The sequence below is a fragment of the Nerophis ophidion genome, linkage group LG06 (genome assembly GCF_033978795.1).
Source record: "Nerophis ophidion isolate RoL-2023_Sa linkage group LG06, RoL_Noph_v1.0, whole genome shotgun sequence".
Lineage (NCBI taxonomy): Eukaryota > Metazoa > Chordata > Actinopteri > Syngnathiformes > Syngnathidae > Nerophis > Nerophis ophidion.
The window spans coordinates 60587622-60721048 of record NC_084616.1 but is presented as its reverse complement, the minus strand read 5'-3'; the positions used below and the strand labels follow the sequence as shown (position 1 = coordinate 60721048).

The window sequence follows — 133427 nt, the reverse complement described above, 5'->3', positions numbered from 1 at the left end:
GCGGAGGCGGATCAGCAGCGCAGAGATGTCCCCAGCCGATACACAGGCGAGCGCTCTATCCTGGGTCCCGACTCCAGACGAGTGGTCCATCCTGGGTCCCGACTCTGGACAGCCAGAACTTCATCCATGCACATCGGACCGGACCCCCGCCACAAGGGAGAGTGGGACAAAGGAGAAAAAGAAAATAAACGGCAGATCAACTGGTCCAAAAAGGGAGTCTATTTGAAGACTAGAGTATACAAATGAGTTTTAAGATGAGACTTAAATGTTTTTACTGAGGTGGCATCTCGAACTGCTACCGGGAGTGCATTCCAGAGTACTGGAGCCCGAACGGAAAACGCTCTATAGCCCGCAGACTTTTTTTGGGTTCTGGGTATCACTAATAAGCCGGAGTCCTTTGAACGCAGATTTCTTGCCGGGACATATGGTACAATACAATCGTAAGATAGGCTGGAGCTAGACCGTGTAGTATTTTATACGTAAGTAGTAAAACCTTAAAGTCACATCTTAAGTGCACAGGAAGCCAGTGCAGGTGAGCCAGTACAGGCGTAATGTGATCAAACTTTCTTGTTCTTGTCAAAAGTCTTCAGCCGCATTTTGTACCAACTGTAATTTTTTAATTTTAGACATGGGAAGACCCGAAAATAATACTTACCTTCTACCAGAGTGCCTATTTTATCCATCCTCCCTGCCGTCGTCCATGTAACCATCCACTCACCGTTTTAATACATTGCAGTATTTCAATAGCTTATGATCCTAATGTGGAACAAGCATTATTGTTAAAGGCCTACTGAAACCCACAACTACCGACCACGCAGTCTGATAGTTTATATGTCAATGATGAAATATTAACATTGCAACACATGCCAATACGGCCGGTTTAGTTTACTAAATTACAATTTTAAATTTCCCGCGGAGTTTTTGTTGAAAACGTCGCGGAATGATGACGCGTGCGCGTGACGTCTCGAGTTGGAGGGGACAAAAGATGTCTCTTTTCATTGCGCAGTTACACAGTATTTTGGACATCTGTGTTGCTGAATCTTTTGCAATTTGTTCAATTAATAATGGAGACGTTAAAGTAGAAAGATGGAGGTGGGAAGCTTTAGCCTTTAGACACACAAACACACAGTGTTTCCTTGTTTAAAATTCCCGGAGGTGAAGCTTTACTATGGATCAGAGCCAGTGCCGGCCCAAGCCTCCATGGGGCCCTAAGCAAAATTTGCCTCTATTTCTGCCAATAATATTGATTGTTGATCATTCACACACCTACTGTAAACTCATTGCGGCCCTGGCAGTGTTGTTTACATTATCCTATTGTCAGCCTGGCATGTCTTTACAAATGACATGTCATTTATAAAGATATAAATTAAGAACGTAAATAATACCAATGAATGAAGGAATGATGTCCAGAGTGCCACATATGGTTCCTAATCTTAAAATGTAGAAAACATTCAGCTACAGCCTACAAGAGTGGCCTGGGGTTGAACAGTCCAAGTGATAAAGCTTTGTATTTACAGTAAAAGTGTCATCTTGTCTCATCAGTCTTGTACATATTAGTGTTTACTTACCAGTTTATATTTTTAGTTAATTGTTCATATTTAATGTTTACTTTGTACAAAGAGAACACAGTCTACTGAAGTTAAATTCCATGTGTGTTAAACATAACTGGACAATAAAGCTGATTCTGATTTACATTATTAATTTTGGTAACAAAAACCTGAAACAGCAATGTGCAAAAATAATTCGTAGTGCAAGAAAAACAATAAGGTGCAGCAATTAAAATCACTTAAGTATATATAAAAAGGAACAAATTCAATTGTACAAACACCAACATAATCAAATTACATATCAAGCAAATACTTAAATGATATTAAAGAACAGAGTTACCAGAAACAAGGTAACATAACGGTTTATAAACAAATATAAAGCTACTACATGTTAAAACTATACAAATGTTCATAACGATGTGCAAACATTTTTTGGGAAAAAAATCAAAATAAACTACCTTAATTCACACATTTGACCATCACATCACAGTTTAGTTCCTCTGTTCTTCACCACCCACACCACTCCACCCACTCCTTAAAACCTGTGCTTCCTGGCTTTTCTGGAGGCAAAGTCATTAATGACATCACTGTAAGAAATCTGATGGCCGACTTTGTTAGTAATACTAATCACTGCCAGTCCACTCAGTCTTTCTTGAGCCATGGAAGATCTCAAGTAGTTTTTTATTAATTTGAGCTTGGAAAAGCTCCACTCTGCAGATGCAACAGTCACAGGAAGAGTGCAGGCTATCCGCACAGCTACCCAAAGATTTGGGTACAACTCAAAAAATAAAAAATAAGAATTTTTTGTTAATTGCTTTTGGGGGCCCCCTGGTGGCCGCGGGGCCCTAAGCAAGCGCTTAGTTCGCTTATGCCTTGGGCCGGCTCTGATCAGAGCGGTCAAGCGAACATGGATCCCGACCACTTGTCAACCAGCAGGTTTAAGTGAGAAAATTGTGGTAAAAAGTCGCCTCTTACCGGAGATCAGCAGAGCTTCTGTCGTGCTGCTGCTGCCATGACTAATTCCCCTCAGAGACTGGCGTCAAGACACCCGTGGACACACCCCCTCCGACTATCAGGTACTATTTAACTCACTAAAACACTAGCAACACAATAGAAAGATAAGGGATTTCCCAGAATTATCCTAGTAAATGTGTCTAAAAACATCTGAATCGCTCACAATGCAATCGCCTTTTTTTTATTTTTTTTACTTTATTTTATTTTATTTTTTCTAGTCCTTCGCTATCAATATCATCATCCACAAATCTTTCATCGTCGCTCAAATTAATGGGGAAATTGTCGTTTTCTCGGTCTGAATAGCTCTTTTTGCTGGAGGCTCCCATTATAAACAGTTCGAGATGCTACCTCAGTAGAAGCATTTAAGTCTCACCTTAAAACTCATTTGTATACTCTAGCCTTTAAATAGACTCCCTTTTTAGACCAGTTGATCTGCCGTTTCTTTTCTTTTTCTTCTATGTCCCACTCTCCTTTGTGGAGGGAGTCCGGTCCGATCCGGTGGCCATGTACTGCTCGCCTGTGTATCGGCTGGGGACATCTCTGCGCTGCTGATCAGCCTCCGCTTGGGATGGTTTCCTGCTGGCTCCGCTGTGAACGGGACTCTCGCTGCTGTGTTGGATCCGCTTTGGACTGGACTCTCGCGACTGTGTTGGATCCATTATGGATTGATCTTTCACAGTATCATGTTCTCATAGTCATCATTGTCACCGACGTCCCACTGGGTCATTATTGTCACCGATGTCCCACTGGGTGTGAGTTTTCCTTGCCCTTATGTGGGCCTACCGAGGATGTCGTAGTGGTTTGTGCAGCCCTTTGAGACACTAGTGATTTAGGGCTATATAAGTAAACATTGATTGATTGATTGATTGAATGTGAGGATGTGAGGAGCCCTCACACGGGTGACGTCATCGTCTGCGACTTCCGGTACAGGCAGGGCTTTTTTATTAGCGACCAAAAGTTGCAAACTTTATCGTTAATGTTCTCTACTAAATCCTTTCAGCAAAAATATGGCAATATCGCGAAATGATCAAGTATGACACATAGAATGGACCTGCTATCCCCGTTTGAATAAGAAAATCTCATTTCAGTCGGCCTTTAATGGTGTGTAAAAGTAAATGTTAATTCATCATGCAATATCCAGTCTAAAAATTAAAGGAAGTCAAACATAGGGTCTTTTAGAATATGTTTACAATAATAAACAATGTATATAATTGTGGTTGTTGTTGCACTGATGTAAAACTGCACTGCATCTTGTTGCTAATATTTTAGGGATAGTTGGGAACGGCGTGGCTTGGGTGTTGGAGCGGCCGTGCCAGCAACTTGAGGGTTCCAAGTCCGTTCCCAGCTTCTGCCATCCTTGTCACGTATGCTGGGTCCTTGGGCAAGACATGTCACCCTTGCTCCTGATGGGTTGTGGTTAGCGCCTTGCATGGCAGATCCTGCCATTAGTGTGTGAATGTGTGTGTGAATGCGTGAATGTGGAAATAGTTTTAAAGCACTTTAAATACCTTGAGAGTAGAAAAGCGCTAAACAAGTATAATCTATTTGATATGGCTATGAGAGAGGCCAACCACAACCAAAGCAAGATATTTCTCAATAACTATATTAATTGAAACCTAATGAACCCTTATCTCCATTTCTTTATTACTCCTTTTAAGAGACTTCCTGGACTGTAAATAGCTCTGCATTGATTCAGAGTTTTCAGTCTATTTAAGCATCGCACCTGACCACGGATTTTGACCATAATTACAGAGCTCTTTGGCTTAGTGAGAGAAACAGTTTAAAACTAAAAACCTCGTAAGAAAAGCTAACACCATTGCTAAACTCTGAACTTCAAAGCTACTGACCACCAGCAACATGGGCAGAAAAACTGCTGACTCGTCTCCACTCGGGATGGTCTCCTGCTGGCCCCACTATGGACTGGACCAGGCCTGGGCAATTATTTTGACTCTGGGGCCACATTTAGAGAACACAATGAAGAACTGAGGACGTCATTGTGGCTTGTGGCTTGTGCAGCCCTTTGAGACACTTGTGATTTAGGGCTACATAAATAAACATTGATTGATTGATTGAAAAAAGGTTTCTGTCGCAACACATGCAGACGAGGAGGATGCGCAAGAGAGTCTGGAACCACGTAGTCTCCAAGAAATATTATTGATGTTAAACAATACGGGAGCTAGGTTGAATGACGGGATCGATAGACAACACACCCACATCTGTGGTCCTCTCCAAGGTTTCTCATAGTCATTCACATTGACATCCCACTGGGTTGTGAGTTTTTCCTTGGCCTTATGTGGGCTCTGAACTGAGGATGCCTTTGTGGCTTGTGCAGCCCTTTGAGACACTTGTGATTTCGGGCTATATAAATAAACATTGGATGATTGATATCGATCATTTGTCCAGAATCCTAACGGGCCAAATAAGAACGGGTACCAAAAGATACAGGAACTCGGTATATATCCCTAATTATTAGTAAAAAAAAAAATGTGTAGACAAAGCTAATGGATTAGCTGTTTTAAATATACCAATGATGCACCTACTCAGTGGCCTAGTGGTTAGAGTGTCTGCCCTGAGATTGGTAGGTCGTGAGTTCAAATCCCGGCCGAGTCATACCAAAGACTTTAAAAATGGGACCGATTACCTCCCTGCTTGGTACTCAGCATTAAGGGTTGGAATTGGGGGTTAAATCACCATAAATGATTCCCGGGCGCGGCACCACTGCTCCCCTCACCTCCCAGGGGGTGATCAAAGGTGATGGGTCAAATGCAGAGAATTGTGTGTGACAATTATTGGTACTTTAACTTTAACTTTATGTGCTGTATGATTTTTGGAAACAGCGCCTGGTGTGTCAGACCAGCCATGGTCGTAGAAATGAGTAAAACATTGGCGGGAAAACACATCTGTAAACAGAGAGATAAATAAAACCTCATAACCTACATATAACCTTATATTGTGATGTTTGGGGGCCAAGTACACATTACATTTATTTCAAATAATGTCATAATGACGTTGATTTGAACTACAAACGTTTTGAGTCAAGAGAGCTCATAAATTGAGATTCTACTACAATTAACAATTAAATAATGGATGAGTGACCATACCAGGGTTAAGATGACTGAACTCAAAAGACGTGGTTCCCAAATATGAATTAAAAACTACAAGCAAAACGGAGAACACGTGCTGTGCATAGGGCCCAGTTTTGCGTAAGGAAGCGCACAAACATTTCCCCGAAAATGTATTCCTGGCCATATCCCACCCCCTCAGGAATATAATAACAATTTCCTGATCTAGTCACACTGGCTCTAGTGATGCACAGCATTGTACCATGTTTTGTAAGTAAGAGGTACTATGTTCGAATGCAGGTATTCCAAGAAAATGTGCTACCCGTAAAAATGTGCTACCCAAGGCTAAAGTTAAAGTTAAAGTACCAATGATTGTCACACACACACTAGGTGTGGCGAAATTATTCTCTGCATTTGACCCATCACCCATGATCACCCCCTGGGAATATTTTTGGGTGATTTAACCCCCAATTCCAACCCTTGATGCTGAGTGCCAAGCAGAGAGGTAATGGGTCCCATTTTATAGTCTTCTACTGAGCATGCACAGGCATGTACATCAACACTAAAGGTTTATTCGAAAAAAATAACCCAATCAATTAGGATAAAACACTTTCCTATATATTTTTTTTTTTTTTTTTTTTTTTTTTGCATTATTTTATATACCAGGAAACAAACCAAAAGAAAAACAGGATAAACTTTGATTAATCTTCCTTGCTGGTTGTTAATCTATACTGATTGATTGATTGATTGATACTTTTATTAGTAGGTTGCACAGTTCAGTAAATATTCCGTACAATTTACCACTAAATGGTAACACCCGAATACGTTTTTCTACTTGTCCACGTTAATCAATTCATGGTGGTGACAGAGTGAATGCCAACAATAATTTTGATAAGTTCATATCTTAAATAATAAATACTGCAAAAGCCCTTGTTTCAGGGCCTATTTTGGAAATTTTTTGAATTTTTTTATGAAGCAGCACATTTTTTCAGAACAATGTTGGCTTGAAAAGTTTATAAATGTATGTTATTGAAATTGTTATTTTGCACAATTTTAATCAAAACATTTTTTTCCCCACTTGTTTTAGTACAAAACATACATCAACTTAGGCCTTGTTCACACTGCAGGTCAATTCCGATTGTTTTGCACGTATGTGACCTGTATCAGATTTTTTCATGTCAATGTCAACAGTGCAATTCCAAATTTTTCAAATTTGACCCGGGCCTCTTTCGTATGTGGATACAAATCGGATATGTATGAATGCAACTGCAGCAGCTCAGGTTTCATTGATTTGACCGATACGTCATCAAAAAGCAATAAGCTTCCTAATTCTTCCACTAAAAAAGATGGTTGCAAAATAAATAGGTGAAAATAGGCAAAAAAAAGCGTTTTAGGAACTCACGTCAATGTTCCACCACTCCAGTCTCCGACTGCTTGCCCACATGCGCATCAAAGCATACATAAAAACAAATGTCCGCAAACTGCGAGAGTCAAAATTCTTGCTCTCTTCCTTCTTAATCTTGTTCACACAAGAATTCCGCTCAGAATATGTGGGAATTGATTGCACAAAAATCCTTGAAATTGCCAAAACTGAGACCTACAAGAATCGGAGCCATGTTTACTTTTTATTTTTTTTTATAAACCTTTATTTACAATATTCAACATTTAGAAACAAGCAACAAAACAATAATAATCAAAAGAAGTACAGAAACAATACAATAGAAGTACAAAACAGCGGCAGGGGGTTTTAAACTAAATAAAGTAACTAAAATAATATGCAAAATATAAATATGTAACAACGTGTAAAGCCATAGGCTCACACACGTTCCGTAAATAATTTAAATTTGGAGCACAGCATCATAGTTTTCACAGCTTTTTGTTGTTATAAGTAGAAAGCGTTTTAAGGTAAAGTTCTAATTCTTTTTCAAAGGCACAAAATAAAGGTTGGGTATTGAGAAATGTATGAACATAAAACTCAACCAATAGTAAGGTTGCAAAGCTAAAATTCCTTTTCCATTTTTTTCTCATACTGTGTAAATCCGAATATCAAATATTTAAAACCAGAGCCATGATTACTTTTTATTTTTAATTTGTTTTTTAAACATTTATATATAATCAATCAATAATAATAATCAAACCAAGTACATAAAAAGTATAACACAGCACCTTGGGGTTGTAAACTCAATAAAGTAACTAAAATAGAATGCAAAATATATAAAAGTATAACAAAGTGTCAAGCCATAGGGTCACACAAGTTCTGTAAATAATTTAAATTTAGAACACAGCATCATAGTTTTCACATCTTTTTGGTTGTTAGAGGTAGAGTGTGTTTTAAAGTACAGTTTTAATTCTTTTTAAAGGCACAAAAAACAGGTCAGGTATTGAGAAACTTACGTATTTGAATATAAAAATTAGTCAATGTCATGTTCTGTGGTCACATTTTGTTTGGTTTAGTTCTGTTTGGTTTTTGGACTCTGTGCACTCTTGTTTGTTTTGTCACCATGAAGACCAATTTGTTCACCTGATTCATTTGGACTCACGCACCTGATTTGTTTAGGACTCACGCACCAGAGTTAATCATGTCACCATTATTTAAGCCTGTAGTTGCCAGGTAGTCGGTCTGATGACATCACTCTTGATTTACTCCTGATACCCCTGACATTATTCATGCTCCAACTACTTTGGCACATGTTGCAGCCATGAAATTCTAAGTTAATTATTATTTGCAAAAAAAAAAGTTTATGAGTTTGAACATCAAATATCTTGTCTTTGTAGTGCATTCAACTGAATATGGGTTGAAAAGGATTTGCAAATCATTGTATTCCGTTTATATTTACATCCAACACAATTTCCCAACTCATATGGAAACGGGGTTTGTATATATACACATATATATCAGCACGGTGTACCAGGGGTTAGTGCATGCGCCTCTCAATACAAAGGTCTTGAGTTGTCCTGGGTTTAATCCCGGGCTCGGGATCTTTCTGGGTGGAGTTTGCATGTCTTCCCCGTGACTGCGTGGGTTCCCTACGGGTACTCCGCCTTCCTCCCACTTCCAAAGACATGCACCTGGGGATAGGTTGATTGGCAACACTAAATTGGCCCTAATGTGTGAATGTGAGTGTGAATGATGTCTGTCTATCTGTGTGGCCCTGCGATGGGGTGGCTACTTGTCCGGGGTGTACGCCGCCTTCCGCCTGATTGTAGCTGAGATAGGCACCAGCGCCCCCCGTGATCCCAAAGGGAATAAGCCGTAGGAAAAATGGATGGATGGATATATATATGAAATACTTGAAAATATATACAACCCTCTTCCCCTCAACCACCCCACCAAAACCCCGCCCATTAAACCCCCCCAACCTCTCCCCGCCCCCACCTCTCTCCCGAATTTGGAGGTCTCACGGTTGGCAAGTATGATAGAAGGCATGGAAAATAGCTCGGGTGTCGTTAAAGCAACGTTCCTTAGACCAGTGGTTCTCAACCTTTTTTCAGTGATGTACCCCCTGTGAACATTTTTTTAATTCAAGTACCCCCTAATCAGAGCAAAGCATTTTTGGTTGAAAAAAAGAAATAAAGAAGTAAAATACAGCACTATGGCATCAGTTTCTGATTTATTTAATTATATAAAAGTGCAAAATAATGCTCATTTGTAGTGGTCTTTCTTGAACTATTTGGAAAAAAAGATATACAAAGAACTAAAAACTTGTTGAAAAATAAAAAAGTGATTCAATTATAAATAAAGAGTTCTACACATATAAGTAATCATCAACTTAAAGTGCCCTCTTTGGGGATTGTAATAGAGATCCATCTGGATTCATGAACTTAATTCTAAACATTTCTTCACAAAAAAAGAAATCTTTAACATTAATATTTATGGAACATGTCCACAAAAAATCTGGCTGTCAACACTGAATATTGCATTGTTGCATTTCTTTTTTCACAGTTTATGAATTTACATTCATATTTTGTTGAAGTATTTTTCAATAAATATATTTATAAAGGATTTTTGAATTGTTGCTATTTTTAGAATATTAAAAAAAAATCTCACGTACCCCTTGGCATACCTTCAAGTACCCCCAGGGGTACGCGTACCCCCATTTGAGAACCCCTGCCTTAGACAACAATTCAAATATCAATGCAGTCGGGGGGAGGTGGGCCAGTGACTTGATTGATTTAACGATGAATTAAAGGCCTACTGAAATGAGATTTTCTTATTTAAACGGGGATAGCAGGTCCATCCTATGTGTCATACTTGATCATTTCGCAATATTGCCATATTTTTGCTGAAAGGATTTAGTAGAGAACATCCACGATAAAGATCGCAACTTTCGGTGCTAAGTGGCGCAGTGGAAGAGTGGCCGTGCGCAACCCGAGCGTCCCTGGTTCAAATCCCACCTAGTACCAACCTCGTCACGTCCGTTGTGTCCTGAGCAAGACACTTCACCCTTGCTCCTGATGGGTGCTGGTTGGCGCCTTGCATGGCAGCTCCCTCCATCAGTGTGTGAATGTGTGTGTGAATGGGTAAATGTGGAAGTAGTGTCAAAGCGCTTTGAGTACTTTGATGGTAGAAAAGCGCTATTTATTTAAGAGGAATTTCCTGCCTCAGACGATGATGTCACATGTTGATGGCTCCTCACATCTTCACATTGTTTTTAATGGGAGCCTCCAACAAAAAGTGCTATTTGGACCAAGAAAACGACAATTTCCCCATTAATTTGAGCGAGGGTGAAAGATTTGTTTTTGAGGATATTGATAGCGACGGACTAGGAAAAAAAAACAAAAAAGAAAACGTGATTGCATTGGGACGGATTCCGATGTTTTTAGACACATTTACTCGGATAATTCTGGGAAATCCCTCATCTTTTTATTGTGTTGCTAGTGTTTTAGTGAGATTAATATTACCTGATAGTCGGAAGGGTGTCTCCATGGGTGTGTTGACGCGCAGTGTCTCAGGGGAGTCGACGGCACCTATGGACAGCACAAGCTCAGCTTTTCTCCGGTAAGACTTTTTAACCACAATTTTCTCACCGAAACCTGCTGGTTGACATTCGGTAGGGATCCATGTTGGCTTGACCGCGCTTTGATCCATAGTGAAGTCTCACCTGCAGGAATTTTAAACAAGGAATCACCGTGTGTTTGTGTGGCTAAAGGCTAAAGCTTCCCAACTCCATCTTTCTACTGTGACTTCTCCAATATTAATTGAACAAATTGCAAAAGATTCAGCAACACAGATGTCCAAAATACTGTGTAATTATGCCGTTAAAGCAGACGACTTTTAGCGCTCATATTCCTAAAATTGCAATTTAGTAATCTAAAAAGGACGTATTGGCATGTCTTGAAATTTAATATTTCATCATTGATATATAGATTAGATAGTACTTTATTTATTCCGTCAGGAAAATTAAAATTTTCAGCACAATCCCATTCAAGATCAGACAAACATTACAGGGAGACAGCGCCCCTTACAAAAAAGATGACATACAGGTAAACAAGGGGCGGGGGGGAGAAAAGAATAGAAGATTAAAATATAATTTAAAAAATCGGTCTTAGCCTGGGCCCTGGAGTGGGGGTGCAGACTGAGGCCAAGGGGGAAAAAAACCCAAACAACAACTCATAGCCATAGTACACATCCCTCTTCCATGTGTGTAAGAGGGAAACATCAAACATCAAAGAACACAGAGGACATTAAAGACATTAAAGCAGCAGATACAAGCAGACACTTCTACATACAGCTATGAATAAAAAGTAAAATAAACATATCCACTGTGGTGGCCTCTGCGGTGTTCCACGCCATCGTCCGCTGGGCTGAAGGGAGCATGGCCAGAGACAGAAGCAGACCCAACAAAGCAACCAAGACAGCCGACTCCACTCTCGGCCAGTGTCCAGTCCGCATGGATGAGCGAGGATACGTCCAAGGTGACTGAGGTGTCCGACACCTGCTCACCCAGCCAAGACACCGCGAAGCCTCTCCGTTCCGGCGCTCAGTGCTAGCTCCGCAGCTCTGTCCCCCTCATCCGCATCTCCTCCAGTCCCTCCAAACAGACTCTGGTGTAGCAGACACCCAGCAGCTGGTCTCCATGGCCAAAAGGCTCCCGGGAGGCAGATCCAGAAGTCCACAAAAAAAGCACCACCGAGGTCACGAAAGTGTCACCCCTTGTCACACAGTCCCAAAGGGTCCCGGACCAAAAGGCAAAAAAAAACCAAAAAAACAAAAACAAAAACAAAAACAAAAAACTATATAAACTATCAGACTGTGTAGTGGGTAGTAGTGGGTTTCAGTAGGCCTTTAAATATTTTATTTTTAAACAAAGTGACGAATGTATGTGGGGAGTTGAGGGGGGGGCACCTCCCCCCGACTCCCCCTCCCTCCTCCGCCCATGGACGCAGTCACGCAGCCCAGGACGCAGTACGAGCTTCCTCGGCGATGCCAGCACGGCCGCGCTGTGCTGTCATGCTATCATTGCGTGTGAGAGTCGCGGTTGAAGCAGCGCCGATTTCACCCCCAGATGAGCGATCGGGGGGAGGGGGAGACGAGGAGTAGCCTCATCTGCAGCCAAATTGCATCTTTTTGCTCCATCGCCTTTTTTTTTGGTGGGAGTAGGTGGGGGGGGTTGGACTCGGCCCGTGGATTGTGAGCGGAAGCCGCGGGCAGGATTGCAAATGTCGCAGCGAGGAGCTGGTGAGTAGGCCGGTGCATCGCAACTTGGAAACACCGCAGAATTACACGCTGCTCTCAGACCCGCAGCGACATCATAAACCTCCCACACTGCACGCTGGTCACTCGAGCGTGGACGTGGTCACGGCGCTCGTGCGGGCTGATATATGTGACAAGTAAACAGGCGGAACTTGACGGTGGATTAATTTGATCTGCAAGCAGCAACTATTCTCGCCTTAAATAACCTTAATGGAAATGCGCCCTCTAAAAATAGTTGATTTTAAATAGGCTGAAAAAAACAAAACTAAAAACACATCCTTTTAGGTGGCATGGCCATGCTTTATTATAGCAGACTGTGTTGTAGCTACAGTGCCAGCTCCATTATTTGCAGAGTGCATAAAGATGATAGGAGGAAGAGAGAACACTTCCTGTCACACAGAAGGTTTAATTGGACTCTGGCAAAAGGTTAAAGGGGAACATTATCACAATTTCAGGAGGGTTAAAACCCAACAAAAATCAGTTCCCAGTGGCTTATTTTCCATCCATCCATTTTCTACTGCTTATTCCCTTTTGGGGTCGCGGGGGGTGCTGGCGCCTATCTCAGCTACAATCGGGCGGAAGGCGGGGTACACCCCTGGACAAGTCGCCACCTCATCGCAGAGTGGCTTATTTTATTTTTCGAAATTTTTTTCAAAATTTTACCCATCATGGAATAGCCCGAAAAAAAGCTTTAAATGCCTACTGAAACCCACTACTACCCACCGCGCAGTCTGATAGTTTATATATCATTTCATTTTCATTTTCTACCGCTTATTCCCTTTTGGGGTCGCGGGGGGCGCTGGCGCCTATCTCAGCTACAATCGGGCGGAAGGCGGGGTACACCCTGGACAAGTCGCCACCTCATCGCAGAGTTTATATATCAATGATGAAATATTAACATTGCAACACATGCCAATACGACCCTTTTAGTTTAATAAATTGCAATTTTAAATTTCCCGGGAGTTTCGTCTTTGAAATGTTGTGTATTGTAATGATGATGTGTACGCAAGACATCATGGGTTTTTTAGGAAGTATGAGCGCTGCGCAGACATACAAAGCTAAAAGTCGTCTGCTTTAACGGCATAATTATACAGTATTTTAGACATCTGTGTAGCTGAATCTTTTGCAATTTGTTCAATTAATATTGGAGAAGTCACAGTAGAAAGATGGAGTTGGGAAGCTTTAGCCTTTAGCCACACAAACACACGGTGATTCCTTGTTTAAAATTCCTGGAGGTGAAACTTCACTATGGATCAGAGCGCGGTCAAGCCAACATGGATCCCTACTAAATGTCAACCAGCAGGTTTCGGTGAGAAAATTGTGGTTAAAAACTCAGTTCTTACCGGAGAAAAGCTGAACTTGCGCCGTTCATAGCTGACGTCGACTCCCCTGAGAAACTGCGCGTCAAGACACCCGTGGAGATACCCTTCCGACTATCAGGTACTATAAAACTCACTAAAACACTAGCAACACAATAGAAAGATAAGGGATTTCCCATAATTAACCAATAGAATGTGTCTAAAAACATCGGAATCCGTCCCAATGCAATCGGGTTTTTTTTTTGTAACTTTTTTTTTTTTTTCTAGTCAGTCACTATCAATATCCTCAAACACAAATCTTTCATCCTCGCTCAAACTAATGGGGAAATTGTCCTTTTCTCGGTCCGAATAGCACTTTTTGTTGGAGGCTCCCATTAAAAACAAAGTGAATATGTGAGGAGCAATCACACGTGTGACGTCATCGTCTGCGACTTCCGGTAGAGGCAGGGCATTTCTCTTACAACCAAAAGTTGCAAACTTTATCGTTGATGTTCTCTACTAAATCCTTTCAGCAAAAATATGGCAATATCGCGAAATTATCAAGTATGACACATAGAATGGACCTGACATTCCCGTTTAAATAAGAAAATCTCATTTCAGTAGGCCTTTAATTGGAATCTGGCAAACGGGTAAAGGGGAACATTATCACAATTTCAGAGGGTTTAAACCAATAAAAATCAGTTCCCAGTGACTTATTTTATTTTTCAAAGTGTTTTTCAAAATTTTACCCATCATGGAATATCCCGAAAAAAGGCTTTAAAGTGCCTGATTTTCGCGATCTGTAAATCCACCCGTCCATTTTCCTGTGACGTCGCTGCGTGACGCCAATACAAACAAACATGGCTGATAGCACAGCAAGATATAGCGACATTAGCTCGGATTCAGACTCGGATTTCAGCGGCTTAAGCAATTCAACAGATTATGCATGTATTGAAACGGATGGTTGGAGTGTGGAGGCAGATAGTCAAAACGAAATTGAAGAAGAAACTGAAGCTGTTGAGCGAATAGCTATTGAAGCTATTCGCTCAATAGCTATAGTTATAGCTATTGAAGCTATTCGGCGATCGCCTTCTAACCAACGATTGCATATTTTGACCACTGGAGCAACTTAAATCCGTCGATTGGTAAGTGTTTGTTTGGCATTAAATATGGGTGGAGGGAAAGACAGGTATGTAAAAATTTAGCTACAAATGTACATACAGCTAGCCTAAATAGCATGTTAGCATCGATCAGCTGGCAGTCATGCCGTGACCAAATATGTCTGATTAGCACATAAGTCAATAACATCAACAAAACTCACCTCTGTGATTTCGTTGACTTTATCGTTGGAAATGCATCTGCTTTGAGTGTCGCAGGATTTCCACACATCTCTGTCGTAGCATCGCTATCGTCTGTAAAATGTCCAGAACAAACGAGGGACTTTCGCATCTTTTGACACAGGTACAACTTGAATCCGTCGATTGGTATGTGTTTGTTTGGCGTTAAATGTGGGTGGAGGGAAAGGCTGGATGCAAATATAGCTACAAATGAGGCATAAAGATGCAGGAAACAGCAGACGATTTATTATCATCAACAGAAGTGAATTACATGTATATAGTGCTTTTTCTCAAATGACTCAAAGCACTTTACATTGTGAAACCCTATATCTAAGTTACATTTTTTTAACCAGTGTGGGTGGCACTGGGAGCAGGTGGGTAAAGTGTCTTTCCTAAGGACACAACGGCAGTCTCTAGGATGGCGGAAGCAGCGACCGAACCTGCAACCCTGAAGTTGCTGGGACGGCCGCTCTACCAACCGCCAGTTTTGCTCATAAATGTTCCACTACATGAAGCGATCTTTGAGCATCGAGCAGTGCTCGAGACAAGGCATAAATATGACATGCTGATTGGCAGCAGGTGTGGACCGCCTGCCAATCAATGGCAGGTGAGTGATCAAACAGTGCTCAGAGACAAACAGGAAATGGAACAAAACAAGAACACTGATGAGAAATAAATATAAAAACAAGTAAACAAACAGAAATGAAGTGACAAATCGTCAAATAAATACTTAAATCTAGTTAATACAGTAGTTAAAGGCCTACTGAAACCCACTACTACCCACCGCGCAGTCTGATAGTTTATGTATCAAAGATGAAATATTAACATTGCAACACATGCCAATACGGCCGGTTTAGTTTACTAAATTACAATTTTAAATTTCCCACGAAGTTTCTTGTTGAAAACGTCGCGGAATGATGACGTGTGTTTGTGACCTTATTGGTTGGAGGGGACATATTAGCTCAGCAACACTTACGGCTAAAAGTCGTCTCTTTTCATCGCATAATTACACAGTGATTTGGACATCTGTGTTGCTGAATCTTTTGCAATTTGTATAATTGATAATGGAGACTACAAAGAACAATACTGTTGATGGAAAGCGGTGGATTGCAGCTGTCTTTAGCACCGAGACACAGCCGGTGTTTCTTTGTCTGTTGTGAAGCTTTAACACAGAGCGGTCAAGCGAACATGTTTCTCTACGTCAACCAGCATGTTTTTGGATGGGAAAATTGTGATATATATCTTACCGGAGACATCAGTGTATTATGCGTCCTCCTGCAGTAGTTATCAAAATAGGCAGCTGTGAGCTTGGCTCCTCGGCTTCTCTCTAAGACACTGGCGTGTTCACCGCAGCCATCCGACTTTGAGGTATGTCTTCACAACCTCACTAAAACACTATTAAAACGATATGCAGATAAGGGATCGTCCAGAATTATCCTAGTAAATGTGTCTAATTGCATCTGAAATGCTCACACTGCCGCCGCCCAGAGCCGTCGCTTTTTGTTTATATTTTATTTTATTTATTTATTTTTTGTAGTCCTTCACTGTCAATATCCTCATCCACAAATCTTTCATCCTCGCTCAAATTAATGGGGAAATTGTGGCTTTCTAGGTCCAAATTGCTCTTACTGCTGGTGGCTCACTTTATAAACAATGTGAGGATGTGAGGAGCCCGACAACCAGTGACGTCACGCGCGCATACTCCCGGTGAAGGCAAGGCTTTTTTATTAGCGACCAAAAGTTGCGAACTTTATCGTCGATGTTCTCTACTAAATTCTTTTAGCAAAAATATGGCAATATCGCGAAATGATCAAGTATGACACATAGAATGGACCTGCTATCCCCGTTTAAATAAGAAAATCTTATTTCAGTAGGCCTTTAATTTTACTTGATAAAACATCTTAAATTAGGATTTGTAATGCAGCTGAGATAGGCTCCAACACCCCCCGCAACCCGAAAGGGACAAGCGGTAGAAAATGGATGGATCTTTAGAAACTAGCATGACCTTTATGTTGTAACTTATGGGTTATATAGTTCATGTGATGATCATTCATAATTTGCATACTTCATTTAATTGCTGATCTATTATGATTTACAGTTAAAAAGAGTTATGAGGTAATTGATGTGATTTATACATGTATTTGATATTGATTATTTGAGAAACACTGACACTGAATTGAGTTGTTGTCTACTTCACAGCCTAATAAAGGGTTAACTAAGATACTGCATGTTCCACAATTCGTTGAGGCAGACCGGATGTAGAAAGACCGGAGCAGGTGCATTGTGTGTTGTTGAGATTGAGCATTACGAGTCTACGGGTGAATGAATGCACGACAGATAACAAGATAAAATAATTGATTTATATCGTTTTGTATGCCCATTTTTTTTGTTATATAAAGTACAACTTTATTTACACATTTCCTACGTCCTGCCCAATACTTTGATCATAGTTAATCTACACTTTAAGGTATACTGTAAACACATATTTTATTTGTAAAACAAGCATTATTCAACTTCGAATTCTTAAAATTAAGCATCCTCGGGATGTTGCAGAATCTTTAAATAAAGATTTTCTTTGCGGGGACTCTGCCATTTCAATAGTTATTTTTCTTAGTTTTAACATTTTTAACCCATCCATCTTCTTCCGCTTATCCGAGGTGTGGGTCACGGGGAGAGCAGCCTAAGCAGGGAACCACTCCCCAGCTACTTCGTCCAGATCTTACTGGGGGATCCCGAGGCGTTCCCATGCCATTTTTGAACTAGAATAGACAAAATAAAATTGTTTATGCTAAATTTAAGATTATGGCGTAAAGTCAAGGCAGCACGTTGGAAGAGGGGTTAGTGCATTTCCTTCACAATACGAAGGTCCTGAGTTCAATCCCGGGCTCGGGGTCTTTCTGTGTGGAGTTTGCATGTTCTCCCCGTGACTGCGTGGGTTCCCTATGGCTTCCTCCCACCTCCAAAGACATGCACCTGGGGATAGGTTGATTGGCAACACTAAAATGGTCCCCAGTGTGTGAATGTGAGTGTGAATGTTGTCTATCTGTGTTGGCCCTGCAATGAGGTGGCGACTTGTCCAGGGTGTACACTGCCTTCCGCCTGAATGCAGCTGAGATAGGCTCCAGCACCCCACCGCGACCCAGAAAGGGAAGAGTGGTAGAGAAAAGGATGGCTGAATGGAATCATTATTCAACTTGGAATTCTTCAATTAAGCATCCTCGGGATGTTGCAGAATCTTTAAACAAGATTTTCAATGTGGGGAAAATCCAAATATCCTATTTCAATATTTATTAATTTTTCATCTTTGAACTAGAATAGACAAAATAGAATTGTTTATGCTAAATTTAAGATGATGGTGTAAATTCAAAGACTAAAAATAAGGAAGCTTTTATAACTAGGGACATATCTAGAAATACAATCTACGCAGTTAACAAATCCAGAAAAAGCATTATTGGTGATTTCTCGAACGATTTTAGTTTGACTACAGTTAGAAATATGTTTTATTTGTATTATTCCATAATGTACTTCAAATAGTTTCAAGTTTATTGTTCTTAGGTCAATGGTCAACAAACAAGCAGCTGTACATTCATAGATTGAAAAATGAAAATCAAAATGTTGCAGACTGAAAGGGTTTAGGCTGAAGTAGAAAACTTATAGCGCCTAACCCTATAAACAATGTCAAGTACGAAATTAACTTCCGAAAATTATGAAATGTCCTTTGCACGGTATTTTTTGAATACACATTATACACAACATGAACTTAGTTCAATTATACACACAATAAAGGCATGTGAAATATAATTGCACACGTATTAAACCTTTGCACCAATTATATAATATATATACTAACAATTATACTTCTATTATTATTTATATCCCGCGTTTAATTTTTTATAAACATTAATCATAGTATTAACCAAAATGTTGATTTAAGAGTGATATATATCTTTTAAGACATTGGTCTTAAAGTGTTTTTTAAAAGAGTGCAGACATTCACCAAGGGCAAACCGACAAAATATTACCATTATCACATTGATATACACGAGTCAATAGTGACGGAAAGAGTGACAGGTTAATATTAAAACTTTGATTTGTGCACCTTTATCAGGGTCTTCATCGAAAATAAATAATCTCTTTCTATGTCCATGCTATATATATATAGAGTACCTACAAAAAGTTGAAACAAACTAATGAAGAAGTGGTGGAAAATGTTGTATTTTTTGTTTGTGCCAAGGAAGGTAACAACTACATTTGGTATGCCAGCACCATGTGAAAACTCCGATACAGGGAAGACAGCCCAGAACTGTGCACAGAGAGTATGGACAAGTCAGTTTTCAAACCATCCCCTAAATCAGGGGTAGGGAACCTATGGCTCTAGAGCCAGACGTGGATCTTTTGATGACTGCATCTGGCTCTCAGATAAATCTTAGCTGACATTGCTTAACACAATAAGTAATTAATAATTCAGCTGGTAATCACAGTGTTAAAAATAACGTTTAAATTACAAAACATTCTCATGCATTTTGATCCAACCATCCGTTTTCTCTCGCACCTGTCCAAGATGTCGCATTAGTGGTAAATAGTATTATATTTAATACTGGTTAGCTTTGGAATAACAATGTTATTAAAAAGCATAAGAGACTTATTATACTCCAAAAATGTTGGTCTTACTTAAAAATGCACGCATTTAGTTGTATTCAGTGTTAAAAAATATTACATGGCTCTCACGGAAATACATTTTGAAAAATTTGGCTTTCATGGCTCTCTCAGCCAAAAAGGTTCCTGACCCCTGTCCTAAATGATGGGTCAAAAGTCATCCATCCATCCATTTTCTACCGCTTATTCCTGTCAGGGTGGCGGGGGGCAATGGTGCCTATCTCAGCTACAATCGGGCGGAAGGCGGTGTACACCCTGGAGAAGTCGCCTCCTCGTCGCAGGGCCAACACAGATAGACAGACAACATTCACACACGAGGGCCAATTTAGTGTTGCCAATCAACCTATTCCCAGGTGCATGTTTTTGGAGGTGGGAGGAAGCCGGTGTACCTGGAGGGAACCCAAGCAGTCACGGGGAGGATATGCAAACTCAACTCTTGTGATTTTAGAACACCATGTTGGGTACCAACATTGAGCTGGCGCTTTGCGGGCACAGCACTTTCTCATTGGACATGTTTTTTAATTGACGAGTTTTATTGCCCCTTTCGGCAGCATGAGGCTGCTCCACTCGCAAACACTTCGGGAAGCATTGGCGTCACTTTCTCCATAACCCAGGATAAAGAAACATGAAAAGTGAAGGTTCGGCGATAACAGAAATTGGCGATTTCTGACCTTCTTGACCATAGCTTGTAAACAATGTACTACCATAGACTCCGAACATGTTTAACCTACGTTCTTGGCAGAATCCATCCATCCATCTATTTTCTACCACTTGTTTCCTCAGAACCTCTCTTTATCAAATATTTTCATTGCAGGACTCCTGTTGTTGCAATTCAATTCTTGCCAAACGGTTTTAAGCTCTCATTGAAAGTATTATGTAAATGAATTAAAATGTTCTACAGTCAAAGTATGGTAGTGGTAGGGTCCTATTCCGGGGTTGCCGGAGTTCTGCCGACACTGGGAAATGCAGCTCATGAATGCATTTATGTATTGTGACATTCAGAGGCAGCAATGTACAAACCCCGTTTCCGTATGAGTTGGGAAATTGTGTTTAATCAATCAATCAATCAATGTTTACTTATATAGCCCTAAATCACTAGTGTCTCAAAGGGCTGCACAAACCACAACACGAACCACTACGAAATCCTCGGTAGGCCCACATAAGGGCAAGGAAAACTCACACCCAGTGGGACGTCGGTGACAATGATGACTATGAGAACCTTGGAGAGGAGGAAAGCAATGGATGACGAACGGATCTAACATGATATTGTGAAAGTTCAATCCATAATGGATCCAACACAGTCGCGAGAGTCCAGTTCAAAGCGGATCCAACACAGCAGCAAGAGTCCCGTTCACAGCGGAGCCAGCAGGAAACCATCCCAAGCGGAGGCGGATCAGCAGCGCAGAGATGCAGTACATGGCCACCGGATCGGACCGGACCCCGTCCACAAGGGAGAGTGGGACATAGGAAAAAAAGAAAAGAAACGGCAGATCAACTGGTCTAAAAAGGGAGTCTATTTAAAGGCTAGAGTATACAAATGAGTTTTAAGGTGAGACTTAAATGCTTCTACTGAGGTGGCATCTCGAACTGTTACCGGGAGGGCATTCCAGAGTACTGGAGCCCGAACGGAAAACGCTCTATAGCCCGCAGACTTTTTTTGGGCTTTGGGAATCACTAATAAGCCGCAGTCCTTTGAACGCAGATTTCTTGCCGGGACATAATGTACAATACAATCGGCAAGATAGGATGGAGCTAGACCGTGTAGTATTTTATACGTAAGTAGTAAAACCTTAAAGTCACATCTTAAGTGCACAGGAAGCCAGTGCAGGTGAGCCAGTACAGGCGTAATGTGATCAAACTTTCTTGTTCTTGTCAAAAGTCTAGCAGCCGCATTTTGTACCAACTGTAATCTTTTAATGCTAGACATGGGGAGACCCGAAAATAATATGTTACAGTAGTCGAGGCGAGACGTAACAAACGCATGGATAATGATCTCAGCGTCTTTAGTGGACAGAATGGAGCGAATTTTAGCGATATTACGGAGATGAAAGAAGGCCGTTTTAGTAACGCTTTTATTGTGTGACTGAAAGGAGAGAGTTGGGTCAAAGATAATACCCAGATTCTTTACCGTGTCGCCATGTTTAATTGTTTGGTTGTCAAATGTTAGAGTTGTATTACTAAATAGAGGTCGGTGTCTAGCAGGACCGATAATCAGCATTTCCGTTTTTTTGGCGTTGAGTTGCAAAAAGTTAGCGGACATCCATTGTTTAATTTTATTAAGACACACCTCCAGCTGACTACAATCCGGCATGTTGGTCAGCTTTAGGGGCATGTAGAGTTGGGTGTCATCAGCATAACAGTGAAAGCAAACACCGTATTTGCGTATGATGTCACCTAGCGGCAGCATGTAGATGCTGAAGAGTGCTGGGCCAAGGACCGAACCCTGGGGAACTCAACACGTTACCTTAACGTAGTCCGAGGTCACATTGTTATGAGAGACGCACTGCGTCCTATCAGTAAGATAAGAGTTAAACCAAGACAGGGCTAAGTCTGACATACCAATTCGTGTTTTGATACGTTCTAATAAAATATTATGATCGACGGTATCGAAAGCAGCGCTAAGATCGAGGAGCAGCAACATAGATGTAAATATAAACGGAATACAATTATTTGCAAATCCTTTTCAACCCATATTCAATGGAATGCACTACAAAGACAAGATATTTGATGTTCAAACTCATAAACTATATTTTTTTGTGCAAATAATAATTAACTTAGAATTTCATGGCTGCAACACATGCCAAAGTAGTTGGGAAAGGACATGTTCACCACTGTGTTACATCACCTTTTCTTTTAACAACACTCAATAAACGTTTGGGAACTGAGGAAACTAATTGTTGAAGCTTCGAAAGTGGAATTCTTTCCTAATCTTATTTTATGTAGAGCTTCAGTCGTTCAACAGTCTGGGGTCTCTGCTGTCGTATTTTACGCTTCATAATGCGCCACACATTTTCTATGGGAGACAGGTCTGGACTGCAGGCAGGCCAGGAAAGTATCCACACTCTTTTTTTACAAAGCCACGCTGTTTTAAGACTTGTCTTGCTGAAATAAGCAGGGGTGTTCATGATAACGTTGCTTGAATGACAACATATGTTGCTCCAAAACCTGTATGGATCTTTCAGCATTAATGGTGCCTTCACAGATGTGTAAGTTACCCATGCCTTGGGCACTAATACACCCCCATACCATCACAGATGCTGGCTATTGAACTTTGCGCCTATAACAATCCGAATGGTTATTTTCCTCTTTGTTCTGGAGGACACCACGTCCTCTGTTTCCAAATATAATTTGAAATGTGGACTCGTCAGACCACAGAACATTTTTCCACTTTGCATCAGTCTATCTTAGGTGAGCTCGGGCCCAGCTAAGCCGGCGGCGTTTCAGGATATTGTTGATAAATAGGTTTGGCTTTCATTGTAGAGTTTTTACTTGCACTTACAGATGTAGCGACCAACTGTAGTTACTGATAGTGGTTTTATGAAGTGGTCCTGAGCCCATGTGGTGATATCCTTTACACACTGGTGTCGGTTTTTGATGCAGTACCGCCTGAAGGATCAAAAGTCTGTAATATCATCGCTTACGTGCAGTGATTTCTCCAGATTCTCTGAACTTTTTGATGATTTTACGGACCGTAGATGGTTAAATCCCTAAATTCCTTGCAATAGCTCGTTGAGAAATGTTGTTCTATAACTGTTCGACAATTTGCTTACAAAGTGGTGACCCTCACCCCTTCTTTGTTCGTGAATTACTTAGCATTTCATTGAAGCTGCTTTTATACCCAATCATGGCACCCAACTGTTCCCAATTAGCCTGCACACCTGTGGGATGTTCCATATAAGTGTTTGATGAGCATTCCTCAACTTTATCAGTATGTATTGCCACCTTTCCCAACTTCTTTGTCATGTGTTGCTGGCATCAAATTCTAAAGTTAATGATTATTTGCAAAAAAAAAAATGTTTATCAGTTTGAACATCAAATATGTTGTCTTTGTAGCATATTCAACTGAATATGGATTGAAAATGATTTTCAAATCATTGTATTCCGTTTATATTTACATCTAACACAATTCCCCAACTCATATGGAAACGGGGTTTGTAGATGATTAACCACAAGATGGCGATGCATACAGTTGAATAAGGATAACAATGCAATTTTTTAACACAATATTTTCGAAGATACGCCAGACTACTTTAAACTCCAGTCCTCCGGTCCACTCTTTTGAATCATCCAACAAAAAGGCCCTGAATAATGTCCAGTCCTTGTTTTTATCGTTTTTAGCCCTTCCGTTCTGTCTTTTTTTGAGATCCGGATTTGTTTATTGATATTGTATTCTGATTCTCTTTGTTTTTTGGGGTTCTTTGATTACGTTAAAATCCAGATGCAGACCTGCTTCCTTAAGTGTCCCTAATCTTTTGCCTCATACACATAAAAATTATCTATACTTAAGATAATTATCATAAAAGTATGATTTATCATAATAAACACAGTGCAAAAATGACAAAATAACTTGACCATGTATCCACATTAATATTTAGCCTTGACAGCAGTCTGTTCTTTGCTGAGTGTGTTTATTTAACGTGTCTTGTCAATGTCTTCTTTGTCGTTGCTGTGATCACAGGTGATGGCAGTGCAGACTGAGCTTCACCATGACGACCAGCTGTTACTGATGATGATCGTCTACCTTGTGCTCACCTGAGTTTTTACCCTGTGCTGCCCCGCCCTCCCTTCTTCTATCCTATTCTCGTTCATTTCCTGCCACCCCCTTCATCTTGCTCCACCCCATCACTGCTCCCACCCCGCTTCACCTGTTTGGACGCTCACTTTCTCACCATTTGAACTTATTTATTATGGCATGTTTGGGGCGTTCTCTGGACTCACCGTGCACATTGGCTTTGCTGGTGGGCTTCCAGTTTGCCTTTGTGCTCTACTTCTCCCTCGGGGGCTTCAAAGGCTTGGTATCCGTGCTAGTTCACACCACAGAGTCTGAGTTTGATTACTCACGTCCCCACGACGTCTACACCAACCTCAGTTATCTGAGAGCGCCACCTCCCCAGCCACTGAACTCTGGCACTGGACCCCCGGCAACCGGACCGCCGCTACCAGATTGTCAAGTTATCTCTCCACTGCTGGGTGAGGGAGTGAATATAAGAATTTTGGTGTGAAAGTCCAACTAGATGAAAATATTACTAAGACCTCTCCTCTTCCAACAGTCGGACCTGTCTCCGTACATTTTTCCTCGCCTCTGACGCTAGAGGAGATCAGACAGAAGAACCCATTGGTACTGCCAGGCGGACGCTACGGTCCACCGGACTGTGAACCTCGACACCACACTGCCATTGTGGTACCATACCGGAACCGGCAGACTCACCTCCGTGCCCTCCTCTACCACCTTCATCCTTTCTTGCAGAGGCAACAGATCCACTACAGCATCTACATAGTGCAGCAGGTCTGGAGGTTCATCACAGATAACTAGGGGTGTAACGGTACACAAACATTTCGGTTCTGTACGTACCTCGGTTCAGAGGTCACAATTCGGTTAATTTTCGGTACAGTAAGAAAACAACAAAATATACATGTTTTGATTATTTATTGAACAAATTTGCTAAATTTTCCACCAGAAATATTTTTCTTAGTGGAATATTTGATGTGAAGTAATGGGAACCTTGGATAGGTCAATAATTCATAATAACATTGATTTTGATTCAATATTATGTTTTGAGCAATGACAGTTTCAAACAAAAAAAACAGCTTTGTTTTATTAGTCAAAGTTGCAACTTTTTCTAAATTACATTTAGCCTCTAAGCTTTTTCATTTCACTTTTGTTTATGTTTTTATTTTATTTTAATAGTATGTTTAGAATGTGCCGGGGGCCTTTAAAACATTAGCTGTGGGCCGCAAATGGCCTCCGGGACACAGTTTTGACACCCTTGCTATAGATAATAAAAAATAAAATCTGATAAATCTATTAGTAAAAAGCAGAGCCTGGCGACGCATGCGCGTTTATCATAACTCTCTCGCTCTCTCTGTCTCTGCCCATCCCTCACGAAAGTTGGTGCGTGCAGCACTTTTGTTGTTGTTTTTAACCCCTTTCTAACCCTGAACGTACATTGAAAATACACGCAACCCTAAGTTAAAATGCCGGACATTTGAGGCATTTAAGAAGCTTCACCTGGACAGCTCCACAAAGAGGACATATCTCTTGAAAAGAGGAGGTGTGGTCAGTCTATCAAAACCCAGTCGTTGCTAGCATGCTGTGTGTGTTGTTTTTTTGATTGATTGAAACTTTTATTAGTAGATTGCACAGTTCAGTACATATTCCGTAAAATTGACTACTAAATGGTAACACCCGAATAAGTTTTTCAACTTGTTTAAGTCGGGGTCCACGTAAATCAATTCATGGTGCCTCGGTGTGCATTGTTTACAAAACGTGCGGTGCGCTACTTAATATGTCCGTGTCGTTCGGTACACCTCCGAACCGAACCGAAACCCCCGTACTGAAACGGTTCAATACAAATACATGTACCGTTACACCCCTACAGATAACTGTTTATTAAAGGCCTACTGAAACCCACTACTACCGACCACGTAGTCTGATAGTTTATATATCAATGATGAAATATTAACATTGCAACACATGCCAATACGGCCTTTTTAGTTTACTAAATTACAATTTTAAATTTCCCGCTGAGTTTTTTGTTGAAAACGTCGCGGAATGATGACGCGTATGATGACGCGTGCTTGTGACGTTATCGGTTGGAGGAGACATATTAGCCCAGCACCACTTACTGCTAAAAGTCGTCTCTTTTCATCGCATAATTACACAGTCATTTGGACATCTGTCTTGCTGAATCTTTTGCAATTTGTTCAATTAATAATGGAGACTATAAATAAGAATGCTCTGGGTGGAAAGCGGTGGATTGCAGCTGCCTTTAGCACCGAGACACAGCCGGTGTTTCTTTGTTTGTTGTGAAGCTTTAACACCGAGCGGACAAGCGAACATGTTTCTGTACGTCAACCAGCATGTTTTTGGATGGGAAAATTGTGATATTAAGTCGGCTCTTACCGGAGACATCAGTGGATTACTGGACCCCCTCCTGCAGCAGCTGTGAGCTTGGCCCCTTCATGGCTTCCATCAAAGACACTGGCGTTCACCGCAGCCATCCGACTTTGAGGTATGACTTTACAATCTCACTAAAACACTATTAAAACAATAAGCAGATAAGGGATCTTCCAGAATTATCCTATAAAATGTGTCTAATTACATCTGAAACGCTCACACTGCTGCCGCCCGGAGCGTCGCTTTTTTTTTTTTTTTTTGTGCTTCAGTCTAACTTTCCTTATCCACAAATCTTTCATCCTCGCTCAAATTAATGGGTAAATCGTCGCTTTCTCGGTCCGAATAGCTTTTGCTGCTTGAGGCTATGATTATAAACAATGTGAGGATGTGAGGAGCCCTCACACCGGTGACGTCACGCGCACATCGTCTGCTACTTCCGGTAAAGGAAAGGCTTTTTTATTAACGACCAAAAGTTGCGAACTTTATCGTCGATGTACGCTACTAAATCCTTTCAGCAAAAATATGGCAATATCGCGAAATGATTAAGTATGACACATAGAATGGACCTGCTATCCCCGTTTAAATAAGAATATCTCATTTCAGTAGGCCTTTAACACGTCATTTACAGACTTCAATAAAATGATGCTCTGGTGTAGACATGTTAAAGAGTTGTAGTAACTGGTCTAGTGGTTCTAAGCCTACATAATTCCCTAGAGTACTTGAGTCCCACTTGTTTCTCATTGAGTATGTTTACTTTCTTCCTCTTTTTGAAAATATTTTGTACATTGCAGTGGGGGAACAGCACTTTCAACCGAGCCAAGCTGCTGAATGTCGGGGTGCGGGAAGCCCTCCGAGATGAAGACTGGAGCTGCATCTTCCTCCATGATGTTGACCTGCTGCCCGAGAACGACCACAACACCTACACCTGCCACAAGCAGTTTCCCACACATTTGTCTGTGGCCATGGACAAGTTCAGATACAGGTCGTGACCCACTAGTGTGTGTGCAAGTGTGTGTGTGTGACATTTTTTTCTCACTGAACTTCTTTAGTTGGAAACCAAAAGTTAAGCAGCGTATTCAGTAAGGAGAGTCTTTAAATAGTCTTTAATTCGATTCAGATGAGTCTAATTCGACTATCAACCCCTCTTCTCACCAATCATCTGATATTTAACCCTCCTTCTCTCTCCGTGGGAGGGAGTAAAAGGGGAACATTATCACCAGACCTATGTAAGCGTCAATATATACCTTGATGTTGCAGAAAAAAGACTATATATTTTTTTAACCGATTTCCGAACTCTAAATGGGTGAATTTTGGTGAATTAAACGCCTTTCTATTATTTGCTCTCGGACCGATGACGTCACAATGTAACGTCACCTAGGTAGTCAACCGCCATTTTCTCAAACACACTATAAACATCGAGTCAAATCAGCTCTGTTATTTTCGGTTTTTTTGACGGTTTCCTGTACCTTGGAGACATCATGCCTCGTCGGTGTGTTGTCGGAGGGTGTAACAACACGATCAGGGACGCATTCAAGTTGATTTACGTAGAATGTGCATCGATTAGCACGGCATCCTAATCAATGCTAACATGCTATTTAGGCTAGCTGTATGTACATTTGTAGCTATATTTGCATCCAGCCTTTCCCTCCATCCACATTTAATGCCAAACAAACTCATACTAATCGATGGATTTAAGTTGCTCCGGTGTCACAAGATGCAAAAGTCCCGATCGTTTGGTCTGTACATTTTACCGGCGATGCTAAGGCAGACATGGCACAGAGATGTATGGATACCCTGCAGATGCATTTCCAACGATAAACTCAACAAAATCACAAAGGTGAGTTTTGTTGAGATAGGTGCCAGCGCCCCCCGCAACCCCAAAAGGGAATAAGCGGTAGAAAATGGATGGATGGATGGAGTTTTGTTGATGTTATTGACTTATGTGCTAATCAGACATATTTGGTCGCGGCATGACTGCCAGCTAATCGATGCTAACATGCTATTTAGGCTAGCTGTATGTACATTTTGTAGCTATATTTGCATCCAGCGTTTCCCTCCACCCACATTTAATGCCAAACAAACACTTACCAATCGACGTATTTAAGTTGCTCCAGTGTCACAAGATGCGAAAGTCCCGATCGTTTGGTCTGCATATTTTACCGGCGATGCTAAGGTAGACATGGCCGAATAGCGTCAATAGCTATTCTCTTAATAGCTTCAGTTTCTTCTTGAATTTCGTTTTCGCTCTCTGCCTCCATACTCCAACCATCCGTTTCAATACATGCGTAATCTGTTGAATCGCTTAAGCCGCTGAAATCGGAGTCTGAATCCGAGCTAATGTCGCTATATCTTGCTGTACTATCCGCCTCACGCCTGGATAGCATGTATATCACTGGATGACGTCACCGGAAAATGGACGATGGCTTCACAGATAGCGAAAACCAGGCACTTTAAAGCCTTTTTTCGGAATATTCTATGATGGGTAAAATTTTGAAAAAAATTCGGAAAATAAAATAAGCCACTGGGAACTGATTTTTATTGGTTTTAACCCTTCTGAAATTGTGATAATCGTCCCCTTTAAGGAACATGCTGAAGCCCCCACGTACAGGAGGTTGTATTGGAGGATGGACGATTGCGTTCATAGTTAGTAAAAGACTCTTGTGTGCTGACAAATAGTTTTTAGAGAGTACAAGATCTTTCAATCTGCTTACAATTTTGGCTGTCACTAGAAAGCGATCGCTGCTTCCAGTCGCTGCTGGCTGGTATGACATCACATGTTAAAAACAGCTGGACGTGTGTTTGAGCCTTCCACTTCTCTTCTATAGAGACTACTTGCATGTCCACAATAATATTTTGCCTATAGTGCTGGTAAGGTGTTTCTAAATAGGGGATCGGGCTTGTCGGGACGCGTCACAGTCAGACACGGTCATTCGCCGGAAATGAGTACACTGCAAAAACTGAATTCTAAGTAAGATTAAATATACCCAATAAGGCTGATATTTGCTTATTTTCTGTCTGATAAGATAATTATTCCCACTAAGCAAATTTTATGTTGGAGTATTTTACTTGTTTTAAGGGTTTTGGTCCTTGATGATTTCAGGAAGATATTACAGCTTGTTGCTGAGATTTTATTGAGTAAAACAAACTTGAAACTAGAATATCAACTGTTGCAAAGCTGTTTAATCAACACTCACAAGTATAAAACTACTTTTTTTAAATAATAATTTCTTACTTCAAGCATGAAAAAAAAATCATGATGCCGAGCGCATATTATTATGTCAAGTAATTGGCACTAGCATTTACTTATTTTAAGAATATTTTTCAACATATTGAGCAACAAGGTCTCTTTTTTTTTCTACCAAGAAAAGTGCACTTGTTATTAGTGAGAAGATACTTATTTTAAGGTATTTTTGGGTTCATTGAGGTTAGCTAATTTTACTTGTTTTGGAAAGTCTTGACAGGCCAAATGTTCTTGTTCTATTGGCAGATAATTTTGCTTATTTATTTATTTTTTTAACACTGACTTTTTGCAGTGTACCCATGCCGCCTTGCAGGGAGGTGTAGCGCTTTTTGCTGGTACAGGTAATGGTCGTTCAGCACAGCCTCCTTAATGCACAAGCTTCTCTCGGTAAACACTGAGGGCCCCCAATTTTGACGGTGGAATGCAATGATTGGTATTCATAGCGTATAATCACAGACAGCTCCGCTTTGTTTAGCGATTGTGTACTCTCTCTTTCTCTCTCTCTCGGCTGTTTTTTACTGAGCTAAAAGCAAAGGCAATCTCTCGAGTCGCCAGCACTATTCTTGAGGTTGACTGGCCTCCGTTACACTTGCACAAATGTTCAGATACAGAAAATTAGTTGCGACTTTTACGTCTTTTATTTAGTCAAGTTTGATGTCTTGTCGCACTCAAAATACACTACGGTCATCAAACTGTTTATTTGTCTTAAAAACAGCGCCATATATTAAACTATTGGCAAAATCTAACAAATCAGATTAAACTATGACAATTCTTTAGTTGGAGACAACCCTAATATCTCGTCAAATAGTTAACTATTTTCCACCAAGATGACTGTGCTATTTACATTTGCAAAAGCCTTGCTATGAAGTGGTATCATTTTTAGTGTTAAGTTTAATAAGTAAGTTAGGGTTACACTAACTAAATAGTAGTACAGTAGAACTCATACTTGCCAACCCTACCGGATTTTCCGGGAGACTCCCGAAATTCAGCGAAAACCTCCCGGGACAAATTTTCTCCCGAAATTCAGGCGGAGCTGGAGGCCACGCCCCCTCCACCTCAATGCGTACCCGAGTGACTTTTCGACAGCCGGTTTTCACGTCCGCTTTCCCACAATATAAACAGAGTGCCTGCCTAATGACGTTATAACTGTATAATGATCAAGGGCGAGTTCTTGGTTTCTTATGTGGGTTTATTGTTAGGCAGTCTCATTAATATCCTCCCAGCGCGGCAACAACACACAACAACAGCAGTCACGTTTACGTCTACCGTACAGCAGTTCGTCTGCCGTGAACAGCATTGTTCTGACACTCTTAAACAGGACAATACTGCCATCTACTGTGCATGCATATGTGACAATAACATCTATGCCTTTTAGAGCAGTGGTTCTCAACCTTTTTTCAGTAATGCATCCCCTGTAAACATTTTTTTTTTATTCAAGTACACCCTAATCAGAGCAAAGCATTTTTGGTTGAAAAAAAAAAAGATAAAGAAGTAAAATACAGCACTATGTCATCAGTTTCTGATTTATTAAATTGTATAACAGTGCAAAATATAGCTCATTTGTAGTGGTCTTTCTTGAACTATTTGGAAAAAAACATATAAAGATAACTAAAAACTTGTTGAAAAATAAATAAGTGATTCAATTATAAATAAAGATTTTTACACATACTGTGATGAGGTGGCGGCTTGTCCAGGGTGTACACCGCTTTCCGCTCGATTGTAGCTGAGATAGGCACCAGCGCCCCCGGCAACCCCAAAGGGACTAAGCGGTAGCAAATGGATGGATGGATAGCTGTAAATATACTCATCCCCTCTTAACCACGCCCCCAACCCCGCCCCTCGCCCAACCCCTAACCACACCCCCCATCCCCCACCTCCCGAAATCGGAGGTCTCAAAGTTGGCAAGTATGGTAGAACTTAAATTATGCACTTAAAAAATGTACCACATAGGTTTAATTACCGGGTTCAACAACAACATATAACTTTTTTTAGACTCACAATAAAAACAGGATTGTTTATGTATATGTGATACTGTCCTGATATGTTATAATCAAAAAATGTTGACAATGTGACCTTTCTAGGCTTCCCTACCAACAATATTTTGGTGGGGTGTCTGCAGTGACCCCAGACCAGTATATGAAAATGAATGGCTTCCCTAACCAGTACTGGGGATGGGGGGGAGAGGACGATGATATCGCTGCAAGGTAACAACTTTGAATGAGTTCATTTGAATCATATTTAATTCATTTATTCACACATCTCTTAATTCATTCATATTTTTAGTCATATGTTTCTGTTTGTACTTTCACTACTGCATGTTTTTATTTTCATTCTTATTCTTCTCCCATCATCACATCACCTCCCATTGCTGTGGTATTGCCATGTGTCTTTTGGAGTGGGCTCAGTGAGTATGTACGCATGGGCTGAGCTGAATGTTGCATCATTTCTTTCTTCGCCCTGCTCTCTGTGCCTTCCACACTGAATGCATCACATCCAAACATGAAGGGGTGAGTAGAGATGGGATTTATGGCTATTTAAATTGAGCTGGATCTTTAGGAGCTGTTCCTTTCAAAAAGCCGTTCAAAAGACTAGTTAAGTTGTTATATATATATATATATATTTTTTTTTTTTAACAAAGGAAACAATCACTGGAAGCAGTTATAAGATAAGCTGTGAATCAGAATAATTTACATTTATAAATATATTACTGTGTTGGTGGGAATTATTCTGATGTATTGTTTATAATTATATTTTTGTCGTGTTTACAATGTATAGATTGCACCATGTCACCATGCTTTGACCGTAACATCACTATTTTGAATTTTCCCTTCCTAAAAAACAAGAACATTATAACAATACTGAAAAAAAAAAAAAAAGTAAGGATAGGTTGATTGGCAACACTAAATTGGCCCTAGTGTGTGAATGTGAGTGTGAATGTTGTCTGTCTATCTGTGTTGGCCCTGCGATGAGGTGGCGACTTGTCCGAGGTGTATAATGCCTTCCGTCCGATTGTAGCTGAGATAGGCCCCAGCGACCCCAAAAGGGAATAAGCGGTAGAAAAAGGGATGGATGGAAAATGTAAACAAAAAGTATGAATAAAAACTAGGACATGATAAAAATATGAATACAAAGTAGAACTACCCTTCATGGTGTGTGTGCGCTCGAACTACTTCAAAACATTTAAGCAGCAAACTGAATACAAAAAATATAAATAAATAAATGAATAAAAAAACAAATACAAATAAGATGAATAAAAAAGTGAATCCAAATGCTGTTATATTTTGTAGTCCAGTTGCCAGTCGGGTGACATTGTATCCCAAATAAATGGCTGGCAGCTGCAAATCAATTCTCATCGTTATCTTAAAGGGGAACATTATCACAATTTCAGAAGGGTTAAAACTCAATACAAATCAGTTCCCAGTAGCTTATTTTATTTTTCGAAGTTTTTTTCAAAATTTTACCCATCATAGAATATCCCCGAAAAAAAGTCTTTAAAGTGCCTGATTTTCGCTGTCTGTGAAGCCACCGCCCATTTTCCTGTGACGTCATCCAGTGATATACATGCTATCTAGATGGATAGCACAGCAAGATATAGCAACATTAGCTTGGATTCAGACTCGGATTTCAGCGGCTTAAGCGATTCAACAGATTACGCATGGATTGAAATGGATGTTTGGAGTATAGAGGCAGATAGCGAAAACGAAATTGAAGAAGAAACTGAAGCTATTGAGCGAATAGCTATTGACGCTATTCGGCCATGTCTGCCTTAGCATTGCCGGTAAAATGTGCAGACCAAACGTTCAGGACTTTCGCATCTTGTGACACTGTAGCAACTTAAATCCGTTGATTGGTAAGTGTTTGTTTGGCATTAAATGTGGGTGGAGGGAAACGCCGGATTCAAATATAGCTACAAATGTACATACAGCTAGCCTAAATTGCATGTTAGCATCGATTAGCTGGCAGTCATGCCGCGACCAAATATGTCTGATTAGCACATAAGTCAATAACCTCAACAAAACTCACCTTTGTGATTTCGTTGACTTTATCGTTGGAAATGCATCTGCAGGATATCCATACATCTCTGTGCCATGTCTGCCTTAGCATCGCCTAAATAGCATGTTAGCATCAATTAGCATGCCGTGCTAATCGATGCACACTCTACGTAAATCAACTTGAATCCGTCTCTGATCGTGTTGTTACACCCTCCGACAACACACCGACGAGGCATGATGTCTCCAAGGTACGGAAAACCGTCGAAAAAATGGAAAACAACAGTGTTGATTTGACTCGATGTTTATAACGTGTCTGAGAAAATGGCGGTTGACTACCGAGAGCAAATAATAGAAAGGCGTTTAATTCTCCAAAATTCACCCATTTAGAGTTTGGAAATCGGTTTAAAAAAATTTGTATTTTTTCTGCAACATCAAGGTATATATTGACGCTTGCATAGGTCTGGTGATAATTTTCCCCTTTAAAGGAGACTTTCAAAAGACCCCATTCGTTCGTGAATGTCACATTTCTCCTGGTGGGCAGGCGAGTGCAGCTAAGAGTCAGCCAGCCCAAGATCACATTGTAAAACTCAAGGCAGTCAGTAGAGAGCAGAAGTGGACATTATCTGCATAATGACACAAATGATCCCCTGATTAACCATTTTAAACAACCAAGTTGGGAGGTTGTGGAAACAAACCCCACAATTCACACCAAAAGCTACCGAAAAAAAAAACTGCCTTTAAGATGACCGATGACGAGTTCAAAGTACATTTAGCACACTTCCTTGGTGGTATTGGTAAAGCTTTGGTGTAAATTTTGGTCCACAGACACTTTTATAACCCGTTTTTTGGGTTTGTTGTGTCTTGGAGGCGGTTTTCCAGATTGTAAATGAAACCATGCGTCTCTTTCTCCAAAAGAATCTGAATGTATCCATCCATCCATTTTCCTACCGCTTGTCCCTCTTGGAGTAGCGGGGGGCAAAGACGTGTACGTACCTATCAAGAAACATGCAAACTCCAAACACTGGAATCGAACCCAGGACCTTCCTTGCTGTGAGGCATGAGCATGAGCTCTACCGTGCTGCCAGTGTATGAATATCTTGAAATCGTCGCCGCTATTTTTTTTTTTTTTTTCAAACACGGTCGAAAATAAACCGAGATTTACCCATTCACAACATTAGGTACACACACTCCCATCAATTCAGACCGGAGTAAAATACAGCTGCTAAAATTTTGCAGCATTTATGTCACTGCATGTCACATATCGGTGTTATTGTAAATAATACTTTATTATTTAATTAAATTCAATAATATGTCAATACATTTAATTACTTTATCCTACCTTGTATTTGTATTTCCTCATAGCCTGAAGGAGTTTGACTTATGTCCAAATAAGGACGTCCACCTCGTGGTGACGTCATTGCGGAGCCAGACTGCAAAGCCCCCGCGAACACAGGCATCCAAAACTGTGTGCAAGCTCACGTTAAATGCATGAACCTGATGTTCTGACGCTTTGGCGTTGTTTAAAGGCCTACTGAAACCCACTACTACCTGCCACGCAGTCTGATAGTTTATATATCAATGATGAAATATTAACATTGCAACACATGCCAATACGTCCTTTTTAGTTTACTAAATTGCAATTTTAAATTTTCTTGAAAACATCGCGTAATGATGACATGTACGCTTGACGTCACGGGCTGTTAGGGAATATGAGCGCTGTGCACACACACAGCTAAAAGTCGTCTGCTTTAACGGCATAATTACACAGTATTTTGGACATCTGTGTTGCTGAATCCTTTGCAATTTGTTCAATTAATATTGGAGAAGTCAAAGTAGAAAGATGGAGTTGGGAAGCTTTAGCTTTTAGCCACACAAACACACGGTGGTTCCTTGTTTAAAATTCACGGAGGTGAAACTTTACTATGGATCACAGCGAACATGGATCCCAACCGAATGTCAACCAGCAGGTTTCGGTGAGAAAATTCTGCTTAAAAACTCGCTTCTTACCGGATATCAGCTGAGCTTGCCCCGTCCATATAGCTGCCGTCGACTTCCCTGAGACACTGCGCGTCAACACACTCGTGGACGTACACCTCCGACTATCAGGTACTGTTAAATTCACTAAAACACTAGCAACACAATAGAAAGATAAGGGATTTCCCAGAATTATCCTAGTAAATCTGTCTAAAAACATATGAATCCGTCCCAATGCAATCGCGTTTTTTTTTTTAACTTTTATTATTTTATTTTTTTTCTAGTCTGTCGCTACCAATACCCTCAAACACAAATCTTTCCTCCTCGCTCAAATTAATGGGGAAATTGTCGTTTTCTCGGTCCGAATAGCTGTTTTTGTTGGAGGCTCCCATTAAAAACAATGTGAATATGTGAGGAGCCATCAACATGTGACGTCATCGTCTGTGACTTCCGGTAGAGGCAGGGTTTTTCTCTTAGCACCGAAAGTTGCGAACTTTATCGTGGATGTTCTCTACTAAATCATTTCAGCAAAAATATGGCAATATCGCGAAATGATCAAGTATGACACATAGAATGGACCTGCTATCCCCGTTTGAATAAGAAAATCTTATTTCAGTAGGCCTCTAACACAAGTATCCATGTCCAATGTTTGTAGCAACGGCAATGACTTTTACTAGTAACGAGTAATCTAATTATTACTTTTGAGTGTGAATGTTGTCTGTCCATCCGTGTTGGCCCTGCGATGAGGTGGCGACTTGTCCAGGGTATACCCCGCTTTCTGCACGACTGCAGCTGAGATAGGCTCCAGCACCTCCCGCGATCCCAAAAGGAGAACAAGTGGTAGAAAATGGATGGATGGATGGAAGGTCCGTTACAATGTCGTTAGCCGTAGCTTGATGAAACGTGCCACGCTACTTTTGACGTGGTTTTATGTCAACAACAAGACAGCCTTATAAGTGCAGCAAGATCATTGCAGGAAATATATTTTTACTAGTAAAAGCAACAGGCAGCACCGCACTAAAAGGAACTTGATATTAAATAGGAAGAGGAACCTTCCCACTGTGACACAACAGACAACAACATAGGCACACGAACACAATGGGAATATTGAACAACTAATCTATGATTGAAGTGTCAAAACTAGCCATCCAAAATATACTCCGTTTGTTGACAAGAAGATATGACAGCCATCGAAGCACATTCGAGCTATTTATTAATCAGAGGTAACATAATTCGGTGAAAATATTCAAAAGAGCTGGCGTCAAAGTGTGCTGCTCATTGTTACAGATAAAAAACATAGCTCCTTTGAAACCCTTGACAACATTACAGGCCCTGCCTTTTTAAAGGGGTACATTATCACCAGACCTATGTAAGCGTCAATATATACCTTGATGTTGCAGAAAAAAGACCATATATTTTTTCAACCGATTTCCGAACTCTAAATGGGTGAATTTTGGAGAATTAAACGCCTTTCTATTATTTGCTCTCGGACCGATGACGTCACAACGTGACGTCACCTAGGTAGTCAACCGCCATTTTCTCAAACACGTTATAAACATCGAGTCAAATCAGTTCTGTTATTTTCCGTATTTTCAACTGTTTTCCATACCTTGGAGACATCATGCCTCGTCCGTGTGTTGTCGGAGGGTGTAACAACACGATCAGCGACGGATTCAAGTTGATTTACGTAGCATGTGCATCGATTAGCACGGCATGTTAATCGATGCTAACATGCTATTTAGGCTAGCTGTATGTACATTTGTAGCTATATTTGCATCCAGCCTTTCCCTCCACCCGCATTTAATGCCAAACAAACACTTACCAATTGACGGATTTAAGTTGCTCCGGTGTCACAAGATGCGAAAGTCCCGATCGTTTGGTCTGCACATTTTACCGGCGATGCTGAGGCAGACATGGCCAAATAGCGTCAATAGCTATTCGCTCAATAGCTTCAAATTTTTCTTCAATTTAGTTTTCGCTATCTGCTTCCTTAATCTGTTGAATCGCTTAAGCCGCTGAAATACGAGTCTGAATCCGAGGTAATGTCGCTATATTTTGCTGCGCTATCCGCTTGGATAGCATGTATATCACTGGATGACGTCACAGGAAAATGGACGGTGGCTTCACAGATAGCGAAAATCAGGCACTTTAAAGCCTTTTTTCGGGATATTCCACAATGGGTAAAATTTTGAAAAAAAATTCGAAAAATAAAATAAGCCACTGGGAACTTATTTCTATTTGTTTTAACCCTTCTGAAATTGTGATAATGTTCCCCTTTAAAAGCATGGACTCTGCACACTGTGGTCTTATATGAAGCATTTCTCAAATGCATTTGCCAGAAATTTAAAGTATTTTTTTAAGAAAAGTATAATTTAATTTAAAGAGTAATTCTGTTAGTAATTCAATTACTTTTTAATAAAGTAACGAGTAACTATAATAAGTTACTTTTTATAAGTAACATTTCAGAACACATTGCAATGATCCATCCATCCATCCAATCATTTCTACCGCTTATTCCCTTTGGGGTCACGGGGGGCGCTAGTGCCTATCTCAGCTACAATCGGGCAGAAGGCGGCGTACACCCTGGACAAGTCGCCACCTCATTGCAGGGCCAACACATTCACACACTAGGGCCAATTTAGTGTTGCCAATCAACCTATCCCCAGGTGCATGTCTTTGGCGGTGGGAGGCAGCCGGAGTACCCGCAGGGAACCCACGCAGTCACGGGGAGAACATGCAAACTCCACACAGAAAGATCCCGAGCCCGGGATTGAACCCAGGACTACTCAGGACCTTCGTATTGTGAGGCAGACACACTAACCCCTTTTCAACCGTGCTGCCCACATTGCAATAATATATTTATATAAATATTGTGACTTGCTTTTGCAGGGACACTCTAAAAAGTAACAAGACATGCGTGCATTGAATGTTTGTGATGAGAACTTTTGTAAAACTGACATTGTCAGTCCTGCTCCATAGTGCAAATCCCTGGGCATCAGTTCAATAATTTGCATGCAGTTTTGCGCGTGACTGACCGATGTGTTACCTTTTTTTTTAATATACGGAGCCATGCTTGATAAACATAAATCAGCAGATTGCCACACGAGAAAGCATACTTGACAATGGAAAGGAAACTTCATCCTAAACAGGATGTCCACTTATCCGAAATGAGAGACTTTATCAATCAATCAATGATTATTTATATAGCCCTAAATCACTAGTGTCTCAAAGGGCTGCACAAACCACAACACAAACCACAACGACATCCTCGGTAGGCCCACATAAGGGCAAGGAAAACTCACACCCAGTGGGACGTCGGTGACAATGATGACTATGAGAAACCTTGGAGAGGACCGCATATGTGGGCAAACCGCCGCCGCCTCTAGGGTAACCGAAAGCAATGGATGTCGAGCGGGGGTAACATGATACTGTGAAAGTTCAATCCATAGTGGACTAGTTTTATACAGCGCTTTTCTGGTTTCAAATTGCTTCACAGAGAAGTGAGAACCCATCATTCATTCACTCCACATTCACACCTGATGGTGGTAAGCTACATTTGTAGCCACACCTGCTCGGGGGTAGACTTAGTAGAGATGGGGAGTTTTTATGAGAGTACAGTGCATATTGTGATATTGGTACCATAGCATTTGTAGCACCTTTTTCTGTTTGTTGTTGTTGTTCTCTTTGATTGTTTTCCATTGATGTACTGCTCTTTTTTTTCTTGACTGTTCATACAGAGTGCGTCTGTCTGGCATGAAGATTGTCCGCCCCCCAGTGGCCATCGGCCATTACAAAATGATCAAGCACAGAGGAGACCGAGGCAATGAGCAAAACCCACACAGGTACAATTTGCACGCACAATTTGTGTCTGAACCATAAAACCTGACCAGTCTTTAGTCGTAAACTGCATTTACCATTTTAGATTCGACCTTCTAAAAAGGACCAGACTTAACTGGCGCTCCGACGGCCTCAACTCTTTGACTTATGAGCTCCTTTCCAAAGAGTTGGAGCCACTCTACACAAACCTCACTGTTGACATTGGAGAAGACTCTCATCAACATCGGTGGAAAAATACCAACTCTGTGCAAAATGGTAGTGCCTCCAAGACCGCAGCCAAGGATAACCAGGAGACAGAAACAGCAGCGAGCAAAGAGTCCGTAGTGGGAAAAAGTAGCCTCTCCAAAACCAGACCCAAGGACAATCAGGAGACAAAAACATTAGTGAGCAAAGAGTCTGTGGTGGTAAATGTCTCTGTGAGCAGACTCGAACGCGTGAAGACAGAACCTATTCGGACAAAGGCAACAAATGAAACGGCACAAGAGAATACAAATGTGCATACGCCTCACCTGTAAAACTAAAGAGATTCAAAAATGGTGGATTTAGTGGTAAAAGAAAGTTATCTCAGCTCTGCAGTTTTCCAGGCATTGATAGGGATCCAAGTGGTTTTCAGGATGCTTTTTGAAAGTAGGGTTGGGAAAATTAAGAGAATGACTGCATTGTGCAGCATGCTCTGGAAGAAACTAGTGCCTTGTCTCTTTTAAAGCGCTTTTATAAACTGCTACCAACCTGAGATCCCTTTGACTTCTACTGCCTTGTGGCAACTGTTAGAAAGCAGGGAGGTGTTGACTTGAACAGTTGGTTCTAGAATTCCTGTTTTTATATCGATGTGCATTATGATCACTAGAGATTATATTTATATAGAGAAATGTCTTTATTTGTTTACTACTTTTTGGTTCAGTCTGGTGCCTCTTTTTCAATTTTAGTTTCTAGACAATCAAACCATAGGGGAACAGAACTTTATTATTCATTACTAGTGAGGTAATATAACACCTATTTGAATGTCTGTCAGATAATCATACACTCAGCATGATGCAGTATGTGCTATTGAGTATACTCCCGTTATATGGGCAGAGCAATGCTTCTTTATATTAACTGTGGTGTTATTGACTTTCGGGGTATGCCAGATAATATTAAAGGCTCATCACTACTGCCCATACCTAATATCTAGAGTCAGAATGTTGCTATAGTGATATAAAAGCACTGTGTATAAATTTTAAGCATATTCATAAAAGACATCTCAGTATATTCTTGTCCAGAAGCCTCTTATGTATGAATGAACATCTTTTTGTCTTCATTCATTCGTCGTGACAAGAAGTAAACAACCCATTTACAAAGATATTGTAACCACTTTACTCAGCGGACAGATATGTTATTTATTTTATAACGCAGCCATTTTGAATGTATCTTTGCAGAAGGGGATGTATTTGTGTTTGAATGAATTGAATTATAGCTTGCTGGATGTATTCCTGCTGGTGATCAAAGCCCTGACTAACTAGAGGTTTGCTTATGTATTAAAACGCGTGCAAACTTAATAGACCAAAGTTGTTTTTTAAACGTTATTTCAATGAAGTGCATTTTTACAGAAGTGAGGGGATTCTTGTAACAACACATAGAACATAAGGCAAGGATCTGCGGTGTATATCAACGAGCATCTGACCAAGAAAACATTGGACAGCATGGGAAGCACGGATCCTGAGCTCCATGGACAAGAAACTTCAAGGCTTTTATACAACTGAATGGCTCTTCACTGGAGCAAGCAAAAGTGATACTATTAAGCAGACCCAGCTGAAGAAAAAGTTTTAAGGGCGGCATTAATTTTCTTCAGGGGGAGGCCCCAGACAAAAAATTATTCCCGCCGTGGGAGTGCGCACGCCTGTAAAAGCTGCAATGCTGGGGCTTTGTTTGTGCACAACTGATTACTACATTTAAAGTCACCCCTTTGTGGTGAGTAGACTCCGATGGTGGGGAAGGATGCCAGTCAGAACTGAAAGGCCCAAGCGCATTGTGACAGTCTGCTGGGAACCTCTCACAGAGTCGCCTGCCAGAGAGAGTTTCAATTCCTACCCCCAGAGGAACTTTTAACATGTCACGAGGGAGGCACTGGACATTTGAGTCAGAGTAAACCATGTTCCGTGCCTCTATTGGTTGGAGCCTGTTGTGGCGGCAATCCCAGAATGGTGAGAGATGCCGTCAAGCTGAGAGGAGTTCGATCGAATCCTTTTGGCTCCTGGAACTCCTGAGGCAGCAGACAGTTACTGACAGACCAATCGGTGTGCAGCATAGGCGGTCGCAGAGGCAAAAACTCGGACATGGGAAGAGTTGAGGGAAGCCATGAAAATGACTTCCGGATGCATTCTGGACCACCATCCGTTGCCTCAGGAGGGAGAAGCAGTGCACTGTCAACACTGTGTACAGTGGGATGGGGTGCTGCTGACCTGGACTCGGGATGTTGTGGCTTGGTGGAGGAAATTCTTCGACGACCTCCTCAATCCTACCTACCTGTCTTCCTATGAGAAAAGAATGCCTGGGGAATCTGTGGTTGACTCTCTTTTTTCTGGGGCTGAGGTTGCCGAGGTAGTTAAAGAGCTCCTCGGTGGCAGGGTCCCAGGGGTGGATGAGAGTTACGCCCGGAGTTACTTAAGGCTTTGGATGCTGTGGGGCTGTCACGGTTGACAAGACTCTGCAGCACTGTGTGGACACCGGGGGTGGTGTGTCTGGATTGGCAGACTGGGGTGGTGGTTCCTCGCTTTAAGAAGGCCAACCGGAGTGTGTGTTCCAAATATCGTGGGACCACGCCCTGAATAAACCTTACCGCTTTCCTGGTAAGGTCTATTCTGGTGTACTGGAGAGGAGGTTACGCCCAATAGTCAAACCTCGGATTCACAAGGAGCGGTGTTGTTTTCGTCTCGGTCATGAAACCGTGGACCAGCTCTGTACTTTTGTCAGGATCCTTGAGGTTTCATGAGAGTTTGCCCAACCAGTCTACATGTGATTTGTGTACTTGGAGAAGACATTCGACCATGTCCCATTTCTATGGTATTAAAGGCCTACTGAAATGAGATTTTCTTATTTAAACGGGGATAGCAGGTCCATTCTATGTGTCATACTTGATCATTTTGCGATATTGCCATATTTTTGCTGAAAGGATTTAGTAAAGAACATCCACGATAAAGTTCACAACTTTCGGTGCTAAGACAAAAGCCCTGCCTCTACCGGAAGTCACAGTCGATGACGTCGCAAGTGTGATGGCTTCTCACATATTCACATTGTTTATAATGGTAGCCTCCAACAAAAAGTGCAATTCGGACCGAGAAAACGAAAATGTTCCCATTAATTTGAGCGAGGATGAACATGTTCCTTGTTTACATATTTGGACTGTCAAAAAAAAAAACCCAGACATGATTTGGAGCCAGACACCCACACTCATTTAATTCAGTCAATTAAGTGTCTGCTGAGGTTTTTCTTTTTAAATACCATTATTCTTTTAACATCCATCCATCCATTTTCTACCGCTTATTCCCTTTGGGGTCGCAAGGGGCTCTGGTGCCTATCTCAGCCACAATCGGACGGAAGGCGGTATACACCCTGGACAAGTCGCCAACTCATCGCAGGGCCAACACAGATAGACAGACAACATTCACACACACATTCACACACTAGGGCCAATTTAGTGTTGCCAATCAGGTGCGTGTTTTTGGAGGTGGGAGGAAGCCGTAGTACCCGGAGGGAACCCACGCAGTCATGGGGAGAACATGCACACTCCACACAGAAATATCCCGGGATTGAACCCTGACTACTCAGGACCTTCGTATTGTGAGGCAGACGCACTAACGCCTGAACCACGGTGCTGCCCCTATTCCTGCGCACCATCACAGTTATTTTGTGAGGAGTGCTTCAATCTTTGATAATGTAGCAAAGATTCTTGAGCTGAATGTTCCTCAACAGTGAAAAAACACCATAGGTTTTTTTTGCATGATGCCATGAATATGAAGTAAATGACTGTATGAATGTTGATAACCAGGAGTACACACAAACACCTCATTTAAATGTGCTTGTTATCAATTGCACACACAGTCTTAATCGATCACCCACAACACGCCCACTAATAGCATGAGCAGTTTAATAAAAGTAATGCGGTAGGGATGTTTATTTGAATGTTTTTCATGATTGAGTCACTGGGGTGTGGACTGCGGATGTGATATATCAATGAGTCTGCACATCTTCCTCATTGTGCCACATAAACAGCCTTTGTAGACGGTGTCCTGATTGGTTTACATTTTAGCTCCCTCAAGTGGCACAGTCGGGCAAAATGTTAGGCGCCAAGGGTTGAATGAAACTGCAGTGTGTGACATGAATTTTAAGTATCAATGTTCACCATTCACTGGTTGCAGCCAATGAAATGTGTGCATTTCTCTGCGTAGAGGCTTTCTTATTTGCATCACACAATAAATCCAGCCAGTTTAAAGCGGTAGAGCTGCATATTTCTGCCTCGCCAAAAACAACATGCTGACATCAGGTGGATAAGTTTAATCAAAGGAATTTATGTAGTGAGAAACCATTTGTACTTAAAAACATAGGACATGAATAGTCTGTCTTGACTGACCGAATAAATCAAAATCATTATTTGATAAAGTAAATATCACTACTATATACCATGAAACACTGGAAGTATGTAGTCTCATTAGATTAATCTCCACATTGTTTTACATTTGAAGTTTTTATATTTTTTCAAAGTGTTCGCTAAAAGCAAATGTGGGATTTATTTAATTTCAAATAGTTAACCTATTACACTTACAGTATCCTACAGGTACACGGACACAACATCTGCAGTAATAAAAGTGTATAATCCTAACCACATCTACACACACCATTTCCATATGAGTTGGGAAATTGTGTTGGATGTAAATATAAACGGAATACAATGATTTGCAAATCCTTTTCAACCCATATTCAATTGAATGCACTACAAAGACAAGATATTTGATGTTCAAACTCATAAACTTTATTTTTTTTTGCAAATAATAATTAACTTAGAATTCCATGGCTGCAACATGTGCCAAAGTAGTTGGGAAAGGGCATGTTCACCACTGTGTTACATCACCTTTTCTTTTAACAACACTCAATAAACGTTTGGGAACTGAGGAAACTATTTGTTGAAGCTTTGAAAGTGGAATTCTTTCCCATTCTTACTTGATGTACAGCTTAAGTTGTTCAACACTCCGGGGTCTTGTTGTCGTATTTTACGCTTCGTAATGTGCCACACATTTTTGATGGGAGACAGGTCTGGACTGCAGGCGGGCCAGGAAAGTACCCGCACTCTTTTACTACGAAGCCACGCTGTTGTCACACGTGGCTTGGCGTTGTCTTGCTGAAATAAGCAGGAGCGTCCATGATAACGTTGCTTGGATGACAACATATGTTGCTCCAAAACCTGTATGGACCATCCAGCATTAATGGTGCCTTCACAGATGTGTAAGTTACCCATGCCTTGGGCACTAATACACACACCCCCATACCATCACAGATGCTGGCTTTAGAACTTTGCGCTTATAACAATCCGGATGGTTATTTTTCTCTTTGTTCTGGAGGACACCACGTACACAGTTTCCAAATATAATCTGAAATCTGGACTCGTCATACCACAGAGTACTTTTCCACTTTGCATCAGTCCATCTATTATGAGCTCGGGCCCAGCAAAGCCGGCGTCATTCCTTTGTGTTGTTGATGAATGGCTTTCGCTTCGCATAGTAGAGTTTTAGCTTGCACTTACAACTGTAAGTAACTGTAGTTACTGACAGTAACTGTAGTTACTGACAGTGGTTTTATGAAGTGTTCCTGAGCCCATGTGGTGATATCCTTTACACACTGATGTCTGTTTTTGATGTGGTACCGCCTGAGGAGTCAAAGGTCCGTAATATCATCGCTTACGTGCAGTGATTTCTCCAGATTCTCTGAACCTTTTGATTATTTTATGGACCGTGGATGGTAAAATCCCTAAATTCCTTGCAATAGCTCGTTGAGAAATGTTGTTCTAAAACTGTTCGACAATTTGCTTACAAATTGGTGACCCTCGCCCCATCTTTGTTTGTGAATTACTTAGCATTTCATGGAAGCTGCTTTTATACCCAATCATGGCACCCACCTGTTCCCAATTAGCCTGCACACCTGTGGGGAGTTACAAATAAGTGTTTGATGAGCATTCCTCAACTTTATCAGTATGTATTGCCAACTTTCCCAACTTCTTTGTCATGTGTTGCTGGCATCAAATTCTAAAGTTAATGATTATTTGCAAAAAAAAAAAAAAGTTGATCAATTTGAACATCAAATATGTTGTCCATTGTAGCATATTCAACTAAATATGGGTTGAAAATGGTTTGCAAATCATTGTATTCCGTTTATATTTACATCCAACACAATTTCCCAACTCATATGGAAACGGGGTTTGTACAAGGTAATACGGTATTTGCAGTAATAACTTAAAGGCAGAACACAAGGCCAGCACGATGTACAATAGTTACTGGAAAGCAATGACGTTGATTAATATTCCAAATGTGTCCAGCAGTCTTAACAACAGATATTAAAAGGTGATCGAAGGCTGTGGTCATATATGATTGCATGACATGAATGATGCATACAGTTTGTCCCAGTGGTGTGCTGTCAGTCAATCAATCAATCAATCAATGTTTATTCATATAGCCCTAAATCACATGACAGTTGCGATAGCCAATCAGATCACAAGTTGTTGACAGTAGCCTATCTAAGTAGCCTGATGTTAACGAGACTGTAATTAGGCCAGCAAGGCCTCCTCTGCTGGCCTAACAAAACCAGAAATAATGAGCATAATAAAAGATAAAAAGTGAAGTGAAGTGAATTATATTTATATAGCGCTTTTCTCTAGTGACTCAAAGCACTTTACATAGTGAAACCCAATATCTAAGTTACATTTAAACCAGTGTGGGTGGCACTGGGAGCAGGTGGGTAAAGTGTCTTGCCCAAGGACACAACGGCAGTGACTAGGACGGTGGAAGCGGGAATCGAACCTGCAACCCTCAAGTTGCTGGCACGGCCGCTCTACCAACCGAGCTATCCCGCCCCCCAGTTAATAAAAACATTTTTTATTAACTTTCCCTAAATATCTAAAAGTATTGCTACTCTCTTCATGTCATATTATGCTCGTTCCAGTGATGTTGTTTTTAGTTTATAGAGTTTTTTATCCAATCAGAATTCAGTTAGCTTATGTTGCCATGCTCTACCAAATCTGCCAGAGCCCTTCAGAATCAAAAATGCTGGCATCCGTGCACTGTAAGTGAATGTGGACATACAGGTGATAGACAGTTGCAATAGCCAATCAGATCACAAGTTGTTGTCAGTAAGGCCTTCAAGCTGGCCTCACTGAAATGTTTTCGCGTCCTGTGATTGGATACTCTTAGGGACTGTTAGCGGATGAGTTTGACAACACATACAGTTGATAGACAGTTGCGATAGCCAATCAGATCACAAGTTGTTGGCAGTAGCCTATCTAGGTAGCCTGATGTTAACGAGACTGTGATTGGATACTCACTTGTCATTCCAAAGTGAGTATTCATTTTACAAGTTTCAATTCAGCAGGAAGCGGGTTGTGTGGCGCCGTGGCCATACCTGGATAGCAGAGAAGGAGAACAAAATGTTATTTAGGTGGCAGTTATACATTTGCAAGGCCATTTTCAAAGAGGAACTACACCTTGTGAGACAGTGATATAAGACATAAAAGTCCTTAATTTTTCAAAGAGCATACAAAAATTTTGGATTCATATTTTATTTTACTTTGCCTCATATCTTTCAATCAACTACAACCCTAGAAAAATACTAAACCTGCAATGTTTTTTTTATTTTTATTATTTTAGCCATATGAAGGCCTTTTGATTAAATGATGTCACAGTTGTCAGTTAGTATAAATTTGCATAACATGAGTTAAAAGTGGCAACATTTTAAAAAAACATTTCAGGTTTGATGTTATCGTTTATTGATGAACAACTGAAATTCGAAACTAATTGTGATGCGGTGTGTAAATATGTTCACCAGCGTTTGTAATGTCTGAGAAAACTCTCTCATTTTAAAGTTGACAAGACCATCACGATCATGTTCTACTGTGCTTTTATATAATCTGTTTTGTCCTTCTCTCTGGTTTCATGGTTCAGTCACCTGTCACTAAAGGACAAGAATTCCATAAATCAAATAGTTTAGGTGTCAAGTAAATTAATCGGTAAGTCTCAGTTGTCTCCAGCCAACCTCCATAACAACAAGGATAGCTTCCTCCATTTTAACTGATGTATCTGACTACTTACACAGCCATTTTCAGTTTTTCCCATCTGGACGGAGGTTTTTAGTCCCAAGAAGTAACACAAAACGGTACAGATGTAGTTTTGTCTTAGCTGCCATCACAGAACTAAATAAGCTGTAGTACCTGTTTTTGCCTATATATTTTTTTAGTGCAATCTATTCTTCTATTAGGGTGTTTTATTCCGGCTTGTTGCAAATCTTATATGATTGGGATTGTATATGTTTTGATGTCCTTTGAAAATAATTAAAATTGAACATCCCCAGTGTGTTAAACATGATTGTCAAAAGGGTATTGTGTGATTAAGACACCACAATGATAAAAGAGTAATTAATCGTTAAACACATTAGGGGGAAAAAAAGGCTCTTTTCATAGTCAACACTTTGTCATTATTAACTTGATGAAACAAAGGATATACCGTATTTTACGGATTATAAGTCGCTCGGAAGTATAAGTCGCACCAGCCGAAAATACATAATAAAAAAGGAAAAAAAAACATATAAGTCGCACTAGAGTATAAATTTCATTTTTTGGGGAAATTTATTTGATAAAATCCAACACCAAGAATAAACATTTGAAAGGCAATTTAAAATAAATAAAGAATAGTGAACAACAGGCTGAATAAGTGTACGTTATATGACACATAAATAACCAACTGAGAAGGTGCCTGGTATGTTAACGTAACATATTATGGTAAGAGTCATTCAAATAACTATAACATATAGAACATGCTACCGTTTACTGTTCTTCGAGCTGTGGCCTCCTAGCTTTGAGCCCGCGATTAACTTTTTTAGTTGTCTTCATTTCTGTAAGAGTAGCCTCCGCTTTTCGCTAGTCCCTTACAAGTTTCTTGCTTACTCCAAAGTTTCTTTCTGCTGCTCGATTGCCGTTTTCTGCTGCATATTTCACTACTTCCAGCTTGTAATCTGCAGTGTTACGCCTGTTCGGCAATGTGGTGAACAGGCATTCGATTCCCTCAAGGATGCGTCAAAACGAAGAACACAACAAAGGTAAGATACAACCAAAATATTCTAAATAACAGAAGGAGAGCTATAACAAAAACACTGGAGCTAACAAAAGGCAAACCAAAGACGCAAGTATGAGAACTAGGAGATACAAAATAGGAAATTAAACTGGCACGTTGGCACACAAAAAGGGGTAAATAAAACATTTAGCATGTGAGCTAATAACGAGGTGCGTAGCGTGAGAGCTCGCGCGAAATAGTAGGAATTGCGTGAAAGCAAACGATCAAAACAGACGTATAGTTGCGTGAGAGCAAACTAGAGTCCCAGAAAGAATAAACAGAAGAGGCTGGCTTATATAGGGTGGTGATTACAAGAACAGGTGTGCGAGAACTGAGACTAGCAGGTGGAAATAATAAGTGACCATGGAAACGAACAAAACAGGAAGTAAACGGGTCAGAATGGAGAATGAAAACACGAAAGGAAAAATAAACAACAACATGTGAAGATCCGAGTAACGGATCGTAACACGCAGTACATGATTTCCTTTTCGGTGCCATTTTTGTTCAGCCCTTCTCAGTTTGTATAAGTTACCGCCAATGTTGAAATGATCACATTTCATAGGTACGGAAGTAGTAGTCCACATTGCTCTTCTGCAATGACCCGCCCCCGCCAAATTTTTATTGGTTGACGTGTGTGTGTGACGATTGCTGATATACGCCTAGTCTCTTACGTGAATGAGATAAATAATATTCTTTCATATTTTACGGTAATGTGTTAATAATTTTACACATAAGTTGCTCCAGAGCAGGGGTCACCAACCTTTTTGAAACCAAGAGCTACTTCTTGGGTACTGATTAATGCGAAGGGCTACCAGTTTGATACACACTTAAATAAATTGCTGGAAATAGCCAATTTGCTCAATTTACCTTTAATAAATCTCTCTCTCTCTCTCTCTCTCTCTCTCTCTCTCTCTCTCTCTCTATATATATATATATATATATATATATAAATTTGTATTTCTGTCTGTCATTCCGTCGTACATTTTTTTTCCTTTTCCGGAAGTTTTTTTGTAGAGAATAAATGATGAAAAAAAACACTTAACTGAACGGTTTAAAAGAGGAGAAAACACGAATAAAAATTAAAATTAAATTTTGAAACATAGTTTATTTTCTATTTCGATTCTTTAAAATTCAAAATTCAACCAAAAAAATTTATAAAAAAAATAGCAAATTCAAATCTTTTTGAAAAAAAAAATAATAATAATTTATCGAACATCATTAGTAATTTTTCCTGATTATGATTAATTTTAGAATTTTGATGACATGTCTTAAATAGGTTAAAATCCAATCTGCACTTTGTTAGAATATATAACAAATTGGACCAAGCTATATTTCTAACAAAGACAAATCATTATTTTTTCTAGATTTTCCAGAACAAAAATTTCAAAAGAAATTCAAAAGACTTTGAAATAAGATTTAAATTTGATTCTACAGATTTTCTAGATTTGCCAGAATATTTTTTGGAATTTTAATCATAATAAGTTTGAAGAAATATTTCCCAAATATTCTTCTGGGGCAGAATAATTCGGTTGGTAGAGTGTCCATGCCAGCAAATTGAGAGTTGCCGGTTCGATTCCCGTTTGTGCCGTCCAAGGTTACTGCCGTTGTGTCCTTGGGCAAGACACTTTACCCACCTGCTCCCAGTGCCACCCACACTGGTTTAGATATAACTTAGATATTGGGTGTCACTATGTAAAGCGCTTTGAGTCACTTGAGAAAAGCGCTATATAAATATAATTCACTTCACTTCGTCGAAAAAACAGAAGATAAAATGAAGAATTAAATTAAAATGTATGTATTACTCTTTACAATAATAAAAAAAAATACTTGAACATTGATTTAAATTGTCAGGAAAGAAGGGGAAGGAATTTAAAAGGTAAAAAGGTAAATGTGTTTGAAAATCCTAAAATCATTTTTAAGGTTGTATTTTTTCTCTAAAATTGTCTTTCTGAAAGTTTTAAGAAGCAAAGTAAAAAAATAAATGAATTTATTTAAACAAATGAAGACCAAGTCTTTAAAATATTTTCTTGGATTTTCAAATTCTATTTGAGTTTTGTCTCTCTTAGAATTAAAAATGTCGAGCAAAGCGAGACCAGCTTGCTAGTAAATAAATAAAATGTAAAAAATAGAGGCAACTCACTGGTAAGTGCTGCTATTTGAGCTGTTTTTGGAACAGGCTAGCGGGCTACTCATCTTGTCCTTATGGGCTACCTGGTGCCCGCGGGCACCGCGTTGGTGACCCCTGCTCCAGAGTATAAGCCGCAACCCTGGCCAAACTATAAAAAAAAAAACTCTGCGATTTAGAATCCAAAAAATACGGTAGTGTTTATGCGCATAAGGTGTGACCAAAGGTTAGCGTGTATCAAAACTGTATTGCACACACAAAATTGATCAACAAAGCTTGTGCGCAGAGTATGGCATCTCTTAAGGGGACGATTATACAAAACCAACTTCTGCTTTTGTGTATTTGGGATCCCATAAGTCCCAAAAAATTTAAATCAAACCATTGAGGCACTGCGGAGATATTTATAAAATAATCTTACCTTCCTTCATAATTCGTCCGAACTAGCCGTTTGGAATTTGACCTTACTTGTGATGTTTTTTGATCTGTGATGTCAGCAGAAAACCAACATTTCTCTCTGAAAAAAAGCTGCTGCAACTTCATCCTACGTGCAATTGTCAACACATACGGACTGTCAAAAATAAAAATATTAGACATATCGTCAATTCAGCATTATACTTTTATAATTTTATAGCTGCAGGTTGACTTAAGGGTCTGATCAAAACAAAATTAATTGATGCGTTTGTGTCTAGTGGCACTTTTTTTTAAATGCTGTTTTTTTTTTAAATTTAAGGAATATATCTCTCAGATAAAAAAAAACGTCTTGCAATATGACTTTTTTTTGCGTTCGGACCGTTCGTGACGCACGAATGCGCGGCTATTGAAATGATCCACCACTTTACTGCAAAACGCATCGTTAGCGTGCTGAAAATGTTGACTGTCTTCATTAGGTTTCTATATTGCAGAAAATGTGTTACAGATTATAGATGTGTGCTGCTTGTTCAACAACATTGCACAGGTTTGAGCGCACGACCACATGAATGCGTGGGGAAATGATTGTTGTCACGGGCACATAATGTAACGTTTGAATAGAGCAGTCTGTCCCAATTTTGCAACAGTTAGTTAACATATCTAGATAATACAGTCTTAATTGTCTCTCCAGGAGCCCAGGCTTAGACCGATGTTTTTATTTTATTTTATTTTATTTTAATATTCTATTTTTTCCCCCCCCATCCCCTCCTTGTTTACCTGTATCTCACCTTTTTTTGTAAGGGGCACTGGAAGCCGGCAGACCCGTCAGCGATCCTGCTCTGTCTCCCTCTAATGTTTGTCTGATCTTTAATGGGATTGTGCTAAAAATTTTAAATAAATAAAGTACAATCTAATCTAATCTAATAGATCACACACGACACGCCCACTACACGCAATTGCATAGTTTGCACACGCTATTTAGCGCGTGGTATTTGGATCTTTGTAGCTCATGCACATAGTGTACTGAGCCTTGTCATTTTCAACTTAACACATCGGTTCATGCAAGTTCCAATTTTTGTTACACCTGTTGTGAATACACTTACAATGCGGTGAAAATGCCCACAACATTAGAATGTTAACTTTATTTACTAGAAGATTTATATTCACCAGTATAATAAGCCAGTGGTTCTCAACCTTTTTTAAGTGATGTACCCCCTGTGGACATTTTTTTAATTTAAGTGCCCCCTAATCATAGCAAAGCATTATTGGTTGAAAAAAAGAGATAAAGAAGTAAAATACAGCACTATGTCATCAGTTTCTGATTTATTAAATTGTATAACAGTGCAAAATATTGCTCATTTGTAGTGGTCTTTCTTGAACTATTTGGAAAAAAAGATACAACACTAACTGTATAGCTCGGTTGGTAGAGCGGCCGTGCCAGCAACTTGAGGGTTGCAGGTTTGATCCCCGCTTCCGCCATCCTAGTCAATGCCGTTGTGTCCTTGGGCAAGACACTTTACCCACCTGCTCCCAGTGCCACCCACACTGGTTTAATTGTAACTTAGATATTGGGTTTCACTATGTAAAAGCGCTATATAAATATAATTCACTTCACTTCACAACTAAAAAACTTGTTGAAAAAGAAACAAATGATTCAATTATAAATAAAGATTTCTACACATAGAAGTAATCATCAACCTAAAGTGCCCTCTTTGGGGATTGTAATAGAGATCCATCTGGATTCATCAACTTCATTCTAAACATTTCTTCACAAAAAAATAATTCTTTAACATCAATATTTATGGAACATGTCCACAAAAAAATCTAGATGTCAACACTGAATATTGCATTGTTGCATTTCTTTTCACAGTTTATGAACTTGCATTCATATTTTGTTGAAGTGTTATTCAATAAATATATCTATAAAGGATTTTTTAATTGTTGCTATTTTTATAATATTTTAAAAAAAATCTCACGTACATACCTTTAAGTACCGCCAGGGGTACGCGGATCCCCATTTGAGAACCACTGTAATAACCAACACATTGCATTGCTGTGAAACCTGCACACACACCTGTTACATCACTGCTAGGCCGAGTGTTCTATGTGGGCATGAAGAGCAGGATTAAAAAGTTGGATATGAGATCATACCTATAAATAGAGGGTGATCCTCCCCCGAGCCTTTTATGTTCGATCTGTTTCGTAATCGCAAATGTTGCATGACTCACTGAGACAAGGCCAAAAACAGACTTGGGTGACCAAAAGTATAACCTAGTTGCCTGATATATATCATCTGTGTTGTAAAATACTATATTAAAATGTTAACAGTCAGAGCAAACACAAATATTTGAAAATGGGTTTCTACCCTATGCAGCATATTAACGATCAATGGGGGTAAATATCCACATTCCACCTGGATGTGATCTACAGCAACTTTAATGTCAGTTTGCGCTGACGGCGGTGACGATCTAGTTTGCACTTACCCTCCAGCAGACTGACACACTGGCCTGCTTGAGTGACTGCGGCAGGCTGAGACAGCCTTTAGTCACTTCCTTTTACTGTGAGCCCTGTGAGACACGACTGACCCCTCACAGCCTCCATGACACTTCAGCCTCCTCTTTGCACACCATCACGAAACTGTGTTGCATTCATATTGTCCTTTGACACACCTGATTCATGGATGAAATTGATCAGGATAAATGAATGCATGATATCATTGTGACAAAGCAACGGACAAAACCAAGATCCTTGGTGAAAGCTGTGCCCAATGGAGGAGAACCAGATGAAATGGATGTCGCCTCAGTAGAACAGCAACTGGTCAATTTTCTCCAATCAAAGAAAATTGAAGTCAACATTAATACCATTGAAACATACATCCCACTGAATGGAAGAAACAACAACACCACTCCAGCCATCCTTGTTGAACTTGTTAACAGGAAATGTAAAATGGCATTGCTGAAACAGGGAAAGAAGATGAAGGGAACATATGTGAACGTCAATAAACACCTCACAAACGCAATGCTGAAATCGCCAAAAAAGCACGCGGTAACTTGGAGCGCCGGCTGTTAAATCTATGTCAAGCTGAAGGGAGGTCCAGAAGCAAGAGTCTTTTTGTCCATGACATCAAGGATCTGGACAAATATCAAAGTTGACACTGAGGCAACAACAACATTGGAATCTGACGTAGAACAAACAATTAAATTCAACACCAACACTACTAAGGTAACACTGAACAAAAAGACCTGGATTCAGGAGGACATCCACCTACACTTCTAGAAATGATGGAAACTACATCAAAGATTGTTTAACAAGAAGATATGGAACTGAATAACTTCTGGAACAAAGACCAAAAAAGCCAGGGATACAAGTGTTGTCTCCCACATCATTAAACAATAAAACAGCAACAATTAAATCGGACAACAAATTGTCAATGATTAATTTCAACAGCAGAAGCTTGTATGCAATCTACAACAACATGAAGCACTTTTTAGAACAACTCAACAACCCCTCTAAGTGATTTTTGTCACAGAAACATGACTCGATGATAAAAAAAAAAAGGAAGAGATTTTGATCTGGAAGGATAGCAACTAAATTACATCAATAGAACCAACTAGAGATGCGCGGTTTACGGTCTCATCCGCGGAGTCCGCGGATAAACCGGGGGTCGGGCGGTTGACACGACGAAAAAATAGATTTTATTTAGATTCAGGCGGGTGGCGGTTGAACCATCCGGAAATATTTGATATTCATGATTCTGTAATCGGTATCCTTTGCCATTCAAAGTGTCATTTAAGACCCGTGTCATAAAGTGAAGAAGACAATAAGAGACGCTATTATTCTCCTGAATGACTGCCGGTAGTCACCCAAATAATAAGTATCAGGGCGTGCTATGAAGACTTTGTCTTTGTCGCCTACTGCAACATGTACGATCTGCTTGTCAGTCCAGCATCATGTTGTGTGTGGCTTCCGCGGCAACATGCACACGACTGCAAGGCATACTGGGTGACACAGAGTACACTACTGGTTGTGATATAAACAATTTTAACACTCTTAGTAATATGCGCCATGCTGTGAAGCCACACCAATTAAGAACGACAAACACATTTCGGGAGAACATCCTCACAGTAACACAACATAAACGCAACACAACAAATACACATAATCCTTTGTATTCATGACACTTCCTGACTATTTTATACACCCCGGTAGCAGCAACCAAGCAGAATCACATGACATTGTGCCACACATAAAGATAATGTTTTACCAATGATTTGATAATAACACTACAAGTGGTCTACTTATAACTGACATCAATGATCATCTGCCAGTTTTCTGAATCTATGATGGGAACTTAAAATGGCACTGCTGAAACAGGGAATTAAATTGAAGGGTACAAATTTGTACATTAATAAGCACCTCACAAATGTAATGCGGAAATTGCCAAGAAAGCTCTTGAGAAAGCAGGGAAAAATCCAGGTAACTTGGAGAGCCAACTGTAAAATCCACGTCAAGCTGAATGGAAGTCCAGAACCAAGAGTCCTTGTTATCCATGACATCCAGGATCTGGACGAATATAAAATTCGAAACTGCGGCAACAACAATGATAATGGAATCTGTCGTAGAACAAACAGTTAAATTCAATACCGATACTACTACTTTCTATACAACTTATAACAGACATCAGTGATAATCTGCCAGTTTTCAGAATTTATGATGGGAACTACAGGAAGAGAAACATTGATGAAAAAAATAAATTTCGAAGACTATCCACAGACGACAATTGCTTTTAAAAATTAGCTAAAAAGGCAACATTGAAACAAAGTATACAGAGAAAATTATGCAGTTAAAGCATATTGTACGTTTTGAAACACGTTCATGATGCTTTATAAAACATTTTGTCAATGGAAACAACTCAATAAAAAGCAGAAAAAGAACAACCAACCATGAATGACAATGGGATTGAAAAATGCTTGCTATAAGAAAAATACATTATACAGAAAATTAAAAACACAAAGAACTACAGGGGCATAAGAACTACAAGGACTTACATTAAGTACAAGAAGTATATAAACAAGCTAACTAACATAATACGAACATATAGAAAATAATACTACAGTCAATTATTAGACAGGAACAAAAACAATATGAGAGCAACATCAATAGGAGATATTAAAAAAAAATGCACAAGAGGGAATGCTCTCTATACTTCTTAGACAGAAATGTAAATAATTACAATATGATTGAAATAAATGAAAACTTCAATAACTACTTTGTAAATAATGGATGAAATCTGGAAGAAAGGATTCCAGACCCAATGTCAGTTGAGGACTTCAATAACACCATGGATAGGAATCCCAAGTCAATGTTCCTCACAAACGTGACACTAGAGGAAATAGTAACAATTTTGAATAATTGCAAATCCAAGGCCTCAATTGAATGTAATGGAATTGATATGCAACCGATTAGAAAGGTTGTTGAAGAGATCTCAGAACCAGTAATGTATATTACAAACCTATCATTTTAAACAGACAAAGTTGTACCAATTTTTAAGACTGGAGACAAACACCAATTTACAAATTATAAACCTGTTTCTCTACTTCAACAGTTTTCTAAAATAATTGAAAAACTGTTCAATAGCAGATTAGAAAATTTCATGAACAAATATAGAACATTCGCAGTCAACCAATATGGATACAGAGCTAATATTTCAACATCGATGGCTTTAATCGAAATAATGGAATACATTTCCATTGCAAGAGATAGTAAACAGTGTGCAGTGACAGGATTTAAGGATTTAATTAAAACACTTGGCAAAATTAATCACAATATTCTAATTAAAAAAATAAAATGGTATGGCATCAGAGGGTTGATGTTGAACTGGGACAGAAGTTACTTAACCAACAGGAAGCAATACATGAAGCTGGGCAAACACACTTCGACAACGCTAATTGTATCCTGTGGCGTACCACAGGAATCAATATTGGAACCAAAATTGTTCTATCTCTATGCAAACAACATTTAAAAAGTTGTGAAGTTAATATTATTTTTTACGGATGATACAACCATGTTTTTTTTTTTCAGGAGAGAACACAAACAACAGGAGAAATTAACAAATTCAAAGGAAAACTTTACAAAAAAGACTATCCTTGAACGTCAATAAAACTAAATTGCTATTTAGTAACAGTTGAAGAGAAAGTCAAACACATATACAAATAGATGGAGAAGACAGTGAAAGAGTAAATTAAATAAAATGTGTGGGTGTTAGTTTAGTTAGTTTTTTTTCTTTATTGTTTAATTTCATGTCGAAAGATATATTACAGGAACATTAAATCACTCCGTTTTTTAACACTGCGGCAGGCCCAAAATAAAGTAAGTATAGTCATTTATCGTTTGAAATGATTTTGTGCAGTTATTGCTTAAAACTAATTATGTTCTTGCCTTGGGGACGGCGTGACAAAGTTGGTAGAGTGGCTGTGCCAGTAATCTGAGGGTTACTGGTTCAATCCCCACCTTCTACCATCCTAGTCACGTCCGTTGTGTCCTTGACACGTCACCCTTGCTCCTGATGGGTCCTGGTGAGCATGGCAGCTCCTGCCGTCAGTGTGTGAATGTGTGTGTGAATGGGCGAATGTGGAAATACTGTCAAAGCGCTTTGGGCTCCTTGAAGGGGAACATTACCACAATTTCAGAAGGGTTAAAACCAATAAAAATCAGTTCCCAGTGGCTTATTTCATTTTTTGAAGTTTTTTTCAAAATTTTACCCATCCCGGAATATCCCTAAAAAAAAGCTTTAAAGTGCCTGATTTTTGCTATCTGTGAAGCCATCGTCCATTTTCCTGTGACGTCATCCAGTGATGCCAATACAAACAAATGGATAACACAGCAAGATATAGCGACATTACTTCGGATTCAGACTCGGATTTCAGCGGCTTAAGCGATTCAACAGATTATGCATGTATTTAAACGGATGGCGCAGTGGGAGAGTGGCCGTGCGCAACCCGAGCGTCCCTGGTTCAATTTCCACCTAGTACCAACCTCGTCACGTCCGTTGTGTCCTGAGCAAGACACTTCACCCTTGCTCCTGATGGGTGCTGGTTGGCGCCTTGCATGGCAGCTCCCTCCATCAGTGTGTGAATGTGTGTGTGAATGGGTAAATGTGGAAGTAGTGTCAAAGCGCTTTGAGTACCTTGAAGGTAGAACAGCGCTATACAAGTACAACCCATTTATGGTTGGAGTATGGAGGCAGATAGCGAAAACGAAATTGAAGAAGAAACTGACGCTATTGAGCGAATAGCTATTGACGCTATTCGGCCATGTTTGCCTTAGCATCGGCGGTAAAATGTGCAGACCATCGATTGGAAGTTTCACATCTTGTGACACTGGATCAACTTAAATCCATTGATTGGCAAGTGTTTATTTGGCATTAAATGTGGGTGGAGGGAAATGCTGGATGTAAATATAGTTTCAGATGTACATACAGCTAGCCTAAATGGAATGTTAGGATCGATTAGCTGGCAGTTATGCCGCAACCAAATATGTCTGATTAGCACGTAAGTCAACAACATCAACAAAACTCACCTTTGTGATTTATTTATCGTTGGAAGTGCATCTGCAGGTTATCTATACATCTCTGTGCCATGTCCGCCTTAGCATCGCCGGTAAAATGTGCAGACACTCCGGCACATTCGATGGGTTCTGGCGGCAGATTTCTTTGACTTTATCGTTGGAAATGCATCTGCTTTGAGTGTCGCAGGATATCCACACAATTTTGCCATCTCTGTAGTAGCATAGCTTTCGTCGGTAAAGTGTGCGGAACAAACAACTGACCATTTCGTCGGCTTTCCCCACACCCTCGTATTTTGAACAAATTTCGTCCAATTTCTTGCCATTTTATCATCTTTGGGCCAGTGGTGCAACTTGAATCCCTCCCAGCTAGTGTTGTTACACCCTCCGACAACACACCGACGAGGCATGATGTCTCCAAGGTTCCAGAAAATAGTCAAAAAAACGGAAAATAACAGAGCTGAGACGCGGTGTTTGTAATGTGTTTGATAAAATGGTGGCTTTATTACCTATGTGACGTCACGTTCTGACGTCATCGCCCCGAGAGCGATAAATAGAAAGGCGTTTAATTTGCCAAAATTCACCCATTTAGAGTTCGGAAATCGGTTAAAAAATATATGGTCTTTTTTCTGCGACATCAAAGTATATATTGATGCTTACATAAGTCTGGTGATAATGTTCCCCTTTAAAAAGGGGTAGAAAAGCGCTATACAAGTACAACCCATTTACCATTTGATGCAAATAAATCATTATTGCTTGTAAGAGGGGCAGCACGGTGGAACAAGGGTTAGTGCGTCTGCCTGACAGTACCAAGGTCCTGAGTAGTCCTGGGTTCAATCCCGGGCTCGGGATCTTTCTGTGTGGAGTTTGCATGTTCTCCCCGTGTCTGCGTGGGTTCCCTCCGGGTACTCCGGCTTCCTCTCACCTCCAAAGACATGCACCTATGGATAGGTTGATTGGCAACACTAAATTGGCCCTAGTGTGTGAATGTGAGTGTGAATGTTGTCCGTCTATCTGTTTGGCCCTTCAATGAGGTAGTGACTTGTTCAGGGTGTACATTGTCTTCCGCCCGATTGTAGCTGATATAGGCACCAGCGCCTTCCGCGACCCCAAAAGGGAATAAGCGGTAGGAAATGGATGGATGGATGCTTGTAAGAGTGAAGAGAATCATTTGAGCTATGAAAATTGAACTACTCAACTCCATCCATACATCTATTTTCAACTGCTTGTCCCTGCAGGGAGTAAAATTGTAGGTCTAGGTGTACTACACCCACACGACCTGTGTGATCAATGAGGTTGATGGTATCTGTGAACTGCTTCTCCATATCTAGGTGATCTAAAAGAGGAACCAATGTTTTTGTGAGAGGAACACGGCATACGGAGCGAGTGTGACTCACCGCCATGCATCGATGAGAAAATCTACCACGATAGTAGGTCAAACATTTAGTTATATAACCACTTTTGATATTCTGCTTAGGAGAAAAACGACTATGAAAATGAAAGCTACGCAGTTGGGTTCCTATGAGGACTAAACAATTAGAAGGAAACCAAATCCGTCATCTGGGTCACCACAGGTTGGATCCTTTCCTCCTGCCTCACCGCTGCTCAGCTGCTGCTGTCATCCATATTTGCAGCCTCACTGGACAATTTCCTCAGCTGCGGGCTCTGGTGGTGTTCACAACAACGCATAGATCAAGTGAATTAATTTTGCTATTGTGGCAGCACACTGGAGATTTAGGTCATGCCTTCTTCTTCCTCCCTTGGTCATATGTCAATATCCTTATATATTCCCTCACAATCTGACCTTGACACTCCCAGGTGTGTGTGTGCGTGCGTGTGTGTGTGTGCGTGTGTGTGCTTGCACTTGTGAACATGCCCCGGCATGCGTGCACATGAGTGTGACATTGGAGGCAGCACAGGTATGATGGGATGTTAAATAGAATGGGCTGGGGTTGGCCTGCAGCTAGGTGTGTGTATGCCAGAGCCAGAGTGGATGGAGAGCTCAAGAGTGGATGTGGGAGGGTGAACGAGTCAGGGTGAGGAGGGAGGGAGAGATGAGCAGACGAGGAGGAGGATGCAACCAGGCTACTATGACGCACGCTGATGGTCCGTGCTTGCCTGTGATTGGTCCCGGCGAGTGCCGCTCACAGGAGCAGGGAGCCAGGCGCCGCTAGGAGAGCAGATTATGAAGCGGCGCTCCAGCAGCGGCAGTCTCCTCTCATTGTCTCAATGGCTGCACACGCATTCCTCCTGTGCTCCATCGCCTTGCTGTATGCGCTCAGCCAGCCTGCTCTCGCTTTCTCTGAGGAAGAGCTAAAGCCAGGACTCACCTACGATGAAGTGCCTGAACTCTTGGACAGAAGGTAAAGCCATCATTTTCATCGTGGTGTGCGTGTCTGTTGGGGATGGACGCTTCCTTCTTTCCTTTGCATCCCTCCCCATTGTTTTTGCCTACCCAGCTCACCTTGACTGGACCCTACATGCATGGTGGGGGCTGATATTGTTGAGAGCAGGCTGTACCCCCAGCCTTTGTTTGCCTCGGTGTTGTTGGGGACCGCATTAGATGCCGCTCATCGATCAGAGATGAGGCTGTCGTCTCTGTACAGTTGTGTCTGAAAGGTACTGAAAAAGGCTGGGGCAGTGGGCCTGCCAGGGGCATACAAAGGGAGGAGTATGGGGCATAGAGAGAAGGTAAACAAGGATGGGACAGGGAGGAGAGGATGCATCAGGGGTGGTCTGTTGGAGTCAATTTACTGATGCAGTCATTGAGAGAGAAAGAGAGAGAGAGAGAAAGAGAGACGGGGGTAGGGAGAGGAGGGGGGTGACTGAATGAGAGAGGGACATTGGGGAAGGGATTTTTAGCCAGACTTGTCTGCATGTTGCAATCCTGCAGGTCAAATCTGGATCATACGTCCAAGGCCCAAGACCAAAAAAAGCACTCGCAACAATCTTACAGGGGCAAGACTGAGCCGGCAGCTCAGTTGGACCAGAGCCATGTAAGGCTCTTGAAACCATGCCATGCATTACGGCTCACAACAATCCTCTGTGGCGCAAACACTTCAAGGCCAAAATATGCGGCAGTTTCATTTAAGTGAAAACAAAAACAAAAACAAAATATAATCAATGGATATCCACATACAACTAATCAATTAATTAATACAAACACGCATTCAGTGGCTCACATAGCTGACTTCCATGTAGCTGCTGTGGGTTCCATTCCCACTCAATCATCGGGCAGTATAGCTCGGTTGGTAGAGCGGCCCTGCCAGCAACTTGAGGGTTGCAGGTTCAATCCCCACTTCTGCCACTGCTGTTGTGTCCTTGGGCAAGACACTTTACCCACCTGCTCTCAGTGCCACCCACACTGGTTTAAAAATGTAACATAGATATTGGGTTTCACTATGTAAAGCGCTTTGAATCACTAGAGAAAAGCGCTATATAAATATAATTCACTTCACTTCACCTTGTAAATGACTGGCAGCAATTAGTGCCACTATTGTCTTAAATTCAGTTCAGTTCATTTTATTCCGGATATGTATTCCAGATTACAATTGTGTACAAACTAAGGTTGATATTTTTGATTTCAACATCAATCAATCAATCAATGTTTACTTATATAGGCCTAAATCACTAGTGTCTCAAAGGGCTGCACAAACCACTACATAAGGGCAAGGAAAACTCACACCCAGTGGGACGTCATGTCTGAAAAAGAAGCAGGAAGAATCAGCGCTCATTAAATCCCACTCTTTCTCAATATAACATTTTTTAGAGCAATATAAATTTAATTTTGTTCAGTCCTTGTGTTCAGTATACACCATTTTAAAACGTTTTAGACAATTGGATCTCAAAGCGAATCGTCTGGACGGAACATGAGCGTTACACCGCCTTCACAGATGAACCCAAACCCGAACCCTGGCCGCACATGTCCTAAAGTCCAGTGCCTGGCGCCCCCCCACACATACCACTGCCCCCCTAGCATCCAGGCAGATGGCAAACCCCACAAGGTGTGCGTACCTTGACTGGTCCAACAACACCCTGTTAAGAATGGCACTTCGAACAGTCCTGTTCCTCGTGTCGGTCACATCTTGAAATCCCCGGACCAAGACCAATTGTAATAGATCCTCAGTTCCTCGCCTTTGCAAGGCTCGGACCGACCATTCCTAGAGGAAAAATGGCTACTAAGCCCAGAGCTCCAGTTAGCACCACCAGCAAGCAGTTGATGTCTGACCGCCCAACCCTTAACTATGGAACAGCAAAACATGCAGAAACCACCGAACCCCCAACAGATTTGATTAACGTGGACCCTGACTTAAACAAGTAAAAAAACTTGTTCAGGTGTTACCATTTAGTGGTCGATTGTTCGGAATATGTACTCTACGGTGCAATCTACTAAAAAAAGTTTCAAGCAATCAATCAATCAAAGCCAGGCACTTGCAGCCAGAGGCCCAAAGAAGGCTAGGCCGAGTCACCTGTCCCCAAGTCCCACCCAAAAACTCAACACTGCAACCAAAAAAATGTAGGCACTCCATGATCATTACATAATATTTTCATCAACATTATGTATATCAATTAATAATGCATTATTGTGGAAAACGTTTGTTCCAATCAAAAATTAAAAATATATAAATAGGGAATTCAGAGTAATTTTTTTCAACCATCATTTATATCATCAAAATGCCTGATAGCCGGCAGTATTAATTTCAGTACATTATGATAATTATATAGAGTAGGTATTTCACCCTCCCTTACATTGTTATTGTTGGGTGCCCATTACGTCGATCACGAGCTACCTGTCGATCGTGGAGGGCGTGCCAGTCAATTGCAAGCCAGGCATTAAAAAAATAGACCTAAAAATTAGTGATCGTCAATCTTCACCAAGACGTCACTTTTGTCACTTGATTAACACTCAGGGCACCCGGGGGTCTTCTGAAATGACGCTGGCTGCTGCCAGCTCAGTATTAAGAAAAAAAAGACCAACAGGAAAGCGAGAAACAGTTTTTATTTCAAAAGACTCTCGCGGCGTACCTGCTGTAAAAACTCGAAGTTCCTATCATCACAATAAAAGCGCTGCTTCATGCTGCCTGCGCTAACAAAATAAGAGTCTCAGAAAGCTGGCGTGGATAAGCTAGCAAGCTACGGAGTTTTCCGCCAATGTATTTCTTGTAAAGTGTATAAAAACGAGTATAGAAAGCTGGACAAATAAGGTACCAAAAACCAACCACGTTCATGTGGCATTGGACAGAAAGGAGAACTTTTTTTCTCCTCCATTTGAAAATGCGGACGTTATCAGCACTACTGTCTGATTCCAATCAATGCAAGTCATCGGAATCAGTTAATACAACAACTTATATTCTTGTCTTCATGAAAGAAATTAATTTTCATATGTTAAAGGCCTACTGAAACCCACTACTACCGACCACGCAGTCTGATAGTTTATATATCAATGATGAAATATTAACATTGCAACACATGCCAATACGGCCTTTTTAGTTTACTAAATTGCAATTCTTGTTAAAAACGTCGCTGAATGATGACGCGTGCGCGTGACGTCATGGACTGTAAAGGACATATTAGCGCAGCACCATTTGGGGATAAAAGTCGTCTCTTTTCATCGCCCAATTAAACAATATTCTGGACATCTGTGCTGCTGAATCTTTTGCAATTTGTTCAATTAATAATGGAGAAGTCAAAGTAGAAAGATGGAGTTGGGAAGTTTTAGCCTTTAGCCACACAAACACACGGTGATTCCTTGTTTAAAATTCCTGGAGGTGAATATTTACTATGGATCACAGCGGTCAAGCGAACATGGTTCCCGACCACTTGTCAACCGGCAGGTTTCGGTGAGAAAATTGCGGTAAAAAGTCACCTCTTACCCGAGATCAGCTGAGCTTGCGCCGTCCTTGCAGCTGCCGTCGACTTCCCTCAGAGACTGGCCTCAAGACACCCGTGGACACACCCGTCCGACTATCAGGTACTATCTAATCTCACTAAAACACTAGCAACACAATAGAAAGATAAGGGATTTCCCAGAATTATCCTAGTAAATGTGTCTAAAAACATCTGAATCCGTCCCAATGCAATCGCCTTTTTTTTTAACTTTAATTTTTTATTTTTTATTTTTCTTGTCCTTTGCTGTCAATATCATCATCCACAAATCTTTCATCCTCGCTCAAATTCATGGGGAAATTGTCGTTTTCTCGGTCCGAATAGCTCTTGCTGCTGGAGGCTCCCATTATAAACAATGTGAGGACGCGGGAACCCTCACCCTTGTGACGTCATCGTATGCGACTTCCTGTAAAGGCAAGGCTTTTTTATCAGCACCAAAAGTTGCGAACTTTATCGTCGATGTTTTCTACTAAATCCTTTCAGCAAGAATATGGCAATATCGCGAAATGATCAAGTATGACACATAGAATGGACCTGCTATCCTCGTTTAAATGAGAAAATCTCATTTCAGTAGGCCTTTAAACATGCTTGTATTATCACTAAACATCCTTAACTTGTTAACAAAAACGTCTCTTTCATAAATAAAAAAAATAAATTATATATATGAATGAGGTAGATCCCTTCGACTTGGTCAATTGAAAAGTAGCTTGCCTGCAGAAAAGGTGTGGGCACCCCTGCTGTGGACAGTATAGTATTCAGCTCTGTGCTAATAGCACACCTTCTACATCTTCCATATATTTTTCTATGATATGTGATTCATACTTCCTTTTGTCTCTTTTAATAGAGGTACTTTCTTTCAGTTCACCATCCAGATAGTTCCACTAGTTTACTCCTTTCACTGAAATACACATACTTTTTTGAGTAGTCTGTATTTGTGTTTTTTGAAAACATTGCAGCATTTTCTATACTGTTTGTCCTCATTAAAGGGGAACATTATCACAATTTCAGAAGGGTTAAAACCAATAAAAATCAGTTCCCAGTGGCTTATTTTATTTTTCGAAGTTTTTAAAAAATTTTTACCGATCACGCAATATCCCGAAAAAAGGCTTTAAAGTCCCTGATTTTCGCTATATGTGTAGCCACCGTCCATTTTCCTGTGACGTCATCCAGTGATATACATGCTATCCAGGCAGATAGCACAGTAAGATATAGCGACATTAGCTCGGATTCAGACTCGGATTTCAGCGGCTTGAGCGATTCAACAGATTACACACGTATTGAAACGGATGTTTGGAGTATGGAGGTAGATAGCGAAAACGAAATTGAAGAAGAAACTGAAGCTATTGAGCGAATAGCTATTGACGCTATTCGGCCATGTCTTCCTTAGCATCGCCGGTAAAATGTGCGGACCAACGATCGGGACATTCGCATCTTGTGACACTGGATCAACTTAAATCGGTCGATTGGTAAGTGTTTGTTTGGCATTAAATGTGGGTGGAGGGAAACGCTGGATGTAAATATAGTTTCATATGTACATACAGCTAGCCTAAATAGCATGTTAGCATCGATTAGCTGGCAGTCATGCCGCGACCAAATATGTCTGATTAGCACATAAGTCAATAACATCAGCAAAACTCACCTTTGTGATTTGTTTTCTTTATCGTTGGAAATACATCTGCAGGTTATCCGTACATCTCTGTGCCATGTCTGCCTTAGCATCGCCGGTAAATAGCATGTTAGCATCGATTAGCATGCTGTGCTAATCGATGCACATTCTACGTAAATCAACTTGAATCCGTCCCTGGTCGTGTTGTTAAACCCTCCGACGGACAAGGCATGATGTCTCCAAGGTACGGAAAATAGTCGAAAAAATGGAAAACTACAGAGCTGATTTGACTCGATGTGTATAATGTGTTTGAGAAAATGGCCGATTGACTACCTAGGTAACGTCACGTTGTGACGTCATCGCTTCGAGAGCAAATAATAGAAAGGCGTTTAATTTGCCAAAATTCACCAATTTAGGTGAGAGAGTCCGCTCTGAGATCGGTAGGTCGTGAGTTCAAACTCCTACCATTGACTTTTTAAAATGGGACCCGTTACTTCTCTGCTTGGCACTCAGCATCAATGATTGGAATTGGGGGTTAAATAACCAAAATTATTCCCGGGCATGCCACAGCTGCTGCTCACAGCTCCCCTCACCTCCCAAGGGGTGATCAAGGCTGATAGGTCAAATGCAGAGGATAATTTTGCTCTGCTGCAAAATAACATGGTATTTAAAAACTGTGAGTTTTATTTTTTGTCAATTGATGTGCTACCAAGAATATTCATAACATTTTCTCCTATTTAGCGATAAATAACATCTACTAATGACATTTAAAACGACTGTAAGATTGTCTGTAATTACTATTGAAAATATGATGTCTTATATGCATGAAATTCAAATAATATACTTACTTACTTACTTACTTACTTAGGGATGGCGTGGCGCAGTGGCAGAGTGGCCGTGCGCAACCCGAGGGTCCCTGGTTCAATCCCCACCTAGTGCCAACCTCGTCACGTCTGTTGTGTCCGGAGCAGGACACTTCACCCTTGCTCCTGATGGGTGCTGGTTAGCGCCTTGCATAGCAGCTCCCTCCATCAGTGTGTGAATGTATGTGTGAATGTGTGTGTGAATGGTTAAATGTGGAAGTAGTGTCAAAGCGCTTTGAGTACCTTGTAGGTAGAAAACCGCTATACAAGTACAACCCATTTATCATTTACTTCTCTGGTGTACCTTCATTGGTATACAGGATTACGTGTTAATTTGCTGGTCTAGTCTGAGTGTGGGTCAGCATGCTTGACTTTTAAATACTGCCAGTCTGACTTTAAAACACAGACTATAGATGAAATTATTGGATTTGCAGTTGAAGATTGATCCCGGATTTTTTTCCAAGGGGGAGTCAAAAGTCAGAGGAGCAACAGCTGATCTCTAATTTCACAATGATATATATTATTATTCAAATATTCAGACACTAAAGAGCGACTATTAAAAATAGGCCAAAGGCAAATAGACTCATCAGTGTAGTAACCCAAGCAGTCACATAATGCTCAGATAGTGTGAATCCATTTGATTTTAAAAGTCAGGAATTTTTGGTCTGCCTCAACACTTGACCCGCAGTGAAATGAGAAACTGTAATCAAATATTCCCAAAAATGGCAGCAGCAACCAGCACTAACTCAACTATTTTTCTGCACTATTAAATCTAGGCTGGCACTTGCATAGCATCGGCATAAAATGTGTTGTCTTGCAACAAGGACACCAACAACTATTGCCAGTGTTAGGAATAACGTTGGTTAATACTGTAGGTACAAGAAAGTACCTATTGAATTTAGTTAAAGATCTGTTAGTAATACAAACCCTGTTTCCATATGAGTTGGAAAATTGTGTTGGATGTAAATATAAACGGAATACATCCATCCATCCATTTTCTACTGCTTACTCCCTTTGGGGGTGCTGGTGCCTATCTCAGCAACAATCGGGTGAAAGGTGTACACCCTGGACAAGTCGCCACCTCATCGCAGTAAACAAAATACAATGATTTGCAAATCCTTTTCAAATCATATTCAGTTGAATGCACTACAAAGACAAGATATTTGATGTTCAAACTCATAAACTTTATTTTTTTTTTGCAAATAATTAATTAACTTAGAATTTCATGGCTGCAACGTGTGCCAAAGTAGTTGGGAAAGGGCATGTTCACCACTGTGTTACATCATCTTTTCTTTTAACAACACTCAATAAACGTTTGGGAACTGAGGAAACTAATTGTTGAAGCTTTGAAAGTGGAATGTTTTCCCATTCTTCTTTTATGTGGAGCTTCAGTCGTTCATCAGTCTGGGGTCTCCGCTGTCGTATTTTATGCCTCATAATGCGCCACACATTTTCGGTGGGAGACAGGTCTGGACTGCAGGGGGGCCAGGAAAATACCTGCACTCCTTTTTTACGAAGCCACGCTGTTGTAACATGTGCTGAATGTGGTTTGGCATTGTCTTGCTGAAATAAGCAGGGTCATCCGTGAAAAAGACGGCGCTTAGATGGCAGCATATGTTGTTCCAAAACCTTTGTGTACCTTTCAGCATTAATGGTGCCTCCACAGATGTGTAAGTTACCCATGCCTTGGCAATTAATGCACCCCCATACCATCACAGATGCTGGCTTTTGAACTTTGCGTCGATAACAGTCTGGATGGTTCGCTTCCCCTTTGGTCCGGATGACACGATGTCGAATATTTCCAAAACAAATTTGAAATGTGGACTCGTCAGACCACAGACCACTTTTCCACTTTGCAACAGTCCATCTTAGATGATCTAGGACCCAGAGAAGCCGGCGGCGTTTCTGGATGTTGTTGATAAATGGCTTTCGCTTTGCATAGTAGAGGTTTAACTTGCACTTACAGATGTAGCGATGAACTGTATTTAGTGACAGTGGTTTTCTGAAGTGTTCCTGAGCCCATGTGGTGACATCCTTTAGAGATTGATGTCGGTTTTTGATACAGTGCTGTCTGAGGGATCGAAGGTCACGGTCATTTAATGTTGGTTTCCGGCCATACCGCTTATGTGGAGTGATTTCTCCAGATTCTCTGAACTTTTTGATGATATTTTGGACCGTAGATGTTGAAATCCCAAAATTTCTTGCAATTGCACTTTGAGAAACGTTGTTCTTAAACTGTTTGACTATTTGCTCACGCAGTTGTGGACAAAGGGGTGTACCTCTCCCCATCCTTTCTTGTGAAAGCCTGAGCATTTTTAGGGAAGCTCTTTTTATACCCAATCATGGCACCCACCTGTTCCCAATTAGCCTGCAAACCAATCCAATCCAATCCACTTTATTTGTATAGCACATTTAAACAACAATAACGTTTCCAAAGTGCTGCACAGCCATGTTAAAAACAATTGTAAAAAAAAATAATAATAAATTTAAAAAACTATATATATACATACATTATGCTCCACCAATGACTGAATAAAAAAAATAAATAAATACATATAAAACCAATAAAAACAATATAAAAACAAATATGATTAAAAACTATTTTAAAGGGTAAAATCAATTAAAACAGTAAAATAGAAATCAAAGTGTATGAAAAACACAGAGGGCAACAGAGGACAGAGGAACACACAACTCACATAGTGTTAAAAGCCAAAGAATAAAAGTGGGTCTTAAGACGAGACTTAAAAACACCTGTGGGATGTTCCAGATAACTGTTTCATGAGCATTCCTAAACTTTATCAGTATTCATTGCCACCTTTCCCAACTTCTTTGTCACGTGTTGCTGGGATCAAATTCTAAAGTTAATGATTATTTGTAAAAAAAAAAAAAATGTTTATCAGTTTGAACATCAAATATGTTGTCTTTGTAGCATATTTGACTGAATATGGGTTGAAAAGGATTTGTATTTTGTTTGTATTCTGTTTATATTTACATCTTACACAATTTCCCAACTCACATGGAAACGGGGTTTGTACTTAATAATACTTTGGTCATGTTTGTCAATGTTACCTTGCTCATTCCGCCGTTGAGCATAAACGTGGTTATCTACAGTATTTAATGATGATTCAAGAAAAGATGGTTAGACCTAGACAGATGTTTGCACATTACTGAGGGAATTTTTTTTTTTTTAAAAGCTGTAGTTTTAAATGATCCTAATATGCCTAAGAGAGCAGAGTTTTGATCAAAAAGTTTTCTTTGTTTTTTTTTAATGAACTGAAGAACAAACTCAAAACAAAATTTGCAAACTAAACACAAAACAAGCTAAGGAAACATTCAACCTTATTTTTATGTTTTTTTGTGTTTTTTAAGAGGGAATATTTGTGATGTCACTCTTACATCCCAGAATAGAACTTCCCAAAACTGCAGTGATCAACCTTGCGTTGGAAGTAGGTCGAATGCATACATAAAGCAGTTCATTATTTTTACTTCACAATAACATCATTATACGGGATTATTGTCGTTGGGGACATTTTTATGTATTACCTTTGCCTCTTTCACATTATTCTGTCAAAAAAGTCAAATGTATCCTAGTAACTATTAGATACAGGCTGCAGGTATGTCTACTTGAGGTAATCACAACCAGACAGAAAGTGAGATTTTTAAAAAAATACATCATAATCAAAGAAAAAAACATGTCCTATGTGAGTGATTGGGATGATGTTGGATGTATGTTGTCTGTCTGCTTAGGATCCACAGTATTTTTAATGGGTTAGATTTGCACACAGTTGAGACAGTGTTTTGGTAATTCTGAAACAGGTTTGTTGTCTTAAAAAAAAAGAGTTAAATCCAGTGACATACCTGTATTAGGAGTAGCCAGTGATCTACCAGGTCCATTTGGATCTGGGGCATCAGTGAAGCAGTGTTGGGACCTGAAGGCCAGCAAGGCTTTCTCTGCTGTCTGAAAATAGCACATGCAAAGCACTATTTCTTAATTGTATTTTTTTTCTGTACAGCACTTTGGCCAACAGGGGATCATTTTCAAATGTGCTATGTATATGATTAAACTGAACTAAACTGGACTGAACAGAAACACAGACCTACATTTACAATTTAAATTCTAGTATTTGTTCCATGAAATTGTATATTTACTACCAAAAGTCTATTGGCTCTATTCCATAGTGCAGGGGTGCCCATTACGTCGATCGAGATCGACTGGTCGATCTCGGAGGGTGTGTCAGTCGATCTCAAGCCAGGCATTACAAAATAGACATAAAAATGAGCAATCATCAATCATACCAAGACTTCACTTTCGTCAGTTGTTTGACATTCTCGGCACCCGAGGATCTTGTGAGATGACGCTGGCTGCTGCGAGCTCATATTTAAGAAAAAAATCACTAACAGGGCGGACGCAGAGAAACACATTTTATTTCTAGAGACTCCGTACCTACTGTCAAAACTCTAAAGACCGACTGCACAGTTCCTGTCTTCACCATAAAAGACCTGTTTCATCCTGCCTGTGCTAACAAAATAGGAGTCTCAGAAAGCTAGCGTGCACAAGCTAGCAAGCTACGGAGTTTGATGCCAATGTATTTCTCCCCCGCCCTCAGCGACCGCTTTCTCACTTGCTTGCCCACCCACACACTCACTGACGTCACTCACCTGCTGCCAGACATTAAAGGGCCACACACATATGCTACTCTCATAACAAAGTGTTTAAAAACGAGTATGCAAGTTGGACAAATGAGATGCCAAATCCAACCACTTTCATGTGGTATTGGACAGAAAGGAGGACTTTTTTTTCCCTCCATTTGAAAATGCGGACGTTATCAGCACCACTGTCTAATTCCAATCAATGCAAGTCATCAGAATCAAATACACCAATTTATATGCTCGTCTTCATGAAAGAAAGGAATCTATGTGTGTTAAACATGCTTGTATTATCATTAAACACCATTAACTTGTTAACAAAAATGTCTCTTTCATAAATAAATAAATATAAATTATAAATAGGAATGAGGTAGATCTCCTCGACTTGGTCAATTGAAAAGTAGCTCGCCTGCAGAAAAAGTGTGAGCGCCCCTGCCATAGTGTGTCTTTTTGCCGCACTGCTTTCAGTTTGTATTTGTGTATTTCATTGTATTTTGTTGTTCAATCAAATATCAGCTTCTATATCAGAATTAGGGGCCGGTGCCGGCCTGATGTCACTGTCGCAGCAAAAATGCTGTTTCTTTAACCCCTCAGATTTGGCTGATAAGACCAGCGAGCATATGTCAAATGATGTCAGCATTTTTCTGCCCTATGCTTGGTTGATCAGAGCAAAACTGTTTGTCGAGCCAAATTCGATAAACTGCAGCACGGTGGTTCAGGTGTTAGTGCACGTCCCTCACAATATGAAGGTCCTGAGTTCGATCCTGGGTTCAGGATCTCTCTATATGGAGTTTGCATGTTCTCCCCGTGACTGCGTGGGTTCCGTCCGGGTACTCCTGCTTCCTCCCACCTCCAAAGACATGCACCTGGGGATAGGTTGATTGGCAACACTAAATTGGCCCTAGCGTGTGAATGTGAGTGTGAATGTTGTCTGTCTGTCTGTGTTGGCCCTGCGATGAGGTGGCGACTTGTCCAGGGTGTACCCCGTCTTCTGCCCAAATGAAGCTGAGAAAGGCTCCTGCACCCCCCCACGACCCCAAAAGGGACAAGCGGTGGAATATGGATGGATCAATGACCTGTAGCGATTTGCAGACCATACACTAAATATTTTTTATATCTGTATTATTTACCGCTCTCAACGATATAAAGGTTTAGAGGTGTCCATGATGTTTACGTGAACTCCATATTCCCATGCTGATCCCCAGTCAAAGACAAAGGGTTAACTAGGTTTCTTGGTTTAATAATAATGGTATTCATTAAAATACCTAAAATGTCCCTCTCTTTATAATGTCTCTTTATATTTAATTTTTGTATGTTGTTAATGGGTTGTATAACTGGGATGTTGTAGCGCCGGTATTACAGGACCAGTGGAGTGGAAAAGCAAGCACTTTATATGTTTAATTGTGTTTCATAGTATCTATTTAAGCAGGGGTTGCAAACCCGTCGACCGTGATCAAACAGTCGATATTTGAGACTCTACCGATCGATCGCGAAAATATTACAAAAAACAATATATTTATATGACATTAGTGATATCCACACCTGAAGAGTGAATAACAGACTCGCAAACAGGCACACATTTTAACCCCTGAACACGCCTGTACGCCTCGCCTCTCTCTCTTCAGCCTCACATCCTAAGCTCTTGACACAGCGGCCACAACCGCCAAGACTTGGGGAGGAGGAATGGCTGCCCTTGTTAAACAAGCATGGCCCACGGACAGTAAGATGATTTCGAACTCTTGCTCTGAAAATGTGGATTATCCTACAGCAAGGGCATTTTATATGTCCAGAGAACTAAAATGTATTATTGTGCGTGTTGTCTACATCCCTCTTCCGGAAAAGGAGGAGAGTGCACTGAAGGAAATACGGGACATGATCATGATGAGCATAAAAATACATATCCGGATGCTGCTGTAATCATCTTGGATGATTTTAATCCACGGTAATTCTCTGACAAAATATTAGCAGGAATATAGGAAACTTCACCTGCAGTATCCATTGTCCAGTATTTATTTTAATAGTCACAATGGCTAAATCTTTAGCTAAAAGTTATTAATCAATCAATCAACTTAGCCCTATAACCCACATTCAGGCAAGAAACAACCCAATGGGAACAATGAGACACCCTGAGAGGGACCACTGATGTGTCAGCACATCAGCATAACTGTTGGGTTTTATCAGCAAAACAGTGTGATGTTGCCTTTCTCCAGCATATCATTTCTAAAAAGTGCAAGGCCAACAACCGAACCGTGTGGAACGCCGCTCAATACCTTAACATACTTTAAGGTTGCATCGTTTTGGGAGACACACTGCATTCTTTCAGTAAGATAGGAGTTAAACCAAGAAAAGGCCAAGTCAGACATGATCAATGGTATCGAAAGCAGCACTGTAGCAGCAACATGGATGATGCATCAGCATCCGTAGTTGGCAATAGATCATTAGTAACTTTTGCGAGGGCTGTCTCCGTAGAGTGATTTTCCCTAAAACCGGATGGGAAGGGTTCACATAGACTGTTAAACGCTAAGTGTAAATTTAACTGCTGTGCAACAATTTTTTTCGAGGATTTTTAGAGAAAAAGGGGAGATGCGACACCAGCCGGTAGTTTGTGGGAGTTCAAAATCCAGGTTAGGTCTTGTGAGCAGAGGACGAATAACCACTGTTTTGAATACTAGGGGAATGGTTCCAGAGAAAAATGATAAGTTAGTAATATTTAACATTGATGGTCCTAACATTACAAACAGCTCCTTGATAAATGTCCGAGAAAGTGGGTCAAGTAAACATGTTTTCTTTTGTCTCATTTGCGAGTCGTAAGAGTTCTTCAAAAGAGACACTTTAGTGTACAGGAGTGTGAAGGAGTACCAAAACTTTAGAGGTAGTGCCCACTCCGGACAAGGACTAGCTCTATTGTATTACCCTTAATCATATCAGCTACAACAAATTCTGAATCAATCTGAAACCTTGTTAAAACAAATCGTTACACCCTGACTGAAAAGCTTTGTTTACATTAATATGTACTTCAATAAAAAAATTGCGGATTCAAGATTGTGATGCTTGCATTCTACTCAGCTATACGTGGTTACACAAATGTGTGAAAAAAAAAAAATTATAAAAATGTTTATACATACGTATTGTTGAGTTTGTTGTTGTGACTTAATAAGAAAGTGGAAGAAAGGACGCACCTCAAACCGAACAAAAACGGTAGTTTTACCGGTTTTATAGCCTGTCTGACGACATTGGTAAAGTTATAACTGTTATGATCCGCCGCCCGGATCATATTTTATTTCGGTTTTTGAGTCCTTTTGTGGGCTTCACGGTGACAGAGGGGTTAGTGCGTCTGCTTCACAATACGAAGGTCCTGCAGTCCTGGGTTCAATCCCAGGCTCGGGATCTTTCTGTGTGGAGTTTGCATGTTCTCCCCGTGAATGCGTAGGTTCCCTCCGCGTACTCCGGCTTCCTCCCACTTCCAAAGACATGCACCTGGGGATAGGTTGATTGGCAACACTAAATTGGCCCTAGTGTGTGAATGTGAGTGTGAATGTTGTCTGTCTATCTGTTTTGGCCCTGCGATGAGGTGGCGACTTGTCCCGATTGTAGCTGAGATAGGCGACCCGAAAAGGGAATAAGCGGTAGAAAATGGATGGATGGAGTCCTTTTGTGTTTTTTGATTATTTTTGGACTCTTCCTGTTCCGAGTTTTGCTCTTCCTGATTTATCTGGTTACCATGGTTTCATATTAGTTCCACCTGCTACTCGTTGTTGAGGCGCACCTGTTATTGTTGATAACTGCCAGTATTTAAACCTGCCTTCTACCTCAGTTCATCCTAGATCCTTTGTTTGCGGTAAGCAACACTCACATTGGCATCTCCTAAGTCTTGTCTCTATGCTAAGTAGCTCCTTTGCTTCCCGTGCGCTCGGCACGTCATTTCTGGACTCTGTTTTCCGTGCTAAGTTTTAGCTTAGCTTCCTGTGCGTAGGCACGCATTTTCTTTTGTCTGTTTTTTTACTAGTGTTATCTCTTTTTATATTAAACCAAGCTCTTACCTGCTATTCCTGTCCTTTCTAGTCTTCTTGCATCTTGGGGTGGACAAACGCGCACCAATATGTGTCACCATCGTGACAATAACAGCTTTATCAAGTCAGGTGGCGCGTTGGCAAGTCTCATGTGTATGTGACTATCTCCACACTTGCATGTGTGCAAAATTAAGAGATATATCAAAAGGGAACGACGTGAGCCAAAGGGGTGGTGTCGATTATATAAAAGGGCATGTTCAGCATTTAGGCACCGTGTGACAGGCTCAGCCAATGACAGGGTCGCAGCAGTCCCGGGTTGCTGACCTAGCGAAACTGGCACAGGACCAAACGAGGGGGCTTTAGTTTACACTCGCAGACTCACTTCTGTGGTCAGGCCTCAGCTGTCTAAAAGGGATCATATACCTGAGTACAGAGGATGGAGCACTAATTCACTAGAGTATGGTGGACTTGCATGTGCAGTTGTTACTTAACAAAGAGATGAGTTGCACTCGGATCCCCGTTGGACCATGTGGTTAGCAAGTTGGATTTCCAGCCAGGCGGTTCAGGGTTTAAAATGCAGACCTCGTTGTCGAGTTTGCATGTACTGTACAATCGTGTATACATTTTGTAGTTTTTAAAACATGCATTTTAGGTCAGGGGTCTTACACTCAATTTACCTGGGGGCCACTGGATGCAGAAACTGGGTGAGGCTGGGCCCTCTTGAAAATATTTCTTAAAAAAACTAGCATGCACTTTTTAATGAATTCACCTTCTATGAATGGCTTTCCCGCAATAGCAACATACGTGCCAACCCTCACGATTTTCCGGGACACTCCTGAATTTGAGTGCACCTCCCGGCAATCTACCGGTGCAACCATTCTCCCGAATTTGTCCCATTTTTCACCCAGCAGACATTATTAAGGGCGTGCCGTGACTGTACTGCCTTCAATGTCCTCAACAACAGTGATTTTTTCAGTGATGTACCCGCTGTGGAATTTTTTTTTTTATTCAAGTACACTGTAACACAAATTAAACACAACAGAACAAATACCAAGAACACCTTGCAGCCCTTACTCTCCCGGGCTGTTATATACACCACCTCAACCGACGCAAGTAGGGGCGTGGGGGGTTTGGTGGTAGCGGGGGTGTATATTGTAGCCCGGAAGAGTTAGGGCTGCATTGGGTTCTGGGTATTTGTTCTGTTGTGTTTAAGTTGTGTTATGGTGCGGATGTTCTCCAAAAGTTTGTTTTTCATTCTTGAATGGTGTGGGTTCACAGTGTGGCGCAAATTTGTAACAGTGTTAAAGGTTTTTTTGTACAGCCACCCTCGTGTGACCTGTGTAGCTGTTGATCAAATATGTCTTGCAACAACGCACGTGCATATCAAATGGCCAGATGCAATATATAACTGGGTTTGCGCGCTGTTTGTACAGGACGTGGAGGGCGCTAAAGACACTGCCATTATGGCACCCCATTATGGCACCCCCTGAAGATTGTTGATTGGGTAAACACCTACAGGAATTCGAGAGAATGGATGCCGTGAAATTCAGAGATCTCCCGGGAAAATTGGGAGCGTTGGCAAGTATGACGCTGTCAAGCGCCGTTCATATTAAACTTGCGGGCCGCACCAACATTAAATTGTCATATCAAAGTGTTTGAGACCCCTGTTTTAGGTGAATTAGGTGAGCATCAAGGGTTGTTGTATGTGCACTGTTAATGACCGCCTACCGTTCCAGGGTCTTCCACACCTCTTGACCCAGATCATAAATCTCCGTGGGAAATGAACACATAAGAAGTTGAAAACAACAGTTGAGAGTTCAATGCATGCACTTGGAGTATGAATTGTGAAATCATCACGGCATAAAAAGAAGCAGATACTTTTTGCAATGTTAAGTTCATCATAAATGTCTCTGTAGAGTATGTTCTCATTCATCCATGTCATTGTCAGCAGACTGTTCAGTTCGTCTTTCATCCGAGCAGGCTTCACAAGTTAATGGTCATACACTTAAATAGGACAGATGTAGTATGATCATTACATTATTACACTGAAACCAAGACATGAGCAACATGAGGGTTATTGCATCACAGCTCTGTGCAGATCTAATTCCCAGGAAACCTTGTGCTGTCGATGCTTTATTCTGCCAAAAAAATGCAATATTTAGTTATGGCTGGGTCTCATAGAAAGCATGAATAGAACTTTGTTAAAACTAACAATCTGGTGTTGGTAGGTTAATGCACGTTGCTGCTTTCTGGGCAGACAGTGCTGATCTTTTTTCTAGACACAGGCAATACCTAATACCAGTCCAAAGCCTGGACAGAAGGAAGGGTTGCACCAGGAAGCGCTTCCGACATTTAAACTAAGAAAATATCACTCATGGGGTTGACTCACTCTGGTGATCCCTGACAGATTAAAGAAAATGTTTAATGCATTGAATCAAATCCTACTGGAACATATTATGCTGAATCCACTGTACCATTGGTCAACATTCTCACCTAGATAAATGCCTTAAAACGTACTGTACTGAGATAATGTACTGTACTAGCAAACACATCTAGTTAACAAGCAAAGCTTTAAAGGCCTACTGAAACCCACTACTACCCAACACGCAGTCTGATAGTTTATATATCAATGATGAAATGTTAACATTGCAACACATGCCAATACGGCCTTTTTAGTTTACTAAATTACAATTTTAAATTTCACGGGAGTTTCGTCTTGAAAACGTTGCGTAATGAAGACGTGTACGCAAGACGTCAGGCGTTTTTAGGAAGTATGAGCGCTACGCACACACACATCTAAATGTCTTCTGCTTTAACGGCATAATTACACAGTATTTTGGACATCTGTGTTGCTGAATCTTTTGCAATGTGTTCAACTAATAATGGAGAATTCACAGTAAAAAGATGAAGTTGGGAAGCTTTAGACTTTAGCCACACAAACACACAGTGATTCCTTGTTTAAAATTCCTGTAGCTGAAACTTTACTATGGATCAGAGTGCGGTCAAGCCAACATGGATCCCAACCAAATGTCAACCAGCAGGTTTCGGTGAGAAAATTGTGGTTAAAAAGTCAGTTCTTACCAGAGAAAAGCTGAGCTTGTGCCGTCCATAGCTGCCGTCGACTCCCCTGAGACACTGCGCGTCAAGACACCCGTGGACACACCCTTCCGACTATCAGGTAATATTTAACCCACTAAAACACTAGCAACACAACAGAAAGATAAGGGATTTCCCAGAATTATCCTAGTAAATGTATCTAAAAACATCGGAATCCATCCTAATGGAATCGCGTTTTTTGTTTTTTTAACTCTTTTTTTTTTTTCTAGTCCGTCGCTATCAATATCCTCAAACACAAATCTTTCATCCTCGCTCAAATTAATGGGGAAATTGTCATTTTCTCGGTCCGAATAGCACTTTTTGTTGGAGGCTCCCATTAAAAACAATGTGAATATGTGAGGAGCCCTCACACTTGTGATGTCATCATCTGCGACTTCCGGTAGAGGCAGGGCTTTTCTCTTAACACCGACAGTTGCGAACTTTATCGTGGATGTTCTTTACTAAATCCTTTCAGCAAAAATATGGCAATATCGCGAAATGATCAAGTATGACACATAGAATGGACCTGCTGTACCCGTTTGAATAAGAAAATCTCCTTTCAGTAGGCCTTTAAGAAAAAACACAGGCCTACTTTGTAGTTGGTCTGTTGATGTAACTTTTGGATGAAACAAAAACACATTTGATTTTTGGGATAGGATACTCAATTAAATGTAGCTACAATTATGTAAGCAACTTAGGACCTTTCAGGCTAATTTCATTTTTGAAGGAGCATACCTGATTGTTGCAGCAAAGGCTGATCAACAAACACATGTTGAGGACTGTTGCCATACTGAATTGTTTTTATTATCATTGCTATTAGGCATTTTTATTATTATGGGTACATGAAGATCTCTAGCCCCCGTCCCAGGCAAAACACATGGATTAAAGTTGAGTTCAAATGTTTTTTTTTTATCCTTTAATTACTTTGGGCCTAATCTTTTGAAGGTTTGCATGTATACAAAGAAGTGCAAACCTGATCTCCTAGCTATTATGCAAAACCAACTTTTTTAACTATGGGTACCTCTTTTGTGTATTTGAGATCTTCATAAGTCCCCAATAAAATTTAAATTAAACCATAGAGGCATTGCGGATATATTTATAAAATAATCTCGCCGTCGTTCATACTTCCTCCAAATGAGCCATTTGCACGAGTCCCCAATTGTAATTTGATGTTGTAGTCACTGAGTTTCTTATTTTTGTTTATCCTCTTGTTGTGGGACAGACTGGCTCGTACATGCACATGTATCCTCAGCTGTTGCTATTTGTAATACAAAGTAGCATTCTAGTTCTAACTTATTTTTGTCAGTCGACTTGATATGGAAGCACTGAAAACTACAACATGGCTGATGTGGAGGGGAGAAAGGGGCTTCGCCTGGATGGGGACTTCGGCACGTAAATAAGACAGTCAGAGACGGTCGGAAAATGGCTTGAAGACAGTCTGTAAAATAAAATCTATTTTGACAATTTAACCACAATTACCTGTTTTGTAGACCAAAATGAAGTGTTTTAAATCCTTTCCTTTAACATATTTGGACCGTCACAAATAAAATAGCATAGCCATATCGAATGGGTGTAATGCTTAATGGATATGTGGATATATCAATTAACATAACATTAGATTATAGTACATTGCCAGATAGGCATCGATCCAAGGTCGTTTGAAAAAAGAAAACCTTGGATTTTTTAAAAATGGCAGACTTTTAATGAAGTTTACCACTTTTAATGATCAGGGCGTTAATGGTTATTCAAGTCTGCCCATCTGTGGCATCATCAAAACAACAATTGCGGATACCTGGTACCTGATACCATGGTAGTCTAAAAAGGTCATAACAAACGCCACAATATCATAAATTACAACACAAAAACTTTCAGCCACAGCATGATTGTAAAAGCTACTACAAAGACTGGAGACACATCACAATAATATGAAGCCACAACACAACTTTAAGCCACAAATGACGCAACCGACACAACGGAAGTGACAGTGGAGCAAGTTACAGCAACACACTGACCTCCGGAACACAACAACATGTAGTGACAACATAACAACTGGCAGACAAGTAGAGGTCATTTGATGAAAAATAAATAAATAAATAAACTAGATGGATGATGGAGGCTATAATAATTAGGAAGAGAGGGACCAACACCATCAACAGGGATGAGGAGGCATACATGCTTCCACATACCTGGGACGCTGTCTGTCATTGGTAACAGCAGGACGGAACTTTATTTAGCAGGTAAATCTACTGTTAAAATGTTGGTTACTGCAGTTTTGTTGAAATGTGCCTCATTGTTCAAAATGTGAGCAGAAAGGGTTTCCTATTGTTTATTCAACCTAAAGTGTTGGTTGCACTTTATTCAAATGAGCTGTAAATGCATTGGGCATTCATTGTTGTTTAATTGCTTGTTTGCATCCATCATTTATTTCTATATAATTCCTTTACAAGAAAAAACTGGTATTTAGCAAACTTCACCTGCAGTGTTCAGGATATTTATTTTTGTTGTACAGCTTTGTTTTGCTAAAAAGTTACTAAATTGATTTCAACTCACTGAATCGTTTCTTATCACATCGCTCTAAAAAAATGTTGTCCCTGAATCAACAAATATCGAATTGAATGGAATCATTATTAAAACAAATTGGTACACTCCTAAAATACTGCCTATTCAGCAATGCAATTTTTAAGCTCCTTGATGATTTCTGTTCCGATTTGCCAGTCACAAAAAGAAGCTACGACAAATCCCCGATGGCAAAACTTCTTGCAACATTGCACGTTCTTGTGTCTGGATCCTTCCAGCGCACCATTGCAGTTGGTGACGTCGTCTCAAAGAGTAGTTATTCTGGTGTGCTGTTCCAAAATGTTGATTGCTATAGTCACGCAGGATGGACAAGCATATCCAGTTCTCACACACTAACGATATAACAAATGAAACGTCACAGAATAAAATGTTGGTTCCGTTGTCTAGGTCCCACTGGAGGAGTACTTCTAAAAACCCAGAAAAGGTGCCACAGCATATATGTGTGTGCTGCATGTCAACATATAATTAACACAACAGGCTGGATCATAAGATGCCATTAAATAAAGAGGAAAATGAGTGTCTCCATGGTGACATCCGGTAGTAAATGCAAAAACCTTATTTCAATAAGGTTTTTGCATGAATGCACCACTTATGCATTCATCAATTGTACACGCGGTCTTAGTAGATCACTCGCCCAATAATCAGAATCAGAATCACCTTAATTGATATCTTAGTAAATCAGGCGCTTGGTGTCTAATCAGCGAGTCAACTCATGTCATTTTCTAATGTAGAACATCAAATTAAAGCAAAATTTGGGAAAACAAGGACATGGCGATACTTGAAAATAAGCTGTCCATGTTTTTATTGAATTGTCACTCAATAAGTAGTACTTTTACTGACCAAAATACTGCAGACTAAGACTTAATTAATCTCTGACTTGGTTAATCTCATCATCTTCCTCGTGGCGGGGCTCCGGTGGACCTGGCCTGTGTTCACCACTAATCCTAATCCACCTGGCACCAAACTACACAACCTTGCCCAGGTGGATAATGCACCAGATGGGTGGATAACTGCTCCAGACTGTGGGCACTTATATATAGACATATCTGGCAAGCAGTTTGCAGTTCTATCAGATGGGCAGGACCTGCTGCTTCATTTTTTGTAGACTACATTTGCTTTGCTCATACGGAAATTTACAAGTCTAAATTTAGTAGCAATTACAGTTGGACATCTACTTTGATAAAAAACCTGGTTTGTTTAGAAAAATCTTGTAAATAGAAATTGCACACTTAGATTTTTTTTCGGGGAATTCACAGTTCCTTTGAAGACAAGAACACACATCTTTCTCTTTTTTATGCATTCTAAATCGCAAATAAATGCCAACAAGAGTTGACAAACAATGAAACTAATGGGAGTTATTTATTTTGCCTGTAAATACCCCTAAAAGAGAATCTAAGAAATGCCCAAAACGCTCTATTTACATGCCGTGACCTGCATATTAACCAAGCTTTAAGGAGATTTCTATTTTAAGAGCAAACACAGTGGAACTATTTTTCTTACACGGCACCTTGATGCCGGAAAGTAGACCACTGCATTTATTGAAATTCTGAGTTGCTGCTGTTGCATCGCCTTTGAATTGGTGAAAGTTTGTGCTAGATCATAAATAATGCCTCTCACTTGTACAGTTGAATTTTGTGTCCTTAAGCTGAGAAGTTGGTTAACTTTGACCCAAATACATTGTTAGTTGGATGCAGCAAGATGCTTGTTTGCGCTCAGCATTTTTCACCTGATGAGTGAGGATTGTGAAGAATTCATTATCCAAACAGGGCAAGGAAATCTTGTGCTGAAAGTCATAAACATCACATCCGGTTGGCCTCCCAGTGAGAGCAGACATTGTACTGTAGCTGATATTTTAATTAGGGTCCGCCAGGCCCATTGCAAAAGGAGTCCTTTTGCAATGGGCCGAAGGACCCTATTGAAACTGTAACATTTTATTATTATTATTATTATTATTATTATTATTATCATTATTATTCCGCACCTATGCGCTGTAATTTGACCCCCTTAACATGCTTCAAAACTCACCAAATTTAACACACGTCGGTATGGCAAACCTTCCCAACTTATTAAGCAACCAAACCCAAAAAATAAAAATTGCGCGCTTGCGCCCCCTAGGAAAAAAAAAAACAGACTGCTTGTAACTTCCGTTAGGAATGTCGTAGAGACATGAAACAAACACCTCTATGTAAGACTGACTTAGACCTACATTTCTAATTTGAAACTTCTATAGCAAAAATCAACAGGAAGTTGGCAAAAACCCCTTCAAAACAACATTTTCGCAAAAATTGCAATTTTTGCCTCTTTGAGCTGTAATTTGACCCCCTTAAAATGCTTCAAAACTCACCAAACTTGGCACACATGTCAGGACTGGCGGAAATTGCGATCTAATGAAAAAAACAAACCCCAAAACTCAAAATTGCGCTCTAGCGCAATTTTGGAATAAAACACAGAACACAGGAGAGGGATTGAACCCTTCTGATTAAAAGTTGTTCAAAGAGTTTTGGTTACTGCTCCGGTTTTGATTTTACGCGCCTTTAAAGAACCCCTGCGCAAATTTTCCTAAAAAAATGCAGTTTTTGTCTCTTTGAGCTGTAATTTGACCCCTTTAAAATGCTTCAAAGTGCAATTTAACGCTCTACTATGCAAAGCGAAAGCGTTTTATCAACAACATCCAGAAAAGCCGAGCTGTAATTTGACCCCCTTAACATGCTTCAAAACTCACCAAATTTTACACACACATCAGGACTGGCAGAAATTGCGATCTAATGAAAAACCAAACCCCAAACTCAAAATTGTGCTCTAGCGCCCCCTAGGAAAAAGCACAGACAAAACTGCTTGTAACTGCTGTTAGGAATGTTGTAGAGACATGAACCAAAAACCTCTATGTTTGTCTGACTTAGACCTGAGCTTGAGTGGCGGGGGCAGCAGCCAAAGCGGACCCGACCAATGCTGCTTGCAGCTTTAATTACATTCGTAATTTGTATTTCTTGTTTAGCACTTAGCAATACTGCTAGAAGATGTTTAATGTTTTATTAGAGCTGGATCTGCTTATCAAACAGCTTCGAAAACTTGTAGCTTATTCGTCGTATATTCAGGCTCAAAAAAAGATAAGGTTCCGGATCATCATTTGTCCCAACGTAGTCGCCATTTGCTATCATGAAGTCTGTCATGATTAGCAGTTGTTGTTATTGATGAATGTAATAGCAACATTGCTATGCCCTCTGTGGGATCAATTTACCGCCAAAATTGGTAAATGGTCTGCATTTATTTAGCGTTTTACTATACCCAAAGCGCTTTGCGTTACACATCACATTCACCCATTCACACACTGATGGCAGAAGCTGCTGTGCAAAACGCTACCCATGACGAATCAGGAGGAAAGGTGAATTTTGGTAAATATTACAAGTGAATTTGCCTGTTACTACATTACATCAATCAATCAATATTATTTATTTATCCAGGTACAAAACTCATTGATAATAAGGGGCAGCAAAAACAAAGTTACAGAAATACATACATCAACAACATAAACATCAGCAGTCAAAAACTAAAATAAAAAAAATAATTACTTACATACTGTATATTTAGATCAAAAACTATTTCAGTAAAAAAAAAATTAAGATCAATTACAATGCCGACTAGATCCTTCAAAATGGCCTAAAATTCCACCAAATACATCAGCTTAGGCAACCTCAGATCCTTTTGTTACGTATTAAACTCGGACTTAGACAAACTTTAATGATTCACAAGGGAAATTGTTCCACACAGTAGCTCAGTTACAAAGGACGGAAAGGATCGAGCACACAAGGGCACAAAAAGAGGGAGAAAACAAAAGGTATAAAGTAGACAAAAAAAATGTACCATATTACCAATACAAATATAAAGTATATGTAATATTTACATTTTACATATACAGTATATAATATAAACTGATATGTTATATTATTATATCATATTTACAATATATTATTCCATGACTAAGTAGCAGCATATCTGAAATCTTCTTTCCAAGATGTGTGTTGGCTCTAATTACAAACATGTTAAGTACCGTACTTCCTTGAATTGCCACCGGGCATGAAATATGCGCCTGCTTTGAACTACTGCCGGGTCAAACTTACTCCCCAAATTTATTAGCGCATGCTTACTTTTACCGCCGGGTCAAATTCGTGACGTCACGAGTGACACTTCCCCTGTCGTCTTTTTCAAAATGGCGGAGGAGGTTTTTTTTGGATTTTACTATGTGTAAACCAGGGGTCTTGTTCCACAGCCATACAGATCACACTGATGGTTGTGATATAAAAACAACTTTAACACTCTTAATAATATGCGCCACACTCTATGAACCCACACCAAACAAGAATGACAAACACATTTCGGGAGAACATCGGCTCTGTAACACATTATAAACGCAACATAACACTTACCCAGAATGCCATGCATCTTGTCTTTATTATACACCCCACTAGCACCAAACCCCCCCCTCCCGTGCGTCGGTTGAGGTGGGCGGGGTTGGGGGCGCGTGTATAATATAGCCAAGAGTCATGGATGCATGATATTCTGGGTAAGTGTTATGGTGCGTTTATAATGTGTTACAGAGCCGATGTTCTCCCGCAGTGTTTGTCATTCTTGTTTGGTGTGGGTTCACAGAGTGTGGCGCATATTAGTAAGAGTGTTAAAGTTTTTTATATCACAACCATCAGTGTAAAAGGTATGGCTGTTGACCAAGTATGTATTGCAATCTCGTATGAGAAGCAGCGAAATGCATGTGTCTGGCCGGCACGCAGATAGCACGGTGTAAAGTTGGGCACCAGGCCGTGGCCGCAGAATAAATTTTTACTAATTTATTTTTATCACACTCAATATTGTACTGCATGCCATTGGTAAGCGCAGGGATGAGAAGAGGTTTTAAAAAAATGTATCGCCTGCTTACTTTTACCTCATGCCTTAAATAAGCGCAGGAGTGAGAAGAGGTTTTAAATTAATTAGCGCCCAGGCGGCTATTCAAGGAAATACGGTATGCCCTGCGACCTTATTATGTAGCGACTGTGATCTCTACACATGTGCAGTAAGAACACAAATAAGGGGGAATCAGACAAAGAAGTGATTTATATATAAAAACCATCCATGGAGAAAATCTGCGATCTGACAATATAATATATTGGGGGGCGGTATAGCTCGGTTGGTAGAGCGGCCGTGCCAGCAAATTGAGAGTTGCAGTTTCGATCCTGGCTTCCTCCATTACACACTTGCTCCCAGTGCCACCCACACTTAGATATTGGGTTTCACTATGTAAAGCGCTTTGAGAAAAGCGCTATATAAATATAATTCCCTTCACTTCACAAAAATGGACAGTTTGTTGTTGCATACAAAGTGCAAATATGGACAAGGTTGCCAAAGATAGTATTAAGGCACAGTGATATGCAGTATCCAGTTTTTTTTCAAATAAATGTCAGGCTCATTCATAGAACACAAGTCTCCAACACTAGCAAAGCATAAAAGTGGTCAGGATGTAGTCATCTAAAAACAGGACTCGTTTCTAAAGAAAAATCCCAATTAAATTTTAAGTTTAGACAGTTTTTTAGAGAGCTTTATCGGTGGAATGGATTACATTTGTCACATGGAGGTGGTGGTGACGAACCCCAAGATGCAGAGATGACAGGCTTGGAAAATGAAAACATGGTTTTCATTTTCAAAAAATAAGGCAAGGAAAACGCAAACCAGAAACCAGGAAACAGCAAACAGGGACCAGGGAATAAAGGCAGTCCACAGCAAACAGCAAACAATACTCCAGCACTCACTGCAGGGCAAGGCAGGTTTAAATAATGCCTCTGATTAGTGCTCAGGCAGTAGGTGAGCGGGTGAACTCTAATCAGAAGCAGGTGGAAATAAATAAGTAACCATGGTAACCAAAACAAACAAGGGTGCACAAAAAACAGGAACCAAAGGAATCTTAGATTGAAAATAAAAAACATAATCCAGACCACAGATCATGACAAAATTCCCATTATCTGCATTGTTAGCTGCTTATAGCTACCAGTTAATTACTACTTAAAGTGCATAAAAGAGAGAGAAAGACATGTGTGTTCATGTCTCACATAAATATTGGGAATAAAAGACAAAATTCTAAAAGAAAGAGCTGTTCCCTCATAAGGTGGCCCTATTCTATATGTCCAATGTTTAGAACGTTGTTCCCTTGGTCTACATGATGGAGACTAGATCATGAGGTTGGTTGGTTTTAAAGTTACCCATGATATCATATTTATGCCACTCCAGATCCTGGTTAAAGGGGAACATTATCACCAGACCTATGTAAGCGTCAATATATACCTTGATGTTGCAGAAAAAAGACCATTTATTTTTTTAACCGATATCCGAACTCTAATTGGGTGAATTTTGGCGAATTAAACGCCTTTCTATTATTCGCTCTTGGGGCGATGACGTCACCTAGGTAGTCAATCCGCCATTTTCTCAAACACATTACAAACATCGAGTCAAATCAGCTCAATTATTAATTGAAAAAATAGCAAAAAATTCAGCAACACAGACGTCCAGAATACTGTGTAATTATGGGATTAAAGCAGACGACTTATAGCTGTGATCGGGCTGGAACAAAATGTCTGCTACAATCCGTGACGTCACGTACCGCAACGTTTTCAACAGGATACTTCGCACGAAATTTAGAATTGCAATTTAGTAAACTAAAAAGGCTGTATTGGCATGTGTTCCAATGTTAATATTTCATCATTGATGTATAAACTATCGGACTATGTGGTCGGTAGTAGTGGGTTTCTTTAAGTCTAATGACTTACTTTTGAGTGCTTGAAAGTGTCACGCATATGTAGGTCATCTTTACCTCCACCTTGTACTGATTACAATTATCCTCAGTTTAGCACACTTGCGCTCATCTAATGTTTCCTATCATTCTTGCCAATCTTAGGTGCCATACAGTTAATAAACATGTATACAGTAGACGAGTGTCACAGATGGCAGACTGTAGCCATCATGCGACCGAACACGGGTATTAGGTTTACTTACAAGCCAATTATAACTATCTTTTGTGCAAGGATTAGCGGCCGACCCAGATAATCACTGACAGGTCAAAACCGACCACAAAGTCAGACTAAAGCATCCCTACGAGTAAAACGGGTTGACCCTCCACGCGACGTCTAATAAAGCTATTCCTGCTGTATGACGTCTTTGATTGGACGGTTAAAAGGCGGAAGATTAGCTTCACTTAAATCCAAGGCAGTGCAGGACTGAGTTAGAGTGAGAGTGAATCAGCTGCTGGGACACACACGTGAAGGAAATACTTGTTCACTGTGTCCCTGCTAAAATATATTAGGGTCAAAACCACAAAAATGATTTGCAGTCTACGAGAGACTGCAGTCCTTCAGAGTACAGTCATCAAGCCGCTTACCGGCTTTGTTAAATACTACATCAATAGTAATCTGAGTTTCATACATACTACCTCAAAGGTTACATTTCAAAAGGTAATATTTAGTTTTTATTTCAAAAGGTAATATTTTGTTTTTATTTCAAAAGGTAATATTTTGTTTTTATTTCTTCTCGTTAATTATAGCTTTTTTATAGATGTAATAATTAACGAGTGAAGTATATAATCCCTATTTCAGGGGTCCCCAAACTTTTTGTCCCGAGGGCTGCATTAGGTTAGATATATATATATATATATATATATATATATATATATATATATATATGTATATATATATATATATATATATATATATATATATATATATATATATATATATATATATATATATATATTTATATATATGTATATTGGCCCTAGTGTGTGAATGTGAGTGTGAATGTTGTATGTCTATCTGTGTTGGCCCTGCCATGAGTTGGCGATTTGTCCAAGCTGTACGCCCCCTTCCGCCCGATTGTAGCTGAGATAAGCGCCAGCGCCCGATGCAACCCCAAAGGGGAATAAGCGATAGAAATGGATGGATGGATGGATATGTATATATATATATATATATATATATATATATATATATATAAACATGCACACGCATACACAAGTCTCCAAAACGTTAACCACCATTTTGCTACAATGAAAAACAAACAAAGGAAAATATAAAAATTAGTACTGTTTTAATAGTAATATATATATATATATATATATATATATATATATATATATATATATATACACATATATATATATATATATATATATATATATATATATATATATATATATATATATATATATATATATATATATACATATATATATATATATTACTATTAAAACAGTACTAATTTTTATATTTTTATATATATATATATATATATATATTTTTTTTTTTTTCCCCACACCTACATATTGCGCTCTACCACGGTATCGAGCACTATTCTCTGGATAATCCAATCAAGACATATATATATATATATATATATATATATATACTATATGTGTATAGACCCGCTTGACATCCATTGCTTTCCTCCTCTCCAAGGTTCTCATAGTCATCATTGTCACCGACATCCCACTGGGTGTGAGTTTTCCTTGCCCTTATGTGGGCCTACCAAGGATGTCGTAGTGGTTTGTGCAGCCCTTTGAGACACTAGTGATTTAGGGCTATATAAGTAAACATTGATTGATTGATATATATATATATATATATATATATATATATATATATATATATATATATATATATATATATATATATATATATATATATATATATATATATATATATATATATATATATATATAAATACATTCCTCGCGCACTAATTGACTGAAAGAGCGTGCACTTGCCGCTGATGATGATCAAATAATCGATGGGAAAATGCATTTTTCGACGGTATTATTAGACTGAGCGGCTAGGGGAGTAAAATTTATTAAAAAGGACAGATTTCAAAAAATTCATAAAATATAAAATTATATAATTATTTTATATTTTTTAACTTGGGCCAAAGTTTGGGGACGCCTGCCCTATTAAATATTAGGAGTTATCTGTCATGACTTGTGAGTGCATCTGCCTCACAATACGAAGGGCCCGAGAAGTCCTGACTGCGTGGGTTCCCTCCGTCTACTCCGGCTTCCTCCCACTTCCAAAGACATGCACCTGGGGATAGGTTGATTGGCAACACTAAATTGGCCGCAGTGTGTGAATGTGAGTGTGAATGTTGTCCGTCTATCTGTGTTGGCCCTCTGATGAGGTGGCTACTTGTCCAGGGCGTACGCTGCCTTCTGCCCGAATGCAGGTGTCCAGGGTGTACGCTGCCTTCTGCCCGAATGCAGCTGAGATACCCCTCGCGACCCCGAACAGGACAAGCGGTAGGAAATGGATGGATGGATGACTTTTGATGGGTTCCTTGTGATGTTGATCAGAAAATGACAGTGTTTCTTTGCAGTAAGGAGGCATGACCTAAAAGCAGGGGTTTTGAACTTATTTTTAATCGCAGGGTCACTGTACAGTTTCGGCTGCCCTCAGAGGAAGGTTTGGGACTGCGAAACATATAACAATATAAATGTTAGGGGTGTGGGGAAAAATGTATTCGAATACGAATCGCAATTCTCACGTTGTGCGATTCAGAATCGATTCTCATTTTTAAAAAAAAGACATTTTTATTTATTTTTTTATTATTATTTATTTTATTAATCAATTCAACAAAACAATACACAGCAATGCCATAACAATGCAATTCAATTCCAAAACCAAACCTGACCCAGTAACACTCAGAACTTCAATAAACAGAGCAATTGAGGAGACACAAACACGACACAGAAGAAACAAAAAGTAGTGAAACAAAAATTAATATTATCAACAACAGTATCAATATTAGTTATAATTTCAGCAGAGCAGTGATTAAAAATCCCTCATTGACATTATCATTGGACATTTATAAAAATTATAAAAAAGAACAATAGTGTCAAAGTGGCTTACACTTGCATCGCATCTCATAAGCTTGACAACACAATGTGTCCAATGTTTTCACAAAGATAAAATAAGTCATATTTTTGTTTTGTTTAATAGTTAATACAAATTTACATTATTGCAATCATTTGATAAAACATTGTTCTTTACAAATATAAAAGCTTTTTTTTTTTAAATCTACTACTCTGCTAGCATGTCAGCAGACTGGGGTAGATCCTGCTGAAATCCTACGTATTGAATGAATAGAGAATTGTTTTGAATCGGAAAAATATTGTTTTTGAATCGAGAATCGCGTTGAATAAAAAAAATCTATATATAATCGAATCGCGACCCCAAGAATCGATATTGAATCGAATCGTGGGACACTCAAAGATTTGATGCCCTAATAAATATTTTGCTTCATGAATAGGTATAAGCATCATTTACAATTTAATCATTAATAGTACCGAATCGATACTTAAAAACGCTGCTTTATAAAATACTTTTATAAAGTACATACAAACTGGAAAACATACGGGGCCCCTAAAGGGACGTGGGTAACATTTATTTTTATATGTGTATCTCTTGCGCTCGAGATGTTTTCCCGTGAGCACTAGATACATATAAAAAAGAAAAGAAAGGGGTCGCGAAGCTTTTTGGCTGAGAGAGCCAAAAAAGCCAAATATTTTAAAATGTATTTCCGTGAGAGCCATATCATATATTTTTTTTATCACTGAATACAAATAAATGCGTGCATTTTTAAAGTAAGACCAACATTTTTAGAGTATAATAAGTCTCAATTTATTTTTAATAACATTGTTATTTCTTGAACAGGTGCGGTAGGAAATGGATGGATGGATTAAAATGCATGAGAATGTTTTATATTTTGAACATTATTTTTAACACTGTGATTACCAACAGAAATATTAATTACTTATCATGTTAAGCAATGTCAGCTAAGATTTATCTGAGAGCCAGATGCAGTCATCAAAAGAGCCGCATCTGGCTCTAGAGCCATAGGTTCCCTACCCTTGCATATTTTTGTTAAAAAAAACAAAAAAAAAACAACATACAAACTTTTTTTATATTTATGGTATTTTGTGACATTCAAGTTGAACAGACTAGTAATTTAAATGCTTAAATTATATAAGGTAAATAATAACTAAGTACACATTCCAAAAATGGGTAATAACATCCACAACAAATTGTCATAATAATTACAGCAATACAGAACATAGCAAATATGCAAAAAGCGACTTTTGTATTGTTAATAGTCATAATTACAAGGGTTGGTGAATGCAACCTTGCTCATTTAAACATTATTGGTGGAAAATGAGGAAGTGTTGTGTTGTTGTTGTTGTTGTGGCTACTAGCTGGCCTGGCTCTGTGAGGCCAGCAGTATTATGAGAGCTGCGGTCAGCCTTTTGAGGGCAATAAAATGTTTAAAAACAGCGTCGGGCCCACTGTGGTTCTCGACCAGGTGTGTCTAAAGTGCAGCCCGCTAAATTTTTTTTTACGGCCCGCCACACAGGGACGTGCACATGATTATAGAGGGGCAGGGGCTCAAAGTCAGGAAAGGGCAGGACATTTTTTTTTTGGTCCCTTACACAATATGGAAATTAATGTAAAATTAAATTTGCTAATAGGAAGCTAACTACTTAGCTGTGTGTTCTTTGTAGGTAAAATTGATTGCCATTTCTTTTGTGTCAACAAATTATTGTCATAATGAGTTAATTCACATTATCATAGGCTTGGAAGACACGAAAAGCTATTTATTGTTAATGATAAGCACTTTAATATTGAGCATTGAACAGTGCAACATGAACTTCGTAAAAAAATAAATGAATAAATACCCAAATGGAAAAAACTTCAATGTGAAAATCTGTCCTTTTTCCCTTAACTTGATGAAAACACCATCAAGTTGTAGCTTATGGTCTTTCTCACTTAATGCTCAGACTAAACAACTGAAACGCAATATAACTTTATATCTAAAGCTCTACTGTGAGAGAAATGTGATCTGCCGTAAACACAGTGCATTTTATTTTGAAAATTAACCCGGTGTTTTATTTTGTATTTTGTACACTACTTCCTGTCCCGCACGATCCGCTCTGCTCTGTGCAGAATTAATGTGCTGTGCTCAATTGATGCGCTGTGCTCCGATGTCCGGCAAAACAGAAGCTGACACTTTGAATAATAGAATAATACAGCATTTTTCTGAAATATTACCCATTTTAGATGCTGAATAAGTGGACGGCAACGAGACCATAAGTCACAGGTTCAAGTTGCTCCACTGTCACGTCTCCTCAGGCCGCAGTTAGCTTTCTCTCCCCCTCTCTCTCTCACTCACTCGCCCTCTCTCTCTCTCTCTGGCGGAAGCGGCAGGCTCAAACAACCCGGTATTAGAAGAAAACGTGGAGTTTTTGTACCGCAGTGTTTTTGTTTTGTTTAGTTTTTTTACATCCATAACAGGAATTTATTAATGTTGTTTGAAGAAAAAAAACAAGAAAAAACAAACAAACACACACACACAGGCAGAGGGCACTTTTTAAGACGAGGCAAAAAAGGGCAGGGGCTCAAGCACCCATGGGGCCCTATGTGTGCACGTGCCAGCCGCCACACATTTTAAAAATACTACTGCATTACAAAAAACTTTCAAAAATGGAATAAAAGAGCAAACAGGTGTAATGTAACATGAAAATATTGCAATATTGAAACTAATTAAAATAAAGGTGCAATGCAGGCAGTTTTTCACTTTAAAACTGTTGTTGCTAAAAAAATAATACTTAATTCAAATCAATTTTAGTATAAATGATTGCTCATTCACAACTCCAAAGACCTCACATTAAAAATATTCTACTTTGAAATAATTTTTGGGGAAAATATTGCCATTTTTGTGTATTGGCTGTCATATAAATAAAACGAGGTATTCTTTGTATTCAAGTCCGAGTCCATGGTTCTCGCCCAGAAAAGGGTGGAATACCATTTCCGGGTTGGGGAGGAGACCCTGCCCCAAGTGGAGGAGTTCAAGTACCTAGGAGTCTTGTTCACTAGTGGGGGAAGAGTGGATTGTGAGATCGACGGGCGGATCGGTGCGGCGTCTTCAGTAATGCGGACGTTGTACCGATCCGTTGTGGCGAAGAAGGAGCTGAGCCGGAAGGCAAAGCTCTCAATTTACCGGTCGGTCTACGTTCCCATCCTCACCTATGGTCATGAGGTTTGGGTCATGACCGAAAGGATAAGATCACGGGTACAAGCGGCCGAAATGTTTTTCCCCCGCCGTGTGGCGGGGCTCTCCCTTAGAAATAGGGTGAGAAGCTCTGCCATCCGGGAGGAGCTCAAAGTAAAGCCGCTGCTCCTTCACATCCAGAGGAGCCAGATGAGGTGGTTCGGGCATCTGGTCAGGATGCCACCCGAACGCCTCCCTAGGGAGGTGTTTAGGGCACGTCCAACCGGTAGGAGGCCACGGGGAAGACCCAGGACACGTTGGGAAGACTATGTCTCCCGGCTGGCCTGGGAACGCCTCGGGATCCCCCGGGAAGAGCTACACGAAGTGGCTGGGGAGAGGGAAGTCTGGGTTTCCCTGCTTAGGCTGTTGCCCCCGCGACCCGACCTTGGATAAGCGGAAGAAGATGGATGGATGGATGGGTGGATGGATTCTTTGAAAAAAAAAGGGCATACATCATAAAAATACACAAATAAAAACATACAATCGATGAATAGATCTGAAGTTGATATAGAGGTTTAGCCTTTGAAAATAAAACTATTATATATTGATAAATGACATATTTGTAACTTTTTTATGTGTGGGGCCCTTTTAGATCCCTGTACAAAAAAGGGTTTTGTTTGACACCAAAAAAATTTTAAACTGTAGTTCAATGGACAAATCTGATGTTGAACTATAAATATTTAGACTTTGAAAGAAAAAAAATATTACAATTTGATTTTTTTGAACACTTAAACTAGTGTTAAAGGTCCTCACTAAAATTGAGGGGATACAATATATATTAAATGAAAATGAAAAATATCAAAATGGACCCCGAATGCTTACATTTTTTATTGTGCGGCTCTCAGTTGAAAACGTTTGGACCGTTCTGGACTGTTGGGACGCTACATTACTTTCAACATATTATTTGTATAACGTATAACTTTAACGTATAACTTTGTATAGCTGTATCGAAATGAAACAATGATAGCTTCTTCTTCCTTCTGTGTGGTTACAACTGCTTGAATTGGTACCTTTGCTATTAATGGATCCGGGTTTCGGTGCCCATCTCTATTGTAAAATTAATTTTAAAAAGTATTACCATGCCTCTCAAAAATGAAAATATCGTGTTGCTTCAAATGATCAAAAAAATATTCAGTTCAGAAAAGCTGATGCAACATGCAGTACATTTTTTAAAATCAAACTATAAACACAATTAAGTGGGCCTTGAGTTGCATGCCTGTGACCTGAAGGCATACACATATCCTAAATATGTGGAACATTATCACCAGACCTATGTAAGCGTCAATATATACCAAGATGTTGCAGAAAAAAGACCATATATTCTTTTAACCGATTTCCGAGCTCTAAATGGGTGAATTTTGGTGAATTAAACGAAATCACAAAGGTGAGTTTTGTTGATGTTATTAACTTATGTTCTAATCAGACATATTTGGTCGCGGCATGACTGCCAGCTAGTCGATGCTAACATGCTATTTAGGCTAGCTGTATGTACATTTGTAGCTATATTTGCATCCAGCGTTTCCCTCCACCCACATGTAATGCCAAACAAACACTTACCAATCGACGGATTTAAGTTGCTCCAGTGTCACAAGATGCGAAAGTCCCGATCGTTTGGTCTGCACATTTTACCGGCGATGCAAAGGCAGACATGGCCGAATAGCGTCAACAGCTATTCGCTCAATAGCTTCAGTTTCTTCTTCAATTTTGTTTTCGCTATCTGCCTCCATACTCCAACCATCTGTTTCAATACATGCGTAATCTGTTGAATCGCTTAAGCCGCTGAAATCCGAGTCTGAATTCGAGCTGATGTCGCTATATTTGATTGTGCTATTAGCCATATTTTTTTGTATTGGCATCACTGGATGACATCACAGGAAAATGAACGGTGGCTTCACAGATAGCGAAAATCAGGCACTTTAAAGCCTTTTTTCGGGATATTCCATGATGGGTAAAATTATGAAAAAAACTTCAAAAAATAAAATGAGCCACTGGGAACTGACTTTTATTGGTTTTAAACCTTCTGAAATTGTGATAATGTTCCCCTTTAACAATTAGCTGGGGGATTATCCCCCACCCCAAAAAAATTTTTCAAAAAAAAAAAAACATTCAGCACTTCAAACCGACACATGGCTAATATGTTGGTTATTTTGTTGTTGTTGTTGTTGTTTTAATTTATAGCATTGGACAATATTCCGACATTGTCCAACTCTTAATTACCGATAATGATATCAACCGATACTGATATACAGTATACAGTCGTGGAATTAACACATTATTATGCCTAATTCTGTTGTGATACCCCGCTGGATGCATTAAACAATGTAACAAGTTTTTCCAAAATAAATGAACTCAAGTTATGGAAAAAATGCCAACATGGCACTGCCAGATTTATTATTGAAGTCACAAAGTGCATTATTTTTTTTAACATGCCTCATAACAGCAGTTTGGAATTTGGGACATGCTCTCACTGAGAGAGCATAAGGAGGTTGAGGTGGGCGGGGTTGGTGGAAGAAACAGGGGTGTATATTGTAGCGTCCCCGAAGAGTTAGTGCTGCAAGGGATTCTGGGTATTTGGTCTGTTGTGTTTATGTTGTGTTACGGTGCGGATGTTCTCCCGAAATGTGTTTGTCATTCTTGTTTGGTGTGGGTTCACAGTGTGGCGTATATTTGTAAGCGTGTTAAAGTTGTTTATACGGCCACCCTCAGTGTGACCTGTATGGCTGTAGACCAAGTATGCGTGGCATTCACTTGTGTGTCTGAAATGCCGAAGATATTATGTGACTGGGCTGGCACGCAAAGGCAGTGCCTTAAAGGGTTAGTGGCACTCTATACCTATCCCTATGTACTTGTACCACTCCGTACAGCGGCGTTTTAAAAAGTCATACATTTTACGTTTTGAAACCGATACCGATGATTTCCGACATTACATTTTAAAGCATTTATCGATATTATCGGACATTTCGAGTTACAAATTGACTTTACTCCCATCAGTGACATTACCTGCCCTGGAACCATGTTTATCGAAGGCATTGCAAGCAAACAAATGCAGTTAAAGATATTTACAGTGTGTGTTATTGTCATGACCACTGACACCCAAAAATCACTTTACAATACTTACAGTCGTGGTCAAAAATGTACACACACTTGTACAAAACATAATGTCATGGGCGTCTTGAGTTTGCAATAATTTCTACAACTCTTATTTGTTTTGTGATAGAGTGATTGGAGCACATACTTGTGGGTCCCCCCAAAAAAATTCATGAAGTTTGGTTCTATTCTGATTTTATTATGGGTCTACTGAAAATGTGACCAAATCTGCTGGATCAAAAGTATACACACAGCAATGTAAATATTGGGTTTCACTGCAAGAAGGTGCTGTTGGTAGCCATCCACAGGCTTCTGTTTGAATTTTTGACCACTCCTCTTTACAAATTGGTACAGTTCAGCTAAATTTGTTGGCTTTCTGACATGGACTTGTTTCTTCAGCATTGTCCACAGTCATTCTTCGGGAAGGCAATTCTAAAACCTTAATTCTAGCCTGATTTAGCCATTCCTTTACCATTTTTGACGTGTATTTGGGGTCATTGTCCTGTTGGAACACCCAACTGCGCCCAAGACCCAACCTCCGGGCTGATGGTTTTAGGTTGTCCTGAAAAATTTGGAGGTAATTCTCCTTTTACTTTGTCCCATCTACTCTCTGTAAAGCATATGTTCCATTGGCAGCAAAACAAGCCCAGAGCAATGTACCACCACCACCATGCTTGACGGTAGGCATAGTGTTCCTGGGATTAAAGGCCTCACCTTTTCTTCTCCAAACATATTGCTGGGTATTGTGGCCAACCAGCTCAATTTTTGTTTCATACTCAAGACAGCCATGACATTATGTTCTTTACAAGTGTATGCAAACTTTTGACCACGACTGTTTATTACGTACTTCTGCAATGCATATCTTTAATGTTTCTTGGTAAATTCCTGCTCAAACTCGAGGATAGAATGCTGTATCTATCAATTGTATTTTGTATGAATGATCACAATCTGTTATATTGTCTTCTCCTTTCTCAACAGCAAAGAAAACCCCAACCACGCGACAAGAGTCACATCAAGTAAGTGACAATGTGGCGTGATGGAAGGCCTGATTCAATCAAGCCTGCCATGGCAATGTTGACCTGTGGATAGATGGTCCTGACAAATGCATTTTGGTCCTAAGCCACATCACTGTAATGCAAACTGCAGTGGGTGTTATTCATGCAACCTGAATTTGGCATCAGTGTGTGACTATGTATAGCAGGGGTCACCAACGCGGTGCCCGCGGGCACCAGGTAGCCCGTAAGGACCAGATGAGTCGCCCGCTGGCCTGTTCTAAAAATAGCTCAAATAGCAGCACTTACCAGTGAGCTGACTCTATTTTTTGAATTTTATTTATTCACAACCAAGCTGGTCTCGCTTTGCTCGACATTTTTAATTCTAAGAGAGACAAAACTCAAAATAGAATTTGAAAATCCAAGAAAATATTTTAAAGACTTGGTCTAAATTCATGTATTTTTTTACTTTGCTTTTTATAACTTTCAGAAAGACAATTTTAGAGAAAATATACAACCTTAAAAATGATTTTACGATTTTTAAACACATATCTTTTTACCTTTTAAATTCCTTCCTTTTCTTTCCTGACAATTTAAATCAATGTTCAAATAAATTAGTTTTTTCATCGTAAAGAATAATAAATACATTTCAATTTAATTCTTCATTTTAGCTTCTGTTTTTTCGACGAAGAATATTTGTGAAATCTTTGTTCAAACTTATGATAAAAATTCAAAAAAAAAATTCTGGAAAATCTAGAAAATCTTTAGAATCAAATGTAAATCTTATTTCAAAGTCTTTTCAATTTCTTTTCAAATTTTTGTTCTGGAAAATCTAGAAGAAATAATGATTTGTCGTTGTTAGAAATATGAGCGCTTTGAGTATCTAACAATAGAAAAGCGCGATATAAATCTAATCCATTATTATTATTATTATTATTATTTGTTATATATTCTAACAAAGTGCAGATTGGATATTAACCTATTTAAAACATGTCATCAAAATTCTAAAATTAATCTTAATCAGGAAAAATTACTAATGATGTTCCATAAATTATTTTTTTTTAAAGATTCGAATTAGCTATTTTTTCTCTTTTTTTGGGGGGTGGAATATTAAATCTTAAAGAGTCGAAATTGAAGATAAACTACCGGTATGTTTCAAAATTTAATTTAAATTTTTTCCCTGTTTTCTCTTCTTTTAAATCGTTCAATTAAGTGTTTTTTATTCTCTACAAAAAACCTTCCGTAAAAGGAAAACAAATCTACGACGGAATGACAGACAGAAATACTCATTTTTCATATATATAGATTTATTTATTAAACGTAAATTGAGCAAATTGGCTATTTCTGGCAATGTATTTAAGTGTGTATCAAACTGGTAGCCCTTCGCATTAATCAGTACCCAAGAAGTAGCTCTTGGTTTCAAAAAGGTTGGTGACCCCTGATGTATAGGTTGTTGAAAATCATTGCTCCAATTTAAATGATCTTATGATGCAACCAAAATGTGGATGTTTGTAAATACCAGACAATAGCTCAACTGCAACACAACAGCTGATGAGTCAATGTGATGACGCAAAACATCTCGAAATAGAAAGGAGCTCCATCACGTAGGTGTAGGCCGGATTTGTGTGCATCTGTGTGTGTGTGCCAGTAGGATACGTTTTTTGTCTCTGAAATGGTTTGGACTTTTATTATAATGCTGTAATAGTTCAGCAGGATTGGGATCGTATTAATGTGCATGCTGATATAATCTTTCACGTGTTTTCAGGTCAAGATGGCGAGTTCGGCTTAGAAAGTGAAGAGGTTGCTTTGACGCCTGAAGATGAAAACCCACTCTTGAGAATACTGCAGGTACGCATGCACACCTCCTCTGCCTCACACTTGTTCTCTCTCTCTCTCTCTCTCTTTCTCTCTGTCCGCCATTGTGTCTTCATCTGCGCATCCCACTTGTGCATCCACTTGGGTGCATGCGAGCCAAACACAGCACTCTGCCACGGTGCGTGACCTTGGATGTGACAATATTCCTGGTGTCACATTCACCAGAGGAAAAACATCTTTGCATCCCACGCATGCACACACACGCACACACACATACACGAACGCAGTGGGATTGGAAAAGTGACACGTCTGTGGGACCATATGCTGCATCCGCCGATGCTGTCTCATATGGATTAAAAGATTCCCGTTCGCTTGAAACAATGCATTTACAATGGTGCTCATGCAATTGCATGGCTGTCATTATATGTAGACACAGAAGCCCCAATATAGTACCCTATTATCTTAAATGCAAAAAAAAAAAAAAGGCACCGACTTTACACATCTTGTGAAACAATGCCGGATTAGTACAGATACTTTCTAATGTGCTGTAGCCTCAGAGTAAAGGGATTAAAAAAATGGAGGAGGAATGATGAATCAGCGCAGCATGTACAGTATGTTCCCACAGATCTGGGTACAGTATACAGCATATCAACGCACATGTGTTTATGACTCCTCCCATCAGACCGTGACGGCACTACAATAAAAAGTACAAACGATAAAACATTGATTGAGAGTATGTTATGTTTTGACTGAAACCAGAGGGCAGTAATGTTCAATAATTTATTATATATATATATATATATATATATACTGTATATATATATATATATATATATATATATATATATATATATATATATATATATATATAGAGTCAATATATATACAAACCCCGTTTCCATATGAGTTGGGAAATTGTGTTAGATGTAAATATAAACGGAATACAATGATTTGCAAATCCTTTTCAACCCATATTCAGTTGAATACACTACAAAGACAACATATTTGATGTTCAAACTCATAAACTTTTTAATTTTTTTGCAAATAATAATTAACTTACAGTTTCATGGCTGCAACAGGTGCCAAAGTAGTTGGGAAAGGGCATGTTCACCACTGTGTTACATCACCCTTTCTTTTAACAACATTCAATAAATGTTTGGGAACTGAGGAAACTAATTTTTGAAGCTTTGAAAGTGGAATTCTTTCCCATTCTTGTTTTATGCGGAGCTTTAGTCGTTCAACAGTCCGGGGTCTCCACTCGTATTTTGCGTTTCATAATGCGTCACACATTTTCGATGGGAGACAGGTCTGGACTGCAGGCGGGTCAGGAAAGTACCCGCACTCTTTTACTACGAAGCCACGCTGTTGTAACACGTGGCTTGGCATTGTCTTGCTGAAATAAGCAGGAGCGTCCATGATAATGTTGCTTGGATGACAACATATGTTGCTCCAAAACCTGTATGGACCATTCGGCATTAATGGTGTCTTCACAGATGTGTAAGTTACCCATGCCTTGGGCACTAATACACCCCCATACCATCACAGATGCTGGCTTTTAAACTTTGCGCCTATAACAATCCAGATGGTTATTTTCCTCTTTGTTCCGGAGGACACCTCGTCCACAGTTTCCAAATATAATTTGAAATGTGGACTCATCAGACCACAGAACACTTTTCCACTTTGCATCAGTCCATCTTAGATCAGCTTGGGCCCAGCCAAGCCAGCGGTGTTCCTTGGTGTTGTTGATAAATGGGTTTTGCTTTGCATAGTCGAGTTTTAACTTGCACTTACAGATGTAGCGACCAACTGTAGTTACTGACAGTGGTTTTGTGAAGTGTTCCTGAGCTCATGTGGTGATAGCCTTCACACACTGATGTCTGTTTTTAACGCAGTACCGCCTGAGGGATCAAAGTTCTGTAATATCATCGCTTACGTGCAGTGATTTCGCCAGATTCTCTGAACCTTTTGACGATTTTACGGACCGCAGATGGTAAAATCGCTAAATTCTTTGCATTAGCTTGTTGAGAAATGTTGTTCTAAAACTGTTCGACAATTTGCTTACAAATTGGTGACCCTCGCCCCATCCTTGTATGTGAATTACTTAGCATTTCATGCAAGCTGCTTTTATACCCAATCATGGCACCCACCTGTTCCCAATTAGCCTGCAGACCTGTTGGATGTTCCAAATAAGTTTTTGATGAGAATTTCTCAACTTTATCAGTAATAATTCGTCACCTCTCCCAACTTCTTTGTCACGTGTTGCTGGCATCAAATTCTAAAGTTAATGATTATTTGCAAAAAAAGAAATGTTTATCAGTTTGAACATCAAATATGTTGTCTTTGTAGCATATTCAACTGAATATGGGTTGAAAATGATTTGTAAATCATTGTATTCCGTTTATATTTACATCTAACACAATTTCCCAACTCATATGGAAACTGGGTTTGTATATATAATAAGAATAATAAACAATACTAACAAATAAACTAAGGAAATGAAGTGTGACAAAACTCAAGAGCGTGTATGGTGTAAGACTAAGTGTAGAATTTAACTGAAGTGTGTGTTACCAATGTTTTGAACGAGATACGAGAAAGTTCAGGGGGCAGGCAGATGATCAGGGGGGAGAGATAGACGTCAGAATCCAGGGGCGACCGAGAAGTCGAGGAACGAAGGAGGCAGTCAGAGTACAGACGGAGATCAAGGGGAAAGTGAGACGCACAGTTCACTTTCCAGACGACGGAAGGTACTGCAGGAACACGGGAGAAGACAAGGGACAAGTCAACCCACGGAGAGGAAACAAGAATGGAGCATAAAGCAGTCGCTTACGATACAACATGAAAACTAAGTACCCGCCCCGATCCTTGGGTCCAATTGTCTTTTATCCAGCTCGCCCACATCAAACTCAGGTGTGCAGATTTGCGACTGAATACAGGCTTGTCGCTGCGTGGGCGTGCTGCGCTCAGCGTGAGCGGGGGCGTATCCGAGAGCGCTGTCAGCGGATCTTCCGCGTGGTCCCGCAGAGGAGGGAGACGCAGACTGCGCGTGCGCCGTAACATAGTACGACTCCTTTTTTCCTTACTTTCCTGACGTCTTCTTAACATTTTGCAATCAATCAGAAAATCCAATCGCTAAATTGCACTAAACATGGCGAAGTGAAGTGAAGTGAATTATATTTATAATTATATTTATTTCTCTAGTGACTCAAAGCGCTTTACATAGTGAAACCCAATATCTAATTTACATTTGAACCAGTGTGGGTGGCACTGGGAGCATATGGGTAAAGTGTCTTGCCCAAGGACACAACGGCAGTGACTAGGATGGCGGAAGCGGGAATCGAACCTGCAACCCTCAAGTTGCTGGCACGGCCACTCTACCAACCGAGCTATACCGCCCCACAGTATAGAAGTGTGGAGGAATACTGTTTTGGACATGACCCATCATGCATTTCAGTGGAATTACTGGGTGTAATTATGACAAAGGTATGGTGCTCGGATGTTTTTATAATGTCTACATGGTTCATGAGGCATGCTACCTTGTTTGGCACTTAAGAAGTTGTTTTTTGACTCGATGTATTGGTGGTTTTCTATTTGCACCACAGGTGAAAAGGGCTGTTTGTAAATATAAATGAAGGTTCAAGTTTACTCGTCACATGCAGACTACACCACATTGAAATGCTTCTTTTCCATGCTCTTCAGATATTTCGTACAGTGGGATCCAAACATTAGTTGCAGAATCTATTACATAAAATACAAAAAATTGAATAGCTCTGATGTACATTATTTACAAGACAATTAAGTTGCAAAACAAGTCACAGTAGTTATGGTAGAAGTATCAGTACAAGTAGAAGTACAGTATTCAAATACAGTACCATTGCTAGATCAAATAGTATAACAGTATATACAGTATGTACAGTACAGGAAGCAACAAATATTAAGGCAGGGGTCACCAACGCGGTGCCCGCGGGTACCAGGTAGCCCGTATGGACCAGATGAGTAGCCCGCTGGCCTGTTCTAAAAATAGCTCAAATAGCAGCACTTACAACATTATAAATGTTATTTATTTACTAGCAAGCTGGTCTCGCTTTGCTCGACATTTTTAATTCTAAGAGAGACAAAACTCAAATAGAATTTTAAAATCCAAGAAAATATTTTAAAGACTTGGTCTTCATTTGTTTAAATAAATTAATTCATTTTTTTTACTTTGCTTCTTATAACTTTAAGAAAGACAGTTTTAGAGAAAAAATACAACCTTAAAAATGATTTTAGGATTTTTAAACACATACCTTTTTACCTTTTAAATCCGTTCCTCTTCTTTCCTGACAATTTAAATTAATGTTCAAGTGTATTTATTCTTTCTCATTGAAAAGAATAATAAATACATTTCAATTTAATTCTTCATTTTAGCTTCTGTTTTTTCGACGAACAATACTTGTGAAATATTTCTTCAAACTTATTATGATTAAAATTCCCCAAAAATATTCTGGCAAATCCTGGAAATCTGTAAAATCAAATTTAAATCTTTTTTCAAAGTCTTTTGAATTTGCTTTAAAATTTTTGTTCTGGAAAATCTAGAAGAAATAATGATTTGTCTTTGTTAGAAATATAGCTTGGTCCAATTTGTTATATATTCTAACAAAGTGCAGATTGGATTTTAACCTATTTAAAACATGCCATCAAAAATATATATTTATTGTGAGAAATCATCAACATGATCAGTGTTTCCACAAAGATAAATCTCATTCATTATTAATAATAACATAAAGTTAAAGGTAAATTGAGCAAATTGGCTATTTCTGGCAATTTATTTAAGTGTGTATCAAACTGGTAGCCCTTCGCATTAATCAGTACCCAAGAAGTAGCTCTTGGTTTCACATAGGTTGGTGACCCCTGTATTAAGGTGTCTACAGTTTTTTGGCAATTAAGTAGTGACAGTAGTATGAACAAAGGTAATGGAACAGTATGACTTCTTTATACTCTTGTTATACATGAATATAAAAAATAGTATATACATGAAATACATGAAACATCAAATACATGAAACACCCAAGATGGTACAACAAATTAATCACTAACAGCAGTTTAAATTGCAAAATTGTGATTACTTCAAGGTAAATAGTAAAATTATTTAGATATCCCATTGCTCAAGTGGAAGATACTGGTGGACACCACCGCTCTAAACTCTCACAATTTTGGTCGAAAGGTCTAAAATGTCCAAATGATCAATAATATTAATGTGACTGTCATTATAATATAGATATTTCAAAGTGTTTCTACATATCTAAAAGAGTAGCCTTATTTTAAGTGCAATAACAAATCTAAATTCAAATTGTACTGAATGAACTTATGGATTTTGAATGACGAGACTGCGATCTTTTCCATTGTGTTACCCTCTTCCAAAGACTATTTTACAATAGTTTACAGCTTGTTTTTTTATCTTTCTGTCATTTATTGGAAACCAATTGTAATTGGACATTTGCCATCTAATTAACACAGGACGTACTGTCAGTTAATTTAGTACTTATGTGCACTGCAAAGATGTTCCCTATACTTAGAAAGCCTCTTTATTTTAAATCAGTGTATAATCATTTTCCATGTAGAATACTAGCACAACTAAAGTTGGTTTCCTTAAAGGGGAGCTGCACTTTTTGTATTCTTTTTTATTTGCCTATCGTTCACAATCATTTTGAAAGACATTACGATGGATGTGATATTTAGTTTTTGCAATCTAAATAATAAATAAAGGCGATCAAAAGTCCGCTTACAATGGATCCAATGAGCCGCGTACTTCCCCTACAAAGCTCTTAAAAATAACTAACACCCAAACACCTTCATTGAGGTTTTATATACCTGATGTAAGTATATATGTGATGTAGTAAAAGGCACATTTATAATAATTTTGATCATTTTAAGCATATGCGGCGCAAAAAAGAGAGCCAGCAAACATAATAAAATATCACTTAGTGTACAAGGTCTGCTGTCATTAGGAGGGTGACCAATGGGATGTTCATATATTCCCATTTAGGTGAAAAATGTCTCATAATCCTCATTAAGAATATGTGGTGGGGGCCAATTTCTTTTCGTTTTGTTCTGGACATTTTCGGGTCCTAAATGGCTGTCAAAGTGTACCAACTTGTTGGAATACCTACTGAGACTTCTTCTTTCCAGGTGAGATGCATGATTTATGATCTAGAATACAGGCATCAAAGAAGCGAAGAAGCAGCAGACAACTTGATGTTGTAAATAAAGGCACACACAGTCGTGATCACGGCGCCGCTATAATTAGTTTGCTTATATTGCTTATATATTGCTTGTACTTGGTTCATATTCAAATTCCGAAATGTAAATGAAGGATCATTTTTGAATGGTTATTTATTGGATTTTATAAGCGAATTAGTGGAGCTCCCATCGGCTCCACTGTAAGCAGATTTTTATTTATGTTTAGTTAATATATCAAATGTACGAAAAAAAAATACATCTGTCATCATATCTTTCGTAATGATTGTCAATGATAGGCAAAATTCCCTTTTGAAAGCATGGAATAAAAATGATCAGGCCTTTTGCAATAGTTATGATCAAATCATCGTATTTTTGTATTGTTACTAGAGTCTACAATCCTACTTTAGAGTTGAACATAAGGTTGTGTTCATTTGAATCCTTCCTTACCAGGGAGATAATCAATAAAAAAAAAGTCATAAATTGAGCAACACAGGAACCTTGAAATTACAGGACAGCTGGATGGCACAATTCAAAAATACATTTTCTTCTGTATGAACTATTGGAATGTGGCTGGATTTATGAGGTGAATAACATTTATTTATTGTGAGGATCATCCATCCATCCATCCATCCATTATATACCGCTTGTCCCACTCGGGGTCGCATTTTATAGAATTTAATTTGCTGGGTCATGTAGTCATCCGCACTTGGGAATTGTAATACTCACTGGCTTACCACTACACAATTGATATAGATTTATTCATCAAGTTTAAGACAATATCAACCAGTTACTGAAAATACAGTGAGATTAAACAAAATATTCCAGAATAAGAATTTTAGTTACTGTCGCCCTCTTGTGGACAAAAGGTTGTATGACAGCAAGTTCATGCACGACCCCAGTTGACAGCATCAGTGTAAACAACATTTAGGAGGCACACTTTGAAAGTGATGTTTTTCCCTTTTGGGTGTTTTTATATTTTAAGTATTTAATTAAACGTTTTTCTTTTCATGGCCGCTAAAGGTGCGGACATTTGTTGACACAACAGCAGAAATAAAACGCTTACAGAGAACTTGATGCTTATTTATCTTTCTCATCTGTATATGTTAAACTACTTGTTGATGCTTATTTGCTTCAAATAAAGAACGTATTCTACTTCAAAATATTGCGTATCCCCATTACTTATTACTGTATTCACGGTATATATATATATTTATATTATTTGTTTATTTATTTATCTATTAGACTCCAACCTAAACCTAATATCCATCCATCCATCCATTTTCTACCGGTTGTCCCTTCGGGGTCGCGGGGGGTGCTGGAGCCTATCTCAGCTGCATTCGGGCGGAAGGCAGAGTACACCCTGGACAAGTCGCCACCTTATCGCAAACCTAATGTCAATGCCCCATACACAAACACTCATTATGTTTACATGCACTCAAAAAACAATCGGCATCATTGGGTTGAAACAAGCTTTTTAAAGGCCTACCGAAATGAGATTTTCTTATTTAAACGGGGATAGCAGGTCCATTCTATGTGTCATACTTGATCATTTCGCGATATCGACATATTTTTGCAGAAAGGATTTAGTAGAGAACATCCACAATAAAGTTCGCAACTTTTGCTTGCTAACAGAAAAGCCCTGCCTTTACCGGAAGTCACAGACGATGACGTCACATGTTGATGGCTCCTCAGTCGTTCACTGAGTGATTCATGTCGTTAATCCGGCGTGAACGAATCATTCGCTCAGTCCCTCTACCCGCCCCTATTGAGTAGCTGGTTGCGTCGAGGGTTCAGTGAGTCACAGAATGCGCCAGTTCCACTCATACCAGCATGGTCGCGGCGGAGCTCAACTGAACTGAGAAAGGAACGAAACAGTTCATGAAGTGATTCGGTTCAGTACGTTCACTCAAAATATTCGTTCATTCGCGAACGACACAACACTAATGCCTCTACTCTTCAGGGCGCAGCCTCCGGTCTTCAGGCCAGGGTCTTCTAAATATCTCCAAAAACTTGTTTTAAAACCTATGGAGACCTGGAATTCCAGGCTGTAGCTCCCCAGACTCTGGAACAGTTTGCACCAGTACCTCCAAGATCTTGACTGTGTTGAAACTTTTAACAGACATTTGAAAACATCTCTTTTTTAGTAAAGTTTTTAGTTAATGCACCTTTTGAATATCATTTTTAATCACCTCTGTATCCTTTTTATGATGTTGCCCCTGTTGTTTTAAATTGAAATGTTTTAATTTACGTATGTTTTGTACAGCGCGTTGTGATTTTATCTATGAAAAGCGCTTTATAAATAATTGACTTACTTACTTACCTCATGATTTTAGAAGCATTGATTTAGAGCCAGCATACGTGCTAAAAAACAATGTGAGGTGAGCTATTTAAACTGAAAGTCATATTGACAAAAGCTAAAATCAATACAATGCAATGCAACATTTCTAAATCAATCAATCAATCAATCAATCAATCAATCAATCAATGTTTTCTATATAGCCCTAAATCACAAGTGTCTCAAAGGGCTGCACAAGCCACAGCAATATCCTTGGTTCAGATCCCACATCAGTGCAAGGAAAAACTCAACCCAGTGGGATGACAATGAGAAACCTAGGGGAAAGAAACCCTCTTCCCCCATGGACGTCGAGTGGATCCAGCATAATATTGTGAAAGTCCTGTCCATAGTGGATCTAACATAATAGTGAGAGTCCAGTCCATAGTGGGGCCAGCAGGAAACCATCCCGAGCGGAGACGGGTCAGGAGCGCAGAAATGTTCCCAACCAGTGCACAGGCGAGCGGTCCACCCCGGATCCCGACTCTGGACAAGTGTCTCAAAGGGCTGCACAAGCCACAGCAATATCCTTGGTTCAGATCCCACATCAGTGCAAGGAAAAACTCAACCCAGTGGGATGACAATGAGAAACCTAGGGGAAAGAAACCCTCTTCCCCCATGGACGTCGAGTGGATCCAGCATAATATTGTGAAAGTCCTGTCCATAGTGGATCTAACATAATAGTGAGAGTCCAGTCCATAGTGGGGCCAGCAGGAAACCATCCCGAGCGGAGACGGGTCAGGAGCGCAGAAATGTTCCCAACCAGTGCACAGGCGAGCGGTCCACCCCGGATCCCGACTCTGGACACTTCAACCGTGGCCACCGAACCTGTGCCCCCCTCGACCCCCTCCACGAGGGAGAGGGGGGCAGATCAGAAAAGAAAAGAAACGGCAGATCAACTGGTCTAAAATGGGGGTCTATTTAAAGGCTAGAGTATACAAATGAGCTTTAAGGTGAGACTTAAATGCTTCTACTGCGGTAGCATCTCGAACTGTTACCGGGAGGGCATTCCAGAGTACTGGAGCCCGGATAGAAAACGCTCTATAGCCCACAGACTTTTTTTGGGTTCTGGGAATCACTAATAAGCTAGAGTTCTTCGAACGCAGATTTCTTGCCGGGATATATGGTGCAATACAGTCCTATGTCCCGGCAAGAAATCATGTATCACATTTGCATAAAATGCAAACTTCAGCCTGTACATTTACTTTCAAACATCCCACAAACACTGGATGTCATAAGTGTCTCTATACCCATTACTATGCTGACTAATTGTAATATTCTTAATTCCTACAGCCTTTCAAGTGGCATCATGCGGAAATGTCTCACAGTAAGAGAAAACTGCTCCAGTCGCTGATGGGACCTTATGGCCCCCTGAGTGTGTCCTACAACGGGAAGACGTGCATTCTGTTCAAGGCAAAGCGGCTGGCAATCCGCTACAGGAACCACACCTTCATTGATCTAACTGAGAGAGTGTTCAATTCCAACGCACCAGTGGACACCAAAGGATCTATTTGCACCAAAGAAAAGGCCACGTGAGTCCCCGTTAGGTCAAATATATTTGCAAACACACATTAGTGGTAGCAACCTCGGTTCGATTCTCTCTTTAATGTAATGAGAAATGTTTACAACATATACAGTATGCAACATTCTATCTTTTGTCTACAGGCTTTCATTAAAGTTTGGGGATGTGGAGGACTTGCGAGGTCTTGTAATCAGGTACTTTATCCAGTTTTACTTTGGTTGTTTGTTGTGATTGTTTTATCCCGCAAAATGAAAGGTTTTTAACCTGAGCAAGTACATTTGGAGAGGGAATAAAATCACACATACGACACACAATTGCACCCAAAAATATTTAAACCATTGTAAATATTATTTATTATTTAAATTGGATAAACTTTCTAAAAATCACACATTTCAAAAAAGAACAGCGACATTTAACTACAGTACAAGTTATGTTTAACTATTCAAATTATTTTGTTTTGTTGGTGTACCCTGCCTTCCGCCCGATTGTAGCTGAGATAGGCGCCAGCGCCCCCCGCGACCCCGAAAGGGAATAAGCGGTAGAAAATGGATGGATGTATGGTTTGAATAATGTACACTGCTGTAACAATAATAATAATAATAATAACAATAATAATGGATTAGATTTATATCGCGCTTTTCTATTGTTAGATACTCAAAGCGCTCACACAGAGAAGTGGGAACCCATCATTCATTCACACCTAGTGGTGGTAAGCTACATCAGTAGCCACAGCTGCCCTGGGGTAGACTGACGGAAGCGTGGCTGCCAGTTTGCGCCTACGGCCCCTCCGACCACCACCAATCATTCATTCATCATTCATTCACCAGTGTGAGCGGCACCGGGGGCAAAGGGTGAAGTGTCCTGCCCAAGGACACAACGGCAGAGATTCTTTTTGTATGTCAATAGGTGGGAAGCGAACCTGCAACCCTCAGGTTTCTGGCACGGCCGCTCTACCCACTACGCCAGGGGTCGGTATCCTTTTTGGCTGAGAGAGCCAAAAAGCCAAATATTTTAAAATATATTTCCGTAAGAACCATATAATATTTTTTTTAACACTGAACACAACTAAACACGTGCATTTTTAAATAAGACCAACATTTCTAGAGTGTAATACGTCTCTTATTCTTTGTAATAACACTGTTATTCTGAAGCTAACTGTGGAGGGGGTGTGGCCTGCGGGCCTGCAGCGACAGGTGCGTAGATGGCCCATCTGGGCCTTGTTATCTAATCACCTGTCGCTCTGTTATTAGCAGCAGCCAGGAGAAGAGACTGGGTTGGGGCTGGAAATACTATAGCTGGAAAGCAACTGAGGGACCGATTAAAAAATAAAACAATATTTTAACCCCGAAAAAGGCTCTCATGTCGGTGCTTTGGGGTCTGAAGAACCCCCAGGAGGGCAAGCCCCACACTAACCAATAATAAATAAATAACTTCTTACCATTAACGCAACTTCTTGAACAGGTGCGGTAGGAAACGGATGGATGGATTAAAAATGCATGAGAATGTTTTATATTTTGAACATTATTTTTAACACTGTGATTACAAGTGGAATTATTCATTACTTATCGTGTTAAGCAACGTCAGCTCAGATTTATCAGAGAGCCAGATGCAGTCATCAAAAGAACCACATCTGGCTCTAGAGCCATAGGTTCCCTACTCCTGCACTACGCCATGCCGCCCCAAGTTTATTATCTTTGCAAATTACAGACGAGAGTTATGGCTTTTTCAACGGAGCCAGAAAAAAAGACTCGCTTAATACTGCAGTCGTGGTCAAAAGTTTACATACACTTGTAAAGAACATAATGTCACGGCCGTCTTGAGTCTCCAATAATTTCTACAACTCTTATTTTTTTGTGATAAAGTGATTGGAGCACATACTTTTTGGTCACAAAAAATATTTATTGAAGTTTGGTTATTTTATGAATTAATTATGGGTCTACTGAAAATGTACTGGGTCAAAAGTATACATACAGCAATGTTAATATTTGGTTACATGTCCCTTGGCAAGTTTCACTGCAATAAGGCGCTTTTGGTAGCCATCCACAAGCTTCTGGAAAGCTTCTGGTTGAATTTTTGCCCATCCTCTTGACATCACATGGACCTTCTGGAGAAAAGTTCTGTGGTCAAATGAAACAAAAATTGAGCTGTTTGGCCACAATACTCAGCAATATGTTTGTAGGAGAAAAGGTGAGGCTTTTAATCCCAGGAACACCCTTCCTACCATCCAGGTTGGTGGTGGTAGTATTATGCTCTTGGCCTGTTTTGCTGCCAACGGAACTGGTGCTTTACAGAGAGTAAATGGGAAAATGAAAAAGAAGGATTACCTCCAAATTCCTCAGGACAACCTAAAATCATCAGCCCGGAGGTTGGGTCTTGGGCGCAGTTGGGTGTTCCAACAGGACAATGACCCCAAACACACGTCAAAAGTGGTAAAGGAATGGCTAAATCAGGCTGGAATTAAGGTTTTAGAATGACTTTCCCTGAGTCCTGATTTAAACATGTGGACAATGCTAAAGAAACAAGTCCATGTCAGAAAACAAACACATTTTGTCAAAAGGAATGGTCAAAAATTCAACCAGAAGCTTGCGGATGGATACCAAAAGCGCCTTATTGCATTAAAACTTGCCAAGGGACATGTAACCAAATATTAACATTGCTGTATGTATACTTTTGACCCAGCAGATTTGGTCACATTTTCGGTTTTGGATCCGAGGAATGTGATTGACCATGAGCCAGTGGTCATCAAAAATCAGGACATCACCCAGGTATCCTCATATAAATATTTAGGGGTTCATATTGATAATCTTCTCTGCTGGAAGACACATATTGACAAACTGTGCATGCAACAGAGGCTATATTTTCTGCGAAGATTAAGATTGTACGGCGTAAGCAGCCACATCATGATGATTTTCTACCGTGCAATTGTAGAGAGCATCATTAGATACGGGATCACCTCATGGTTTGGCAATCTAACCGTTAAGCTAAAAAGCAAACTGGCCGGCATGCATATAACGGCAATGAAAATCGTAGGGAGGAAAGAATATGCGCCTATACAGAGCATCTATGAGCAGGCAGTTGGGAAAAAAGCTAAGAAAATTATTTCCAATTCACAACACCCACTCTTCCCTGAATATGGAACCCTGCCATCAGGGACAAAACTCCGGGTCCCACTATGCAAATCTAACCCTTAAATTATCATTTGTCCCAGCCTCCATTAAGCTGACCAGCAATGTGCAATAGAATGTTAAAACATAGGTTAGCACTTTTTTAGCACTTTAGCACATAGCACTTTAGAACTAACCACTTTAGCACACAGTACTTTATCCATGAGCTCTAGTGCAATGTACACTGGTACTTTATCTTTATCTCCGTACGGTAGTTTTTATGCCTACTTTAAAATGCCACCTGTGTCTATCAAGCTCCATGTTCTGATGTTTAAATGTTAGTTGTCTGGTTGTGGTTGTGTCTGTGCTTGTGTTTTTGTTCTGTTGTTTTTGTGTATGTTAAGAAAGCAATGATGCACTGTGCCCAAGACAAATATCCCCGCGGAGACAATAAAGTTGAACCTTGACCTTGACCTTGACCTTGACCTAGACACATAATAAATTACTGAAAGAACCAAACTTCATGAATGTTTTTTGTGACCAACAAGTATGTACTCCAATCACTTGATCACAAAAAAAATGAGACTTTATTGGAAGCTCAAGACAGCCATGACATTATGTCCTTCACAAGTGTATGTAAACTTTTGACCGCGACTGTATATATTTTGTTACGTAACTCAAATCACCTGTAGCACTTGCAAGATTTCTCAAAATAATTCAAACTTACGTATTTCACCAACATTTACTCTATTGGTAGAAATTATTCTGAAATATTTGTAAGTAATCCGGCTTTTGTTTTATATGTTAAACTTTCATTAGTGGTACAATAGCCCAATGCTTTGACAATGAGATCACAAATTTGAAAATTTGCCACGCCGAAAAAAAAGTCTGCCACAATGAAATCTATGCATGCTACGGATAAAGTCTATGTGAATTAGTTTACCATTGGCATTTTAACAATTCAGAAAAAATATAAATATAAGAGTTGAATGCATACGTTTGTAATACATATAAATGCATCTACAATATAAATCTGCACATGATCAAAATGTCAATGCATAACTGTACTTGCATACCTGCTGAACTACTTTTTCCAGGTGTTAATATTTTTTCTTTCCTGGGACAGAGTAAAAGTGACACACACGACCCTCAATTGAGAATCACTTGTCATTGTTCATCACTATTGCGAATACTGTAAAGATAATTTAAAATGAGAGAGGAATAATTTGTGTTACTGTATGTTTGTCAAGTCAAGTCAATTTTATTTAATGTATATAGAGCAAATAGAAGTTATCTCAAGTGACTTTACACGTCGAGCAAGTCTAGAACTACACTCCCAATACATTACAGACAACCAATGGAACCCCTCATGAGCAAGCACTTGGTGACGGAGGCAAGGAAAAACTTCTCTTTGTGAAGGAACCTCGGACAGAACCCATGCTCTGTACAATAGCTGTCTGGCCTTTAGTGAAATAATATAATGTATTTTGAGGAATGATAAAGTCTTTAAAGGGAAACATTATCACAATTTCAAAAGGGTTAAAAACAATAAAAATCAGTTCCCAGTGGCTTGTTTTATTTTTTGAAGTTTTTTTCAAAATTTTACATCTCCCAGACTATCCCTAAAAAAACTTTAAAGTGCTTGATTTTCGCTAATTGCGATGCGACTGTCCATTTCTCTGTGACGTCATACAGTGCTGCCAATACAAACAAACAATGGCAAATACCACAGCAAGATAAAGCGACATTAGCTCGGATTCAGACTCAGATTTCAGCGGTTTAAGCGATTCAACAGATTACGCATATATTAAAACAGATGGTTGGAGTGTGGAGGCAGATAGCGAAAACAAAATTGAAGAAGAAACTGAAGCTATTGAGCGAATAGCTATTGACGCTATTCGGCCATAGCATGGGTGTACCTAATGAAGTGGCCCATTGCATGGCTGCCTTATTAGCATCGCTGGGAAAATGTGCGGACCAATTGATCAGGACTTTCGCATCTTGTGACACTGGAGCAGCTTAAATCCGTCGATTGGTAAGTGTTTGTTTTGCATTAAATGTGGGTATTTAGTTTCAAATGTACATACAGCTAGCATAAATAGCATGTTAGCATCGATTAGCTGGCAGTCATGCTGCGACCAAATATGTCTGATTAGCACATAAGTCAACAACATCAACAAAACTCACCTTTGTGATTTCGTTGACTTAATCGTTGCAAATGCATCTGCAGGTTATCAATACATCTCTGTGCCATGTCTGTCGTAGCACCGCCGGTAAAATGTGCAGACACTCTGGCACATTCAATGGGGATCTGGCGGCAGATTTCTTGCCAGTGATGCAACTTGAATCCCTCCCTGTTAGTGTTGTTACACCCTCCGACAACACACCGACGAGGCATGATGTCTCCAAGGTTCCAAAAAATAGTCGAAAAAACAGAAAATAACAGAGCTGAGACCTGGTGTTTGTAATGTGACAATGAAAATGGCAGGTGTATTACCTCGGTGACGTCACGTTCTGATGTCATCGCTACAAGACCGATAAACAGAAAGTCGTTTAATTTGCCAAAATTCACCCATTTAGAGTTCGGAAATCGGTTAAAAAAATACATGGTCTTTTTTTCTGCAACATCAAGGTATATATTGACGCTTGCATAGGTTTGGTGATAATGTTCCCCTTTAAATGCCACATGAAAGCTCAGTTGCCTCACAATTTTGATACTAAACATTGGAATCAACCAAACCATCTAAATGTCATGTGACAGTAAAGGGGTGTTATTTCCACTGAGTTTTGTTTATGAAATAAGATGTTATTATAGATTTTTTTGTGTTAATCCTCCGCCAGGCTTCAGATGTCGAACACCTTCTACGAAGCAGCAGGTCAAAACTGGTTCACCCTCGACAGCGTGCACATCCACTACAACTGGACCCAGGAGGCCACGTTCAATGCCAGTGAGGTCTACGCTCCTGCTACGTCGTCCTACCACTGCCAGCACGTCAGCAGTCTGCACAAATATGACACACTGCTGGTGCCCAGCTCACACACTGACACGTCTGCCAACTGGCACATTACCTTCACAGATTTCCAGGTACACACTCCAAAGGGAATGCACACATTATTAACAACGATGAACACGGTAGCTGAGAACATGGTTGGTTGTTGCACTAAAATTGCTTATCATCTAAACATTTTCAATAGTCATCCCTACATGAAAATGAATCCTTAAGTGTTGGCTTGAAAAATGAATTGCTTAACTATCAATGACGACACCCCATCATATTGTTGGTGGTCACACATTACAGTATGAGTGCTCATCACGATGTTATTTTAATGCGAAAATAATAGCTTTTATAAAAAGGCAGAACTGGATTTAATTTACTAGATGAGGGAATTCCTGAAGGTATTGGGTGTGAATGCTCCAACGCTGAAGTTGACCTGAAAACCTGTTGTTGTTTTTTTAGAATTGTCGAAGTAGAGCACTTAAGTCCCAAACTGGCTAATATTTTGAAGTTGGACCCTTTTGAATCAGATGAAAAATGTGGGAGTTGTGGAACTTTTAAGAATGTCCCATTGATTTCAATGGAAATTTCCTAAAAATTTGGGGATTTCGGCAAAAGCAGGAATTTTTTTGAAAATGGTAAATTAAACCTTGAACTAAATTGGCCCTAGTGTGTGAATGTGAGTGTGAATGTTGTCTGTCTATCTGTGTTGGCCCTGCGATGAGGTGGCGACTTGTCCAGGGTGTACCCTGCCTTCCGCCCGATTGTAGCTGAGATAGGCGCCAGCGCCCCCCGCGACCACGAAAGGGAATAAGCGGTAGAAAATGGATTGATGGATGGATGGTCTGAATCAGTTGAAATGGTTGGCGTTGGAAAGTTTCAAATCAGTCCAAAAATGTTGAAGTAGTAACATTTGTATTTGAGAAATGGTATGAAGGAATTTTTGGAAAACCATGAAATTTTTCCATTTTGAAAATTTATCCTGATTAAAGGGGAACATTATTACAATTTCTGAAGGGTTAAAACCAATAAAAATCAGTTCTCAGTGGCTTATTTTATTTTTAGAAGTTTTTCTCATAATATTACCCATCACGCAATATCCCGAAAAACGGCTTCAAAGTGCCTGATTTACATTATCGCTATATCCACCTGTCTATTGTCCTGTGACCTCACTGCGAGAAGCCACCAGAAACAAACATGGCGGATAGGTATAGCATAGTGGCTCGGATTCAGACTCGGATTTCAGCGCCGTAAGCGATTTAACAGATTACGCATGTATTGAAACTGATGGTTGGAGTGTGGAGGCAGGTACCGAAAACAAAATGAAAGAAGAAACAGAAGCTTTTGAGCCATATCACGACAGACAACGGCACGGGAGGAAGCGCGGACAAATTTGGCGATCGCCTTCTAACCAACGATTGGTATGTGTTTGTTTGGCATTAAATGTGGGTGGAGGGAAAGTCTGAATGCAAATATAGCTACAAATGAGGCATAATGATGCAATATGTACATACAGCTAGCCTAAATACCATGTTAGCATCGATTAACTTGCAGTCATGCCGTGACTGAATATATCTGATTAGCACACTCCACATAAGTCAATAACATCAACAAAAATCACCTTTGTGATTTCTTTCATTTTATCGTTGGAAATGCATCTGCTTTGAATGTCGCAGGATATCCACACATTCTTGCCATCTCTGTCGTAGCACAGCTGTCGTCGGTACAGTGTGCAGAACAAACAAGGGACTTTCGCATCTTTAGACCACTGGTGCAACTTGAATCCGTCTCTGTTCGTGTTGTTACACCCTCCGACAACACACCGACGAGGCATGATGTCTCCAAGGTACCGGAAATCAGTCGAAAAAACGGAAAATAACAGAGCTGATTTGACTTTTAGAGTTCGGAAATCGGTTAAAAAAATATATGGTCTTTTTTCTGCAACATCAAGGTATATATTGACGCTTACATAGGTCTGGTGATAATGTTCCCCTTTAAAGAGGAATGTTTGGACGGTAAAACGGTTGAAGTGGGTTGAAAAATGTGGAAGGAGTAGTCGACAGAAAAAAAGAGTCAAAAAAGGGTTTGCCAAAACGGGAATTCCTGGAATTTTTTGGAACTTGCAATTGATCGTTTGAATGTCAAGGATGAGTGGAATATGTTGAAGGTGGAATGGTTTGGAGGTTTGAAAATTGGTCGGTTCATTTTGAAAGGGAAACATTTCAGGGAAATCCTGGAATTCTGGGAAATCTGAGAAATGTTGGGATTAGTCAAGGGAAAGTCTGAGATTCCCGAATAGGCTGAACAGTTTAAAGTTACAATGTTTTGAATGGGTTGAAAAATGTGGAAGGTAGAGCGCGCCAAAATCTGGAGAAGAAGAAGTTGAATAATAAATAGATGCATTTTGGTGTAGAAAACCATATGTGTAAATTCTTTGGAGCATTCAAACAATTATTTTTATTGTAGTGACAGTTTGACAAATGCATATCTTAATGCTTAGGTTCTCAAAGTGGGGTATGTCAATTGTAAAACAGCCATGGTGTCCGAAAACTCATAGTTACGCAGTGCGCTTCAAAGCCCCATTTGAAGAGTGCCTGCACTGTGTTTAATGATCACACACAGGCAGAAAGAAACGAAATAGAGACAACGTTTTTTTTGTTGAACTTACTTGTGGGTTACATAAATACATAAGTAAGTCTGCTAATTATGCTGTGCAATAGCATTTTTTAGTCTTGTATATTTCATTTAAATAGGAGCTGTTCTTACTTGATGCTGTGACTATCCATCCATCCATTTTTTACCGCTTGTCCCTTTTTTGGGGTCGCGGGGGGTCGCTGGAGCCTATCTCAGCTGCATCCGGGCGGAAGGTGGGGTACACCCTGGACTAGTCACCACCTCATGCTGTGACTAATTGGTGCATTTTCTGACCTATGAGCTTGTCATTTGTGTTTGACTGGATACACTGCCAAAATTATGTTGTTATTTTTGTCATACTGACCAATTATTTTTACGCACTGCCACTGGACAGGTAAACGAATACAGCCAGCCTGGCACGTCCCCTAGAGCAGTGGTTCTCAACCTTTTTTCAACATTTTTTTAATTCAAGTACCCCCTAATCAGAGCAAAGCATTTTTGATTGAAAAAAAGGTAAAGAAGTAAGATATGGTCGTATCTCTGCAGTTTCTGATTTATTAAATTGTATAACAGTGCAAAATATTGCTCATTTGTAGTGGTCTTTCTTGAACTATTTGGAAAAAAAGATGTATTAATAAATAAAAACTTGTTGAAAAATAAACAAGTGATTCAATTATAAATAAAGATTTCTACACATAGAAATATTCATCAACTTAAAGTGCCCTCTTTGGGGATTGTAATAGAGATCCATCTGGATTCATGAACTTAATTCTATACATTTCTCCACAAAAAAAGAAATCTTTAACATCAACATTTATGGAACATGTACACAAAAAATCTAGCTGTCAACGCTGAATATTACATTGTTGTATTTTTTTTTCACAGTTTATGAACTTACATTCATATTTTGTTGAAGTATTATTCAATAAATATATGTATAAAGGATTTTTGAATTGTTGCTATTTTTAGAATATTTAAAAAAAATCTCACATACCCCTTGGCATACCTTCAAGTACCCCCAGGGGCACGCGTACCCCCATTTGAGAACCACTGCCCTACTGTATGTGCATACATTCATGAAGGGACAATTGAGGAAAACATACACTTTTATAAAAAGTTAATGTCAACATTACACAGCTTGCCTGATATCTTTGCATTTTAAATCAGGTTAAACAACACAAGGTGCCATTGTGTGTGTGAACGACAAGAAAAAAAGCTTAGGTTGAAGTCATTATGCGCCACCTGAAAAATTAGCTGAACTAATACGTACTTTTACCTATTTTATATTTTTGTCTAATTAAGTTCCAGGCAATATATGTTTATCATTTTAAGAATGCACCCTAATTGACTCATTTCTCACATTTAGTTAGAAATGTTATGATGGCGATCCAGAGCATCTTATAGGTGACATGGAAGGAAAATATATTATTTTCATCTTTGAACTGTGGCGTGCCTTCTGTGTTCACAAACCACAGACAACCCTTGCAATCAGTCTAATTGTGAATAGTACATCCATGTTTTCTCTCCAACTGCTCCTCATTTCTTCCCAATTCTCAGCAGTGTGCATGTGTGTGTTGCCAGCCATTTCCTTTCGTGATGTGCCTGTTTGGCCATCAGTCTGTTTACCGTATGTTTGGAAATCTGTTGGTCTGTCTGTACTCAGTGTGCTTAGCCATCTGCTCTGTCCTCTCTACCTGTGTGTGCTAAGCACAGTAATAGCGATTTGAACTTGCTAGTTCAGCCTTGTCTCACGTTTCTACCTTGTCTTTCAGATTCAAGCATTCAACGTACAGTCGGACAAATTCGCATCAGCCAGTGACTGCGCCACGTTCCTGACACCGGCCATCCTCATGGGCTTGGTGACTTCTCTGATCCTTCTCCTGGTCTTAGCCTATGCCCTACATATGGTGGTTCACCTCAAGCACATCGACCGCTACGAGGAACACAAGGCCACCGTTTACTTCCCCCGGAGTCCAGAGGCTGAGTTGCCGGACAAGAACAGCCTGTGAGATAAAAGGACAAGTACAGGAGGAGGGACAGAGGAGAGCATTGCTGAGGAGGCAGAGGAAAAAGTATCCTCCATAGAATACTTCTTAAACAAAATGCCTGTTCACATGAAAACCGTGTAAATCACTTAAGGAAATGCAGGATACGTTTTCCTTCTTTCCTCATTACCTGTATCTTGTATTGAATAAGTTCTCTGAATGCTCAAGCCTCCACCAAGCTGACAGTTCTTGCTCCAACTGTCAAAAGTTGAGGACAGTTCATGGGCCTTGAGGGCCACCGGCCGACCTTTACCCCAGCCAGCCTACCAACCTTTCACAGGCAATGTGTCGCTAATACAGCTATCATCAGATGCTCCTGAATAATTGTACCTAGTACATTGGTCAAGCTTCTGTCGCTCACCGTCTTTCCAGCTTTCTCTAAAGTATATTTTCTCTAACAGCTGCAAGTAATATATCCTTTAAACAGTCAGTTTTAGCACTGAAATAGTCGTATTAGCTGCATGCCATAAAAAAGCAGGTCAATATGGGCTAGTGCAGTGTTTCCTGATAATCAGACCAACTCACATGAAGTGCAGTTTAAAATAATAATCAACAGAGGCACGAATAGAAGGGGGTTGAGTTAGGAAAATAGGGAAACGCTGGTCTAGCATATGGCTGGAGTAACTGGTCCTTCAGAGCCTACGGTCTCTCTCATCCTAAACACTAACAAGACTGCTGCTTGGGATTCAACTGTGAAATGGCCTTTTATAGACCAGTCAGACGAGGAAATGGAGAGTTCTACAAACTAGCACAACATTGGTTAGTGGCAAAAGCACTAACAAGATGACTTTCAAAGACTAAACGAGGAACAATGCTGCACAAGATGGCCCGTCTTAGGGGGACACATGAGTGAAACTCTTGGGGTGAGGTGGCTCTCTGAGAGGCAAGGGTTTGGTCAATGGAGCCCATGGGTTTTTCATCCACCGAGCGGGGTGGAATGCCAAAGCTTCAACGGTGTTACCATAAAACATGGTGAGAGTGAGACAATGTGAAAGAAGAGAGTTAACCATTACAGCTATGTACAAATCACATTTATGTACAGAAGCGTCATTTTTTTCGTTTTCTTTTTATATCGATGTACTCATTAAAAGCTATTAGGTACAGGATGACTATGCTAATCCTTATAACCAAAAGGATGTACAAGTTGTAGATGCATATAGATCGCTGTACAATCATAGCTGTTTACATCAAATAGTGCACAACTAAGAAGCAAATTTACAAGCAAGACATTGTGCTACGAGGATCAGTGCATATGATTTGTTTTTCTACAAACATTTGTCTATTTGTTTTACAACAGGGGCCTGAGAGTCAAGTCCAGTCTCATCTAAGTGTAAATCCAAATTCCCTGCCTTAGAGGAATGATACTATGGAATGCCGTCCAGCAAACATGACTTATAAATGCCATTATTATGCCAGAAGCCACAATAGCAACAGTAAGTCATTACCTCTGAATTAACAAAAAAGAGTCAGCATGACAGTAAGTAGATATTTTAACATTCAATATGGCAGTTCTGTTAATCTGTAGCAGTGTCAAACGTGTTCTTTGGTCATTAGTGTATCCTACAAACTATGGAATGTGTGCAGGTCGTTTGTCCAAGGACCAACTGATTGAAGATTGAACAATAAATGATATTCAGAGAAAAACGATTGTTGCATTTATCAATGACTGGACACTACTGATATACTTGAAGGGAATCTATTAATGCAAACTTTTTTACCTATTGGTACCTGCTACGTATTTGGGGTCTTCACAAGTTCTGAAAATGTTAAATCAAACCATGTAGGCATGGAGGACTTATTCATGAAACAGTTTTGCCTTCTTTCATTCTTCTTCCAAATGAGCCATTCGGAATTTGTCAAATTCCTGGCATTTTTCCAATTAGTAACGTCAGCGAATATCTCCATATATGGTAGTTTTACCCAAAGAGCTTTGCGGATGTCCCCCATTGTACTCTGATGCTGTAATCAACAAGTTCCTTCTTTTTCTCAATCCTTTTGTTGTAGGGCAGACTGGCTTGTACGCATCCACCACTGTTGCCCCTTTCTAATACGAAGTAGCGTATGATTCTAACTCATATCTGTCAGAAGAATTGATATGGAAGCGTTAAGAACTACAACATGGCTGACAGAGAAAAAGGCATGAATAAAAGACTGCCCACAATACAACGTATTCTGTAGAGATGGTCAGAAAGCGGCTTGAAGTAAAACATCATCAATGCAAAATGTGCAAAACATGTTATATAGACATACTTACCTGGCAGGGGAGATACCATGATCAAGAAGGTGGTTCACTTAGGGCAGGGGGCGGCAACCCACGGCTCTTTGGCAACTCTGATGCGGCTCAGCTGCACAATCGCCGAACCCCCAGATTGTTGCGGGGAGATTCCGGAATTCAATGCCTCTCCCGGACATCACCCGGAGTCAACGTTCTCCAATTTTCACTCGGACTACAATATTGAGGGCGTGCTGTGATGCTAATACTCTTAACGTCCTCTTGAACGTCATCGCGCCCGCCATTCACGGAATGCTATTTGCGTCCTCTTGAATGTCATCGCGCTCGCCATTCACGGAATGCTAATTGCGTGCCGAACGGCCACATACATTTCTCTGCTTCTATTGGCACATGTATGAGATTGCAAGGCATACTGGGTGACACAGAGGGTGACACACCAACCCCCCCCCCCCCCCCCCCCCCCCTACCTGGTTTAGGTGCTCGCGGGGTGTATAAGATAGTCAGCAAGTGTGATGGATGCAAAGGATTCTGGGTATTTGTTGTGTTGCGTTTATGTTGTGTTACTGTGAGGATTTTCTCCCGAAATGTGTTTGTCAATCTTCTTTTGTGTGGGTTCACAATGTGGCGCATATTAGTAGGAGTGTTAGAGTTGTTTATATCACAACCGTCAGTGTACTCTGTGTCACCCAGTATTCCTTCCAGTTGTGTGCGTGCATCTCCGGAAGCCTCTCACAACATGGCGCATATTAGTAGGAGTGTTAAAGGTGTTTATATCACAACCGTCAGTGTACTCTGTGTCACCCAGTATTCCTTCCAGTTGTGTGCGTGCATCTCCGGAAGCCTCTCACAACATGTTGCTGGACTGGCAAGCAGTTTGTACATGTTGTAGAAGGTGTTTAAGGCAATGGCTTCATAGCATGCCCTTATTCTTGTCATCTGGGTGACCACCAGCAGATATTGGAGAGAATAGTTGCGGCTCCCATTGTCTTCCTCATTTTGTGAAAAGGGTCGAAATGGCTCTTTGAGTGGTAAAGGTTGCCGGCCCCTGACTTAGGGTGAAGCTCAGCAATTGCACTCCGGCTGTGCTGACCCTTACGAATACCCCAAATGTGGGAATCTCGACTGCATAATTTGTGGTAGTGGGGGACTGCGTTCGCGCTCTCAAAATTTCTCCCCTCGAGGGGGGGTTGTCCACATATACGGTCCTCTCCAAGGTTACTCATAGTCATCATTGTCACCGACGTACCACTGAGTGTGAGTTTTCCTTGCCCTTATGTGGGCTCTACCGAGGATATCGTTGTTGTTTGTGTTGTGGTTTGACAGCAGCCCTTTGAGACACTAGTGATTTAGGGCTATATAAATAATCATTGATTGATGATGTTTTGTGTTTGAAATATAGGGGAAAAAATCATAATACAACCCTTTTAAGTGCACTCATTTACAGGCTATATTAAATTCATCCAATTTGAAAAGGTTCTGACAAAGTTGTCATGAGTGTCTAGTGTCTAAAAAAAGCGCTATATAAATGTAATCCATTATTATATAAATACTATTGTATGTCATGTGAGCTTTTAAAGACCCAGACAAATATGAAACATTTTAAAAAATCCATTAAAGCACTAATTTTCATGTTCTGGAAAAGTGGATCACTGCTATTTCATAGTTTGTCCAGCATAGGTCTTTGTGGGAAGGATAAAAATAGAGCAGTTAGTTTACCTATTGGGATTACTTTTGTTGAAAAGATTCAAACTAAACAACAAGGTACTTATTTTGATAATCCATTTACAGTACTCATTTAAAAATACTTATTTTGATCGTCTGCTTATGGACAGTGTGACATTTCATTACATCCTCTAGATGTCAGTATTTGGTTTTCTATGAGCATTGTGTTGGGATAAATGTAAGAACATACAGTACTTTGACCCACTAGTATGCAGGACACAAGTGACAACAAAATATTCTTATTAGCTGGATGTGAAACAAAACTCACCCAATATTTTATTACTAATTGAATATGGAAGTTCTAAGAAAGATAAGGTCCACCGGCATCTTTCAACAGTCAATATAGATTTTTGTGAGGTCCAAAGTTGTCGGCTTTTCCCCTTTAAACGTCAAACTTGTGTTGTGTTTGATGTCAATCTTTACTGAAGCTGAACTATGGAGTGAGGGTGCATTAAACGCTGCGGATTGTGGACTTTGTGGAAGAGGCCTGAACACAGGCATATAGTCTTGCCTGTTTTATATGTAAAGCTGCCAGTCAGAGAGAAAAGGCCTGTCGGGTTCCCCGTACCTGGTTTTTGTTACAGCCAGTCTGGGATGGAGAGGCGCTCAATAAGCTGCTTTGCATACTGGGATCCCAGAAGGCACGGGGGAGGGTTTGTTGGGTTCGACCTTCTCAAGAACATCAGTGGTTTTTACTCATCAGCATTTCTGAAATATTGGCAAAAGAAAACCTTATCTCACCTTCTTTGTGCTTTGATTATGTCTGTAATATTTACTTACAGTCCCTGCTGTTATTCTGTCAATCACTTTTTAGCCCCAATGGAGTTTTGTAATGTGCATGCGCTGAGACGAGTTTTAATTGAAGCTCACAGTCAAACCAATCACAGGCTCAGAATCACTCATTGTTGCCTCTAAGGCATGTTATCAAAGCAAAGCAAGTTGTTATCAGCATCGCAGCCCCTCATGTGGGCCTGAGAAGAAGAAACATTCCAATGATCGATCATGGTGTTTCAGATAGTGCAGTTCTTTAGACCGGAATGTAAATATTTTTGCAAACAGAGTCTTTGTAAGAAAGTTAGAATAAAACGCCTGATAAAGTTGCACATCTGAAATAATCAGATAAAAGTATAAAGCAAGAGAGGCAAAAATAATGAGAGCAAAGTGAAGGCTTTTTGCAGGAACATGTTGAATGTAAAATGGAATGAAACACTTTGGGCAAATCATTTGTGATCATATTCATAAGACTAAAAAGCTTTTGTGAACTTTTAGAAATAGACATAACCAATATTTCTGAGTCTGTGCACTCCCTGTTGGTTATTGCGGCCCTAAAGTATTTGCCTTAGCAAACTGGACTTTCGTTTGAAACATTCTTTTCAGCATATTTGGTATCACTGTCATTTAAAGGAGACCTATGACTTATTTTCGCTGGATTTTACAGTCTTGCTAAAATATGACGTATTAGAGAGCTGGACGCGGTTATTTGGACTTTAAGTCAAGCTCTCAGCCATAGGGGGATGGAAATATTACACCAAAGCATATCCCATACCTATTATCGAGAAAGGAAGTGTTTTAAATGTGGATTTGAATCATCAAATGTCCCATTTAAATATGTATAGCTTTAATTCTTGAGCCTTTTGGTTGACTCGGCAGCTTCAAACGTTACTGATGACGTCCCTTCACCGAAATGATACATACCTTGATACAATGCTTCCTGGACTGCTTGACATGCTACAAAGCATTTATCAGTCAATAGTCGTTCAGGAGCCTTGATTACCGTATTTTCCGCACTATAAGGAGCACTGGATTATAAGGCGCACCTTCAATGACTGGCCTATTTTTAAACTTTGTTCATTTACAAGGCGCACCGCATTATAAGGCACATAGAATAGATGCTAGGAAAATGCTCACTGACACAGATTTAGGAAGATGTGTGAACGATATTTGAGAGAAATAGGCCTTGTGTGAAAATAGAAAAGATGCAGCTCATTAAAGATGGGAACACAAATTTAAGTAATGTGCTATATTTTTATCGAGTGTTGTATGATAAGTAACACAGCTTTCTCATCCACCAGACTCCACTATGCTTTAGATGCAACTGAAAAAGCAGAAACAACTTAATTTAACAATATCGATATACCGGTGTCAGTAAGGACATTACACAACATAGTCAAGTCAAATTACATAACTAATCAAGTTGTTTAATAGTATGTTTTTTTTTTTTTTTTTCAAATGGTCGTACAATATAATTACTAATGACCAAATAGTTTTATATAAGTGTGTGTTAGGTGCCTCCTAAGTGGTCTCAGTGTCATGACGTTTTTTTTATTTATTTACTTATTCATTTTTTATTCATGTTTTTTCTTTTAACATGTCCTGTCCAAGGCAAAGCAAACTGTTTATGTAGATGCCCTTATCTGCTGTACATATATACTTTACAAAAGACAAAACTGGGATACTTTTCTTGCTGCCTTATTTGTATTTGACTTTATTAAATGGATTGATTTTTTTGTTTGGCGCATTTGGATCAGAGCAGGAGAGGGATAGAAAGAAGAAAAAGAGGAAGACAAAGGGGGAAATTTCAGGGACAAAAGGGGGATAACACAGTCAGACAACAACAACCAAAACAACAACAACAGCAGAACAACCTCAGCAAATAGGTTATGTACAAATATGATACGAAACATGATAGCAAATAACCAGTTAGTGAAGCAAATAGTAATAACACAGAAAAGACAATGAACATTATTGCACTACAAATGAAACAATATTAATAGCAATAGAAATAACGCTAATGAGAATTAATAATAATATTAATTACCTCGATTATCAACAATACTATATGTGTAATGATAACTTGAATTACAAAAGAAAACAGATAAATGGATAGGAAGAAAGACAAGCGGACTATATTAACCATATAGATTGTTATAGTAAAAATAAGTTCAGCTGTATCAGTGTGCCGGACAACGTTAATATATGTTTGATGAAACAGGATTATATGCATGAGTTTATGTATGCATATGTGCCTTTATACGTACAGTATGTGTACATGTGTGTTTGTACAGTGAATGTGCGTGTGGATGTACATGTATGTACCGTGAGTGTGTATGTATGTACTGTATTCGTGCAAATGTATGTACCAATGTAAGGGCATAAATACCATGTTTCAGCGTCTGTATGTATGAAAGAATGTACGTATGTATGTATATATCAGGGGTGTCCAGGCTATGGCCCGTGGGCCAAGTGCGGCCCGCCAGCGTCCTGAGTAAGTTTGCCTCATGAGTTCAACAAAGCATCGCACCGTGGGGAGTTTTCAAATTAATCTTAAACATCAGGCAGTCTTCTAACGCTACGATCTAGTGGACAATGTGACTAAATCAGATCAATTTAGTAATTCAGAATAATTGCACAACAATTACTTATATGACACAATCCAAACAACCTTCCCTGATAATGTTACAAAAAAATGCAACATAAAGGTCAACACGAATGGCCTCAAATAACACAACCTGCTCACTGAATATTGTGGATATCATGACAAACGTCCAAATACTATAAAAAAGTTAAAATTACACCCATTTAAATCAATTAGAGTGCACGATGGTTAACATGTAAAACACTCTCTGTACAGTAATCCATGTTTGCCGCATTTTAGCTGCTTAATATTTGTGAGTGATTACAAAACTTTAAGAAGGTCGTCACGGAAGTAAACAAGGTAGGACTCAAATATTCACATACTCTTAATATCCAATTCTATTATTATACTGTATATCAATGATATTAATATGATAGTACATGTACACACACGTACATATACATATATATTTTTTAGCCCAAGTCGACTCCCAAGTCAAAAAGATAAAACATCTCTGGTACATATATATATATATATATATATATATATATATATATATATATATATGAAAAATTGTGTGTAAGTGCGTATGTACAGTCTATTTGTCTGACAGTGTGTTCAGGAGTCAAAGTACGTCCCCTAGCCACCCAGACAGCCCAACCCAAAACAGCAGGCGTGGTATCCCTGGTCCAACACAGGCAAGCCGACCAGTGGCATGCCGTAGACAGTTACGCCCGACAGAGGACAAGACACGGGAAAAGCAGGAGACAACCATCCCCCAAGCCATCGAGAGACCACACCACAAGTGGGCAGAAAGACGGGAAACCCTGTCCCGAGGGGCCCAGAGACTCCCCGTAGCCCAATGGGAAGGCCGCCCCACGACACAAGCAACCGGGCCCCCACGAACCCAACTTAGATGTGAATATTTGAGATGTCAGATAAAATTGAGCTACTTGTTCAAAAATTGTAAATGTAGGGGAATGAGTTGCAAACTGGGGAAAAATAAGTGTTTTCCGTAACTCTGGGGCGATAAGAACGCCAGACATCCCAAAGCCGTAATCGTTCATATATCCATCCATCCATCCATTTCCTACCGCTTATTCCCTTTTTTTGGGTCGCGGGGGGCGCTGGCGCCTATCTCAGCTACAATCGGGCGGAAGGCGGGTACACCCCAGACAAGTCGCCACCTCATCGCAGGGCCAACACAGATAGACAGACAACATTCACACTCACATTCACACACTAGGGCCAATTTAGTGTTGCCAATCAACCTATCCCCAGGTGCATGTCTTTGGAAGTGGGAGGAAGCCGGAGTACCCGGAGGGAACGCACGCATTCACGGGGAAAACATGCAAACTCCACACAGAAAAATCCCGAGCTTGAACCCAGGACTGCAGGACCTGCGTATTGTGAGGCAGACGCACTAACCCCTCTCCCACCGTGAAGCCCATCGTTCATATATTGCTTAAGTATTCCCACTAACTCAGACTCACGGAGACTCTCAGTCATGTTGGACTGATCTATATTAAATACTAAGATGAGATCCCAACCTAAAGTCAAGGATAATTTTTAGTGAGTGGAGAGTGAAGAGAAAAAAAAGTGTTGAAAAATGAGGGGTTGTCAAAATTTCGACCATGAATGTTGGTCATACAAAAGTTTATCCAGTCAACAACATTAACAATTATGAAAAGGCTCTCTATGTCAGTAATGGAGTGTACAATCCACCTTTCTACTAAAAAGAACAGGAATACCTCTCTGTTTGGAGATGTAACTTGCTACGTATGTGTGTGGGTATTGTGGTGATTGCAATTTTGAGGTATCGGACATGGAGAGGTGAGTCTCTTGTAACATCTGTAATCAGTTTGATGACTTATCACACAGGTCATACCTTTTAGTATAGCTTTCATGGTTTGAGTTTTGCCTTGCAGTTACTTTACTTCCCTGCCTTTGAGCGCTGTTTCCTGTGGACTCACACATTATTGATTGCTAATCAAGAACGCTTATATGCCAGCTTCAGCTCCCTCTTGCTGCTGGAACATGGTTTAATGTGTTTTTTCTCGTTGGTATGCTTTCATTGTGCAGTGTTCGTTCGGGCTTACTTTGCGTTACTTACACAGCTTCCCTGTGAATTCTGTGTATTCTCTGCTGCACTCTATTTTTGCATTATGGAACATTAAATACATTTGCCTTTCCCCACACCTTTCGGTCACAACTTCCGCAACAATGCAACAACGTAACACAGCGCAAAAGTAACGAATTTTATTTTTTAATAAAGCTTGCAATTTTTCATTTGAAGTATTTTTGTCAAACACAGTTTAACATTACTTCTACTTCAACAAGAGAGACACATAACAATTATGAAGAAACAGGCCTGCGACACTCATTTGACCAAGATGGAGCTGAGGTTTGTTTTAACATTTGATCTATTTGAGAACCTTCTCTGATGCAATAGGAGTTATTCTTTACTATGAGATAAGCTCCAGACTCCCCTTGCCACCCTAAAAGGGATAAGCAGTAGAAAATGGATGGATGGATGGATTTATAGTTAGTGTTTGAGAGCAGAACTAAGCCTACAATAAAGGCCTACTGAAACCCACTACTACCGACCACGCAGTCTGATAGTTTATATATCAATGATGAAATATTAACATTGCAACACATGCGAATACGTCCTTTTTAGTTTACTAAATTGCAGTTTTAAATTTCCCGGGAGTTTCTTGTTGAAAAGATCGCGGAATGATGACGTGTACGCGTGACGTCACGGACTGTTAGGAAATATGAGCGCTGCGCACACAAACAGCTAAAAGTTGTCTGGTTTAACCGCATAATTACACAGTATTTTGGACATCTGTGTTGCTGAATCTTTTGCAATTTGTTCAATTAATAATGGGGGAGTCAAAGTAGAAAGATGGAGTTGGGAAGCTTTAGCCTTTAGCCACACAAACACACTGTGATTCCTTGTTTAAAATTCCCGGAGATGAAGCGATTGTAGCTGAGATAGGCGCCAGCGCCCCCTGCCACCCCGAAAGGGAATAAGCGGTAGAAAATGGATGGATGGATGGAAGCTTTTCAATGGATCAATCAATCAATGTTTACTTATATAGCCCTAAATCACTAGTGTCTCAAAGGGCTGCACAAACCACTACGACATCCTCGGTAGGCCCACATAAGGGCAAGGAAAACTCACACCCAGTGGGACGTTGGTGACAATGATGACTATGAGAACCTTGGAGAGGAGGAAAGCAATGGATGTCGAGCGGGTCCAACATGATACTGTGAAAGTTCAATCCATAATGGATTCAACACAGTCGCGAGAGTCCAGTCCAAAGCGGATCCAACACAGCAGCGAGAGTCCCGTTCACAGCGGAGCCAGCAGGAAACCATCCCAAGCGGAGGCGTATCAGCAGCGCAGAGATGTCCCCAGCCGATACACAGGCAAGCAGTACATGGCCACCGGATCGGACCGGACCCCCTCCACAAGGGAGAGTGGGACATAGAAGAAAAAGAAAAGAAACGGCAGATCAACTGGTCTAAAAAGGGAGTCTATTTAAAGGCTAGAGTATACAAATGAGTTTTAAGGTGAGACTTAAATGCTTCTACTGAGGTGGCATCTCGAACTGTTACCGGGAGGGCATTCCAGAGTACTGGAGCCCGAACGGAAAACATGTGCTCCTTCCTTTGTGAAATCCTGCCAATTCTTCTTTAATCATTTCTTTAACTTGGGTTCTCATTCTGTTCAGGCTGACTCGTAATACCCCTTTGCTGGCATGGCTGATCAAGCTTATAGTTCTGTAGTTCTTGCAAACGTTGGATATTTCCTTTCTTGGGGAGGACACTGATTAAGGACTGAGTCCTGGGTATTGGCCATTCACCTGTTTTACAGATATTATTACAGATGTTACTGTAGTCAGTATAGTGGCTTCTCCCCCATTTTTATTAGTTCTGCAGTGATCTCATCAACTCTTGCGGACGTTCCATTTTTGATCTAATTGCAGCTTTAACTTCTTTTTTTAATTTCGTGATCATCTTTATTTCTTAATTCCTGTGCTTTTAGTACACTTGTATCACAAATAACCTGATGGTGGTATGTATCCGAGCAATATGTATCTGTCTTCTGAAAGAACTGTATCCTGGGTTGTGGTGACTTGCAAAGTTTTTGCATTTGCGAGCTCTTCAAGGAATTCAAAAGTCTTTCTAGAGTGGATTTTGTGTTATCCATCCATCCATTCATCCATCAATCCATCCATCTTCTTCCGCTTATCCGAGGTCTGGTCACGGGGGAAGCAGCCTAAGCAGGGGAGCCCAGACTTTCCTCTCCCCTGCCACTTCGTTTAGCTCTTCCCGGGGGATCCCGA

General features: G+C 39.9%; 2 protein-coding genes and 1 pseudogene across 3 annotated transcripts; all 3 read left to right on the top strand.

Annotated features, from left to right (window-relative positions):
• Positions 1-12007: 12007 nt before the first annotated feature.
• b4galt3 (UDP-Gal:betaGlcNAc beta 1,4- galactosyltransferase, polypeptide 3) lies at positions 12008-41304 on the top strand. Of its 2 annotated transcripts, XM_061904459.1 has the most exons (7): positions 12010-12302; positions 24287-24798; positions 24879-25114; positions 27517-27707; positions 32048-32170; positions 39670-39774; positions 39855-41304. In XM_061904459.1, the coding sequence occupies exons 2-7, from the start codon at positions 24516-24518 to the stop codon at positions 40282-40284; spliced, it is 1368 nt and encodes a 455-aa protein (XP_061760443.1). In that variant the 5' UTR covers positions 12010-12302; positions 24287-24515; the 3' UTR covers positions 40285-41304. The 2 variants fall into 2 exon arrangements, with proteins under 2 accessions (XP_061760444.1, XP_061760443.1); XM_061904460.1 differs by lacking the exon at positions 32048-32170 and having other exon boundaries at positions 12008-12302.
• A 19958-nt stretch (positions 41305-61262) lies between these two features.
• atp6ap1lb (ATPase H+ transporting accessory protein 1 like b) lies at positions 61263-123419 on the top strand. The gene is made up of 7 exons (XM_061904458.1): positions 61263-61572; positions 99085-99122; positions 100864-100946; positions 110755-110993; positions 111127-111177; positions 116929-117172; positions 121490-123419. Exons 1-7 carry the CDS (start codon positions 61439-61441, stop codon positions 121724-121726), a joined length of 1026 nt encoding a protein of 341 aa, XP_061760442.1. The 5' UTR covers positions 61263-61438; the 3' UTR covers positions 121727-123419.
• Positions 123420-125012: 1593 nt separating this feature from the next.
• On the top strand, positions 125013-125161 carry LOC133555300 (U1 spliceosomal RNA; annotated as a pseudogene).
• Positions 125162-133427: the final 8266 nt, after the last annotated feature.

What these genes read in the sequence shown, in the direction of transcription:
- atp6ap1lb (XM_061904458.1), top strand. Translation starts at nt 61,439, where the DNA reads ATGGCTGCACACGCATTCCTCCTGTGCTCCATCGCCTTGCTGTATGCG. An exon ending in CGCGACAAGAGTCACATCAA is followed by an intron (nt 99,123 to 100,863) that starts GTAAGTGACAAT and finishes ACGTGTTTTCAG; the next exon opens with GTCAAGATGGCGAGTTCGGC. An exon ending in TTGCGAGGTCTTGTAATCAG is followed by an intron (nt 111,178 to 116,928) that starts GTACTTTATCCA and finishes ATCCTCCGCCAG; the next exon opens with GCTTCAGATGTCGAACACCT.
- b4galt3 (XM_061904459.1), top strand. Translation starts at nt 24,516, where the DNA reads ATGGCATGTTTGGGGCGTTCTCTGGACTCACCGTGCACATTGGCTTTG. An exon ending in GCATCTACATAGTGCAGCAG is followed by an intron (nt 25,115 to 27,516) that starts GTCTGGAGGTTC and finishes TGTACATTGCAG; the next exon opens with TGGGGGAACAGCACTTTCAA. An exon ending in GACGATGATATCGCTGCAAG is followed by an intron (nt 32,171 to 39,669) that starts GTAACAACTTTG and finishes CTGTTCATACAG; the next exon opens with AGTGCGTCTGTCTGGCATGA.